Raw genomic sequence first — 144,179 nt, 5'->3', positions numbered from 1 at the left:
GTGTGTGTGTGTGTGTGTGTCTGTGTCTGTGTCTGTGTGTGTGTGTGTGTGTGTGTGTGTGTGTGTGTGTGTGTGTGTGTGTGTGTGTGTGTGTGAATGAGCATGTGCATGCATGCGTGTGTGTGTGTGTGGTGTGTGTTTATGTGCGAGCGCATGCATGCGTGTGTGTGTGTGTGTTTGTGTGTGTGAGTGTGTGTGTGTCTTTTTATGGGGGTAAATGAGCTGCTTCTAGGCTTTGTGTATGCATAGAGTCAATCAGTTGCGTTTTTTTCCCCTCCTCTAAACCCAGACTTTGATAAGCGGAGGGGGATTTTTAAGGGCTCTTTCGGGGCCCTAGATCATTCACCAGAGGGGTCATTTAAAGCAGAGTGGAGGCACATTAGTCGTCATTGGGCTGAAGTATTGGTGTGAATTAGTTTCACGTCTCGGGGATGGGGATGCCAGAGCACCCGTACACTGGTGCACAGCCAAGGCACGCACATACACACAGACACACACATACACACACACACAAACAGAATACCACAGAAGGCCTAAGCACGCAAAAATTATACAGAATATGTCCATCCATTTAGCACACTGCTCAGGTGAATATAGAGTTTCAAAGGATTGGAAAGTTTTCGTTAAATTTCCATGAACTTTTCAATGGTAAGATGAGTTTTGGTGAATTTTGTGGAATGTTCAATATTCATGTTAATTTTCAAAGCAAAATTCTGAACCATCCAGGGATTGAAGGAAGATCCAAGATACACACTTAATGTACTCCTAGATCTTGGAGCTGTCTTTTGGTTCAAACGATCAAATTCCACTTATATGAGCACTGCAGACTTTCACTATGTTTCGATAATAATTCAGTCGACACAGCGCCTCTTTGTCTGTGTGTATGTCTTTCTCTCCAAGGTTCCCATTAAGGGAATGTTTCATACCAGCCCTTCCCTTTCATGTCTTTGGTGTCCTGGACTACGTTTCCCGACATTCCCTAATTGTTAAGATTCATCACACACCTTACTATCCTTGAATGCATTATTTAAAAGCACATATTTGTTGAGATTCATAACACTTCTTTGTCTCCTGGACTACATTACCCAGAAGCACCCGTTTGTTAAGATTCTAAAACTCATTGTTATTGTCAAATATAAAACCCGAAAGCCCCTAATTGTCAAGATCATCACGCTCCTTCGTGTCCTTGGCTACCTCACCCTAAAGCCCCTATTTGTTAAAATCATCACTCTCCTTACTTTCCTCAACTACATTACTCTAAAGCCCCTATTTGTTACGATTAACTAGCTCCTTGGTGTCCTCAAACAAAATAACCCCAAAACCCCTATCTGCTGAGATTCCTCACGGTTCTAATTGTCCTTGACTACGTTACCCAAAACTCCCCCTCCCCCCGGTACTATTTGTTGTACTTTCAAAGACACTTCTGTGTGGTTTGATCTTTGCTACGCCTCTCTACGGATGATATGTACTCCATTTAATTATTAATCCCAGACAGGAGACAAGGGAATGTTCAACAGAAACTCTACAGGAACTCATGAAGATCTGAACATGTTTCAGATCCATGACGCTTGAACAACACATCAAATGAAACAAACAATTATAGATGGCATTTAACTACAACAATATCCATCTTTATCGAAATGTTACCACGGGCCAATTAAAACGTGTCACTATATTGATTAGCATGTGTTATGAGGACAAGGGTACAGGATAAAGCTGGAGAACTAAGAGGAGTCCCTGTGAAGGAACAAGAGCTGAATAAACATACATGTTGAGCTTAACCCCCCCTGTAAAGATAAACCTTAGCTCTAACCAAGACTCATATTCTCCAGGATGAATAGTTCATATGAGCATCTATAAGGTAGTACTGAGATAATATTAGTATTTACATATTTACAACCAATTATGTATGATCTTATAATGTGTGGTTTTTGCATAATTGGTTATAAAGGCGTGGCCTCTCACACAAAACACACGTACACAAACACAACACACACGCACACACGTGTGGACAGCCACGCTCTAGTGCATGGGCTCCCCTGTGCTTGACATCAGTCATCGGGTTATCGGGGGGGACAGACTCGGGAAGTGCCTCTCACTTTAGTGGCGGTGGATTGGTCAGACTTACAATGGAATTCATCAACTGCTTGTCCCCCTTGACCCGCCTGGGGATGGCTTAATAGTGGCCCGAAAGGACCATAGCCCAGAGGCTTATGCCGTGTACCTTCTCTGACCAATCACAGTCTTGATAGGCAGACGATTGGAATGCAGCCATATTGTCTCAAACGCTGCAACATTTGACAAAAGTGAGTTTCAAAATGTGTTTGTGACCCTGGAAGTTTGAACCTTTCCCGTATTTACCCTCCATTTGCTTTATAGACAAAACTATGACTTAACATTAAAATTCATATTCGGTTAATTTCTAGCAGAACTGTGGGATAGTGTGACCCCTACATGCTGGAGGCATTGCAGGCATTGCACCCTGATTACGTTCCAGACAGTGGCTGAGACCATTATTGGTGGATGTTGTAAACCCTTAGTCGGGCGTTACTACTGGACGAGGCCGACTGTGATTTGGTTCGTGTCATTTATGAGACCATTACTCTGGATGTGGTATTGTTTCCACTGGTATTCAGTTTTCAACAGTTTTTCTGAGCAGATTGCTGGAGGCAGCTCCAAGCCCTTTACAGACACCTTCACTGATGCCGGCTCAGTGCTAACTGCACTTATAGTTTGGGATATATAGAAAACAAAAGCATCCATTTGACACATTTAACAGTCCATTTAAATGGATCGTCCCATTAGTGAATGATACAGAAGAAAAGTGTATATGAGCATGGAACGATTGACTTGAGTTGCAATAATAACAGTACAATTTCCCTTTACCACTTAAAATATCAAACACAGTTCTAAATGCTTTTAAACAGTCTTCTACACAACATAGGATAAATAAATGACAGGTCCTCTAAAATGAAAAAAGAAAAAAGGAAAAACAAACAAACAAAATGAATTATAGAACTATATTTTGTGCAGTTCTTTCTCCCAACACCAACATCTGATACACATCTCAGCCGCTCCCTTCTCCCTCGATACAGAGGGCCCTCGGGTCCTATAGAGGCTCCTGGAGGGAGCATGCAGCCTTCCTCCAACTACAGACCGGAGGGGTGGGGAAACAGAGGGAACACCCTGAATATGACAAGCACAGCTGCTAACAACAGACTAGGATCCGTCACTGAGGCCTAATAGAGTACAGCAGTACGGGAAATGGTTTGTATGTATGGAGTTATCCTGTGGGACGTCAAGGGGAGGTGCATGCCTTGATGGAAGCTTCTTCCATGCTGCATTTTTCAGCCCTGTTTCAGTATTCTCTCTCTTCCCCTCCCTCTCCCTCTCGCTCACTGCCTCCCCCTTTCCCCCTGAAGCTCTTCTTGATGTGCAGCAGCGGGCTGGTGCCACTGGTCCAGGCGGGAGATCGAGTTCAACTCCTTCACCTGGACTATGGACAAAATGATCATTTTTTCATTAACAGAAAAAACCTCTCAAAGCATTGATAAAGAACTTCTAACAAAACAGTAAAGCAGGGATTGGTTGGGTTGGAGTAGGAAATGGCTCAAGTTAGGGAATTGACAGAAAATAAATCTAACAAACTACAATGTCAGACAATTGTTACTGAATGATTAACCACATCTAGTGCATACAAACTACTTCCCTGTGGAAGTTTCCAACTTTGAAAAAAATCCCCAGGATATGGCTAGATGTATGGCAGGCTTAAACACACGCATATGCAGACACTGTCATACTCTTCTGAGCTTCTGCAGCCGCAGACGATCAATGCCTTTTAATTACCAGGGGCTCAGAGCCTGGGAGCCTTGGTCGATTCAGCTGATGAGAAGCAGAGGGGGGCTGTGTGTGTGTGTGTGTGTGTGTGTGTGTGTGTGTGTGTGTGTGTGTGTGTGTGTGTGTGTGTGTGTGTGTGTGTGTGTGTGTGTGTGTGTGTGTGTTTGTGTGTGTATGCGCGTGCGCGTGCCCGTGTGTGTGTGAGAGAGAGAGAGAGAGAGAGAGAGAGAGAGCGAGAGAGAGAAAGAGAGAGAGGGAGGAAGCAAGACAGAGAGAGAAAGAGATTGGGATTGAGGATGATAGATGTCCAGACCTGTAAACGAGTCTACCTTGGCTGGCGTTGGGAGGGAGGGGGGGGGCTAGTCTTGGTCAGGCTTGATTAAGCCCGCCAAGTGGCGTGCATCACCATGCTGGTCATACACCCCCGCCTCGCGGAGGTCGCTGGGTTAAGTGGCGGGGAGGCGTTGGGTCCGGTTGCTACAACCCAAACCTCATAAATCAGGGTGGGGGTGGGGTGAGGCCAGAGGGGCGTGGCCCCACAGAGCCAATATCATCCCACTGCAGACGCAAATGGGCGTTCTCGTGTGGTGGGGGTTCCCGTTTACGCAGACTGGAACGCCCCCTTCTTATTCTTCGTCGCCTTTCTCGCTGAACTGTATTAAAATGTCAAAGTGTACTACTCCGAAACCATGTAAATAGTGTCGTAAATAAACTTCCAAAGCTTTTCAAATCTTATTTGGAAAATAACTTCACATGAAGTCGCTTAGCAACCGAAGACGCTGGGGTTGACAAGTTACCGGACTACTACCCATGCAAGTGAACGGAGCGTTCCACGGCATTGAGAAGACCCTTGTAATAAAGGCCTATAAAATGTTTGTTTATGGCATAGATTTCTCCTCAAATTAGGCCAATAAAGTAATGATAACAAAAACAAAAAAAGCACAAACGCTCGATCAATTGCCCGACCCGACAATTAAAACCCTCATTGTTTAACATGAATTGACTAAACAAATGACCACTCTAGCATATTTAAACACAATTCAAATTGTGCAGAGAATTATTTCCATTGGTCATTCTCAGTGGCGGCTGGCATTCAAACAAGTTGGTGGGGCACAGTAATAGACAGGGGGTCTGAGGTTCTCACCCCCCCCCCCCCCATATTTTTTTTGGAATTTAATAGATTTGATTTCCTGCATTTTGGGGATGGCCACTACCTATTTACCTGCTTTTCATTCAGATTCATAGGCTACATCCTGACTTGCAGGGCCTGAAGAAAGCTTACACTGCATATACAGACCTACTTCATGGCCATTCCACCAGCCATTGCTATTTGACCCATTGTTGTTATTCTGATATTGAGACAAATCATGATCACTGTCCTGTAGCGTCCATTTTTTGTGAGTGTCAATGTCTACTTCAAATGCAGTTAGAAATATGGGACAGTTGCTTCATTTTGTTTACATGCTACAGGCTAAAGACTAAATTAATATGTAACTTACTTGCTCCTTTTAAGTATAACATTGCTTGGGGAGTCCACTGAAAAGGGTGGAAAGTGCTTACAACTCTCTGCTAGTTAGCGATCTATGACACTGTTGTTTTTTATTGGTCGTCATGAAAAAAAACATAAGGGGTAACACTGTTGTTTTTTATTGGTCGTCATGAAAAAAACAAAAGGGGTAACACTGTTGATATTTATCAAATAAAACATAGGGGGTAACACTGTTGTTTTTCTTTGGTCGTCATGAAAAAAAACACAAGGGGTAACACTGTCGTTTTAATCAAATGAAACATAAGGGGTAACACTGTCGTTTTAATCAAATGAAACATAAGGGGTAACACTGTCGTTTTTTATCGGTCGTCATGAAAAAAACATAAGGGGTAACACTGTCGTTTTTTATTGGTCTTCATGAAAAAAACGTAAGGGAAATAATAGAAATACACACATACATTTTAATGTCATGTATATCCTCTTTATTGATGATTGATTATTGTGTATTGTCATCGCCTCAGTGGTGCAGTGGAGTGTACTCAGCCTAACCCACTGGAGACCGCGGCTCAATTTCTGTGGAAAACACAATATCTTTAATTTGAAACGTAATGCTATCATGTCTATTGCATATACAGTATATTTTCATATATAACCACAGACATATTTAAAATATAAATCTCAGTGGGCAGTGGAGAGAGCTGTGAGCTGGAGACCGGGGTTCAAGTCTGGTTGATGTCCTCTGTTGGAAGACTCTTATCTCTATTTCATGTGAATTATAAAGTCAAGTATAACCATTGTGTTGTGTTTATTTGGTGTCTTGATGGTGCATTGATAAGTTCGGAGGTTAATACTCAGGTTCGGATCCCCGCAAAAATGTAGACAGTACCACTGACGTTATTTATTGGTCAACATGGAAAAAACATGAGGGGTAACTGTCGTTTTTTTTTGGCCGTCATGAAGTAAACATAACACTGTCGATATTCATCAAATAAAACATAGGGGGTAACACTGTAGTTTTTTATTGGTCGTCATGTAAAAAAACATAAGGGGTAACACTGTTGTTTTTTATTGGTCGTCATGAAAAAAAACATAAGGGGTAACACTGTTGTCTTTGTCAAATAGAATATAAGGGGTATCACTGTCGTATTTTATTGGTCGTCATGAAAAAAAACATATTTAAAAAAAAAAAATTGTCCTTGTCAAATAAAATATTTGCGGTAACACTGTTGATGAAATGAAACACTGTTGATCAAATGAAACGTAAAGGGTAACACTGTCATTTTTTATCTGTTGTCATGAAAAACCCATAAGGGGTAACACTGTCGAAATGTATCGAATAAAACATAGGGGGTAACACTGTCGTTTTTATCACATGAAACATGAGGGGTGAAACTGTCGTTTTTCTTTGGTCGTCGTGAAAAAAAAGATAAGGGGTAACACTGTCGTTTTTTATTGGTCTTCATGAAAAAAAACATAAGGGGTAGCACTGTAGTTTTTTATTGGTCGTCAAGAAAAAAAACATAAGGGGTAACACTGTCGTTTTTTATTGGTCATCATGGGAAAATAACATAAGGGGTAACACTTTTGTTTTCATCAAATTAAACGTAAAGGGTAACACTGTCGTTTTTTATCTGTCGTCATGAAAAACCCATAAGGGGTAACACTGTCAAAATGTATCGAATAAAATATAGGGGGTAATACTGTCGTTTTCACCAAATGAAACATGAGGGGTGACACTCGTTGTTCTTTGGTCGTCATGAAAAAAAACATAAGGGGTAACACTGTAGTTTTTTATTGGTCGTCATGAAAAAAAACATGAGGGGTAACACTTTCGTTTTCATCAAATTAAACGTAAAGGGTAACACTGTCGTTTTTTATCTGTCGTCATGAAAAACCCATAAGGGGTAACACTGTAGTTTTTTATTGGTCGTCATGAAAAAAAACATGAGGGGTAACACTTTCGTTTTCATCAAATTAAACGTAAAGGGTAACACTGTCGTTTTTTATCTGTCGTCATGAAAAACCCATAAGGGGTAACACTGTCGAAATGTATCGAATAAAAAATAGGGGGTAACACTGTCGTTTTCACCAAATGAAACATGAGGGGTGACACTCGTTTTTCTTTGGTCGTCATGAAAAAAAAAATAAGGGGTAACACTAGTTTTTTATCGGTCGTCATGAAAAAAAACATAAGGGGTAACACTGTTGTTTTTTATTGGTCGTCATGAAAAAAAATACAAGGGGTAACATTGTTGTTTTTTAATGGTCGTCATGAAAAAAACATAAGGGGTAACACTGTCGTTTTTTATTCGTCGTCATGATAAACACATAAGGGGTAACACTGTTGTTTTTTATTGGTCGTCATGAAAAAAAACATAAAGGGTAACACTGTTGTCTTTGTCAAATAAGATATAAGGGGTAACAGTGTCGTTTTTTATTGGTCGTCATGAAAAAAAACAAAAGGGAAATAATAGAAATACACACATACCTTTTCATGTCATGTACATCCTCTTTATTGATGATTGATTATTGTGTATTTTCATCGCCTCAGTGGTGCAGTGGTGTGCACTCTGCCGAACCCACTGGAAACCGTGGCTCAATTTCTGAGGAAAAGACAATATCTTTATTTTAAACGTAATTCTATCATGTCTATTGCACTGCCATTATATAACATTGTCGTTTTTATCAAATGAAACATGAGGGGTGTCACTGTACTTTTTCTTTGGTCGTCGTGAAAAAAAAGATAAGGGGTAACACTGTCGTTTTTTATTGGTCTTCATGAAAAAAAACATAAGGGGTAGCACTGTAGTTTTTTATTGGTCGTCAAGAAAAAAAACATAAGGGGTAACACTGTCGTTTTTTATTGGTCATCATGGGAAAATAACATAAGGGGTAACACTTTTGTTTTCATCAAATTAAACGTAAAGGGTAACACTGTCGTTTTTTATCTGTCGTCATGAAAAACCCATAAGGGGTAACACTGTCAAAATGTATCGAATAAAATATAGGGGGTAATACTGTCGTTTTCACCAAATGAAACATGAGGGGTGACACTCGTTGTTCTTTGGTCGTCATGAAAAAAAACATAAGGGGTAACACTGTAGTTTTTTATTGGTCGTCATGAAAAAAAACATGAGGGGTAACACTTTCGTTTTCATCAAATTAAACATAAAGGGTAACACTGTCGTTTTTTATCTGTCGTCATGAAAAACCCATAAGGGGTAACACTGTCGAAATGTATCGAATAAAAAATAGGGGGTAACACTGTCGTTTTCACCAAATGAAACATGAGGGGTGACACTCGTTTTTCTTTGGTCGTCATGAAAAAAAAAATAAGGGGTAACACTAGTTTTTTATCGGTCGTCATGAAAAAAAACATAAGGGGTAACACTGTTGTTTTTTATTGGTCGTCATGAAAAAAAATACAAGGGGTAACATTGTTGTTTTTTATTGGTCGTCATGAAAAAAACATAAGGGGTAACACTGTCGTTTTTTATTCGTCGTCATGATAAACACATAAGGGGTAACACTGTTGTTTTTTATTGGTCGTCATGAAAAAAAACATAAAGGGTAACACTGTTGTCTTTGTCAAATAAGATATAAGGGGTAACAGTGTCGTTTTTTATTGGTCGTCATGAAAAAAAACAAAAGGGAAATAATAGAAATACACACATACCTTTTCATGTCATGTACATCCTCTTTATTGATGATTGATTATTGTGTATTTTCATCGCCTCAGTGGTGCAGTGGTGTGCACTCTGCCGAACCCACTGGAAACCGTGGCTCAATTTCTGAGGAAAACACAATATCTTTATTTTAAACGTAATTCTATCATGTCTATTGCACTGCCATTATATAACATTGTTGTTTTTATCAAATGAAACATGAGGGGTGTCACTGTACTTTTTCTTTGGTCGTCATGAAAAAAACCATAAGGGGTAACACTGTTGTTTTTTATTGGTTTTCATGAAAAAAAACATAAGGGGTAACACTTTCATTTTTTATTGGTGGTCATGAAAAAAAACATAAGGGGTAACACTGTTGATATTTATCAATTAAAACATAGGGGGTAACACTGTCGTTTTTATCAAATGAAACATGAGGGGTGACAATGTCGTTTTTCTTTGGTCGTCATGAAAAAAACCATAAGGGGTAATACTGTTGTTTTTTATTGGTCGTCATGAATAAAAACATACGGGGTAACACTGTTGTTTTTTATTGGTCGTCATGTAAAAAAACATAAGGGGTAACACTGTTCTTTTTTTATTGGTCGTCATTAATAAAAACATAAGGGGCAACACTGTTGTTTTTTATTGGTCGTCATGAAAAAAAACATAAGGGGTAACACTGTTGTCTTTGTCAAATAGAATATAAGGGGTCTCACTGTCGTATTTTATTGGTCGTCATGAAAAAAAAAAATTGAATTTTTTTTTTGCGGTAACACTGTTGTTTTTCATCATGCATCATGGGAAAAAAACAAAAGGGGTAACACTGTCGTTTTTCTCAAATGATACGTAAAGGGTAACACTGTCGTTCTTTAGCTGTCGTCATGAAAAACCCATAAGGGGTAACACTGTCGAAATGTATCGAATATAAACATAAGGGGTAACACTGTCGTTTCTATCAAATGAAACATGAAGGGTGACACTGTTGTTTTTTATTGGTCAAAATGAAAAAAACCATAAGGGGTAACACTGTTGTTTTTTATTGGTCGTCATGAAAAAAAAACATAAGGGGTAACACTGTTGTCTTTGTCAAATAAAACATATGGGGTAACACTGTTGTTTTTCTTTGGTCATCATGAAAAAAAACACAAGGGGTAACACTGTCGTTTTTATCAAATGTAAGATGAGGGGTAACACTGTCGTTTTTATCAAATGAAACATAAGGGGTAACACTGTCCTTTTTTATTGGTCGTCATGAAAAAAACATAAGGGGTAACACTGTCGATATTTATCCATTAAAACATAGGGGGTAACATTGTCGTTTTTTGTTTCAAATGAAAGAAGAGGGGTGACACTGTCGTTTTTCTTTGGTCGTAATGAAAAAAAATATAAGGGGTAACACTGTTGTCTTTGTCAAATAGAATATAAGGGGTAACACTGTCGTATTTTATTGGTCGTCATGAAAAAAAACATATTTGAAAAAAAAAAAAATTGTCCTTCTCAAATAAAATATTTGGGGTAACACTGTTGTTTTTCATCATGCATCATGAGAAAAAAACATAAGGGGTAACACTGTCGTTTTTCTCAAAAGATACGTAAAGGGTAACACTGTCGTTCTTTATCTGTCGTCATGAAAAACCCATAAGGGGTAACACTGTCGAAATGTATCGAATAAAACATAGGGGGTAACACTGTCGTTTCTATCAAATGAAACATGAGGGGTGACACTGTTGTTTTTTATTGGTCGTCATGAAAAAAAACATAAGGGGTAACACTGTTGTTTTTTATTGGTCGTCATGGAAAAAAACATAAGGGGTAACACTGTTGTTTTTTTATTGGTCGTCATGAATAAAAACATAAGGGGTAACACTGTTGTTTTTTATTGGTCGTCATGCAAAAAAACATAAGGGGTAACACTGTTGTATTTGTCAAATAGAATATAAGGGGTAACACTGTCGTATTTTATTGGTCGTCATGAAAAAAAAATTATTTGAAAAAAAATAAAATTGTCCTTGTCAAATAAAATATTTGGGGTAACACTGTTGTTTTTTATCATGCATCATGAGAAAAAAACATAAGGGGTAACACTGTCGTTTTTCGCAAAAGATACGTAAAGGGTAACACTGTCGTTCTTTATCTGTCGTCATGAAAAACCCATAAGGGGTAACACTGTCGAAATGTATAGAATAAAACATAGGGGGTAACACTGTCGTTTCTATCAAATGAAACATGAGGGGTGACACTGTTGTTTTTTATTGGTCTAAATGAAAAAAAGCATAAGGGGTAACACTGTTGTTTTTTATTGGTCGTCATGAAAAAAAAACCTAAGGGGTAACCCTGTTGTCTTTGTCAAATAAAACATATGGGGTAACACTGTTGTTTTTCTTTGGTCATCATGAAAAAAAACACAAGGGGTAACACTGTCGTTTTTATCAAATGAAACATGAGGGGTAACACTGTCGTTTTTATCAAATGAAACAAGAGGGGTGACACTGTCGTTTTTCTTTGGTCGTCATGAAAAAAAACAAAAGGGGTAACACTGTTGTTTTTTATTGGTCGTCATGTAAAAAAACATAAGGGGTAACACTGTTGTTTTTTATTGGTCGTCATGAAAAAAAACATAAGGGGTAACACTGTTGTTTTTTATTGGTCGTCATGTAAAAAAACATAAGGGGTAACACTGTTGTTTTTTATTGGTCGTCATGCAAAAAAACATAAGGGGTAACACTGTTGTTTTTTTATTGGTTGTCATGAATAAAAACATAAGGGGTAACACTGTTGTTTTTTATTGGTGGTCATGCAAAAAAACATAAGGGGTAACACTATTGTCTTTGCCAAATAGAATATAAGGGGTAACACTGTCGTATTTTATTGGTCGTCATGAAAAAAAACTGATGATAAAATTGTCCTTGTCAAATAAAATATTAGGAGTAACACTGTTGTTTTTTATTGGTCGTCATGAAAAAAAACAAAAGGGGTAACACTGTTGTTTTTTTATTGGTCGTCATGAATAGAAACATAAGGGGTAACACTGTTGTTTTTCATCATGCATCATGAGAAAAAAACATAAGGGGTAACACTGTCGTTTTTCTCAAAAGATACGTAAAGGGTAACACTGTCGTTCTTTATCTGTCGTCAAGAAAAACCCATAAGGGGTAACACTGTCGAAATGTTTCGAATAAAACATAGGGGGTAACAGTGTCGTTTCTATCAAATGAAACATGAGGGGTGACACTGTTGTTTTTTATTGGTCTAAATGAAAAAAACCATAAGGGGTAACACTGTAGTTTTTTATTGGTCGTCATGAAAGAAAAACCTAAGGGGTAACACTGTTGTCTTTGTCAAATAAAACATATGGGGTAACACTGTTGTTTTTCTTTGGTCATCATGAAAAAAAACACAAGGGGTAAAACTGTCCTTTTTTATCGGTCGTCATGAAAAAAACATAAGGGGTAACACTGTCGATATTTATCCATTAAAACATAAGGTGTAACATTGTTGTTTTTATCAAATGAAACAAGAGGGGGGACACTGTTGTTTTTTATTGGTCGTCATGAAAAAAAACATAAGGGGTAACACTGTTGTTTTTTATTGGTTGTCATGAAAAAAAACATAAGGGGTAACACTGTTGTTTTTTTATTGGTCGTCATGAATAAAAACATAAGGGGTAACACTGTTGTTTTTTATTGGGCGTCATGCAAAAAAACATAAGGGGTAACACTATTGTCTTTGTCAAATAGAATATAAGGGGTAACACTGTCGTATTTTATTGGTCGTCATGAAAAAAAACGCAAGGGGTAAAACTGTCATTTTTATCGGTCGTCATGAAAAAAACATAGGGGGTAAAACTGTCGATATTTAACCATTAAAACATAGGGGGTAACACTGTCGTTTTTATCAAATTAAACATGAGGGGTGACACTCTCGTTTTTCTTTGGTTGTCATGAAAAAAACCATAAGGGGTAACACTGTTGTTTTTTATTGGTCGTCATGAAAAAAAACATAAGGGGTAACACTGTTGTTTTTTATTGGTCGTCATGTAAAAAAACATAAGGGGTAACACTGTCGATATTTATCCATTAAAACATAGGGGGGAACATTGTCGTTTTTATCAAATGAAACAAGAGGGGTGACACTGTCGTTTTTCTTTGGTCGTCATGAAAAAAACCATAAGGGGTAACACTGTTGTTTTTTATTGGTCGTCATGAATAAAAAACATAAGGGGTAACACTGTTGTTTTTTATTGGTCGTCATGTCAAAAAACATAAGGGGTAACACTGTTGTTTTTTATTGGTCGTCATGAAAAAAAACATAAGGGGTAACACTGCTGTTTTTTATTGGTCGTCTTGAAAAAAAACATAAAAAAAAGTCATATATAACCTCAGACATTAACACATTACAAATCTCAGTGGGCAGTGGAGAAAGCTTTGAGCTAACCCCCTGGAGACCGGGGTTGAAGTCCGGTTGATGTCATCTGTTGGAAAACTCTTATTTCTATTTCATGCGAATTCTAAAGTCAAGTATAACCATTGTTATGACTTTATTCAGTGTCTTGATGGTGCATTGATATGTTCGGAGGTTAACACTCTAAACAGCTCCGGTTCGGATCCCTGCAATAATGTCGACAGGGGTACCACTGTTGTCATTTATTGGTCATCATGAAAAAAAACCTAAGGGGTAACACTGTGGTTTTTTATTGGTTCTCATGAAAAAAACATAAGGGGTAACACTGTCGCTTTTTTATTGGTCGTCATGAAAAAAAAGTATAAGAGGTAAAACTGTTGTTTTTCATCAGTCATCATGGGAAAATAACATAAGGGGTAACACTGTCGTTTCTATCAAATGAAACGTAAAGGGTAACACTGTCGTTCTTTATCTGTCGTCATGAAAAACCCATAAGGGGTAACACTGTCGAAATGTATCGAATTAAACATAAGGGGTAACACTGTCGTTTTTACCCAATGAAACCTGAGGGGTGACACTGTCGTTTTTTATTGGTCGTCTTGAAAAAAACCATAAGGGGTATCACTGTAGTTTTTTATTGGTCGTCAAGAAAAAGAACATAAGGAGTAACACTTGTTTTTTATTGGTTGTCATGAAAAAAAACGCAAGGGGTAACACTGTCGTTTTTTATTGGTCGTAATGAAAAAAAATATAAGGGGTAACACTGTTATTTTTCATCAGTCATCATGGGAAAAAAACATAAGGGGTAACACTTTTGTTTTTATCAAATTAAACGTAAAGGGTAACACTGTTGTTTTTTATTGGTCGTCATGAAAAAAAACATAAGGGGTAACACTGTTGTTTTTTTATTGGTCGTCATGAATAAGAACATATTTGAAAAAAAAAAAAATTGTCCTTGTCAAATAAAATATAAGGGGTAACACTGTTGTTTTTTATTGGTTGTCATGAAAAAAAAACACATGGGGTAACACTGTGGTTTTTTATTGGTCGTCATGAAAAAAACATAAGGGGTAACACTGTCGCTTTTTTATTGGTCGTCATGAAAAAAAAGTATAAGAGGTAAAACTGTTGTTTTTCATCAGTCATCATGGGAAAATAACATAAGGGGTAACACTGTCGTTTCTATCAAATGAAACGTAAAGGCTAACACTGTCGTTCTTTATCTGTCGTCATGAGAAACCCATAAGGGGTAACACTGACGAAATGTATCGAATTAAACGTAAGGGGTAACACTGTCGTTTTTACCCAATGAAACCTGAGGGGTGACACTGTCGTTTTTTATTGGTCGTCTTGAAAAAAACCATAAGGGGTATCACTGTAGTTTTTTATTGGTCGTCAAGAAAAAGAACATAAGAAGTAACACTTGTTTTTTATTGGTTGTCATGAAAAAAAACACAAGGGGTAACACTGTCGTTTTTTATTGGTCGTCATGAAAAAAAATATAAGGGGTAACACTGTTATTTTTCATCAGTCATCATGGGAAAATAACATAAGGGGTAACACTTTTGTTTTTATCAAATTAAACGTAAAGGGTAACACTGTTGTTTTTTATTGGTCGTCATGAAAAACAACATAAGGGGTAACACTGTTGTTTTTTTATTGGTCGTCATGAATAAAAACATATTTGAAAAAAAAAAAAATTGTCCTTGTCAAATAAAATATAAGGGGTAACACTGTTGTTTTTTATTGGTTGTCATGAAAAAAAACACATGGGGTAACACTGTGGTTTTTTATTGGTCGTCATGAAAAAAACATAAGGGGTAACACTGTCGCTTTTTTATTGGTCGTCATGAAAAAAAAGTATCAGTGGAAAAACTGTTGTTTTTCATCAGTCATCATGGGAAAATAACATAAGGGGTAACACTGTCGTTTCTATCAAATGAAACGTAAAGGGTAACACTGTCGTTCTTTATCTGTCGTCATGAAAAACCCATAAGGGGTAACACTGTCGAAATGTATCGAATTAAACATAGGGGGTAACACTGTAGTTTTTACCCAATGAAACATGAGGGGTGACACTGTCGTTTTTTATTGGTCGTCATGAAAAAAAAAATAAGGGGTATCACTGTAGTTTTTTATTGGTCGTCAAGAAAAAGAACATAAGGAGTAACACTTGTTTTTTATTGGTCGTCATGAAAAAAAACACAAGGGGTAAAACTGTTGTTTTTTTATTGGTCGTCATGAATAAAAACATAAGGGGTAACACTGTTGTTTTTTATTGGTCGTCATGTCAAAAAACATAAGGGGTAACACTGTTGTTTTTATTGGTCGTCATGAAAAAAAACATAAGGGGTAACACTGCTGTTTTTTATTGGTCGTCTTGAAAAAAAACATAAAAAAAAGTCATATATAACCTCAGACATTAACACATTACAAATCTCAGTGGGCAGTGGAGAAAGCTTTGAGCTAACCCCCTGGAGACCGGGGTTGAAGTCCGGTTGAGGTCATCTGTTGGAAAACTCTTATTTCTATTTCATGCGAATTCTAAAGTCAAGTATAACCATTGTTATGACTTTATTCAGTGTCTTGATGGTGCATTGATAAGTTCGGAGGTTAACACTCTAAACAGCTCCGGTTCGGATCCCTGCAATAATGTCGACAGGGGTACCACTGTTGTCATTTATTGGTCATCATGAAAAAAAACCTAAGGGGTAACACTGTGGTTTTTTATTGGTTCTCATGAAAAAAACATAAGGGGTAACACTGTCGCTTTTTTATTGGTCGTCATGAAAAAAAAGTATAAGAGTTAAAACTGTTGTTTTTCATCAGTCATCATGGGAAAATAACATAAGGGGTAACACTGTCGTTTCTATCAAATGAAACGTAAAGGGTAACACTGTCGTTCTTTATCTGTCGTCATGAAAAACCCATAAGGGGTAACACTGTCGAAATGTATCGAATTAAACATAAGGGGTAACACTGTCGTTTTTACCCAATGAAACCTGAGGGGTGACACTGTCGTTTTTTATTGGTCGTCTTGAAAAAAACCATAAGGGGTATCACTGTAGTTTTTTATTGGTCGTCAAGAAAAAGAACATAAGGAGTAACACTTGTTTTTTATTGGTTGTCATGAAAAAAAACGCAAGGGGTAACACTGTCGTTTTTTATTGGTCGTAATGAAAAAAAATATAAGGGGTAACACTGTTATTTTTCATCAGTCATCATGGGAAAATAACATAAGGGGTAACACTTTTGTTTTTATCAAATTAAACGTAAAGGGTAACACTGTTGTTTTTTATTGGTCGTCATGAAAAAAAACATAAGGGGTAACACTGTTGTTTTTTTATTGGTCGTCATGAATAAAAACATATTTGAAAAAAAAAAAAATTGTCCTTGTCAAATAAAATATAAGGGGTAACACTGTTGTTTTTTATTGGTTGTCATGAAAAAAAACACATGGGGTAACACTGTGGTTTTTTATTGGTCGTCATGAAAAAAACATAAGGGGTAACACTGTCGCTTTTTTATTGGTCGTCAGGAAAAAAAAGTATAAGAGGTAAAACTGTTGTTTTTCATCAGTCATCATGGGAAAATAACATAAGGGGTAACACTGTCGTTTCTATCAAATGAAACGTAAAGGCTAACACTGTCGTTCTTTATCTGTCGTCATGAGAAACCCATAAGGGGTAACACTGACGAAATGTATCGAATTAAACATAAGGGGTAACACTGTCGTTTTTACCCAATGAAACCTGAGGGGTGACACTGTCGTTTTTTATTGGTCGTCTTGAAAAAAACCATAAGGGGTATCACTGTAGTTTTTTATTGGTCGTCAAGAAAAAGAACATAAGAAGTAACACTTGTTTTTTATTGGTTGTCATGAAAAAAAACACAAGGGGTAACACTGTCGTTTTTTATTGGTCGTCATGAAAAAAAATATAAGGGGTAACACTGTTATTTTTCATCAGTCATCATGGGAAAATAACATAAGGGGTAACACTTTTGTTTTTATCAAATTAAACGTAAAGGGTAACACTGTTGTTTTTTATTGGTCGTCATGAAAAACAACATAAGGGGTAACACTGTTGTTTTTTTATTGGTCGTCATGAATAAAAACATATTTGAAAAAAAAAAAAATTGTCCTTGTCAAATAAAATATAAGGGGTAACACTGTTGTTTTTTATTGGTTGTCATGAAAAAAACCACATGGGGTAACACTGTGGTTTTTTATTGGTCGTCATGAAAAAAACATAAGGGGTAACACTGTCGCTTTTTTATTGGTCGTCATGAAAAAAAAGTATCAGTGGAAAAACTGTTGTTTTTCATCAGTCATCATGGGAAAATAACATAATTTGATAGAAACTGTCGTTTCTATCAAATGAAACGTAAAGGGTAACACTGTCGTTCTTTATCTGTCGTCATGAAAAACCCATAAGGGGTAACACTGTCGAAATGTATCTAATTAAACATAGGGGGTAACACTGTAGTTTTTACCCAATGAAACATGAGGGGTGACACTGTCGTTTTTTATTGGTCGTCATGAAAAAAAAAATAAGGGGTATCACTGTAGTTTTTTATTGGTCGTCAAGAAAAAGAACATAAGGAGTAACACTTGTTTTTTATTGGTCGTCATGAAAAAAAACACAAGGGGTAAAACTGTTGTTTTTTTATTGGTCGTCATGAATAAAAACATAAGGGGTAACACTGTTATTTTTCATCAGTCATCATGGGAAAATAACATAAGGGGTAACACTTTCTTTTTTATCAAATGAAACTTAAAGGGTAACACTGTCGTTTTTTATTGGTCGTCATGAAAAAAAACATAAGGGGTAACACTGTTGTTTTTTTATCGGTCGTCATGAATAAAAACATAAGGGGTAACACTGTTGTTTTTTATTAGTCGTCATGAAAAAAAACATAAGGGGTAACACTGTTGTCTTCGTCAAATAGAATATAAGGGGTAACACTGTTGTATTTTACTGGTCGCCATGAAAAAAAACATATTTGAAAAAAAAAAAATTGTCCTTGTCAAATAAAATATAAGGGGTAACACTGTTGTTTTTTATTGGTTGTCATGAAAAAAAACACATGGGGTAACACTGTGGTTTTTTATTGGTCGTCATGAAAAAAACATAAGGGGTAACACTGTCGCTTTTTTATTGGTCGTCATGAAAAAAAAGTATAAGGGGTAAAACTGTTGTTTTTCATCAGTCATCATGGGAAAATAACATAAGGGGTAACACTGTCGTTTCTATCAAATGAAACGTAAAGGCTAACACTGTCGTTCTTTATCTGTCGTCATGAGAAACCCATAAGGGGTAACACTGACGAAATGTATCGAATTAAACGTAAGGGGTAACACTGTCGTTTTTACCCAATGAAACCTGAGGGGTGACACTGTCGTTTTTTATTGGTCGTCTTGAAAAAAACCATAAGGGGTATCACTGTAGTTTTTTATTGGTCGTCAAGAAAAAGAACATAAGAAGTAACACTTGTTTTTTATTGGTTGTCATGAAAAAAAACACAAGGGGTAACACTGTCGTTTTTTATTGGTCGTCATGAAAAAAAATATAAGGGGTAACACTGTTATTTTTCATCAGTCATCATGGGAAAATAACATAAGGGGTAACACTTTTGTTTTTATCAAATTAAACGTAAAGGGTAACACTGTTGTTTTTTATTGGTCGTCATGAAAAACAACATAAGGGGTAACACTGTTGTTTTTTTATTGGTCGTCATGAATAAAAACATATTTGAAAAAAAAAAAAATTGTCCTTGTCAAATAAAATATAAGGGGTAACACTGTTGTTTTTTATTGGTTGTCATGAAAAAAAACACATGGGGTAACACTGTGGTTTTTTATTGGTCGTCATGAAAAAAACATAAGGGGTAACACTGTCGCTTTTTTATTGGTCGTCATGAAAAAAAAGTATCAGTGGAAAAACTGTTGTTTTTCATCAGTCATCATGGGAAAATAACATAAGGGGTAACACTGTCGTTTCTATCAAATGAAACGTAAAGGGTAACACTGTCGTTCTTTATCTGTCGTCATGAAAAACCCATAAGGGGTAACACTGTCGAAATGTATCGAATTAAACATAGGGGGTAACACTGTAGTTTTTACCCAATGAAACATGAGGGGTGACACTGTCGTTTTTTATTGGTCGTCATGAAAAAAAAAATAAGGGGTATCACTGTAGTTTTTTATTGGTCGTCAAGAAAAAGAACATAAGGAGTAACACTTGTTTTTTATTGGTCGTCATGAAAAAAAACACAAGGGGTAAAACTGTTGTTTTTTTATTGGTCGTCATGAATAAAAACATAAGGGGTAACACTGTTGTTTTTTATTGGTCGTCATGTCAAAAAACATAAGGGGTAACACTGTTGTTTTTATTGGTCGTCATGAAAAAAAACATAAGGGGTAACACTGCTGTTTTTTATTGGTCGTCTTGAAAAAAAACATAAAAAAAAGTCATATATAACCTCAGACATTAACACATTACAAATCTCAGTGGGCAGTGGAGAAAGCTTTGAGCTAACCCCCTGGAGACCGGGGTTGAAGTCCGGTTGAGGTCATCTGTTGGAAAACTCTTATTTCTATTTCATGCGAATTCTAAAGTCAAGTATAACCATTGTTATGACTTTATTCAGTGTCTTGATGGTGCATTGATAAGTTCGGAGGTTAACACTCTAAACAGCTCCGGTTCGGATCCCTGCAATAATGTCGACAGGGGTACCACTGTTGTCATTTATTGGTCATCATGAAAAAAAACCTAAGGGGTAACACTGTGGTTTTTTATTGGTTCTCATGAAAAAAACATAAGGGGTAACACTGTCGCTTTTTTATTGGTCGTCATGAAAAAAAAGTATAAGAGTTAAAACTGTTGTTTTTCATCAGTCATCATGGGAAAATAACATAAGGGGTAACACTGTCGTTTCTATCAAATGAAACGTAAAGGGTAACACTGTCGTTCTTTATCTGTCGTCATGAAAAACCCATAAGGGGTAACACTGTCGAAATGTATCGAATTAAACATAAGGGGTAACACTGTCGTTTTTACCCAATGAAACCTGAGGGGTGACACTGTCGTTTTTTATTGGTCGTCTTGAAAAAAACCATAAGGGGTATCACTGTAGTTTTTTATTGGTCGTCAAGAAAAAGAACATAAGGAGTAACACTTGTTTTTTATTGGTTGTCATGAAAAAAAACGCAAGGGGTAACACTGTCGTTTTTTATTGGTCGTAATGAAAAAAAATATAAGGGGTAACACTGTTATTTTTCATCAGTCATCATGGGAAAATAACATAAGGGGTAACACTTTTGTTTTTATCAAATTAAACGTAAAGGGTAACACTGTTGTTTTTTATTGGTCGTCATGAAAAAAAACATAAGGGGTAACACTGTTGTTTTTTTATTGGTCGTCATGAATAAAAACATATTTGAAAAAAAAAAAAATTGTCCTTGTCAAATAAAATATAAGGGGTAACACTGTTGTTTTTTATTGGTTGTCATGAAAAAAAACACATGGGGTAACACTGTGGTTTTTTATTGGTCGTCATGAAAAAAACATAAGGGGTAACACTGTCGCTTTTTTATTGGTCGTCAGGAAAAAAAAGTATAAGAGGTAAAACTGTTGTTTTTCATCAGTCATCATGGGAAAATAACATAAGGGGTAACACTGTCGTTTCTATCAAATGAAACGTAAAGGCTAACACTGTCGTTCTTTATCTGTCGTCATGAGAAACCCATAAGGGGTAACACTGACGAAATGTATCGAATTAAACATAAGGGGTAACACTGTCGTTTTTACCCAATGAAACCTGAGGGGTGACACTGTCGTTTTTTATTGGTCGTCTTGAAAAAAACCATAAGGGGTATCACTGTAGTTTTTTATTGGTCGTCAAGAAAAAGAACATAAGAAGTAACACTTGTTTTTTATTGGTTGTCATGAAAAAAAACACAAGGGGTAACACTGTCGTTTTTTATTGGTCGTCATGAAAAAAAATATAAGGGGTAACACTGTTATTTTTCATCAGTCATCATGGGAAAATAACATAAGGGGTAACACTTTTGTTTTTATCAAATTAAACGTAAAGGGTAACACTGTTGTTTTTTATTGGTCGTCATGAAAAACAACATAAGGGGTAACACTGTTGTTTTTTTATTGGTCGTCATGAATAAAAACATATTTGAAAAAAAAAAAAATTGTCCTTGTCAAATAAAATATAAGGGGTAACACTGTTGTTTTTTATTGGTTGTCATGAAAAAAACCACATGGGGTAACACTGTGGTTTTTTATTGGTCGTCATGAAAAAAACATAAGGGGTAACACTGTCGCTTTTTTATTGGTCGTCATGAAAAAAAAGTATCAGTGGAAAAACTGTTGTTTTTCATCAGTCATCATGGGAAAATAACATAATTTGATAGAAACTGTCGTTTCTATCAAATGAAACGTAAAGGGTAACACTGTCGTTCTTTATCTGTCGTCATGAAAAACCCATAAGGGGTAACACTGTCGAAATGTATCTAATTAAACATAGGGGGTAACACTGTAGTTTTTACCCAATGAAACATGAGGGGTGACACTGTCGTTTTTTATTGGTCGTCATGAAAAAAAAAATAAGGGGTATCACTGTAGTTTTTTATTGGTCGTCAAGAAAAAGAACATAAGGAGTAACACTTGTTTTTTATTGGTCGTCATGAAAAAAAACACAAGGGGTAAAACTGTTGTTTTTTTATTGGTCGTCATGAATAAAAACATAAGGGGTAACACTGTTATTTTTCATCAGTCATCATGGGAAAATAACATAAGGGGTAACACTTTCTTTTTTATCAAATGAAACTTAAAGGGTAACACTGTCGTTTTTTATTGGTCGTCATGAAAAAAAACATAAGGGGTAACACTGTTGTTTTTTTATCGGTCGTCATGAATAAAAACATAAGGGGTAACACTGTTGTTTTTTATTAGTCGTCATGAAAAAAAACATAAGGGGTAACACTGTTGTCTTCGTCAAATAGAATATAAGGGGTAACACTGTTGTATTTTACTGGTCGCCATGAAAAAAAACATATTTGAAAAAAAAAAAATTGTCCTTGTCAAATAAAATATAAGGGGTAACACTGTTGTTTTTTATTGGTTGTCATGAAAAAAAACACATGGGGTAACACTGTGGTTTTTTATTGGTCGTCATGAAAAAAACATAAGGGGTAACACTGTCGCTTTTTTATTGGTCGTCATGAAAAAAAAGTATAAGGGGTAAAACTGTTGTTTTTCATCAGTCATCATGGGAAAATAACATAAGGGGTAACACTGTCGTTTCTATCAAATGAAACGTAAAGGCTAACACTGTCGTTCTTTATCTGTCGTCATGAGAAACCCATAAGGGGTAACACTGACGAAATGTATCGAATTAAACGTAAGGGGTAACACTGTCGTTTTTACCCAATGAAACCTGAGGGGTGACACTGTCGTTTTTTATTGGTCGTCTTGAAAAAAACCATAAGGGGTATCACTGTAGTTTTTTATTGGTCGTCAAGAAAAAGAACATAAGAAGTAACACTTGTTTTTTATTGGTTGTCATGAAAAAAAACACAAGGGGTAACACTGTCGTTTTTTATTGGTCGTCATGAAAAAAAATATAAGGGGTAACACTGTTATTTTTCATCAGTCATCATGGGAAAATAACATAAGGGGTAACACTTTTGTTTTTATCAAATTAAACGTAAAGGGTAACACTGTTGTTTTTTATTGGTCGTCATGAAAAACAACATAAGGGGTAACACTGTTGTTTTTTTATTGGTCGTCATGAATAAAAACATATTTGAAAAAAAAAAAAATTGTCCTTGTCAAATAAAATATAAGGGGTAACACTGTTGTTTTTTATTGGTTGTCATGAAAAAAAACACATGGGGTAACACTGTGGTTTTTTATTGGTCGTCATGAAAAAAACATAAGGGGTAACACTGTCGCTTTTTTATTGGTCGTCATGAAAAAAAAGTATCAGTGGAAAAACTGTTGTTTTTCATCAGTCATCATGGGAAAATAACATAAGGGGTAACACTGTCGTTTCTATCAAATGAAACGTAAAGGGTAACACTGTCGTTCTTTATCTGTCGTCATGAAAAACCCATAAGGGGTAACACTGTCGAAATGTATCGAATTAAACATAGGGGGTAACACTGTAGTTTTTACCCAATGAAACATGAGGGGTGACACTGTCGTTTTTTATTGGTCGTCATGAAAAAAAAAATAAGGGGTATCACTGTAGTTTTTTATTGGTCGTCAAGAAAAAGAACATAAGGAGTAACACTTGTTTTTTATTGGTCGTCATGAAAAAAAACACAAGGGGTAAAACTGTTGTTTTTTTATTGGTCGTCATGAATAAAAACATAAGGGGTAACACTGTTGTTTTTTATTGGTCGTCATGTCAAAAAACATAAGGGGTAACACTGTTGTTTTTATTGGTCGTCATGAAAAAAAACATAAGGGGTAACACTGCTGTTTTTTATTGGTCGTCTTGAAAAAAAACATAAAAAAAAGTCATATATAACCTCAGACATTAACACATTACAAATCTCAGTGGGCAGTGGAGAAAGCTTTGAGCTAACCCCCTGGAGACCGGGGTTGAAGTCCGGTTGAGGTCATCTGTTGGAAAACTCTTATTTCTATTTCATGCGAATTCTAAAGTCAAGTATAACCATTGTTATGACTTTATTCAGTGTCTTGATGGTGCATTGATAAGTTCGGAGGTTAACACTCTAAACAGCTCCGGTTCGGATCCCTGCAATAATGTCGACAGGGGTACCACTGTTGTCATTTATTGGTCATCATGAAAAAAAACCTAAGGGGTAACACTGTGGTTTTTTATTGGTTCTCATGAAAAAAACATAAGGGGTAACACTGTCGCTTTTTTATTGGTCGTCATGAAAAAAAAGTATAAGAGTTAAAACTGTTGTTTTTCATCAGTCATCATGGGAAAATAACATAAGGGGTAACACTGTCGTTTCTATCAAATGAAACGTAAAGGGTAACACTGTCGTTCTTTATCTGTCGTCATGAAAAACCCATAAGGGGTAACACTGTCGAAATGTATCGAATTAAACATAAGGGGTAACACTGTCGTTTTTACCCAATGAAACCTGAGGGGTGACACTGTCGTTTTTTATTGGTCGTCTTGAAAAAAACCATAAGGGGTATCACTGTAGTTTTTTATTGGTCGTCAAGAAAAAGAACATAAGGAGTAACACTTGTTTTTTATTGGTTGTCATGAAAAAAAACGCAAGGGGTAACACTGTCGTTTTTTATTGGTCGTAATGAAAAAAAATATAAGGGGTAACACTGTTATTTTTCATCAGTCATCATGGGAAAATAACATAAGGGGTAACACTTTTGTTTTTATCAAATTAAACGTAAAGGGTAACACTGTTGTTTTTTATTGGTCGTCATGAAAAAAAACATAAGGGGTAACACTGTTGTTTTTTTATTGGTCGTCATGAATAAAAACATATTTGAAAAAAAAAAAAATTGTCCTTGTCAAATAAAATATAAGGGGTAACACTGTTGTTTTTTATTGGTTGTCATGAAAAAAAACACATGGGGTAACACTGTGGTTTTTTATTGGTCGTCATGAAAAAAACATAAGGGGTAACACTGTCGCTTTTTTATTGGTCGTCAGGAAAAAAAAGTATAAGAGGTAAAACTGTTGTTTTTCATCAGTCATCATGGGAAAATAACATAAGGGGTAACACTGTCGTTTCTATCAAATGAAACGTAAAGGCTAACACTGTCGTTCTTTATCTGTCGTCATGAGAAACCCATAAGGGGTAACACTGACGAAATGTATCGAATTAAACATAAGGGGTAACACTGTCGTTTTTACCCAATGAAACCTGAGGGGTGACACTGTCGTTTTTTATTGGTCGTCTTGAAAAAAACCATAAGGGGTATCACTGTAGTTTTTTATTGGTCGTCAAGAAAAAGAACATAAGAAGTAACACTTGTTTTTTATTGGTTGTCATGAAAAAAAACACAAGGGGTAACACTGTCGTTTTTTATTGGTCGTCATGAAAAAAAATATAAGGGGTAACACTGTTATTTTTCATCAGTCATCATGGGAAAATAACATAAGGGGTAACACTTTTGTTTTTATCAAATTAAACGTAAAGGGTAACACTGTTGTTTTTTATTGGTCGTCATGAAAAACAACATAAGGGGTAACACTGTTGTTTTTTTATTGGTCGTCATGAATAAAAACATATTTGAAAAAAAAAAAAATTGTCCTTGTCAAATAAAATATAAGGGGTAACACTGTTGTTTTTTATTGGTTGTCATGAAAAAAACCACATGGGGTAACACTGTGGTTTTTTATTGGTCGTCATGAAAAAAACATAAGGGGTAACACTGTCGCTTTTTTATTGGTCGTCATGAAAAAAAAGTATCAGTGGAAAAACTGTTGTTTTTCATCAGTCATCATGGGAAAATAACATAATTTGATAGAAACTGTCGTTTCTATCAAATGAAACGTAAAGGGTAACACTGTCGTTCTTTATCTGTCGTCATGAAAAACCCATAAGGGGTAACACTGTCGAAATGTATCTAATTAAACATAGGGGGTAACACTGTAGTTTTTACCCAATGAAACATGAGGGGTGACACTGTCGTTTTTTATTGGTCGTCATGAAAAAAAAAATAAGGGGTATCACTGTAGTTTTTTATTGGTCGTCAAGAAAAAGAACATAAGGAGTAACACTTGTTTTTTATTGGTCGTCATGAAAAAAAACACAAGGGGTAAAACTGTTGTTTTTTTATTGGTCGTCATGAATAAAAACATAAGGGGTAACACTGTTATTTTTCATCAGTCATCATGGGAAAATAACATAAGGGGTAACACTTTCTTTTTTATCAAATGAAACTTAAAGGGTAACACTGTCGTTTTTTATTGGTCGTCATGAAAAAAAACATAAGGGGTAACACTGTTGTTTTTTTATCGGTCGTCATGAATAAAAACATAAGGGGTAACACTGTTGTTTTTTATTAGTCGTCATGAAAAAAAACATAAGGGGTAACACTGTTGTCTTCGTCAAATAGAATATAAGGGGTAACACTGTTGTATTTTACTGGTCGCCATGAAAAAAAACATATTTGAAAAAAAAAAAATTGTCCTTGTCAAATAAAATATAAGGGGTAACACTGTTGTTTTTTATTGGTTGTCATGAAAAAAAACACATGGGGTAACACTGTGGTTTTTTATTGGTCGTCATGAAAAAAACATAAGGGGTAACACTGTCGCTTTTTTATTGGTCGTCATGAAAAAAAAGTATAAGGGGTAAAACTGTTGTTTTTCATCAGTCATCATGGGAAAATAACATAAGGGGTAACACTGTCGTTTCTATCAAATGAAACGTAAAGGCTAACACTGTCGTTCTTTATCTGTCGTCATGAGAAACCCATAAGGGGTAACACTGACGAAATGTATCGAATTAAACGTAAGGGGTAACACTGTCGTTTTTACCCAATGAAACCTGAGGGGTGACACTGTCGTTTTTTATTGGTCGTCTTGAAAAAAACCATAAGGGGTATCACTGTAGTTTTTTATTGGTCGTCAAGAAAAAGAACATAAGAAGTAACACTTGTTTTTTATTGGTTGTCATGAAAAAAAACACAAGGGGTAACACTGTCGTTTTTTATTGGTCGTCATGAAAAAAAATATAAGGGGTAACACTGTTATTTTTCATCAGTCATCATGGGAAAATAACATAAGGGGTAACACTTTTGTTTTTATCAAATTAAACGTAAAGGGTAACACTGTTGTTTTTTATTGGTCGTCATGAAAAACAACATAAGGGGTAACACTGTTGTTTTTTTATTGGTCGTCATGAATAAAAACATATTTGAAAAAAAAAAAATTGTCCTTGTCAAATAAAATATAAGGGGTAACACTGTTGTTTTTTATTGGTTGTCATGAAAAAAAACACATGGGGTAACACTGTGGTTTTTTATTGGTCGTCATGAAAAAAACATAAGGGGTAACACTGTCGCTTTTTTATTGGTCGTCATGAAAAAAAAGTATCAGTGGAAAAACTGTTGTTTTTCATCAGTCATCATGGGAAAATAACATAAGGGGTAACACTGTCGTTTCTATCAAATGAAACGTAAAGGGTAACACTGTCGTTCTTTATCTGTCGTCATGAAAAACCCATAAGGGGTAACACTGTCGAAATGTATCGAATTAAACATAGGGGGTAACACTGTAGTTTTTACCCAATGAAACATGAGGGGTGACACTGTCGTTTTTTATTGGTCGTCATGAAAAAAAAAATAAGGGGTATCACTGTAGTTTTTTATTGGTCGTCAAGAAAAAGAACATAAGGAGTAACACTTGTTTTTTATTGGTCGTCATGAAAAAAAACACAAGGGGTAAAACTGTTGTTTTTTTATTGGTCGTCATGAATAAAAACATAAGGGGTAACACTGTTGTTTTTTATTGGTCGTCATGTCAAAAAACATAAGGGGTAACACTGTTGTTTTTATTGGTCGTCATGAAAAAAAACATAAGGGGTAACACTGCTGTTTTTTATTGGTCGTCTTGAAAAAAAACATAAAAAAAAGTCATATATAACCTCAGACATTAACACATTACAAATCTCAGTGGGCAGTGGAGAAAGCTTTGAGCTAACCCCCTGGAGACCGGGGTTGAAGTCCGGTTGAGGTCATCTGTTGGAAAACTCTTATTTCTATTTCATGCGAATTCTAAAGTCAAGTATAACCATTGTTATGACTTTATTCAGTGTCTTGATGGTGCATTGATAAGTTCGGAGGTTAACACTCTAAACAGCTCCGGTTCGGATCCCTGCAATAATGTCGACAGGGGTACCACTGTTGTCATTTATTGGTCATCATGAAAAAAAACCTAAGGGGTAACACTGTGGTTTTTTATTGGTTCTCATGAAAAAAACATAAGGGGTAACACTGTCGCTTTTTTATTGGTCGTCATGAAAAAAAAGTATAAGAGTTAAAACTGTTGTTTTTCATCAGTCATCATGGGAAAATAACATAAGGGGTAACACTGTCGTTTCTATCAAATGAAACGTAAAGGGTAACACTGTCGTTCTTTATCTGTCGTCATGAAAAACCCATAAGGGGTAACACTGTCGAAATGTATCGAATTAAACATAAGGGGTAACACTGTCGTTTTTACCCAATGAAACCTGAGGGGTGACACTGTCGTTTTTTATTGGTCGTCTTGAAAAAAACCATAAGGGGTATCACTGTAGTTTTTTATTGGTCGTCAAGAAAAAGAACATAAGGAGTAACACTTGTTTTTTATTGGTTGTCATGAAAAAAAACGCAAGGGGTAACACTGTCGTTTTTTATTGGTCGTAATGAAAAAAAATATAAGGGGTAACACTGTTATTTTTCATCAGTCATCATGGGAAAATAACATAAGGGGTAACACTTTTGTTTTTATCAAATTAAACGTAAAGGGTAACACTGTTGTTTTTTATTGGTCGTCATGAAAAAAAACATAAGGGGTAACACTGTTGTTTTTTTATTGGTCGTCATGAATAAAAACATATTTGAAAAAAAAAAAAATTGTCCTTGTCAAATAAAATATAAGGGGTAACACTGTTGTTTTTTATTGGTTGTCATGAAAAAAAACACATGGGGTAACACTGTGGTTTTTTATTGGTCGTCATGAAAAAAACATAAGGGGTAACACTGTCGCTTTTTTATTGGTCGTCAGGAAAAAAAAGTATAAGAGGTAAAACTGTTGTTTTTCATCAGTCATCATGGGAAAATAACATAAGGGGTAACACTGTCGTTTCTATCAAATGAAACGTAAAGGCTAACACTGTCGTTCTTTATCTGTCGTCATGAGAAACCCATAAGGGGTAACACTGACGAAATGTATCGAATTAAACATAAGGGGTAACACTGTCGTTTTTACCCAATGAAACCTGAGGGGTGACACTGTCGTTTTTTATTGGTCGTCTTGAAAAAAACCATAAGGGGTATCACTGTAGTTTTTTATTGGTCGTCAAGAAAAAGAACATAAGAAGTAACACTTGTTTTTTATTGGTTGTCATGAAAAAAAACACAAGGGGTAACACTGTCGTTTTTTATTGGTCGTCATGAAAAAAAATATAAGGGGTAACACTGTTATTTTTCATCAGTCATCATGGGAAAATAACATAAGGGGTAACACTTTTGTTTTTATCAAATTAAACGTAAAGGGTAACACTGTTGTTTTTTATTGGTCGTCATGAAAAACAACATAAGGGGTAACACTGTTGTTTTTTTATTGGTCGTCATGAATAAAAACATATTTGAAAAAAAAAAAAATTGTCCTTGTCAAATAAAATATAAGGGGTAACACTGTTGTTTTTTATTGGTTGTCATGAAAAAAACCACATGGGGTAACACTGTGGTTTTTTATTGGTCGTCATGAAAAAAACATAAGGGGTAACACTGTCGCTTTTTTATTGGTCGTCATGAAAAAAAAGTATCAGTGGAAAAACTGTTGTTTTTCATCAGTCATCATGGGAAAATAACATAATTTGATAGAAACTGTCGTTTCTATCAAATGAAACGTAAAGGGTAACACTGTCGTTCTTTATCTGTCGTCATGAAAAACCCATAAGGGGTAACACTGTCGAAATGTATCTAATTAAACATAGGGGGTAACACTGTAGTTTTTACCCAATGAAACATGAGGGGTGACACTGTCGTTTTTTATTGGTCGTCATGAAAAAAAAAATAAGGGGTATCACTGTAGTTTTTTATTGGTCGTCAAGAAAAAGAACATAAGGAGTAACACTTGTTTTTTATTGGTCGTCATGAAAAAAAACACAAGGGGTAAAACTGTTGTTTTTTTATTGGTCGTCATGAATAAAAACATAAGGGGTAACACTGTTATTTTTCATCAGTCATCATGGGAAAATAACATAAGGGGTAACACTTTCTTTTTTATCAAATGAAACTTAAAGGGTAACACTGTCGTTTTTTATTGGTCGTCATGAAAAAAAACATAAGGGGTAACACTGTTGTTTTTTTATCGGTCGTCATGAATAAAAACATAAGGGGTAACACTGTTGTTTTTTATTAGTCGTCATGAAAAAAAACATAAGGGGTAACACTGTTGTCTTCGTCAAATAGAATATAAGGGGTAACACTGTTGTATTTTACTGGTCGCCATGAAAAAAAACATATTTGAAAAAAAAAAAATTGTCCTTGTCAAATAAAATATAAGGGGTAACACTGTTGTTTTTTATTGGTTGTCATGAAAAAAAACACATGGGGTAACACTGTGGTTTTTTATTGGTCGTCATGAAAAAAACATAAGGGGTAACACTGTCGCTTTTTTATTGGTCGTCATGAAAAAAAAGTATAAGGGGTAAAACTGTTGTTTTTCATCAGTCATCATGGGAAAATAACATAAGGGGTAACACTGTCGTTTCTATCAAATGAAACGTAAAGGCTAACACTGTCGTTCTTTTTCTGTCGTCATGAAAAACCCATAAGGGGTAACACTGTCGAAATGTATTGAATTAAACATAGGGGGTAACACTGTCGTTTTTACCCAATGAAACATGAGGGGTGACACTGTCGTTTTTTATTGGTCGTCATGAAAAAAAACATAAGGGGTATCACTGTAGTTTTTTATTGGTCGTCAAGAAAAAGAACATAAGGAGTAACACTTGTTTTTTATTGGTCGTCATGAAAAAAACACAAGGGGTAACACTGTCGTTTTTTATTGGTCGTCATGAAAAAAAATATAAGGGGTAACACTGTTATTTTTCATCAGTCATCATGGGAAAATAACATAAGGGGTAACACTTTCGTTTTTATCAAATGAAACGTAAAGGGTAACACTGTCGTTTTTTATTGGTCGTCATGAAAAAAAACATAAGGGGTAACACTGTTGTTTTTTTATTGGTCGTCATGAATAAAAACATAAGGGGTAACACTGTTGTATTTTACTGGTCGCCATGAAAAAAACATATTTGAAAAAAAAAAAATTGTCCTTGTCAAATAAAATATAAGGGGTAACACTGTTGTTTTTTATTGTTTGTCATGAAAAAAAACACATGGGGTAACACTGTGTTTTTTTATTGGTCGTCGTGAAAAAAACATAAGGGGTAACACTGTCGCTTTTTTATTGGTCGTCATGAAAAAAAAGTATGAGGGGTAAAACTGTTGTTTTTCGTCAGTCATGATGGGAAAATAACATAAGGGGTAACACTGTTGTTTCTATCAAATGAAACGTAAAGGATAACACTGTCGTTCTTTATCTGTCGTCATGAAAAACCCATAAGGGGTAACACTGTTGAAATGTATCGAATTAAACATAGGGGGTAACACTGTCGTTTTTACCCAATGAAACATGAGGGGTGACACTGTCGTTTTTTATTGGTCGTCATGAAAAAAAACATAAGGGGTATCACTGTAGTTTTTTATTGGTCGTCAAGAAAAAGAACATAAGGAGTAACACTTGTTTTTTATTGGTCGTCATGAAAAAAAACACAAGGGGTAACACTGTTGTTTTTTTTATTGGTCGTCATGAATAAAAACATAAGGGGTAACACTGTTGTTTTTAATTGGTCGTCATGAAAAAAAACATGACATCACTGTCGTTTTTTATTGGTCGTCATGAAAAAAAATATAAGGGGTAACACTGTTATTTTTCATCAGTCATCATGGGAAAATAACATAAGGGGTAACACTTTCGTTTTTATCAAATGAAACGTAAAGGGTAACACTGTCGTTTTTTATTGGTCGTCATGAAAAAAAACATAAGGGGTAACACTTTTGTTTTTTTATTGGTCGTCATGAATAAAAACATAAGGGGTAACACTGTTGTTTTTTATTAGTCGTCATGAAAAAAAACATAAGGGGTAACACTGTTGTCTTTGTCAAATAGAATATAAGGGGTAACACTGTTGTATTTTACTGGTCGCCATGAAAAAAAACATATTTGAAAAAAAAAAATTGTCCTTGTCAAATAAATTATAAGGGGTAACACTGTTGTTTTTTATTGGTTGTCATGAAAAAAAAGTATGAGGGGTAAAACTGTTGTTTTTCATCAGTCATGATGGGAAAATAACATAAGGGGTAACACTGTTGTTTCTATCAAATGAAACGTAAAGGGTAACACTGTCGTTCTTTATCTGTCGTCATGAAAAACCCATAAGGGGTAACACTGTTGAAATGTATCGAATTAAACATAGGGGGTAACACTGTCGTTTTTACCCAATGAAACATGAGGGGTGACACTGTCGTTTTTTATTGGTCGTCATGAAAAAAAACATAAGGGGTATCACTGTAGTTTTTTATTGGTCGTCAAGAAAAAGAACATAAGGAGTAACACTTGTTTTTTATTGGTCGTCATGAAAAAAAACACAAGGGGTAACACTGTTGTTTTTTTTATTGGTCGTCATGAATAAAAACATAAGGGGTAACACTGTTGTTTTTAATTGGTCGTCATGAAAAAAAACATGCCATCACTGTCGTTTTTTATTGGTCGTCATGAAAAAAAATATAAGGGGTAACACTGTTATTTTTCATCAGTCATCATGGGAAAATAACATAAGGGGTAACACTTTCGTTTTTATCAAATGAAACGTAAAGGGTAACACTGTCGTTTTTTATTGGTCGTCATGAAAAAAAACATAAGGGGTAACACTTTTGTTTTTTTATTGGTCGTCATGAATAAAATCATAAGGGGTAACACTGTTGTTTTTTATTAGTCGTCATGAAAAAAAACATAAGGGGTAACACTGATGTCTTTGTCAAATAGAATATAAGGGGTAACACTGTTGTATTTTACTGGTCGCCATGAAAAAAAACATATTTGAAAAAAAAAAAAATTGTCCTTGTCAAATAAAATATAAGGGGTAACACTGTTTTTCATCATGCATCATGTGAAAAAAACATAAGGGGTAACACTGTCGTTTTAATCAAATGAAACCTAAAGGCAGGGCTGGACTGGGACCAAAAAATGGCCCTGGCATTTTTGCCCATGGCAGCCCACTATGATTATTTATACGACATGCGGAGGCACGCAAAATACCAGAGGATATATCCGCATATTGTTCTGTTTCAACAATTAAAATAAAGCGCAGTAGCCTAGATGGAAGAGAGTAACCATGTTAAAAATTCTCCGCGCCTCCTTTACGTTTCTTCTCCATTTTGCTGTCAGTTAGTGACGTGACTGATTGACTGATTGACAGCCGAGGCCCAAGAGGCGGGACCTCGGCCCTCTGCTGTGTGTGTGATAGGGCCAGGGCCAGCCCAGAACCAACCATAATGAGTTATGGCATGGGCCAAAGTTTTATTGAACTTTCAGGTTAAGTTGACAGCCCGCACGACCGAGAGGGAAGGAACGGACCTCGGCCCTCGTCTGTGTGCATTGGTTGGGCCGGGCCGGGTCTTTTAAAAATAAAAAAATAAAATAGAAAGAAAAGTAAACTTCAAGTAAACCTCGTCTGCCCGGTACACCCGATGGCCAGTCCAGCCCTAAAGGGTAACACTGTATAGAATAGAATAGAATAGAAACACACACGCACACACACATACACACACACACACACACACACACACACACGCGCACGCACACACACACACACACACGCGCGCGCACACACACACACACACACACACACACACACACACACACACACACACACACACACATACACACACACACACACACACACACACACACACACACACACACACACACACACACACACACACACACACACACACACACACACACACAGGGCCTAGAGCCCCTCTTGCCCCTCCAGACGAACTCAGCCGGAAGAAGCAAGCCATGGTCGACTAAAAATTAAATAAAAGCGCCAAACTTATTATTTTATGGTACTTTCTGGGGAGATTATTTAAAAAAATATATATATATATAAAAATATATATATATAATATTTTTAATATATTTCCTTTTTTTCATTTTCTTTTCTTTTTTTCTTGTGAGAGTATAGCAACTTGCCCCTAATGACCAGTCGCCACTGGTCATTCTGACCTGGGACATTTAGAATTGTCGGCCCTCCTCATTTATTTTCCGGTCATTGACGAGTAATAACCGAAAACGGAAACTCTGCTATAAACCGGCCTAACTTTCACCGTCAACACCGAACCCCTTCTCTTTCACACGGCTGTCAACATCCGAAACATACGCTAGTTATATTTTCTCAAACAGCAGTTTCAAGTAGGCCTACGGGTAGCATAGAACTGACGTTAGCCAAGTGGGGGCTCCATGATTGCTAAATCTAATGAGAGAGGTAAAATTGCCATTAAGGAAGGAAAGCATATGCCTTGCGACTGTGCTTCGCAGTATGCCTTGCGAAACCCAGTATGCCTTTCGAAACACCTCGTGATTGGTCGATGAAACGCTACCAGGAACGCCTAAAGGGCGTTCTTGTGTCATGACGGAAACACCCAAGCCTGCAGCTGGACCCTTCTCCACAGAGCACCCTGCTTCAGAATTTGGCTGAATCCGCCCAATGGGGTTGTTCTCTGAAGGTTCTTTTTATTTGGGCCGTCGCCCAAACTCTGGGTTTGCGGATGAAGCCGAGCCAGAGGTTTTATGGAGACTTCAGTGACTCCCCTAATTTATGCCCTCCTCCTGGTGGAACAGGAATATGCTTTTTCACCACATTAACTCATGCCTCGCCTTACAACCCCGTCTTTATACTGTAGATCTAAAAGCTGTGATTTTTTACTTCCAAAACCGCATTAGGATCATTACGTGTGTAGATGTGCTCCTAGTATTAAAGTTATAACTGGGTGGATCTGAACACATCATATTAGAGATATTCACCACACTATAATAGAAAAGCAAAACATTAAAGAAATCCCTGATTAGCCTCACAGGAGGCATTGTGAAGAGTGCTTTCGTGTTAATGAGTAAATGCCCATTTGATTACACAATAGACTGCAATGTTGGATAAAAAAACAAACATGTAAGCAGGTAATTCAAACGTTAAGGATGTTGTGTTGAATCAATACACATGTCTAATACTGCCACCACAATTAGCTTCCCCATGATAAACTTATTGAATATCAATACAGTGTAAACAGTCCTTGGCACCAAATGTATTATGGAAATCGGGAGGCATCCCAAGTTTATTTATTACACGATATGATACCTGACTCAGTTCATTAGAGTAAATCACTACGTTAAGAAACATGTTGACTGAAGAGAGAAATCCATTTGAATTTCTTTAATCTTGTTGCCTTGATGGTGAAATAATATGCTGCTTGCATGAAAAATGGATGAGGCAAAGGAATAAGTAGATGAATGAGGTAACGAAGGAGGTAATTAGCACTTAATCTGTAAACTGTTTCTTAATATTGCTCTAATTCATAAAACTCATTCAGTACCTCACAAAGATGTACAGGTGTTTGAAACAGTATCTTTGAACAACCCCTGGCAGCTAAGGTCGACTCCTGATTATAATTATAATAATTTGGGCTCCACTCTCCACTCAAACTGCTTACCAAGAAAAATAGCTTCAGTCCAATAAGAAGAGTAGACCTTCTCGTTCCAACTACGCTGGTGCCAACACACAAACAGTCCAGTGGGCGCGGTTCCAAAGGCTGCATTAAGGGGCTTTGGTTTCCAAGATGGTGTGGTTGGCTTGCGTCCCCTGACCAACCAAATCCTCATTCTATGAATGTGTTTAGCAGGAGATGACCTATAAACTCATACATGAGGGGGAGGACTATCGCACTAAATGCTCAGCAATTAGATAAACACTGGATAAATCTTCAAACATCTTCAGAGGGTAAAGGAGGGGTTGAAAGGCAGGGATGTTGTCTGCAGGTCGATAAAAGAGATCTTTCCGGCACGTGGCAATCCTGAAAGCTGAATGTCATTCACCCAATTTTTCTGCATCACATTAATACATACAGTAGTCTGTTTCCTGCTATGGGACATTTTACACACTCAGTAATTCCATAATTATGTAGGTTAGTGTGTGTGTGTGTGTGTGTGTGTGTGTGTGTGTGTGTGTGATTTTTAATTAAGTCATAAAATCAATTTGCGTGAAAGGCAGGATATAGAAACTGGAGGATGTTGTTTTTTCCCCAATGCCATGCAACTATGTCCTGCCCCAGTAAATATCTGATGGGAATTCATAATCATCTTTAGTTTAGTGGACTAATTGGCTTGGCTAGAGAATCCATAAATAGGCCAAGTAACGATTCACAAGACGATCTCATGCAATTAACATTTAATCTTCTGACTCAATTCTGTCCCCAAATATTTCTCAAAATATTAACGAGAACTGCCAGCGAGACGTTTTAATGGTAGGCCCAGTCTTCTCTAGAAGCACATTAGCGGGCCCTGCGGTCCCATTTGATTCAGATTGGCCTTCCCTTCACTGTCCCTCACAATCAATACAAAGGCCTTATGCATAAACAAATCCATTAATGTGGAAGGGCATTGTTGCTCTTGCCAAGTTGTAGATATCTGTCCTCCTTTTGTATGAAATAATCATTCCTCTTCTGCATGATGAATACCCTGCATGTCCACAAATGACACTGAAAATAAATAGGATAAAAGTATATTATAAGCCCCTTCATCAGTAGAGGGGGGCTAAGGGTTAAAGCATTCTATCGACCAACACTTGATCCAAATCTCCTATCAAACGGGCTCTCATATTACATCCTTAGAGTATTTTTTGTTGAGCTGCCTTTTCCGCTATCCTGAGATTAGAAGTAGCATCTAGAACCACCCAAACGCCTCGAGTGGGCTTTTCATCCCCCCCTAGAGAGCAGAAGATGGATCCATACATTGATGGGCCCCATCTGTGGGCCTCATCAATATGACAGAGGCTTAACAAGCCATTGAAAACCAACCGTAAGTTCTTCTTGGTTCTTGGTTTGGTTGTGAGCTGGAGGGCTCAGGCCAAGATGTCTCGCATCTCCACCGCCAGTGTTGTAGCAACGTTACAGACACGTACTACCGCCCCGCTCCAACATTGAGTTCCTGTTCTGTCCAGTGTACCCAGGTGTTGGTGGAGTGTCAGGGAAAGTGTGAAGGAACGCATCAAGTGCTGACTTGAAAGTAGCCAGAGATGTGTGCGCTTTAATGCTAGGAGGGACCACGTTATACAGTGCTGAGGCTCTCGAGGCGAATGAGTGGAACCTCAAGGTGTTAATGCTGCTGTATTTCGAGGATCCTAGTGGTCGTATGCAGGAAGTGCCGTGCCGTGAGGTCTCGCGAAAGTCGAGGTTCACAGCATTCGGGATGATGTTGTTGTAGATCTTCCAAACTAGGATGATGGTGTATCGCTCACGCCGCCGTTGGAGGGAGTACATGGATAGGCGATGGAGTCGATCCCAGTAGTTTGACGATCCAAGTCCCTGAATCTTCGCAGTAAAGGATCTTTGGACTGCTTCAAGTTGGGTAATATCGCACCGTCTTTGTGGAGCTTAGAATCATCTGCAAACACTTTGATTTGTGGCAATATATAAGTGATAAGTGGCAATGTTAATATAGGATTCACACGTGTTCAAACGGTGTGTACGTGTGTGTGTATGAACGATTCCAAAGGTTTTCTTCAATATATAACTTTATTTAAAATAATGTTACAATTTATTACTCTACATGACATTTTTTAGACAATTTCTTCTTCTTTTTTCATAGATTGGTTAGTAAACCGTCATTCATTTTTGACCGATATAAAACTCTCTGTATCTGCATCAGCTTTTAATTCACGTCTTTAGACCGTTGACTAACTATGACACTTGATTTTCCTCTCACATAGCTCGTCTCCATGTAACCAACCCAACAACCACCTTCCACACACACACACACACACACACACACACACACACACAGATGATTGACGGACCCCTCCCCACCCCCACCCAAACAAACTACACTAGGATTTCTGCCTATCCCTAAAACTCTGCTGAAATAAATTAACATTTTGAGACAGAGAACCAGGAGTGCATTTTTTACCCAAAGAATATATTCAAATCTTTAACAATAATTTACAAGTTATGCTAAGCACAAAGACATACAGCTTTTTTTTCTTCAGTTCTGTCAACCTTTTTTGTTAACTAATGTCGCTGCCTACTTGCCACGGACAAAGCCTTGTGTGCTGCTGAAAAGCGAATTCATTAGAGCGAGGCGAACCACTGGAAAAGCCCCACCTGGCTACGTCCTCCGTGTTAGTCAGCGGCACCACGCTTCAGTCCAGAAAAAGAGCGAGAAGCCTGTTGCTCGAATGCCCTTGAAGCGAAAACAGCGTACGTTTGCAAGGTCAACGCATAAGCTAACCTAAACACACAGTGGCTGCTGGCGGACTATATACCGTCGGGGGGGGGGGGGGGGGGGTGATGGTGATGCCAAAAAGGAGAGATGAGTTAAAATTTATAAAAAAGGAATTCTCAGACGCGCATTGCCGCAGTCGAGGGTTGAGTGTGATGTGTGTCGTGGCGCACACAGGGGTGATGCCACGGTGACGCGTGTGCCGACGCTGTTGGCCTCTCGTTCTGGCTGCCCCGTTACTAGGACAATAACACCCCCAAAAAGGAAATCCCCTAAACGATTGGCGCCAGAACCGTGTGTGCCTGCATGAGCACACGCTGCGACATTGTGTGCGCAAACCAATGTGGCAGAAAAATCTAGGCTTTGATGCGGATGGCAGAGGATGATGCCAGGAGATGACAACAAGAGCCGCATGGACGTGTATTGGACCGACAACGAAAGCGGAAAAAAATGAAAAAGCGACCGAGGTGCATAATCTCAACCGACAGCTTTTTTACGCAGACTCCTTCATTCATCCTCTGGCCGTCAGCAAGAGTGCGAGGGAGCTTAATCTCAGCGAGGTGGAGGCCACTTCTGGCATGCGGCGTGACAAACAGCCAACAGGAGACTATGACATAGTTTGTATTGCTATATCATTTACCGCTCCCAGCCCCCGCTCCCCCTAAAGACCCTGGGTTCCAGAAGGGAGGGAGACAGAGCGAGGGGGATGCACAGGCATTGTAGAAAATGCTGCCTTGGCATCCCCCTCACAGCAGAGGCCAAAGACAGAAGTATGAAGGAGAGAGACACGCACAAACAGAGATCAGGGGCACAAGCACACGCACGAACAGACACACACACACACACACACACACACACACACACACACACACACACACACACACACACACACACACACACACACACACACACACACACACACACACACACACACACACACACACACACACACCTCGGCTGGCTTTAACAGACTCGTCAGGGCCACAAAGCAGGGTGCAATGCTGGTACAGAAATAAAAGGTAATGAAATAAACAAAGTACATATATATAGAACATTAAGAAAATAAAACAATTTAAATACAAAATTATACCATATTTCTTTTTTTTATAGAATGTATAATATGTTTACCATAATGTGTTGATTAACTCATTCTGAAATGTGACATTAAAAACAAAAAGACGCAAACCAAGATGAGTTTAACCTGAATTATTCATTCGTTATTTTCGGAGAGACTAAGTGCGAGTGGTTTATTTTCGTTTTTGATTATGTCTGCGCGACGCTGGATAAATAAAGCACTATGGAATTAAATAGAACACTTAATATATTAAAGACACTGCATCCATCCGTCCTCCCACAACTATTAATACTCTCAACGCAGACGAGGCATACAGCGCTCTACGGAGCTAGCCTACGAGAGAGCGATCATGTCCAAATTAATGTAAAAGGTAAAATGTATGCCGTCTTTCAAAATTATCGAAATACACTTACAATGTATTTACATTCAAACAAAACGAACAAACACTAAAAAACGACATGCGTTGACTGAAGGTAAAACAAGAATCGCTCCTGGCCTCCCCCTGGAGACACGCGGAAACACGCGCACACACCTAATACTGCAACCTGTGAGTGGAGGACCCCCATAGCAGTCTGCTGTCGGGCCTCAATACCGTGTTTGCCTTTTCCCTGCTCTCACGTTTAAATAGTTGGGAGAGAAGACTGGCTCCGGTGGAGCGGTACTACTGTGAGGGGCCGGGGGGCGTCAATGGCACGGTGGAAAATGACCTCACCATAAGTCCACTGCGTGGGTTGACAGCCGGCACGACAGGGCAACCGTTTGCGTTCACACACTGCCCTCTGCTGGCGCGTTGAGGTAACCGCAGCCGAATCGACATTGATCAGCAGCCTCTACGCTCATCTTAGGACTACAACGGTCACGTGAAAGAATAAGTACAGACAGCTCGCGGCCCTCCCCTGCACCACTAAATGAAAAGTAAAACACTTTACTCAACTGATGACGTTGACTCAAACGCCAACCTAAGCATATGCTTCTACATTGTGTGTACACCAGTCGACCGCAGACAGACACCCAAAGGGACAGGGGGACAGACACGGCGGATGGGTGGGTAGTGCGGTCTGTAGGAGACGAAGCAGCCACCCTTACGGCTCAGTTTCCGCTTGCTTTCAGTGCCGTTCGATTCTGTTATTCATTATTTTGTGGGAATTTCAATCAAAAAAATATTAAAAACAAAAAAACGGTTTTCTGGCGAAGCGACCGTTGTGGACGTGCTCCTGGTGGAACCGGGGACCAGTCGGCCTGGGGCGATGGCTCCTCTGCAGCGGCCAGCGGCGCTGCACTGGGACACTGCCTTGGGCACGTCTCTCTGAAGTGTAGAGTAGGTGAACTGTGTGCTGCTTGCATAATTCTCGTCCGTCCCATCATGTTATTTGATGCATAAATGGAAATAGTGGAGAAGATATGGGCCGGGGGTGGAGGGGTCCTCCATTTTTTTCAAAATGACAAAGCCAGTATTATTCCCCTTCTGCCTCCGTCTAGGCTTCCTTCTGATGCGTTTCCTGCTTGCGTGCCTGCTTCACGGCCGCGGGCTGGGTGTGAATAAGACCCCTCCCGCAGCAATAGATCATACAAAGGGTGTCCTCTCGGTTGTCCTCCCTTCTGGTTGTTTTTCATTCAATTGCCGTCTCTGCAAAACCCATCGTGACGTCCTTTGTGTCTGACGATGCAGATGAGGAGGGGGAAGAGGGGGTGGGGGGGTTGTGACAGCAGTAATAGCTTGAATGGAGAGGTTCTAGTTCCCATGGCGATTAAGTTCAGGGGTTTGTCGTTTTCTTTTCTTATGTTGTTGGTTTTGTTTTGTTTTTTTAGGAGGTGGCGATCTCGCCCCCTAGGTGGCGCCATCCCTTCTGCTGCGTCTTGAGGGGAGGCAGGTACTCTGTGGAGGGGAGGAAGAGAGAACCACAGAGAGAGAGTTGGAAGGGAACCATGATCATCCGCTCAATCACTCATGTCATGTGCCTTATGTAACCTAGCAACAGCAGACGGTCCTAAGTACTGCAATGCTGGGGGAAATAAATATACAAATCTAATCAAATCGTGGACTGTGACCAGAAACCTCTCCCAGTATGGACATACTTTGAACGTTTCCTTTAAATAATGCCCTATTCATCTTCATTTGAACAATTATGTTCCCTTTATTTTTTTCAAAATTTTGATGGGAATGCTGACAAATACATTATACTTCCATTTTACCCGTGTCGGGAGTTTTAGTACATAAATACGTATTAGGATACATATACCAATATGATCAAAATTTCTCTATGATTGTCCTGATGAAACACTCTCCCAGAAGGCCTGTGTTTTCCATGGGCCAGTGCTTTACTTAAACACAGACTATAGACCATCTCTGCTGCAGCAGGTTGATATGCCCGAGTTATTACATAACTATAGTCTTATGCATTACAGTACAAAGAGCGAGGAAGTGATATCAGTAGTACGTTCTACATCACACGGCATTGTGATACTATCAGCAGGGACTTTTGCATGTTAAGCATTTGGTGGTTTTTGAGTCTGTCCCATTCTCTAAACCATTGTTAATATTATTAACATACCATCCTTGTCTCCCGGGTCATTTGTGAGGAGGAAGTAGCCCCACAGCACTATGCTTTCGCTAACATTACAACGTACCAACAGGGTACCGTAGCACAGCCTGCAGTCTACTGCATGCAGTGGCTGCGGTTGTATGCTAATATTGCCATTCCCCCAAGGTCCTTCCACGCTGACCTTTGAAAACAATTAACTGTTGTGTGGTGGGCAGTAAAAAGGGGTTTTAATATCAAGTCGAACAATTGACTAAATATTTTCAAAAGCAGATGTTTTACTGACAATGATGTTGGTTGTCGATTTGTCCAATGAGACTCAGTCGACACACTAAAGTGCGATCTTAGATTCACAGTGTGGCGTGTGTTGTTCCAATGTCAGTCAAACGCCACAGGGTATTTTTTCAGGTTGATCAGTTTACCTAATTACACACGTTAAGAACCGTTTCAACAGGACAAACGGAAGCTAGATGGTGCGTTGTGTTGCTGGTTGAGTATAATAAATAACCAGGACTGACGGTGTTGTGACATTGTTCTTTTTAAATAAAGATTCAAGTGCTCCTGCATGACGGCATGTTCTCACCACTGTCAGTGCAGTTCTTGTTGTCCTTGTCCGACTCCTCCTCCTCCACCTGACAACAGATCATCACGCAATGAGAAATACGTCAGAACAAACAAAAGACTCTCCCGAGTAGGCCTCGCAAGAGCCGCTTATCTCGCTTCTATTCTGAGGGAGCCAAGTTTAGCCGTGCATTGTTGGAGCTCTGAGAATGCGAGAGGAAAGAGGTGTGGCCCCTACCTGCTTCCGCCACTTCAGCTCACAGAAGACTCGCTCAAAGCACTCATGCATGTAGTTGAACTGAAGAAAGAGAGACAGAGAGAGAAAGATCAATAATAAGTAAATAAATACATGAATAAAACAATACCTTTGCAACAAGCGGATACTAAGTATGAGCCAGCGGAGACATGTGAAAGGAAACAAGCGTCCATTCCACAGATTACGGCTGCTTTGTTGCTTGACACACACACACACACACACACACACACACACACACACACACACACACACACACACACACACACACACACACACACACACACACACACACACACACACACACAGTTTAGTCTCTACATGTGGTTGGAAAGGAGTTTAGTGTCATGTGACACACAACCAGGGGAAACAATGGACACGATCATGTGAGACGCATGCCTAACATCACTAAGCAAGCATTTACCCTGAGTGGTGCGGCACTTTGGGGAAGTGATTGATGATGACATTATCATGAGCTATGGAATGGTGCACAATGGATACACACTGGTGTACAATGGAATCTACGACATTCCATTGTACACCATGGCATATTTTTGTAACCAAAGTAATGCTTGCGCAAATCACGAATGAACAGCAATTGCCTCAGAGCCAGTATGTTTCAAAATACTGGAAAAACATACTGGCGCGCAAGGCTGCTCGTGTCCACCTTTAACCCCAGGTGGTGACTCACATAGGGCGTGAAGATTTTGACCCAGCGCGGCTTCTTCTCTCCCCGGGCATACTCGAAGCAGAAGGCCACGCCCTCCTCGTCCGTGTCCCACCGCTGCATCTCAGCCCACTCGAACGCGATCACCTGGTTCTGGAGAGGAAGACCACCGAGGGAGTCAGTCTGACCTTGAAGTCAGCCAGTCACTCAGTCCCTGCAGTCAGCCAGTCACTCAGTCCATGCAGTCAGCCAGTCACTCAGTCCCTGCAGTCAGCCAGTCACTCAGTCCCTGCAGTCAGCCAGTCACTCAGTCCCTGCAGTCAGCCAGTCACTCAGTCCCTGCAGTCAGCCAGTCACTCAGTCCCTGCAGTCAGCCAGTCACTCAGTCCCTGCAGTCAGCCAGTCACTCAGTCCCTGCAGTCAGCCAGTCACTCAGTCCCTGCAGTCAGCCAGTCACTCAGTCCCTGCAGTCAGGTGAATCCACGTCTGTCTGCCTGCCTGCCGTCTGTTTGTCTGTCTGTCACACACACCTCCAGCGTGCCGTCCTCGGTGCAGGCGTGCAGCTTGAAGTGCTGGATGCTGATGGCCGTGATGACGTGGCCCTTCCTCCGGGAGTCACAGGAGCAGTGGGGGAAGAGCAGCTCGTTGTAGCCCTCGCAGGAGCGCAGCAGGCTCAGGTACTGCAACGCAAAACAGCCGAATTCAGCCACCGCACCGCTGCCCCGACACACGCCCCCATTACAACACTACCTTCGGGGCATGCTTGGCATAGTCCCGTTCAGTTCTGAAATGGAATATGCTACATTCAGGAATCTAAATACTTTGTTTGTGTTTGGGTTGTACCGTTGTTTGTATGTTTTAGTTGTTTGGGTGGTCGAGTTGAATTGCCTGTGTTTGTATGCTTAAGTTGGTTGTGTTTAGGGGTGGTTCTGTTGTCTGGGTTTGGGCGGTTCTGTTGACCATGTTTGGGCGGTTGTGTTGTCTGGGTTTGGGCGGTTCTGTTGTCTGGGTCTGGGCGGTTCTGTTGACCATGTTTGGGCGGTTTGTTTGTGCTGGTAGTGGGATGGGGAAGGCCAATGCTCCCCCACACCCTCCAACCCCCCAACAAAGACAGCCCTGTGGGACTGACCGCAGTCATCTTGCGCTGCTCTGCCAGCTTCTGCAGCTGGTAGGAGTTGTCCTCCATCTTGATGAATCCCTTCTTCACATCGTCCAGCGCCTGCAGGTGAGAGGAGGGGGACAGAGGGCATGTCGGGATCAAACACTGCCACCGTTTCTGACCATCACCAAGAGTGTATTTTAAGACGTACGGTAGAAAGCCCGAATGTATAGGGGACTGAATGACAGAGTTGCCATTGGGCTAGCAGTAAATAGTTTAAAAAGGAGGAGCTTGATAGCCTTAACCTGCAAATTAATATATAGATTCCCAACCAATGCAGAGCTCAAAAATATATTTACAAATAGATAACAGTCTAGCCAAGTGGCCCCTCATCCTATGAAGAGGTGTTCCGTGTGGAACACAGGCAACTAAACATAATAAACACAGTCTTGGTAAGGATGGATAATAACGAGTCTTGGTAAGGATGGATAATAACTACAGTCTTGGTAAGGATCGATAATAACCACAGTCTCGGTAAGTAAGGAATAATCACCTCAAGGCCGGGCAATAAACAGTTTGATATGCCCGGCTCGTGGACGGCTTACCGCCCGAGACGAAGTCGAGGGCGGTAACCTTCCGCGAGCCGGGCATATCAAACTGTTTATTGCCCTGCCTTGAGGTGATTATTCCGTTTATTCTACTTCGCGCCGGCCAACATAATAAAACAATTCAAATACATTAATAATTAGCCTTTTTCTTATTCGTATTGCATGCTTATTAAATGTATGCTCTGTTTAAGTTCATCTCCCTCGAAAAGTAGTTCCCTTTAGAACTACGGTGAATAACATTAGCTCAACTGTAGGTAACGCGTTTCTATAGCAACCACACAAGGTTGCAACTGATCACTAGTTTAACAACGTAGTTGTTGCATTCGTATCAAGTCAGCTTTAATGACGATCGATCAAACATGCACTCCTTGGTTTATTTTTTACAACGGACCTCATGTTTGAAATGTATGTGATAGAAAACGATACAAGCGGCGTATTGATCTACTGTGCTCAGTCAGCAGCAAGTAGAACCGACAAATCAGCGGGCAATATGCCGGATTAATGCACCCCTCCCAGCCAATCAGAATCGAGCATTCTTGAATGAAGTAGAATAATAATAAATAACAACCAGTCTTGGTAATAATTAATAATGCCCAGTCTTGGTAATAATTAATAATAAACAGTCTTGGTAATAATAAATAATAAACAGTCTCAGTTAGGATGATAATAACCAGAGACTTACTGATGGACATCAACATAGTAAGATAATGACGGACAGTCAGTGGCAATGATGGACTATCAACATGGTATGGGTAGACGGTCACTAGAGACTATCTAATGATGGATCCCCATAGCAAGGTAGCCTGATGATGACATGGGTCCCCACCTGGTAGAAGCAGTAGTGCAGGGCCAGCAGGTTGTCGCGCAGCAGCTCCTCCTCCTCCGTGCTGAACAGCCACTTGCGCAGCGCGAGGCACGTGCCCGGCACTGCAGACGTGTAGTTCTGCACATACAGCTTGTGGGGGAACTCGTTGGGCGCCAGCTTACGCACTGCCCAACCAGACAGACAGACAGAGAGACAGAGAGACAGACAGACAGACAGACAGACAGACAGACAGACAGACAGACAGACAGACAGACAGACAGACAGACAGACAGACAGACAGACAGACAGAGACAGAGACAGAGGATAAGTCAACAAGAATTGAAAAAGGGGAGAATGGGGAACAGAGAGGTGTGGACCCATTGGAGGAAGGGTGCTTTGCTATGAAAACCTGCCATCTAGAAACTCAACTCTTTGTTAGCTGGTTGGCAGGCTCGCAAATGGTCTGCACCAACTGACCGCCACAACACTGCAATAAGAGCCGTGCCAATGTTCCTTTCTTATATGGCAGATGTCTCATCTAGCAACAGTAGGTGTCACATCACACTACAGTGGGGGACACATCACACTACTGTAGGTGCCGCATCTACCCCCAATCTGTGTAGCATCAAGCTACAGTAGATGTAGCAGTGAGCTACAATAGAGGTAGAATGTGGCTACTGGAGGTGTAGCATCTAGCTACAGTAGATGTAGACTCTAGCCACTGTAGTTGTAGCATCTAGTTACTGTAGGCGTAGCATCTAGGTAAACTTACAGAAGCTTGATGCTAAACCTATGTGTCATTTGTATCTTTGCATTACACCTGGATACAGCCGTATTTCTCTTCCATCAGCATCCTTGATTTCCATACGATTGGACTAAATTACCTGTTTGCATCATCCCCCCCCACATCAGCTTATTTGACGTATAGCTGTATATACTTTATATTGCCCTTCAATAATTGTTTGAAAGTAACCGAAGTCGCTGCAGCGAAACTATGCCAGCATCTGCTGGCACAGTCACAGCCTTAATGATATAGTGCAGCACTGCACCTATGGCAGAACTATCCCGCAAGCATGAAACATAATACACAATATGCATTGCACTCAATCGTCAATGCTGAAAATAGAAGCAATACTACTTGAGGGAAAACAAACTTTACATCTTTACTTTGTGAAAGGTGCACAGTAACCTTCTTTGAAGCTGAGGGTGCAGTATAAGCCCATGACCAGCCTCGATAAAATAGAGTTATTTTACCAAACGACTGGTTGATGACCTCAAAGAGGGCGAAGTAGCTGGCCATGATACTGTCCATCCCCACCTTCATCATCAACGTCTGAAAGGAGAGGAGAGGTAGGAGATTAAACCACAAACATGCAATCCCTGCATCAATTGGGATTTGCAAGCAATTATTGCCCCGTTTCCACTGCAGGGTGCGGTACGGTTCGGGTCGCCTCAGTCCGGTAGGGAGGGGGCGGTATAGCCCAGCTCAGGTCCGAGGTCGCGTTTCCACCGCCGACAGTACCCTTTATGGTAGGCCGGATGTCGATCGCCGCGGCAGCTACGTAAACATCGTGACATCATAGCAGCGCGACAGTGTAGCCTGCTCAATAAAAACAATGGAGAAGTTGAACGCGACACATTAAACCAAGAGCTACCATGGAAGTCGTCCAGCAACAGTTCCTGGCCTTTATGCTTTTCATATGGCAGTTAATCAACTTCTGAATGCAAGCTTTGTTTAATAATAATAATACCTCCAGGCTATTGTTTGTTTGTTTTTATCCCCACATCGCCCGGAAGTGACGATTCTGTCGACCAATCAACGGAGGGGGTGTGTAGCTCGAATTTTCTGGCACCCTTTCAGGCGTCCCAGTACCCCAACGGAGGAGTACTGAAGACGAGGGCAAAACGAGTACGGCTCAGTACGGGTCACGCCCACTTTTGGCGGTGGAAACGCAATCCGTACCGCACCTTTGCGAACCGAACCATACCGCACCCTTCAGTGGAAACGCGCCATATGTCTACTCTTAGCACAAGGTGGTGTATTTCAATCTTTGTCAGAGTGAGTGAGTGAGTGAGTGAGAGAGAGACACTCTACCTGGTAGACCTGGTCTGTGGTGCTGTTCTTGCGTATTCGAACAGAGATTGTAGTCTTGTCTGGAAGCGCTATTCGTAGCTCCACGTCTGACACGCCGTTGTAATTCTGCACCCAAACAGTTGGTCAGTCAATTAATTATAAGTAACAAGCCCAAGGGTATGAATTGGAAAGGTTGGCACATTAAGGAAAAATTATCTAAAGAAACCAAGCTCAAATCAATTATTGCAAAATTGAAAATGTGAAATACTGCTTTTTGGTTAATAAGAGGGAGGAAGGGCTGTCAGATTGGTGGGACACAATTTTTTTTACCTACATAGTAATGAAAACACCAAGCGTACCTCATCAGATTCAGAGAGGAACTCTTGCATTATGTCGCTCTCCCCGATCACCCGCACTGAACAGACTGGTGCGAGAGACACAAAGAGAGAAAGAAATAAAGAGAGGAAAAGGAGAGAGGAGGGGCAAACTATTACCAACAAGTTTGAAAATGAACGAGAAAAGGCGGGTACACATGTCATTTAGTGTGTATCCTGTGATCATATATCCAGCGCTCACACCAGCACACATGAAAAACGCGGTTAATTCAGAAGCAGTTTAGTTTTGATAAGAGATGGCTGACAGTGACAGACAACTGGAGGGCAGATGTGATTTTGAGTCAGCTGTAAACGAGTCCTACAATGAAGGTGCTTATTTGAACTGGTTGTCCTGTGTGATAAATGTGTAAAGAACAGCCACGATAGTGGTAAGATTCCCCGGCCTCGCCCACATCACCCGCTGTATTTTTTAACAACGGGAGAGCACAGAGTGGTTTATGATGGTGATAGCAAAGTCACAAACAATGATGGTTACTTTCATCGATAACATTACTGTTTGTTTTTTTTGCTTTGAACATATTGCGTTTTCATGTTAAGCAAACACCTAGCCGATAGTTATTCAAAGCGCATTGATTGGGAACTGTTAAAAGGCAGAGGATGTCCCGTATTAAAAAAATGTACTGACCATCAGCAGTTGTTTTTTTTCATTCATAAAAGAGATTCCTTATCCATCATGGCGGCGCTAGCCAACCCTACTGGCCTCTTTCTTATGGAGCAGACACACACACACACACACACACACACACACACACACACACACACACACACACACACACACACACACACACACACACACACACACACACACACACACACACACACACACACACACACACACACACCTCTCTCCAGGTACTCCTCCAGGCCCCGGCGCCGTGCGTCCAGCTGCTGCTCCGAGAGGGAGAAGGGCCACTTCCCGGGCAGCTTGGGGAAGGTGTAGGTGGCAAACTCCCTCTTCAGGTTCTGATGGAGGATGGAAAACTCTCGGTAGCGCTTGGAGCACAACTGTCTGCCGGACATGAACACGTTGTACACCTGCGTGGACGGAAAGCGGCGATGGAAGGATGGAGAGAGGAAGCGCGAGAGGGAGAGAAAAAAAAAAAAAAAAGGGAGGAACGAATAAAAAGATTATTATACCTACATATATGAAACATCTTTATTTCCTTTTTTACTAAATAGTCCATTTATTTTTCCATATAATATCACCGTATATTCAAAAGGTGCCCCGCCGGCCACATTGTTTTCGCAGTGCATGAAAAAGTAAAAGCAGGCAGGTCAGCCTGGCGGGAGTTTACTCACCACAAACCTCTCGGCGTGCTGCTCCACCTGCTTGTAGCTGGGCACCGAGATGGGCACCGCCTGCTTGTCCCCGTAGTCGTAGGTGGGGTTGATGGCGCCCTCGTCGCCGGCCTCCAGCCCCTCTGCCTCCTGGGCCGGCACCGACAGCACGGCCAGCACCAGCTCCTTCTCCCCCGCCCGGATCAGGTCCACCACCTGCTTGTGCGTGGCCCCCTCAACGCTCACGCTGTTTCTGTTGAAAGACGCGGGCAGTGAACAGAGAGGACAGGGGCCATGGGAGGTCGATGGCTTCATTTGTTGTCTGAACCCATTTCCTTGTTTTTTTTCCTTCAAGGCGATAATATTTGTATGACAGTTTCTCGCTTTTACCTAGTGTTTTGTGAACACAACCCCCTTTCTTTGGGAGATTGTTTTGGCATCTGTACGGCAGTGAACGACTTCAAATGCTAGTGCCAAACTGTATATAATGAGGGCGTTGACAATACCACATTGGAGGCTCTACATTCAGAGATCCATCCAATTCACGTGAAACTAAAATGCTAATAAATACTTGTAACAGTCCCCATCCTGAAAAGCTTGACTTCTGCAGGGGTTGAGTGCAACAAAGCCAGCTGGGGAGCCTCTTCGATAGCCTGTGAGCTACCTAAATCCTTAGGGCACTTGCTGAGGCCAGATGGAAGCAGCATCAGGTGTCCCTGCTAACGGTCGAACGAGGACCACGAGACAGAGGGAGGGAGAGTGAGAGAGGGAGGGAAAGCCCATGCAAGGATCCGTTTGCCCTACGGAACACGTCTCACCGTTTATTCACTCAAACCAGTGAGGCCCAACAAAACGCGTTCTTCTTTTTGCATGGAGATGTAGACGGACCAAATGCATCAGTTGAATGTAGGAAGAATGTTTCAGCATTTCTCTGTTGATTTCTTCCTATCCCCTAAAAACACCGTACTTCATGTCCACCTCACAGTTGCAACTACACTTAACACAGTCATTTATTATTCGAACGTGATTATTATTATTTCGTTAATTTCATTCAAATCCCATTCAAGTTGTTTCCAATTGTCTCCCCATCACCAAGTACAGTTAAAATCCACAACAAATCAATAACTGATTAAATGCAACAAACGATGACGAGTCAGCAGAATCCAGTTTCATCAATGATTATACCAGATAACAAATGCCCTTGCTGTACAAATTGACAGCAGAAAACCTGCTGACACATTTGAAAGACGACACCTGATGACTGCACTTAACCCTCTCTTGTTTCATGTCTTAAGTCTCTGTGAGATGATCAGGGTGGTAAATGAGTCACATGGAAACTACGGAGCAGGTCGTGTGACTGGAGAAGCTCAGCAGAAAACACTTTATGCCATCTCAGCAAATCAGTGTTCCTTGTTCTCTCTTCACTTCTTCTTTAAAAAGGTCATGCTTTGGCATCCTATATAGACACATAATAAACATCAATGGGATACCACTCCCAACTAAATTATTTAAATGAGAAAACGTTGGTCTGCTACTCAACACTGATGATGTCAATAGTGTCACAATCACAGGAATTAAATATCTCTCGCAAATTCACATATAGCCTGTCTCTGATATTCATTGTGCCAGTACAGTATATTTTGTCAACCATGTTCAATAACAGCGTCATAAGAAACTAGAAGGTCCTATGGCCTTCCCTTGAGGATGATGTGAACTTTAAGCCAATCAAGATTGCAGGGCCCAAGCAGCCATTTGATCCCAGGAAGATGATTTCTAAGTTCTCCTTGATAAATCCTAAGTATGCCCATTTTCATTAACCTGGCAGTGAGAATCAGCTTGCCACTTAAATGTACTCATAATTGGGTTGAAATTTGCATCACAAAGCGCTTGATGCCGAACAAGCCTCTCGCAGCCACATGACATATTGCAGAGGGACAGGATTGAGAGGATTCTCATACGAATGATACTGATATTTGGGCATGGAGTAGAGGGATACAAACCAACAGCTTGGGAGTGGGGCATCCACCACAAATGACAAATAAAACTAAAGATCTGACAATTTGATCTACTGACGTCAATTCTCCTGATTTGGACATAAAACAAACGACATTGTTTTTTATCAAACCGGAAAATGTTAAGTGCTTGGAAAGCACTTAACATGTATTGGGTGCTTATTACATAGTAACTAACACCGTTACGTGGGAACTGAACATAAACAATAATGGCTTAAAGTAGGACTAGTCACAGGCTATTGTTGTCAGGTCCATTACAATTAGATCCCAAAACTGAATTGAATCGGGATTTAAAAGTTCGAACAAGCGACTGCGCCAGTCGGGCTAAACAAAACATTAGCTGCCAGGCTAGCTGCAAGAAGCTAAAGCTAATCAACATGCACAGTCCGTCTTCAACTTATGCAAGCACATTCGCTTGCTTCTCACAATGACACTAAAACGAAATGACACAGTAATGGGGTTTGGAACACAAACACAATGTCATTACCCTGTATTCCAACAATACATTTGGTGGTAAAACGTTGAGATAGCTTTGTATTATCCTGATACCCAGGCATCTCCGTCTTTCGATGGAATGCCTGGGAACGGGATGCTCCAAATGAGCGATACAGGCACCAGTGGCAAGACAGGGCGGGACTTCGATACATAGGTACAGCGACAAGAGTCAAATATCCGTTTCTGTCAAATCTTTCAGGTAATGCTTGGTCATAATTTATTTATTCTGTGGGTCATCGTTATAACAGTAATATTCTTGCTCAGGGGACTTAACGGTCCTACATTGATCATAGGAAGTTATAGACCGGAAAATGCGTTGAGGTCGACCGGGAAAACGCTAAAATTCAGGGTCCTCTCTCAGCCTAGATTTGTATGGCCATCAAGCGTTAACCAATTAGCTACCTGCCTGCGAACATAGTTTGAATAGATTAATGCACACTTACACTTCAAGAATCCTGTCACCCTTCGATATCCCAGCCCGGTCTGCTGCACCCCCGGGTAAAACAGCGCTGACATGCTGAAGGGGGGCATACAATTCCCCATTGATGCTTCGCAGTTGTCCTCCTTCGCTCACTTGACCACGAACATTGAAACCATAGCCTGATTCCGACTTGACAATCCTCACTACCCTTGGACCTGACGTCAGCGTGGTTACATTCTGACCCGCGGTACCGACATCAGGTCCGTTACGGGTTGCTGGAGGGAGAGCCGACTGGATTTCATCGCCTTCTACATCCGCCATCTTTTAAACAGGGCCTAACCACCCCTCCACTCCGTGTCTTCTAGCAATTTCAAAACAACACACGCTCTCTCTGTGTCTCAGGCTCAGCTTCTCCAGACCGACGCCGTTGTTAAACCCCCCCCCCGCTCTCAGTCGCATCACGAGACACAACCCAGCCGCACAGTCAATTCACCGAAATAACGTTGCAATCTGAGGCATCGCGGGAACTTTCCCCGCGAGTACATTTTTTCGGGTTCTAGCAATTTAACCAAAAGTTTTAAAAATCTCTCTCTCTCTCTCTCTCTCTCTCTCTCTCTCTCTCTCTCTCTCTCTCTCTCTCTCTCTCTCTCTCTCTCTCTTTCTCTGGACTCAAACCACACCAGCTACACACACACACACACACACACACACACACACACACACACACACACACACACACACACACACACACACACACACACACACACACACACACACACACGCACTCGCTCACTCTCTTGACTCAAACCCTAAACACCATGGTGTACACACACAGACACACACACACACACACACACACACACACACACACACACACACACACACACACACACACTGAAGTGGGACTGAAGTGCCAACATTTATTTTTACTTTTGCTCTTATGAATTAGGATTTTCAGTGTGTCATATATTGGCCTACCCCTCTTCGTCAAGTGTACACAGTCAATACAGCAATGACACATTAGTCGAGTAAATCATCTTATTAGCGGCATCATCCACTAAATTTAAAATACAATGCGATCCTTAGTTCCCTGTTCCGCTCAAATGGTTTAAACTTTTACTGGAAATTATGCTTGGATTGCATTAATCCTATTATTTTGGGCCACATGAGGTTTGACCCCTGTGGTGTCAAATCTGAATGCATTTGGTTGCCAAATTGTGGATGCTACAACATGTATGTGCTGCTGGTATCTATCCAAAATAGTTTCAAGCGTTTTATGTTGAAATTTACAGTAGCATGCATTCATTTGGGTAAAAAAAAGTAACCAAGCGGATGTTTTTGAATATTTTTTATTATGTTAGCAGTAGAGTACAGTTTACTCTGACTAGTTGGATCAATAGCTGCATTCAAATAACACATTATGACCACAAGATGGCGGTAATGCCCTACTGCTTTGTAAAGAACTCATGGCAAATCATTGTTACGGCAGCCATGAAAGTCATGTACTCCTTGAAATCCACCAACTTGTCCTTGTTATGGTCCAGGTCATCCATTAGTTTGTCTACCTCACCTGGTTTGGATGTCTGGATGAGAAAGGGACAACAATCCAATTGGTAAAAGAGTTCAGTTGGTTAAGCAATTTTAATGCAAATGTGGAAATGCACGTACAAAAAGTGTTTCACAATAACATACCTACACTCTTTAACATGGGTTGGGGTTAGGGGGGCTATTATAGAACGTTGAATTTGTATAAAGAGTTCTTAAAGTTATTGATAATATTGCAAACTGGCATCAAATCATAAGAGCACAACAGCACAACAGGATGTTACACATGTCATCACAAACACGCCTATAGTAGAACCACTTTCCCATGACCTACCGCTATTAAACCTTTCAGCTCAGTTTGAATCAGTTTTTTAAGCTCCGGCTTGGACAGGGTGCGTTTGTCCCCATCTTCCCCAGCATACCTTTCGAAGGTAGCGATGAGAAAACCGATGCTATCTAGAACAGACATGATGGTGGCTGGTTGAGAGAAAAGAGGGAAGGGAGAGAGAAAGAGGTTAAGGTCATCTGTGAAGAGAAACCTTGTGGTTTCCTTCACATTTACTCCAGAATATTTTCTGCAGTATGTATAATCTTGTGTCTACTGAGACACATATCTCATCTAAACTCAAATCAAATTGCTACTGTGAAGCTTCTAGCATTTTAAGGGACATTACTCCTCTTGTTTTTTCCAGTGTTATCATTTGATTTTCTCCAATGATGGATATAAATACACCACCAACCACCCCACAGGAGCAGCAGGTGTTTGTATCCTTGTTAGTTAGGTCACGGGTCTCACTATAGTCTAAAATACAGATGTAACACTGCCTCCTGACATAGGCTGGTGTTGCTACGGCAACAGCACCTCCCCAGGTAGGGCCAAGGAATACTTATGGGTGAAGTCCCAAAGGTAATTTCAAGATGGTGTACCTTTGAACAACCACGTTCCACGGGAGAACAAATATACAGTACATTCAGGAGAACGTGTTTCAAGAGTCACTCTTCCATAATACTTCTGTGTTATAATAATTATAATTATATTATGAAAATATGAAAACGTTTCCGAAGGATGCAATTTACTCAAAGTATTATATGTGAAAGGGAAGTTCACTGAAGTAGTGTTGCACAAGTCACAAAACATCAGCCTGCTCACTCAGGCTGGTTTAAGTTTTTTGTAAGATTTATTTCCGCATTCTTTCGCTTTTTTATTCAATAAAGATACAGTGAGTTAGACGGGAAGGTATGGGAGAGAGAGGGGAGGACATGCAGCAAATGACAGCGGGCAGGAATTTCAAATCATAGCATCACTTATTTTCATTGCACTCACCAGAGTTGACCCGGGGCACGTTCAGAGCAAGCGGATGAGGAGGTGAAAGACAAGCGCAGTCGAAAGTAACGGGAAAAAGGCGGTTGGGATGCCCTATATATTGCCACACCCTTTATCCTCCTTTTATCACAGCCCCTCCTCGCAGCCCCCATCTCCTCTCTCCCAGGGGAGGTGATGCTACATACAGGCCTGGGCCTGCCGGATCCTATATCTGAGCAGGATTTGAATTCCAAGATTTATAACCCACTATCAAGTATTAATGTGTTCGGATTGTTGACCTGCAGACTGCTCTGGGTTTTAAGTTGAAGTCAAATGGTGGGCTGCCCCTTTAAGTGTGTTTGCTCGTGGACGAACTGGAGCTTGGCACCTCGACCAACTGCTTTTTTATTTTTTTTAAATCCTCCAGCCTCTTCCCAGCCACATAACAGTTCATTGTTGGAATGCTTGTGGCCCGTTTCAACATAATTGACGATAGTCACAAGTTCTGGGCGGCCTGTGTTGCTTTGCTTGCACGGAAAACAGTTGGAAGCAATAGTTGAGATAAACACAATAAAACCCTCAGACCATAACTTGGTCTTGGAGGCTTTATACTCATGTCTTCTTCAGTATAACTTTTTCGAAATTACTGCTTGGTGGCTATACTTCCTTGAAGACAGAAGCGGAAAACTATATTTTTTTATTGTTGATATTGGTTGTGGTAAGCCGGAAAATGCCCATTTCCTTTAGTAGACCATGCCCTCTCTCAAAGTAACAAACCAAACAATATCCCCTGGTTTAGATGTCTGATTTTAGATCAGACATCTAAACCAGTTTCCCACTTTTGAAACCCTGGGGCTTCAAAAAAGCGGTGAGGATTTGTAGAGGGTTGTGTGTAGCCTGCGCTATGAAACCCATACACATCCACCCACATTCGGATACTCAATTTATCATTTTGCTCACAGATTACTGCCTTTTTGCGTAAGATATTTGCTCCTTCACCCAAGTTTTAAGACCTTCTAACAGAAACGGTTTGTGAGGTGAAATGGAAATGGAAAATTTGGTCCAGATGACTCAGACTGCTGTGGTGGGATGTTTGGGTTCCCCCTCCCTCGTGCTATTTTTCTGGCCGTTTATGTAGTGACTCACTGCACTGTGCTCTAAAAACCAAACCAGTCCCAAATGGAGACTTAGGCAGAGAAAATGGCCACCGTTATGGCAACTATTAATTCATGATCATGCGCAAATTCATCCTTCGCTCTTTGCTTTACATTTCATTGAAAAAAGGTATCTTCATAATATCCTTCTGCATGGTTTTTCCTACACCTATACTTATGGAGCCTCATTTGGAAGTCTTGCCAAAATAGGAGGACACGTTTCACTTACTAATGGTGTACATGAATGGCATGCATTTCAAACACTCTATATGCATGTCTTTTCCCTACCGTTTCTGCAAGTTAATTCCAGGCAATCTGGTTTTCTCACTCTTCCAAAGACATGTAGGTTGGCACTAAAGGGACCCCTGCCAGGTATGGCTGACATTAGGTTCTCTGTGTGTGTTTGTGTGTGCACATGAGTGTGCACGGTGTGTACGTGTCTGTCTGTCTGTGTGTGTGTGTGGGGGGGGCCAAGCAACCGATTGCCAAGCAGGTACTCTCTAAATCCATCAAGACACAGAATTCCCAACAATAAACCCTTGACATTGGCGCCACATCTTTAGCCTATTATCACATGGCTATTTATAAAATAAAACAGAATGCGTACAGACCTGTTTCTCAAAATATAAACAGGTCTGTAGCCTCCTGTAAAGAGAGCCCTGTCGCGAGGCATGGCTGACCCTTAATATCTAGTTTCCCCACATAGCTGAGCCATAAAGGTGGTGAGCTCACCGACGACTTAACCAGCACTATCCAGATAACCCATCCGCACAAAGGGAAGGGAGTGGAACAATTTGGATGTATGTACCATACAGATTTTTATGTAAGCGATTGAACATGTGCTGTCATCTAAGATAAAATATGTGCTTGAGTTTTTGTTTACAGTAACACCACAAATAAATGGATGCAAATGAATATATGCACGTTAACATAGGGATTGAACTTGTGTGACTCCCCGTATAAATGTTAGGCAGTTGTTCTGCATCAGCGTAGAAAGTTCCTTCTTGCTAATTGTTGTGGGATCATCATTGCCTTCCCTAGTTGCATGTTCAAAAATGTACTATAAAAAATGGCGAGACCAGTTTCCATTGCGGTTGGTTCTGCCATATTTCTCTGGTTAAGGATGATCGGTTGAGCTGGAAAGGAATTTACATTTCATCTCAATCAACATTTTACAGTTTTTCTCAATCGCTTTGGTACATTTCTCAGATCAGAATTGAAATTCTCAAAACTACCTGTTCAATCTTCACATCTATGTGTCACTTGTGCACATCTGAAAAGCTGTTTCTCATTTCTTTGAAAAAGTTGCAAATGCTTTGGTACATTCATGCAAATGATTATGTACAATTCTCTGCTCTTTCCTACATTATCAAATGTCATGTCGATCAAAATGTATTGTAATGGGTGTCTGTCTATTGAATAGTCTCACCCCCACAACATTTAGGCATTAGTTCATTGCGTAAGTCTTTACATGCAAAATGGTTGAACAAGTTGTCATAATATGTCAAGCATATTTCTATACATTTCCATTAGACTTTTTTTCTAAATCTGTCCTGAATTGGTAAATTGCTACCAGGTGTATCTTGACTTTCTCTAAAGAAGGGAAATGTGTGAAGTGTTAGATCAACCAACCAGCTGGAGCACAACACAATGTTACATTGTCTGACAATGGAAGGACAAGGAATTGGACAGGGTCAACAGCCAGAGAGAAGAGGAATAGGAGTGAGGCTGCGTGAGAATGAGAATTTGTGGCCCAACAGACAGGAACGTCAGGAGGTGTAGGAAGACTGCACTGCAATTCATACAACAAAGCATGTACAGTTTACCCTAAGGAGATTTTCCTATGTTCACATTTCTAGCAATGACATGGTCCGTCAACAAATTACAGTGCAAACAGTCAAAGCGTAAATGTGAATCTTGTCCAGTCTCTTGCAATCAATCTCCCACATACATTAAGGTGTAACTTACAATTTACAATAATTGTCTTCAAAACTTTAGCCATAGTTTACATCAGAATATCCCTCCAGAGTACACTGTTATATTGACAACATGACAAAGCAATTTGACTGTCTTATCCGTACACAATGACACAAGGACTTGTCATTGTGATGGCACTGACATGTTCATTGACACAGATAGTTACCTCTGAGAAACAAACTAAGGATTTTGAGCAAGAGACTGGCTTTTGCATGAAATCCATGGTGTTTTGCTATTGTTTTGAGAATGCACTTACTGTTTTGCAAATTTCAATTCTGATCTGAGAAATGTACCAAAGCGACTGAGAAAAACTGTAATACACAAGAAATAAAAATAAGAAAATAAATTAAGCTAAGTAAGAATAAAGATATATTTATTATAAAAATTATATATATATATTATAAAATGCAAATGTCCCTGATAGAGGTCAAGGGGACGACCAATAAACACTGACGCCTGTGTGTGCGTTGATCCATTTTGATGGACTTTTCTGAATAAATATTTCAATAGTTGTGTAAAGTGATATGCTGATCATCGGTGTTGCACATCCTGCCTGGATTTTGCGGCGCCAACGCTACAGTGGGAGTCAATCCTTAATAAGCTCTTCAGGCAAGTCTTGACAGATTCGGTGAATAGAATTCAAGGCATGGGACATTATACACTAACAAAATTCTCCAATGAGAGCTGCTCAACCTGAAATACGTTGTTGGACGTTATTAACAGTTGGTATTCCTTTTATAGAAAGGAAAACAGAAAATAAGCCATTGTTATATAGGCCTACTCAACTGTCCTGTTGATTTTACGGTTAGATTATAATTGTAACAATGACATGAAAGAAACTCCTTTGGCCCTCAAGGCATTTTACACATGTTGCCCTTATATTACTTGATGAGTGCAATACAATTAAAGTTTGCAGAAACATAGTGATGGCTTTTTTTTTTTAAATGCTTCTCCAATGGAAAGGTTTTTACCAAGCCTTAATCTATGTTTTGTCGTACCAGAGATGTTTTTGTCATACTCAAGATGACGCGATCACCATGAATGTGTTATTATTTCGATATTTCGATAGTTATTTTGGATTTTTAATCGTGAACCTTTCCTACAGAGCTGTATGCCATAATACTTTCATACAAAATGGAGCACAATGGTACCATTGCTTGTGCAAATTAAGACTGTAGCCAAAGTACATCCTTGAACCGAAAAAGGGTGGAAAATGGGCGCCCAAAACGGCCCTATCAGGACTGGGCGTGAACACTGGGACTAACCACAACAAACTCACTGTCGTAATTATACTGAGGAGCACAATTGTCAGCAACAGAAGGCAGCTAACATAAAAGACTGGTTTGGGAACTACAGCCCAGAGATACACTGAACTTAAAACCTGAGTGTACTTTATCATAGCGATGAATGCAAGATTTCATACAAGTGTTCGTAACCCTGCTGGTTTAACAGTACATGAGTTGGAGTTTTTTCTACATATAATTGACATTTTAGCCATGGGTGCCGAACCACTCTTTGTTTGTTTATTTGGCTTACGTTAGAGGAATGTTATTAGTATTTCCACAAAATAAATTGAGTGGCATCTGATCTGAGTATAAGGCATAGACATGCGTATGAATGTGTGAATGCAAATCATTTGACCAAAACAACAACGGAAGGGCTAGGGAAATTCCTTATGCACAGGCATCGTTTGCAAAGTGGCAGTTTGAATATTATTTCAATGTAGCTGCATGTAAGTTTTACTTTCCTTGAACTTCTTAAATGTAGAATTGTTGGATATTGAACCAATCCAATCCAAACCGCATATAAGGTATTAGGCCTACATGTGCCCCATAGTTTGTATACATACATACACTTTCTTCTGCACAGGAAACAGCATGTTTATGGATTATTATCAGGATATTATAATATAGATTGACATATTTGAGGAAGTTTGTTTAAATCATGTAAAAATGAATTTCAATACAAATATTTAAAATATATATTTTAAAACCTAGTTTGTGAAAAATCTCACAATGAGGAAGCTTTTAGATTTGTGCTAGGCATAAGTAATGTTTTGTCTTCAATCCCATGATAACATGAAAAAAAGATGTGTTTTGCCCTCTGGTGGTTCAATAAAGGAACAGTAACATTCAGACAAAACGAGGAATAGTGATAGTTTGGGAGGCCAACACGTGTGTACACTAAATCTAAAATGCGTTTTGTAGTTTGATAACTAATTGGGCATATAGAGTTATCAAGAGCGAAACAGAAGGAAAGAGAGATGAAATAGTGCAGTCATTGAGATACAGAAAACAGGAATACCCTGAGAACAAATTCCTCAGGTTCACATCATGCACCAACAACAACAACAACACCAACAGGAAACACAAAAAGTGTAAAACAAAAATCATCGAGTAAATCAAGACTTATTTTATTACAGATAAAGCTTTTTTTTAGAGTCTCCCAAGAGAATTCCCTGTTTCGGAGCTCTCAAAGAGTGCATGACATGGGTGTGGCCGCAGTGTGAGCCTCATGAGCTGTACTTCCCCTGGCCACACCCACTCAGCCGTAACTTAGCAACCCTCCGGTCTGCCCCTGTAACTGGTAAAACTGGAAGGCCACAATAGTCGAGCCCTGAATAAATAGTTTTGAAGAGCTGCTCACAAGATGTGGAGACAAAGGGGAAGATAAATTATCTTGGATCTTCTGCTCAGAAAGAAAAAATTGATGAAAGACAAGCACAAACAAATGAATGGGAGAAGGAATGAATGTAAGACAAAAACAAACACACAAACTCTGAAGTGAGAAAGAGACGAAAGAGAAGCAGAGAAGGAAATAGAAGGTTCATGAACCCTGTTTCCACTCCTCTTATCGCCCTCCACGGAGCCAATGTGAAGCACAATGAAGACGGCTCTTGTGGCAGGGAAAACATCGGAACATACTCATGAGCTTGCTATGTCCTGTGACTCAGAAACTCTGAAAACACTTACCCAGAGCTCTAGTTCCTCGATCACTTGTAATGAAATCAGGCAACAATATCAACCATTGGTTGTTTGCAGAGAACAATATGTAAAACCATGCTCATAAGCACCCTTTCCTCACCAGAAGGACATCAGTGTGTTGTGTGTCAGTGGGTTGAGTTTTTGGGAGATTGCAATGTGCTGGGTGTGTTCCTTCAGTACTGAGGATTCCTTCAGAGACAGGGCAGGGTGGGGAAGTGCCCTCTGATGTTACATAATCATACCTGAGTGAGTGTGGTGCTATAGATTCCAGTAGTAGGAGTCAACAACACACCCTGTGGAAGGTTTTTCTCTAACCAAACTAGAGCCAATTGCAAAAGAAACAGAAAAAGGTAAACCCTTCACACGCCACACCTTATGCCTATTATCACATGACTATTTAGAAAATTAAAACTGACTTTGATCGACCTCTTTCTCCACAAAGGCAGCTTTTAACTTCCTGCATGGAGACCCCTGCCCCGAGGCATGGCTGACCTGTGTGTGTGTGTGTGTGTGTGTGTGTGTGTGTGTGTGTGTGTGTGTGTGTGTGTGTGTGTGTGTGTGTTTGCCAACGCAACCGATTGAATAGGAGTCCTCTCTAAATATCTACTTTCACCACACCTGAATTCAACTCTTTTTTTTTTCCACGAATGCGATTAAAGTTTAGTGTCACAAAAGAGCGAGCAAATGCAAACTTAAGCATGCAGCTCCATGGTCAAGTTCATATTCAAGAGAATAAAAAATAAGAAAGTACATAATTAAGTAAGAATAGATATGTATTCTAAAATGAAATGTCCCTGATAGAAGACAAGGGGACGACCAATGAACACTGTGCTTTGTACCTGCCTTGGATCCATTTTGATGGACTGTTTCTGAATATATATTTTCCTGCCTGGATGTTGCGGCACCAACGCTCAACACTCTATAGTGGGAGCCAATCCCTAATTATCTCTTCAGGCAAGTCTTGACAGATTCGGTGCATAGAATGTCTCCTCTGAGAAATAAAAATCGTGTCCTCCGAGAGCTGCCAAACCTGAATACACCTGAATACTCTTCTGTTTACATTGTTTTTTCTATAATTACAGTAACAATGACCTCAAATAAACTGCTTTGGCCCTCAAGGCATTTTGTCCCTGTGTTGCATGACGAGTTTGAGACAATAAGTATTCAGCTAGCGTCAACATTGCTGATGGATGATGGATATCTGACATGGTGACATTAAGGGAGGACAAAGGACGGAGAGCAGATGGGAGGGGTTAAAGCTGAGCTATAAAGGTGGTGAGCTCTCACCGACCCTACCACCTCTGTTCCAGACAACCCATCCACACACAGGTAAGGGGGTGGAACAATTTGGAGGATTGTACGACACAGATGTCGATGTCGGCGATTTAACATGTGCTGTCATCTCAACAAATATGTGCTTGAGTTTTTTTTTTAAATTTTTGATTTAGATTGAATGTCAATTCCTTTCCAGCTCCACCGATCATCCAGAAATATGCAAGATCCAACTGCCATGGAAGCCGGTCTCGCCATTCTATATGGCACATTTGTGAAATATGCAAGCGGTGAAGATGACAATGATCCCACAACAATTAGCAAGAAGGAATTGGCAAAGCTGTTGGAAGAACAACTGCCTCACCTTGGCGGGGTGAGTCACACAAGTTCAATCTCTACGTGCATGTATTTAGTTGTGGTGATAATGAAGGTGCACAAACATGCATCCATGTATTGTAATCGAGACCCTATCAGGAGCAATGAAATCTGGTCCTGATAATTCATTTGTTGTGATATGACCTTCGTTGAGATACTCCAAGTTATAGACCAATTTGTATCCATGCTCTTTATCGTTGTATGATCGTAGGCTTAATGCCAACATAGACATGCACATTTGGCCAGAAATTCATCCAGGTTTCGGGCTCCTCCTCATGAGCTTCAAAGCAAGCTGAGACGGAGGGGACTTGTGACCCTGTCAAAATAAAAGTCATGAGTACCGAGAGCTGTCAATGCAACTGTCTGGCCTCGGGCCTCGCTTCTCGTCTCCATGCAAAATGTGTAAAATAATGTTACTTATGGGGAGTTGTATGTTGTTCACTGTGCGTTTGGATGCATTTTATTGTGTGTTGCTGCCGAAGTGGCCAGATGTTTCCAGTAAAAGATGTTAAATTTATAATGTATGCATGTTGTTGTGCTTGTGCCTCATGCAGAAGGAAATGCTTGATTGCCTGATGAAGAACCTAGACGCAGACAAGGACGGCACCTTGAACTTCATGGAGTACTGCGCCATGGTCACAACTCTGTCCATGTGCCTCCACATGGCCTGTGAGACGCAGTGTGAATAAGACATCAATCTACCCAATAAAATGACATTCAGTGTCGTTGTACTTACACGCTCGTGCCTGTGTTCATTGTCTGTCGTCATTATCGGGTCCTTTTCGTTCAAGCACAATCACCAACTCATCAGTCTCAAACACGAGGCTGATGTTCCCCCAGTCTCCTCAAGGTGTATAGTCTGGCCATGGATAAATGAGGATAACTCACGTCAAACCAAAGAAACGGCAGGTTTATAGATATAATATCAGGATAGGCAATATAGATTTTGACACATTGTAGTAATACCTATCATGATGGGGTGCAGGGATCAACATACACACACACAAACACACACACACGCACACACGCACACACACACACACACGCACACACGCACACACACACACACACACACACACAGCCAGTTTACAATAACCGTATTTGTTAGAACACATAATGTTCTTTGCGCTGCTATGCTCAGCCTACCATTCCCCGCTGACCAACACCATGCCCTAATCACAAATATCAAATACACAACATTTCATAATTATCAGCCACTATTTAAAATGTTTCACTGAGCGGCCAAGAGTCTGTATCGGGGCCACTCACACTAGGGCCGCGGCTCCGTGCCCGAGCTCATTTGCATACTAAAGTCTAGAACGTTTGGCTAGTGTGACCACGCCACCCGTATTCCAGCACGGAACAGCCCCTTGGGCACGGCACACTTGGGAGAGGTGTGCCGTGGCCAAAGTACATACGCTAATGAGACTACACGCGCACACGTGCGGATACGCAACGTGAGCTGGATGACGTAGTCCTTGCGCGACCCTTCTTTCTTTATAGGTTCATGCCCTTCTTCCCTAGAACAATCATTTTAAACAATGGCGGCAAGCAGTTGACGAGTGGGTTTACGTTGTTGCGATAGTGAAGTCGAGTGTTTACTTGAAATTTGGGCCGACGACAGCAGTCAGTCGGCGTGGTTGCCCCACGTATCTGGGATAGATACCTCATAAGTGAGGTTTTATTTTCTCCAAAACATTCACAAAAAAATAAAGCAACGTTCCAAAAGAAAAGAAAATGACTGCATCAGTCAGCAAGCATAACCTAAGATAGCATAACATAACATAGCCTAACCAAAACATACGTCTCTCGTCATGGCCTCCCATCAAGCCAGCACCACATTCAGCCGCCCTCGCTTCTTAGGTCATGGAGGGAGGAGCCATGAGCTGTACAGGTCTGTACCAGGTCTGTACAGGACCAGCCCCCGTATTCCCATCAGCTCCCCCCCACTACACGGAGCGCCGTGCATGTTCATGCTTATGCTTATCCTCGCTGTCACTCCGCCCTCACTTATCAAGCGCTCATCCCAAGGTGTGGCGCGTGAGTCATTCAACTCGTCCGACCCGGTAGTGCGCTCCGTTCATCACAATGTTTAAATATGTTTGAGTTTGTAAAATCGTATTTAAATGAATATATATGACTATGCGTTTTAATATATTTTAAAATTTAGGTGATTGTTACAGAATGACATTTTTTTACTTTGGGCTAAGAATAGTAAGCCTCATATTTTGTCTTCAATCCCATGGCAACATAAAATAAATGTTTTATGCCCTCTGGTGGTTTAGTAAGGTAACAGTAACATACAGATCAAACGAGGAATAGTGACAGTTTGGGAGGCCTACTTGTAAGTACACTTAATCTAAAATGTATCAAAGATTTGATAACTTATTTGGCATATGTAGAGTTATTAAGAGCGAAAGAGAAGGAAAGAGATGAGAGTCTGTTGGGAGCAAAAATTCACTAATAGATAAAAGGATCAAATTAATCAGATCTAGTGCGTCCTAGCTAATTGAGATACAGAAAACAGGAAAACCCTGAGAATAAATTCCTCAGGTGAACACCATACAACAACCAGAACATCAACAGGAAATACAAAAAATGTAAAAGAAAAAAAAAACATTGGGTAAATCAATGACTGTATTTTATTACAGATAAAGCTTTGTTTTAGAGTCTCTGAAGAGAATTCCCTGTTCAGAGCTCTGAAAGTGTGCATGACATGGGTGCGGCCGCATTGTGAGCCTCTTGAGCTGTACTTCCCTTGGCCACACCCACTTAGTCGTAACTTAGCAACCCTCCAGTTGGCCCCTGTAACTAGTAACACTGGCAGGCCACATTGTCCTGAACAAATAGTTTTGAAGAGCTCACAAGATGTGGAGAGAAAAGGGAGCAGTTTGGAGGGTGGGGTTGTGGGCGGGGTGAAAAAAGTAAGACACACTCTTTAATTATCTTGGATCTTCTGCTCAGAAAGAAAACATTCATGAAAGAAAGATGCAAAGACGGGAGCAAAAAAATGAAAGAAAGAAGGGATGAATGTAAGACACAAACAAACACACAAACTAAGAAGGGAGAAAGACAGACGGACAGAGGAACATAAATGGGAAGTAGAAAAGGGAACAGAAGGTCCATGAACTTGGTTTCCACACCTCCCCACAAGGTCAATATGAAGCACAATGAACATGGCTCTTGCGGAAAAAGACTCATGAGCCTGCTATGTCCTGTGACTCAGAAACTGCCCAGAGCTCTACTTCCTCTTTTACATTTTGCTTGCAAAAATATCAACCCCTGGTTGTTTCCAAAGCACGTAATGCTTGCTCATAAGCACCCTTTCCTCACCAGAAGGACATCAGTGTGTGGCGTGTCTCAGTGGGTTGAGTGTTTGGGAGATGGCAGTGTGCTGGGTGTGTTCCTTCAACGCTGAGGATTCCTTCAGAGATAGGGCAGGGTGGGGAAGTGCCCTCTGACGTTACGTCATCTTACCTGTGTGGTGCTATCGAGTCCAGTGGTATGAGTCAACAACACACCCTGTGGACGTTTTACTCTAACTAAACTAGAGCCAATTGCACAAGAAACAGAAAAAGATAAAACTCTTCCCACGCCACACCTTTAGCCTATTATCACATGGCTGTTTACAAAATTAAAACTGAATGGTGACAGACCCGTTTCTCTCACATAGAGATATAACTAAAACTAACTCAAGTTGGATTAAATTCCCATAATAAGTGTAAAAAGTGGATTCCACAAGTACAGATAAAGTCCATACAATAACCCATAACCACAAGATATCACTCTTTGGGTGTTCAGGAATATTTATTGAGTTTAATGGACCATGATACAAAAAAGAAAACAAGGGACATTTGAAATGTTCTATTCCTCCATCTCCTCCAGCTCTCTGCTGACGGTGCTGGTGGGGTTTTAATGCTTCTTGCCTCCCGTGCTCAATTGCATCTTATAACACTGCTCGCAGGCGATTGAGAGTCCGACCACTAGAGACACAAACTCCTCAAAGTCCACCTGGCCATCGCCGTTGGTGTCCAGATCCTTCATGATCTTGTCCACCGCGGCGGGGTCCTTCTGAGACTGAAGGGCGGGGGTGAGGGTTTGGGGAGAAGAGAGTGTAAGAATACTCCATGTCAGACTCATGGTTCTCATGGCGTTGGGAGAAAGGGAGACACAGGGGTAAAGCTTTGTGTAAACGGCCGGTTCTAGTATTGGGGTAGACTATACTCTGCCGGCAGAGCCCCAGGTACAGGCGTGAACAGGTGAAGGACTACGGAGCCCCGCGTTCTCTCTTACCTTGAGGAAGCCAGACAACTCGTTCTCCATCAGATCTCTCAGCTCCCGCCGGCTAAGCGTGCCGTTCTTGCTATCCTTGGACGCGTAGCGATGGAACACCATGATGAGGGACTCCATTGCTTTCTCCAGTTCTGAAGGCATGGTGACAGCTGATCTGCTGAAGAAGAAGACGATGGATTAAACAAAGAGAGAGAGCAACCTCTACGGGGTGTCGATCAGTGCATAGGCCCTTGAGAGAGAGTGGCTACATGGCTACATACAATAAGCATGGATATAACCTTAGATTAAGAACAACATGTTACCATCAGGCTCCTTGGGTGACGTTTGGATTCACTTTATGCAGAAAATCGTGGTTGTATTAATGATCAACTATAGGGCGACAACACAGGCATGAACTATACGAGTTGTTCAAACGGGACATTGTGAAAAAATACGTTAAAGAAAAGAGCTAGGCGTCTCTACGTCAACTTTTCCAGTGTGGTCATGTCCACAGTCCACTCCTAATTCCATAGCCAGCCACACCCTCTACCTTCGACTTTGTGTATCAAACGTGTGGTTATAACACCTATAATCACATCGAATAGCGCATTTTAAACAAGAGAGAATAATTGAATACAGCCGCCTATAGCCAGTACTTTGATAGCTGATTGTAGGCTCAGGCTTCTATTTTCATCATTATAGGATTAATTTTAAACTGTGAATTGAACTAACTTAGATGGAAAAACACAAAGAGGCATGCACATATATGGCCTCCGTAAGAGACAATCGGGTCGAGTCGTAAAATAAATAAATATAGCCTATAAATAAATAAATAAGTAAAGTAAAGTAAAGAAAAAGTACAGTTGAATAGGGCTCCACTGATAAAAGCGTTTCCCCTTTCAACTAAGTACAAATCCTACACCTAAACTCCCCTATTGAGATAGACGTCAATAGCTGCAGGCAAAGGCGGATCAGGCTATTGTTGCGACCAATTGAATCAATTCTTACCTTGTTGGACTGAGAGGAGAAGAGAAGAATGTGGACCGTTCGGCTACGGTTCAGGAGTTGAGAATTTCGAGGGCTGGGATTTTATAGCCAGGCACCGCCCTTAGTGCAGTGTGGAGAGTTCAGTTGAAAATATGTCGCAATGATCTTTGGCGCAGGCTTCTGTTAGTAAGCTGGACAGTAGGCCTACTTCACTTTCTTAACAGATCGCAAATTACCATTGCAATGCTTTGATCAAAGTAATTCCACACAACAAGAATTATACTACTAAACATATAGGCTATATTGATTTAACAGTCGTCCTTGACATGGGCCTTTTGAAATTAGAAGTTAAAATTAGGTAAACTGATAATCAAACGTGTAAGATATAGGCCTATTAGTTGGAAGAGACCAAGACAAAGAGAAAGAAAAAATAAAGTAACCTATGGAAAGGAATTAAACGTAGGCCTAATTACACGAATTGATTTTCATATCACAGTAGGCCTATAGTGAAGTTACTGGAGAAGAGAAAAAATACTATATTTATTATATATCTTATTTGGTTTAATACACACGCCTTAGCTTGTTTTCGTTCAATGTGAAATTCTAAGTTGACCATATCTTATAAAAGAATCGGGCTCAACTGTATTGACCGGCATAGCCCAATAAGTGGATGCATGGTTTTATTGACATAAGGCCCATTCTTGAAACTAGCTTTGGATAAAAGCGTCTGCGGACGCTTGCGGGTAAAAACGACCAAATATTTTATCGTAAATGCCTTTCGTTTGGACGGTGACGGCGTTTTTGGGGCTTAAAAACGCAAAAATCGGAAACCATCCTCCAGAGTGTAAAACTTGAATACGCTCCGCCGTAGCGTCCCCGTCTCTACACTGCCAAGCGCAAAACGCTGCTCAGGGCAGGGCCGTATTCACAAAGCATTTTATCTTACCGCTAGGAGTGCTCCTAACTCGCGCTAAAACATTTTACGTAGGAGTTTTTTCTTAAAAGTTATTCACAAAGCCGCTGAGACCTACTCTTACTAAGGATAAATCACAAAGAGTGAACTAAGAGTGACGCGCCGTTGCTATGGATTACGTCAATTCTCGTGCACGAGTTTAGAAGCTGTCAGTTCGATGATTGGTTGTTCAGACGAGCCCACTGAATCACCGAAAAACAAGGAAATAGCCTAGGCTAGAAATGAATTCCTATTAAGTAGTTATAGTGCAGTTAGCAGAATACACGCATGATGGCAATTTTGTGCAGACCACGATAATGACGTTGTAGCCTGCACGTTCAAGAGAGAGAGAAAGCAAACAATAAAAATACGTAAAATCTAAAAGAAAATAAATGTTACGAACTACCCAAGTGTTGACTGATTTGTGCCAAGGTGTTTACCTAAAATGAGTTTTCAAAGTGATCCCTAAATGCCTGTCCACTCGGTTCCACACGGCCAAATTCCTTGTAATGTTGATCGCCATCATCATCATCATCATCGTCTGGCTGTGGAATGTTCCTCCGCTTGCAGAGGTTGTGTAGAATGGCACATACAGTGATTACTGTGCTTGACCTCTCAGGGGTGAGGCGTATTTCGCCGTGGAGGACATGAAACCGACGTTTCATCTGCCCAATTCCTCTCTCCACAACATTTCGTGTATGTTTGTGTGCTCGCAAAGAGCCAATACGATGTGTTTTACGCATAGGAGTAAGCGTAATCTGCGTAATCACTTACATGTTACACTTTAACTGTGCTCCCGGTTGTGGATTGAGGTAGGGTGTCTAGAGCCACGTCTTGCATGGATAGTCACTGTCACCCAGCAAGTGACACCCAACTGGTACATCTCAAAAAGCTGCCTCAGACCGCTCACTATGGCGTCACATTAGTGCCATAATGCACTAACGTGATAAAAGATGCATTCGGGCGTATTACATTATTCCACACGCGTAGATATTAACTGCGAGCGCGCAAATGATCTCTGCGCGCGCAAAACAGCCTCTCGCGCGCGCAAATCACCTCAGCGCGCGCAAAACAGCCTCTCGCGCGCGCAAATTACCTCAGCGCGCGCAAAACCTCTCGCGAAAGATGTTTTTACGCTCTCGCTCGAATTTAATCTTGGCACTATGGGGGAGGGAACCAAGGCAGGGCGGGCTTTCCTATGATTGGCTGTTTCTGAAGCGCGATATTTGATTGACAGCCCTCCTCAGCTCTCCTCTCATTCAATTCTGAATTGTACAGTTAATGGCTGAAACGATAGTTACTTATTGTAACTCTAGATTCTATGAGTATAGGGGCAGCCTTTTAAGGCTATCGATATTGGGTTATCCCTAGGCGTGAGCCGTAGCACTGAAATTTGTAATCCCCGACCACCAACAGAGTGGGCCTCAATAACGTCCGCGTGCGGCGTGCCTCAACGACGGACGTTCTGCTCCCAATAAACAGCTTTTCTTCAGCTATTTAAAGGACAATGAGGCCGACACTTCAAAGGCTGCGCCTATACTCATAGAATCGGGAGTTACAATACGTTCAGCCATTTACTGTACAATTCAGAATTGAATGTGAGGAGGGCTGTCAATCAAATATCGCGCTTCAGAAACGGCCAATCACGTTTGGCCGTTTCACGTATCGCCCTGCCTTGGTTCCCTCCCCCATAGTGCCAAAATTAAATTCGAGCGAGAGCGTAAAAACATCTTTCGCGAGAGGTTTTGCGCGCGCTGAGGTAATTTGCGCGCGCGAGAGGCTGTTTTGCACGCGCTGAGGTAATTTGCGCGCGCGAGAGGCTGTTTTGCGCGCGCAGAGATCATTTGCGCGCTCGCAGTTAATATCTACGCGTGTGGAATAATGTAATACGCCCGAATGCATCTTTTATCACATTAGTGAATTATGGCACTAATAGGGATAACGCACGCCTAGGGATAACCCAATATCGATAGCCTTAAAAGGCTGCCCCTGTACTCATAGAATCTAGAGTTACAATAAGTAACTATCGTTTCAGCCATTAACTGTACAATTCAGAATTGAATGAGAGGAGAGCTGAGGAGGGCTGTCAATCAAATATCGCGCTTCAGAAACAGCCAATCATAGGAAAGCCCGCCCTGCCTTGGTTCCCTCCCCCATAGTGCCAAAATCAAATTCGAGCGAGAGCGTAAAAACATCTTTTGCGAGAGGTTTTGCGCGCGCTGAGGTAATTTGCGCGCGCGAGAGGCTGTTTTGCGCGCGCTGAGGTAATTTGCGCGCGCGAGAGGCTGTTTTGCGCGCGCAGAGATCATTTGCGCGCTCGCAGTTAATATCTACGCGTGTGGAATAATGTAATACGCCCGAATGCATCTTTTATCACGTTAGTGCATTATGGCACTAATGTGACGCCATAGCTCACCATTAAAATGCGCGAATCATGGGTAGCTGAAGATCCAGGCCACTTTGCAACAACATCCAGTAGGCTATGTTAAAATTTGCATCAAAAACAACCTGCGTGTTGATGGAATGCACTTTCTTCCTATTGACGAACACGTCCTCGTCTTTTGATGGCGCAATTATTTTTATTTTTTATAAGTTATATATATTTTTTTATAACTTATAATTTTTATAACATTTTATTTCGGGACTAATCGGATTATTCCTGTTAGTCGGGGATGTTATTGCATCGCGCATTAACTCCACAATAAGTTGAATACCCTAACATTTCGTCTCGCAGGCATTTTAAGATTCTTTGTGAATAGGTCTTACTGAGTTAGGAGTCCTCTTGAGGACTTTAAAGCTCTCCTAGACTTAGGTGCTACTTTTAGTCCTAAAATACTTTGTGAATTGCTCTTAGTGAAAAAAGTTAGGAGTCCTAAATTTAAGAGTGACACGCCCATTATTTTTAGGAGTTACTCCTAAATACGCCAGTTAGGACCTACTTTTAGCCCTAAGATCCTTTGTGAATACGGCCCGAGATCTTCTCACGTCGCGTACGCGTTTACGTCACATACAGCGCTAGTAGCCTAGTACAGGGAAATAAACGAACATGTTGGATTATTTCCATGCGTCGGACCGTCAAGCTGCTCTGGCAGCTCTGATAAATTTACAGGAGTCTTTCCACGAAATGTACAGGAAATGTACAGATAGTATTACTGAACAGAGAAGGATCTGTAATTCTGTTTTGGTGTTCGCGGCGCAGTTAAGAGAAGAAGAAAGATTCTACCCATGCGCTCAGACATGGTGGTGTTGTGTGATGGTGTATCACAGCACCACCTAGCCGCCTGACCTGCATACCCAATCGAAATCCACACACTTTTGCTTCACCGTATGCACGCAGATTTCCTCCCGAAAACGCTCGTCTAAACGCGGAATAAAAAGTGAAGACGTGACGCCACTTTTGCGTCTTCTGTTCAGGCCGTCATCATGTAAACGTAGAGTAAATGCCCTAAATGTAAATGTAAATGTAGATCTATAATACACCAACAGATAATAGGGTGCGATTTGTGAAAAAACCAGAGGGGGGGATAATTTTATTCAGGAAAAATAACCACACAACAGTGTGAAAACTTATGAAAACAGTTGATCTTGTGACCTTGTGTATCTAAACCTTACACTTAGGCTTCATAACGTAGGCGGTAGGCCTATTTTGAACGTGAACTTAACCACTGCATTTGCAGAAATATTTTCTCATAGCTAAAATTGTTTTTAAATGTGCCAAATAAAAAAATATATATATTTTTTCCCGATATCAGTTCAACAGAAAATATGAAATACCACAATGTGCTGTCAAGACGTTTTTTTTTTATTTTATCGGTTAATCTGGTAGACTGTAGGTCAGACTACGAAAACAGTCCGCTCTGATGACGCACTTCAGCCTCTTTTTTTTGCTTTCCTGTTGGCGGTTCGATAGCAGCGTGGTGACCCTGCTTCAACCACATCTCTGCAAATCTGCGGGCCGGGAAGGAAGCAACATCTGGTGCATTTACAGAGATGAAAAGCAGATTGTGCAGTGTGGACACATTCATTCTGTTTCTGCCATCTGCAAGAATGTGGTTCATGGCGCTGAAACCTCTTTCACACTCGGCTGTGCACACTAGGAGCGTGGAGACAGCGGTGAGAACTTTGCGCATGCTCTCTCCTGTGACACCGTGACATTTAAACTCATCGAACTCCTTCAGGAGTATGGGACTGGTTGCGGCCTCAACAGCAAGAGTTTTGTGTATGGCGAGAAGTTTTTCATCGCCGTAGAGGATGCGCTCGTCTTCATCAGATGGCCAGTTTGATGGATTTAGAGCGGCGGCGGCAGAGATTATCCCGTTGTCATCCAGCCTGCGCTCACGCGCGACGCCTCTGACTCGCTCCCGGTAGATCAAAATCACAGCACAATCAAAATGAAGACGGACCCTGTGTATTTTGGTTGTTAATTATTACGATGTAATGGTGAAAATACTTTGGGTGGGGGGGATAATTTTTATCCCCACCGAGGATAAAAATAATTCAGCAGAGGGTAGGACGTGTAAACCAGAGGGGGGGATAATCCCCACCATCCCCACCGGCAAATCGCACCCTGAGTATATCTATGTTGCCATTTGATGATCACGGCAGCATGCGTCGTATTTTTTTGCATGCATTGGAGCTGGTCTCTGATTGGCCAGAATTGGGTCCAAATTATGTGCATTTACTAAACAGGTTTAATACCATACTGTATCTGGATAGCGGTCATTTCACTAAATGATTCGGCAAACGTTTAGCCGATGTCGACCCTCGGCTTTACCATTCTATTGTGGCAGGAGACATTATGGCCCCTGCACTTGTATTGATCTCTAGGGATCTTCATCATGCCTGATGAAGTGATCGAAACGTTGCCTGTTAATAAATCCACTTCTGGAGCATTTAAACAGTGTGCAGACCCTCCTTACTCTTATATTCAACACCTATGGTCTATAGCACCTGTGGATTACCTTTGGATGTGCGCACCACCCCTCTTTTTAAGACGGCCCTGCACTTGTATTCCCAGGTCAGACCCAATGTCTCCCGCCTGACTCGTCGTCATGACTGGTGCCTTCCCAGTCAATCTATCTATACTCCCTGGCTCCCTGTCATGGACATTCGACTAGTTTGAATCCTTGATGTTATGGAAAGGCAGGAGGTCTACATCCCTTCTCCCTTCCCCTCCTGTGCCCCGACCTTCCCCTTGTGATGTACAATGAAGGGCACCATGGTGTTAGCCTCCTGGGTGAGGAGCCTCTGGTGGAGTGAACCATCAAGCTCAGTGTTCTGAGTCCTTTTTCACCCACAAGCAATAAAAGGAACTTTTCATTAGGGGTTCTTACTATTTGTATAAGGAAATTGTCCTTGTTATAGCACAGGTTTTATTATGAACAAATCAGTATGACCTTGTAGAACACAATACTTCTTATAGAACTATAACTGCACCAGTTGCCATTCGTATATGTTGTGGTAATTAAGTGTTGATACAGTGATATATAGTGCTTTTCAATGCAATAGTTTTGCATTGTGTGTGTGTGTGTGTGTGTTATATACTCATCATAAAGGATACACGTGTGTGGCAGTAACCTGGGTGCAGCACAACTGGAAGATTACACTAGCTAGCTCACCGCACCCTGGTTATCACAGTCAGACAGTTGAGGATTCAACAACCACTGTGGGAGTATGTGTGGATGATGGCTGGTCTAAGCAGCCTCGCCTGGCTGAGTCATTTGGACTCTAGGGCTGGGTGAGGCTGCACACCTGTTGCACATTGAGTAATCAGTGTGCACAGGTTAATCCAGGGGCCTCTACGAATTCTCTTTTTTGCATAGGAAATTTCCTTTCCTATGGAGATGACCCGGGTTACTTGGAGTAAAGGTGGTTCGAATTCTAAAAATGCCTAGGAAAGGAGCCTTGATGCATCCTTTAACCCTCCTTTAGCATAGGTTACCCGACCAACCTTTACGAAAGGAAAGGAGATAGTGGTATCCCATAATCCTTTACGGCGGCAATATTTAAAGCAACATGCCACTGACGAAGTTGACCGACTCTACGCGAAGACGAATGAGAGACGCGGTAAAGCAGAAGAAGAGAAGAGAAGAAAATGCAATTGATAATAATGGATACCAATTCCAGAAACATATTATTTGAATCGAAATGAATTCATTTATTGCTGGTTATTAAGCACACAATATAAACCGTAAGAAACTTTTTTTTTTGAATTGGGATTCAAGTGGCCTAAAATATTCCCGTTGGCCAAGTCCGAACTAAGTGATTCTCCCTGTTGGCGACAACCTGATTAAAATCAATACGAAAAGAACGCATGGATCGAAAGAGAGCTTGTTGTAGTCAAACTTCGGAAAACTAGTTCCACGCTTGAGACGCTAGAGTTCAGCAATGCTCGTCGTCGCGCAATGACGTTTGTGAAAAGTGGAGTCGAACTGATTTTAAACAGTGCTGTCTTTTCCAATGTTCGAAAGGAAGCACCTTTTCATCTCTCCTTGACCCGATGACGTTTTCCACAAATGTTAAGGAAAGGAGGCATAAGGGTTAGGAGATTTGACTATTCTTAGAGAGGCCCCAGCCATCTCCACAAGCACTCAGTGGCAAGAAGAATGAGCAGTCCCTCCTTGCTCATCCAACACCTCTACAAGTAAACTGTTCTTCCCGCCAAGGATGGACACCTTTGCGAAGAGCTACGTCGCAATGTAATATGCAGATCTTTGCAGAGTACCTGCATTTACACCTCACGCACACAAAACAGTAGGGCTCATTCGGTGGCGGTGGTGCCTTGGCAGCGGGCAGCGCCAAGGCACCCCTGCCCCGTGGCGGTGGTGCCTCGCAGCAGTGAGCAGCGGGCAGCGGGGCTCCGGCGGGAAACAATCGCGGGCAACAATCCCTTTCTCCTCCATGTCGCGGTTCATGTACTTCAGGGGGGCAAAGCTAAAGTTCCTTTCCTCCCAATTCCTTCTCAACCATGGCTGAGATAACCCCCACTATGAGTCTCGTTGTGGATATACGAAAGACGTCAGGGAACCCGACGTGTTATGCGCCATAACACGAACAGCAGAATGGTTATCAAAAATATCAAAGAAGTGCACAACACTTGCGTTACAGTGTGTGTATTCACACTCACACACTAGTGTTGGCTCGTTCGTTCGCGAACCGGTTCGAATGACCGAGTCTTTAGGATGAACGAACTGAACCGGTTCGTCTCCCTCGTTCGTTCGGTCGTCTTGTTCACCATTCGATTCACTGGAAACTCGACTGAACGAACAAACGAGTTTCCGGTAGCACTAACTCCCCTGAGTCTGACTGACTCAGCTGAGAACCGTGCAATGGCGTGCATTCCATGATGCGATTCACCGTTACTGGAAACTAGGCTGAATCGCGAACGACTCCTCCACGTTCAGTCGAGTTTCCGGGCAGCCGGCCCGGCAGCGCGCGGTTCAGTCGACTTCAGGTTGATGTGAAAGTGGAAGAACCAGAGACGTCGCAGAACCCGACAAAGTCGTTTGTGATTCATAATATCGTCTGGAGGCGCACACAATATGTTATATGATATAGATATCTATGTATTATATGATATTATTTAGATATAGAGCTCCAGGACTGTAACGCAAGTGTTGTACACTTCCTTGATATTTGGATAACCGTTCTGCTGTTGGTGTGATGGCGCATAACACGTCGGACTCTCGTCTCTGGTATTTCTACAACAAGACTCGTATTGGGGGTTATCTCAGCCAAGGTTGAGAATGAATTGGGGGGAAGGAACTTTGGCTTTGACTCCCTCAAGAACATGAACCACGACAAGGAGGAGAAAGGGATCTTTGCCGGGCAGCGCTTATGCACCTCCGTCTCCGGCGGTGGTCCCTCAGCGGGGCTCAAGCGGGAGACATTCGCCGCCAACAATCCCTTTCTCCTCCATGTCGTGGTTCATGTTCTTGAGGGAGTCAAAGCCAAAGTTCCTTCCCCCCAATTCATTCTCAACCTTGGCTGAGATAACCCCCAATACGAGTCTTGTTGTAGAAATACCAGAGACGAGAGTCCGACGTGTTATGCGCCATCACACCAACAGCAGAACGGTTATCCAAATAACAAGGAAGTGTACAACACTTGCGTTACAGTCCTGGAGCTCTATATCTAAATAATATCATATAATACATAGATATCTATATCATATAACATATTGTGTGCGCCTCCAGACGATATTATGAATCACAAACGACTTTGTCGGGTTCTGCGACGTCTCTGGTTCTTCCACTTTCACATCAACCTGAAGTCGACTGAACCGCGCGCTGCCGGCTGCCCGCTGCCCGCTGCCGGGCGATGGTGCCTCGCGGCAACCGGCGGCATGTCGCAGTTCATGTACTTCAGCGAGTCAAACCAAAGTTCCTTTCCCCCAATTCCTCCTCAACCATGGCTCAGATAACCCCCACGACCGTCTCGTTGTGGAAATACAAGACACGTCAAAGAACCGACAAGAAACACTTGCGTTACAGTGTGTGTATTCACATTGATGTGGACGTTGAAGAACCAGGAACGTCGGAGAACCCAACGCGGTCGTTTGAGATTCATAATATCGTCTCACACAGCTTTTGGCCGTGATAATATATATTATATGATATAGATATCTGTGTAGGCTATATGAAAATATTTAGATATAGAGCTCCAGGACTCCCGTGTTTTCTAGAATATTTAGAGATTCACCGGAAACTCGACTGAACGTGGAGGAGTCGTTCACGAATCGTATGTTCGTTCAGAATGGTTTCCGGTAGCGGTAAATCGCATCATGGAATGGACCCCATTGCAGGGTTCTCAGCTGAGTCAGTCAGACTCAGGGGAGTTAGTGCTACCGGAAACTCGACTGAACGAACGAACGAAGGAACGATTCGCGAACGACTCCTCGTGGCGAACTGAATCACGCGAACTGGGTCACGGAAACGAATCATTGAATCCACCACTATCACACACACATCGCGCTCGCACGGTTGTAGCTCATTGGGCAAAGCAGAGAAACGGTAGGTCTGAGCTTTTTTTTTTCAAAGGCAGAGCAGGATAGCTAGTGCTCGTTTAACACTTAACGCCATTTCTAGCTACTGGGGGACCATAGGCAGGCTAGGGGAACTCATATTAATGTTAGAATGCCATGGGACTTTTAATACCCGATTGTGGTTGGCACTTTCAACTCAGCCTATCATCCTGAGGCAGAGAAAATAGAATTTAGGATATGAGGCTGCACAGTAGGCTACTGACTAAATAACAAACAAATAATAATTTGTTTTGAATGTGACCAGATTTTTTTAATTGTACACTTGCTTCTTGCTTTATATAGCTAGTGTATTTGCTTTTCTATCACTGTATGACATGCAATGTATCATTATGTTATGTGTTTGGGATTGGTACAACATTGTCTTTATTTTAACAAGTGCTGTTTGATAGACATTACTATGAAATATTTTACTATATACTATATATTTTTGGTCTTTTATAAATGTTTATCCAGGTAATTTTATTTATTGCAGTTGACGCCGCCTCCTGTTGCCCTCTAGCGGTCGGATTGATGTTGGCAATATAGAATGACCGCGATTATCGTCCATGTGGCACCACCAGCGCAACAGGCAGCGTAAAACCGCGGTAGAGTAGTGGTGCATATTTGTAAGAACACTTGCAAAAATATACATAACAATGGGATATTCCAACTGAAGTATCATTTAAACATATAGTTTACCTGTAAGACAACTTTGAGGAGAAATTCAAGCCTAAAAGTACAAATTAAAATATAATATGCATTTAAAGGCATATTGTACGGTTTCCAGTAATATGCACTTTTTAATATGTTGTTTAAATTGGTTATTACAACCTGACAGCAATAAATAACTTATGGGCAATGGAAAAGAAGCGAAAAAAAAACTAATTCTGTATCTGCTATAAACCTGTTAAAATGCTTACCAATCGGAGACATTGCTTTGAGAATAAAGAAAAAAAATAAATAATAATAATTATATATATAAAAAAATAATACAGCGCTCTTGAGGGCCCCCTGGCGGTCGATGGCCCTAAGCGGCCGCTTAGTTGCGTATGGGTTATCCTTATTTATCCATGGCCAGACTATACACCTTGAGGAGACTGTGGGAACACCTGCCTCGTGTATGAGGCTGGTGATTTTGTGCTTGAACGAAAACGACCCAATAATGATGACGGACAATAAGCAAAGGCACGAGGGTCTAAGTACAACGACACTGAATGTCATTTTATTGACTAGATTGATGTTTTACTATGAAAGATCCCCAGAGACTATAATGTGGAGGATCATGGACAGAGAAGTTATAAAGCTACAGTACTCCAGGAAGTTCAGGGTGCCGTCCAGGTCTGAGTCCAGCTCCATCATCACTTGCTCAGCCATGTCGTTCTGCATGAGGCACATCGACCACAAAATGCATGCTTTATAGAGTGAACATCTTTTACTGGAGACATCTGGCCATGTCTGCAGCAGCACACAATAAAATGCATCCAAACATACAGTGAACAACATACAACAAGTAACATTATTTTACAGTTTGCATGGCAGAAAGAAGCTAGACCCGAGGCCAGACCCTTGCATTGACAGCACTCACTCATACTGCATGTGTGTGCACCTTTATTAAGCAAATAGTCAGCAAGTACAACACATCATTTCTTTCAGACCAAAATCGAATAAATATATGCATGTAAGCATAGCAATTGAACTTGTGTTACTCACCCCTGCAAGGTGAGGCAGTTGTTCAGCAATCATTTGACAAAGTTCCTTCTTGCTAATTGTTGTGGGATCATCGCCTTCTTCACTAGATGCATATTTCAAAAATGTGCCATATATAAGGGCAAGACCTGATTCCAGGGCAGTTAACTTGTCGCTCATATTTCTCGGGTTAAGAATGATCAGGGGAGCTAGAAAGGAATTGACAGTCAATATAAATCAACCATTTAGCCTGAAAACCGACGTATTGGTTGAGATTACAGCATATGTTCAATCCCCATAAACATCAGTATGGCATTTCTCCAAATTGTTCCAATCTCTTACCTGTGTGCGGATGGGTTATCTGGAAAAGCACAAACGTGAAGCGTAAACACAGCTGAAGTAAACAGTGAGCTCAACGCCTATACATCTCAGCTTTCAGCCATCTATTGTCTGCCCTGAAGACCCTGTCAGATACCTTACACCCATGGAACAACACCTAAAAAGGGGATGTGCAATTGGTTGCCTGATAAAGAAATGCACATGAATTAATGCACACAAAATCATAGCAACCGTGTCCTGGGTCGCAGTCTTTACATGAGGTGCATTGGAGTCCTAATGATGTTTCGTCAACAAGTTGACGATAAATTGGGATATAGTTGGAGGTCATCCTAGTTGCCTCTATTTTTTTTTTTTTTTTTGAAAATAATGAATAATTTATTGTTTTGTGTTGACCATAGATGATATCATATTACAACAACCAGGTCAGGTCCCAGTGGGGTACGAAGCGTGCTGCTTTGGATATCCTGGATCGACAAATACAATACTCCCAATCAGAGTTAAATGATACCACAAAGCTCACTATAGGAAATGAATGGGATTCTTAAAAAAACCCAAATAAAATTGCCACAAATTATATCATCCTTTGGTGTGTCTAATTAGTATCATCTCGTATAACAGTTCTGCATTGGTTTGAGGTGTTCGGTTGCCATACCATGGAAGCAATTGAGCAAAAAGCCATTCAGGAAATGAATGGGATTCTTTAAAAAATCGAATACAGTTGTAGATGCAACAAATTATATTATCCTTGGGTGTTTCTAATAAATAACAACTAGTAGAACAGTTCTGCATTGATTGGGGTGCTTGGGCGCCATACCATGGAAGCTATTTAGCAAAAAGTTATTTTCTATAGGAAATTTATTGAGTAATTTTTTGACGGTGAAAAGCAAGCAGTCAGGAGAAGCAACGACTGCAGCCGACTGCATCCAATTACAGCGAGGCTAGGGGATATACGATGACATTGAGTCTCATGTCTGATATTGTACTGTTTTTTTTCGTGTGTGGTTTTTAACAAACTGGTGGTTTCACAAGACAAAATGCTATCAGGTATAGTGGGAAAGAGTTTGTTCTGGGTGCAGTGTTTACCACCGGCCACTAGGGGATAGTATTGGAATATAGACCGCTGACCGGCTCCGTTAGGAGTCGAGCTTATTGTGTTTGCCAACATTACAGACGTTCCTGTTACAGAGGATATTAAGCTGTTAACATAATTCATGCAAGTCCATTATCATTCTTGATTACTATAGTTGTTGTTGTCAAGGTTGGTTAAGTTCCTGAAGATATTTATGTTAGACATGTGCATGTAGGAATTACTGGTTCTAGCTTATGTTGTTATGTTGTGTATTGTTGCAGGGCTTCTTCATCGTTGTCATTAAATAAGAAGTTTGACATCGAGGAGTGTATTTCTTCACTGGGCAGGTTTTAAAAATAAATAACGAAATAAAGGAGGCAATAATAGATAGTGCTATTCGAAAAGGTTACAAATAATAAAGTGCCTCACACAAACACGCACAGCTCATTTATTTTTCAAAAGCATCTCGTAAACCCTAAAGATACCGTGTGACTGCTAGAAGGTGGATATAAAGGGGGTTGGGGGGCAGGCAGGTTGGGGGCGGGGCTTACACCAAGACGCCTCGTTCGTCGGCGTGTTTTGAGCTTGGATTCTTTCTGGTGTAAAGCAACGTGCCTTTACGATTATTTTGTTCCTCTGATCGCATAGACTGTTATATCGAGGGCATACACGGAGGCCTTCCATTCGAGACAAAATAAGCACACGACTGCAAAAAAATGACGGTGTCGTACAACATTTGGAAAATCCAGCGGATGAAACACATGGGATAGAGGAGGAGAGCACACTGAGGCCCGTTCAGATGCTGACGGCTCGACGCGACACCGGCGGTGGCTTCTCTCGTTTTCTAAGATGGCAGAGACGGATATTAAAGCGGTCACACAGATGGATGCTTGGGTTCGCATGAGTGTGAGTAGACCTAATGCATTAGTATAAGGTTTTAAGTGCATTAGGGTATTGTGTGGGTTGTCATGTATAGTAGTAATTATGCCAGACGCCTCTTTGACCTGAGCACTCGAAAGGTTTGAAGGCTCGTCTCCATTTTCAAGGGACCTGTTCCTTGCAGACCCCTTTCAATATGGTCTTATTGAAAAAGCTATAATTGATTGCGATAATATAACTTTACAAAATAACTGGGTAAAATCCATGAGCTTGTTTAGTGTCAATATTGAAGCCAATATCATAGTAAATCCCCATGCCTTTGAAAAGAAACCAAAGAACCTGAAAGGTGAATTTTAGAGAATGTAACAATGATGGGTCTGTGAAAAATAAAATTGAAGAGGTGTGGGTTATTGTTTCCATGGAGACAAGAAGCGGCCACACCGCTTGGGATGCTGCGGTCTTTCGACAGTTTAGAAAAACGACTATCATTTACTGCAACCCAATTCACAGCGCACATTCCCAGCCCTATTTTAAATTACTTTTAGTTCTGTTAAATGTTGCATGCATTAACCATGCAGTGGCCCCATCGCGTGCCTATAGGCCTACTACTCTATCCCCGCGTTCACTTGGAAAGGCTCGGATGCGGAGCATCTTTTTTTAGACCCTCCCATCTTTTAAAGGAGCGTATAGCCCTCTCGGTGCGCCGATGCATCCGTATGCTCCCACCATCATGGCGCCCAGGTTCCAGGTGAAGGTAGGATGTGCTGTCGCAACGCGTGTTTAGCTTGCAGCTTCAACACCCACAGCACAGCACCGCGGGTTACCTTTGGGCTTTTAAGGAACATCTGTGGGTATGTGTTGCCCTATATGGGACCGCTTGCGATAGAAAATGTCCAAAGAGCCATGAGGAAACGGGCCTTAGCCTAGTTGACATTGGGAACTGACAGGCGTCGGTGGAGAATAGGGGGAATATGATTCTTAATTGCCGTTGTTCAACAGCTTTATGTTGAGATGTTGTTCTTGTCAGACGTGCTATCAACATTATTGAATTGTTAACGATCTGTGACTGTGACAATATGGCTATAGCTAATGTCTGCAGTATAGAACCAGTATGTAACTCTATTACAAATGTATTTTATCTTGATGCTCCAACATGCATTTTCCACAAATGTCAATGTTAAGGTAGGCAAGTATCTCTCTTGCAAAAGCAATGAATACATTTAATCACAGGTCTGTTTAAAGACACGTGGTGGATGACATGTCAGTCCAATTTTTCTCACACTACCGATCACCTCATCGAGAAATGCCGTCTGCAGCATTCCCCAGGCAGCGAACCCAAGTCACGTGGTCAGCAGTCCGTTTTTTTTTTTCTCCATCATAGGCGTTCTGTCGAGGGATATCCCATCAGGCCAATACAGGCTGTGTTTAAAGTGACAAACCTCTTTCAGATGAAGGGTGTGTCGGATGGTAGAATGCAGATGTAGGGCTATTGGAGAACGCTGGAAGCCCAGATAAGACCTTCATTACTATTTCACATCCAGGCCGGCCGTCATCTTGTCCCACTCCTCCTCCTCCTCCTCCTCCTCCACCTCACTAGTTAATTTCTGTCCTGCCATCGTAGCGGAATCTAGAGCACTGTGTGCGGCAGGGCTCGTGGTGTCTAGCAACGGCGGCCTCACCGTGTTGCTTCTATGGTACAGCATCCTCAGAGCCGGATCTTTGATCACATCCATTGTTATCTTAAGAAGGGCATCTAAAAAAGACACTCAGACCTCATGTCGACCGGCACTGCGTCTCCTCTCTTTTTTAAACTGTTGCCTTGTAGTGCTTACTGAAGTAACTTTATTTTGTTGAGTAAAGTTGCCCAGCAAATACACAGATGGTTGCTATTAACTCAGGGGATGTGTTGGTGTTTGCTAACTCTTTATATCCAGCAATCAAGTGGGCTTTTATGGTTTATTACCTCTTTTATATAAATCAATCAGATGGTCTGTCTGTGACACGGTTTCTAGGACGACTTCGTGGCTAGAGTGAGATTGAAGAGGGACGAATGGAGAATGTCACTTTTTATCTGCAGCCACACAGTGGTGCTCGTCTCTCATTGGTTCATTCTGCAGTCCTTCACGTTACCCTCTAGTGAACCTCTGCAATGCACTGCAAGACCCCGCCCAGACACATCTACTCAAGCTTACAAAATAAAACCCTTTTTTAGAGTTCAATCTTCCTTGATTGCTCAGTGGACGTGGGGGGCGATTGAGAAACTACACATGACTGACCAATCCATCGGGTTGAGCAATTAGGGTTAATGATCTCGCAGTGTACAGGAGGCATATCACTGGATACAAAAAAACGCAGATCATGCAATCCTGTAGAGTGGCATTAAGTGGCTTGACGCTTTAAAACATCACGTGTTTTAAAGGCGTGTCAGCGCTTGTGCAGTGCAAGCACTTGTGTGCACTGAACTATCACCTGTGAGCTGTAAGAGGAGTCACCTGTATGCTGCGCGTAAAAGAAGACTCATCCATGTTATAGTAAATACTTACACCGTCAGAGAGACTGTCTTTCCCCTGTTCAGACACTCCAGAAGGAGTCATTTAATACTTCTTTTTTCTTTTTTTAAATTCCCAGCACACTTCCGCGCCCCCGCCCTCCCCACAGACCGTGTATGCCACCACCCTAACCCCGTCTTGTGTGTCTCTGTCCCCCCCCCCCCAAGTCCAACATGAAGAGCATGGAGCAGGAGCTGCACTGCCCCGTGTGCAAGGAGATCGTCAAGCAGCCCGTGGTGCTCCCCTGCCAGCACAGCGTCTGCCTGATGTGTGCCTCCGAGGTGCTGGTGGCCAGCGGCTACCCGCCCCCGGAGCTCCCCCCGGAGCCCAACTCCCCCGCCACCACGCCCAACACCCGCTCGCCCCGGCAGGCCCGCAGACCCCTGCCCAAGGCCGAGCTGCGGCCCATCGACAGGCTGCTCCGGGCAGGTGCGGATGGAGGCGCTCCACGGGGGGGGGGTCGCGGTGGAGGGATGGGTCCGTGTGGCGGTGTCATAATGAGGGAACGCTGCCCTAGCTTGATTTGTCTTAAGTACAGGATATCGTTAGCTGAAGGGAACCCGATTTCGGTTGCAGGTTTGTTTGTCGTGGTTTTAGTGGTTCCTAAAGGCTGCCCGTGGTTCTCGTTGGTTACTGATGACCGGCGATGTCACTCACTAAGCTTGGGCCAATGCTAACCTAGCAACCGCAGTTACGTTTGTTGTTTGCTGTACCTGCTGGGTAATGTTTTTATTTTTATAATAATATAAGATAGGTGTACTTTAAAAATCCCAGATGGGAAATGAGGGTCTCACAGCAGAAATTACAGGATCGTACTATGAATTAAAATGTAAAATATAGAGAAAATATATCCGTCTACACAATAACAGTAATAAAGATGTGAATGGAAAAATTAATTAACAGGAGAGTCAATTGAACAGGAGAGTCATGATTGACAGAATCGGCAGTGCTGTTATAGACCTAGATTATGTAGAAGTCGATAATGGGGCATTTCGGTCACGCAGGCATTGAATAATCACTCAATATGGCTACAGAATAATGGCCATTTCATCTGTGTTCCCGGTGTAACCCACCTGTGGTTCTGCGCGGGTTCTCTTCAAGGAGTTGGAACGTACCCCGGGCGCAGGCGTAAAGAGGGCCCTCCCCTGGTCATGATGTTCCCCTGCGTCCCCTGTGGGAAAGACGTGGAGCTGGGGGAGAAGGGACTGGCAGACTGCCTCCGCAACCTGACTCTGGAACGCATCGTGGAGAGGTACGCACATGCACAGCCTAGAATACACACACACACACACACACACACACACACACACACACACACACACACACACACACACACACACACACACACACACACACACACACACACACACACACACACACACACACACACACACAGATTTCACAGTTAATAATCATGATGTGCCATCCATTTCTATTTCATGGGATTCAAATTTCCATATTCTTTATATATGTCAGGCTATTACAATACCCCTATGATTAATGATGTTCACACAAACACCACAGACGTATATACACACCCTTTTAGTGGTTCCACGAAATGAGATCATTCTAGCACACACACACACACACACACACACACACACACACACACACACACACACACACACACACACACACACACACACACACACACACACACACACACACACACACACACACTCTAGCACAAAGAACACGTACTGCAGATGTCCTATATACTGCATGTATCCGTGCTGGGATATGGCCAGTCAGTGAAACTTTATTGAGCACAATAAAAGAAGCAGGACGTGTGTTGCTTCCAACCACGGACCGTGATTAATCAGCCGGAGCTGCGCTGTCGAGGAATGCAGCACAGCGCTCACTGCAACATGGCTAGAGTAGCCGATGTTGCACTTTCACTGGATTGCAGTCCAGCGGCTTACGGTTAACACACAGTTAACACGCTTACTGTTAACGCGCTGTGAAAACGCTTTCTTTGGTACTGCCGCTATTCTTGGTCCTTATGTCTAGAACACCAAATCACACACTCTTTTTCTCGCTCTCTGGATATACCTCTCTCTTTCTCGGTCTCTCTCTCTGTCTCTGTCCGTTTGTGTCTCTCTCCCTTTGGATGGATATTCGTCTGCCTGTCTGTCTGTCTCTCTCTCTCTCTCTCTGTGCCTGTGTCTCTTTGTCTCTGTCCGTTTGTGTCTCTCTCCCTTTGGATATTTGTCTGTCTGTCTCTGTCTGTGTCTCTGTGTGTCTGTCTCTTCTCCCCTCCACCTGTTGTCTCTGTCTTGCCCTCTCAGGTACAGACACACAGTGAACCTGGGCAGCGTGGCGGTGATGTGCCAGTTCTGCAAACCGCCCCAGTCTCTGGAGGCGACCAAGGGCTGTGCGGACTGCAGAGCCAGCTTCTGCAATGAGTGTTTTAAGCTGTACCACCCGTGGGGGACGCCCCGCGCCCAGCACGAACACGTCCAGCCCACGCTCAACTTCAGACCCAAGGTCCTGCACCCTTCCCTCTAAATATATCATACTCATTCATTTCTTAGTGAGTAAATCAGTTCATATTCAATAGATATACACATAGATATAGAGTGAGAGTGAGAGAGAGAGAGCAGCAATTCACGTAGGGAAGTAAGGTAATACCATTAATTGAGCCTGCAACACTGGCACAGTTATGCCAGTAATACGACAAAGAAGTATGTGTGCAACATCTATTTAAAGCTACAAAGAAACCCTTGCCCCGACTGCTCAGACCACTAACATGTCGGTCCAATTATGAGTGAGCATATGGGAGGGAGCAAGGTGCTGTACGAACCATTCCTCCAATCAGGGAAGAAGGCCAAGGCACCTTTTGGAAGGTCCATCACCGACCCACTGACAACATGGCTCGGACCAGTGCCACCAAACGCTCCCTTTTCCCTGCAGTCGATACACTTTCTATGCAGTGTTGTTGCTATGTAATCACGCCATTGCCTATGTGTTCATGCCCCTAGGTACTGACCTGCCCGGAGCACGACCAGGAGAAGCTGCAGTTCTACTGTCGCTCCTGCCAGCGTCTGCTCTGCTCGCTGTGCAAGCTGCGGCGTGTCCACGCGGGCCACAAAGTTCTGCCCGTGGCCCATGCATACCAGGCACTCAAGGTACTAATGCCCCCAGTTGTTTGAGGTTATTAATGGCAACGTGTGAGGAAAAAGTAAACTCAATTTCAATGATTCAAAATGGGTGGGGGATGATCATGTTGCAGTCGATTGATTTTCTTGTCCTTCACTCTGATTTAATGGGTGGAGTCTATTGCTTCTACTGGCCTTATAGCTAGGCGGGTAGCTGATAAGTGTACACTCAAATAGCAATGCCCCTCGCATGACTACTTTCGAACTTCGAGGATGTACAAACAGAGTTTGAAACGACACCCCAGTCTTTTTAACTCGTTCATTCTTTATCAATGAACAAGTTAAAAAGCAAAGGTCCTCAATATCTGAGAAATCGTTAGACGACGCCATCTTTATCCAACCGCCTCGGCCCAAGTCGTACGTTTTCGGACCAGTGTGGAAGTTCCCACTGGTCTGACTCAGAAATAGTACTCTGGTTTTATTATTAACCTTTATTTACCCAGGCAAACAAATTAAGAACAAAATTCTTATTTTCAAGTGCAGCCTGAAAAGAGCTAGAAGCTCTTTAAGGGGAAGTGGGCTTTGAAGTTTCCTACGTTGTTACCGTTTAACTGTTTAACTGTTTAACTGTTTAACTTAACCCCATGGTGTGTCTGCTGTGTGTCTGTGTTTATTTTTACAGGAGAAGATCACCAAGGAGATGAACTATATTCTGTCCAATCAGGAGACAGTTCTTACTCAGATAACCCAGCTAGAGAGTGCCATCACTCAGACAGAGGTTTGCACACATTTATATAACATTTCTCTAAACTATATGTTGTATCGTTCCTATATATGGTTGATTGATGGCCGCTGTTGCTAATGCTGCATGGTTTGCATAGGTTTTCTTATTCTAACCTGCACTACTAAACTTTTCTACTGAAGCTATTTACTCCATTCAAAAATATCTTGACGAGAACGGGAACGTTTGTGAAGAATGTAACGTGGCCATCAACCATCCATTATCATCGTATTATTTTTGGCAACAATATTGCAACACAAGGGTTTCCCGCAGCATTTTACAGCTCAGGATCCTGCCTTAGCAACACACGCCTGTCGCCTTAACTCTCTCTCTCAGGTCAGGCAGCCATTTCACGTTTGTTTATGTGGATTCTCTCTCTCTCTCTCTCTCTCTCTCTCTCTCTCTCTCTCTCTCGTTCTCTCTCTCTCGTTCTCTCTCTCTCTCTCTCGTTCTCTCTCTCTCTCTCTCTCTCTCTCTCTCTCTCCCTCTCTCTCTCTCTCTCTCCCTCCCTCTCCCTCTCCCTCTCCCTCTCTCTCTCTCTCTCTCTCTCTCTCTCTCTCTCTCTCTCTCTCTCTCTCTCTCTCTCTCTCCCTCCCTCCCTCTCTCTCTCTCTCCCTCTCTCTCTCTCTCTCTCTCTCTCTCTCTTTCTCTCTCTCTCTCTCTCTCCCCCCCCCCCCCCCCCCCCCCCAGGTGAACAGCGTGTCCGCCAGGGAGCAGTTGGCCCAGAGCATCCGGGACCTGACGGCGTCGCTGGCCGAGCGCCACTCCTCCCTGACGGCGTCGCTGGAGGGGGCGCGGCAGCGGCGGGGGGAGGCGCTGGCGGGCCAGGTGACGGAGAGGCGGAGCCTGATGGAGCACGCTGGCCTCATGGCCTTCACCCAAGAGATGCTGAAGGAGACGGACCCGCCCAGCTTTGTGCAGGCCGCTCGGCAAACTCACAACAGGTCAGGCCCTGCTCTGACCTGTTCTAGCTCTTTTCTACGTTCCCCGTCCCTCTCTACCGCCCCACACACACACACACACACACACACACACACACACACACACACACACACACACACACACACACACACACACACACACACACACAAAGTTGGAAAATTTAGTTGGTTCTTTAATTTAGGGGCAGTATTGCCGTTCAATCTCTTTTTTTGATCACAAGGCGCTCCCACTCGCAATAATCAGATTTAGGGGAGTGTAGGCAGTTGTAGTTGTATGATTGGTGTAACCTGGGGACCAGAAATGGCCAATAACATAGAGCCTGTGCAATTAGCATCAAGTTATTCCATAGAGGGCAATTTGAGTCTATATTTACATGTTTTTAAAACTTTTACCCACTACTCAATTAATTTTAATCTAAAATAAATAGTTTTAGGGTTTGGTTTCCCTTTAATCAGCAGATGATTCATCTGCTTCTGTTGGTAAGTTCATGCTTCCAGTAGCAGCGTTTAACCTATAGAGGGCGGTGTCTACTGCAAACCAATGTACAAGTGGTGTTATAGTTTAATACAGGGTTCAAAAACCTGCATTGCGTTCAGTTTTACTTGCAGCTATCACTTTTGTGTGGAATTTGATCTTCCACCCCCTTTTGCTTTCACAGATCAAATTCACTTTTGATGGCGACTGTCTAGCAGGTTGTAGAAGCATGGACTGTAACTTATCAGTTTGTTTTGGAGCATAAGTGATGGCTGCATGGGGAAAATTATATGGTACAGGGAAGAAAATAGGCAGCATATAAATATAAGTTTTATTATTCTTATTCTCTCTTCCAGGCTGTTTCCGTACATGAAAGGACAGATCGTCTTTCAAACCACTGGTTACCCAAACCACTGTTATGTATTTCATAACTCCACAAAAGCATTAATTGATGTAAAATAAGGGGCTGGAAGGATGAGTCGTGCTCATGTGAAAAGCACACTTAATTATACTGTATTATATTGTCACCTGTTACTTTCCCTGCTTGTCTGTACCTTTCTATGGAGCAGTGTCATTAGTTGAATGGCCACAAGATGGCGCCAAAATACCTTCTTTTGAAGAACGATTAGCACAAAAGCTACTGCATTGCCTTTATTGCAATGTAACCATAAGAAAAGCCTAGCTCAGAAGCACACAGAATAAAGAAAAAAAAACAACAACTCAGAATGGGTCCATCTTCCTCAACTGTCGCTCCCCAACGCGTCTCACACCCTTTTATCCACCTCGGTCGGCGTAAGCACGCTCTACCTCCACCAAGCTCACGTCTCTTCTCCTGGTTTCTAAGAGCTCTCTCCCCTGTCTCCCTCTGCCCTCTGCGCCAGATTGAGCAAAGCCATTGAGAACCTCCAGTGCTTCCAGCTGGCCGCCGACCCGTCCTTCAGACACTTCCAGTTGGACGTCTCCAAAGAACTGAAACTCCTCACCGAGCTGCACTTCATACAAGGTGAGGAAGAGGAAGAGGCTCAAAGTAGACTGCATGACGCACCGGTTTGATCCATTTCCCCCCGCCACCAAATAAGGGCGTGGCTGTAACGACTTCAATAGTTGACTTTGATGATTTAGTAGATCTTTTCACATACCGTTATAGGATATAGAATTGATTTCACAATTTCAAATCTGCCTAAAACCAATTTCCACCAAAGCCACCTGCAGTAACGCCTTAACAACAAACGACAGAAGGCAGACACCCGTCATCCCAACATGTTCTCCCCCCCCCCCCCCCCACACAGCTCCTCTGGCCCCTGTCATCGACACCCAGCGCACCCTGGCCTACGACCAGCTCTTCCTGTGCTGGCGCCTGCCCCAGGAGTCCACCCCGGCCTGGCACTACTCGGTGGAGTACCGCCGCCGGGGGGTGGTGCCAGGGGGCGGCTCCCGGGGCGGCTTCCGCGGCGGGCTGGCGGCGGCGCGCTGGGGCTGGCAGCGGCAGGACGAGGTGGGCAGCGCCAGCGCGGTGGTCGACCGGCTGGAGATGGACAGCGTGTACGTGCTGCGCGTGCGCGGCTGCAACAAGGCGGGCTACGGCGAGTACAGCGAGGAGGTGTACCTGCACACCCCGCCCGCGCCAGGTGGGGACCAGCGCCTCGGCGTGGTGGTGGTGGTGGTTGTTGTTGTTGTTGTTGTTGGTGCTGTTGTTAGTGAAGGTGGGCGGGAGAGCACGTTGTCACGCTGTACAATGAGAGTGGGACGCTGAGCCAGGATGCTAACGTGTACGTTAGATGGAGGTGAGACGTTAGGGGGGGAATGGTCTCCGAGTTCACGGCTCGGTTCGTATCACGGCCTCGGGGTCACGGCTTAGGGCTAGGTACTTTGTTGGTTAAGCAGGGGATAACACAAGTGCCCACAAAGAGAAATATAAAAATATAGATTAGATTAGATTTAATTTCATCATCTTACTTTTGAAATTTAATTGGATTTACCAGGTCAACTTAACGATCATTAACAATCACTCCCCAATATATAGTGAAATCATTTCTGCTAATTCAACTTTTTGAACAGTTCACCAGGAAGCCTTAGATCAGTGCTGCTTAATAATTCATTCCTTTTTTTTTTTTCCATCTGCCCATTCTCATCTATTTCTTCTCTCCATCTCTCCATCTCTCTCTCTCTCTCTCTCTCTCTCTCTCTCTCTCTCTCTCTCTCTCTCTCTCTCTCTCTCTCTCTCTCTCTCTCTCTCTCTCTCTCTCTCTCTCTCTCTCTCTCTCTCTCTCTCTCTCTCTCTCTCTCTCTCTCTCTCTCTCTCTCTCTCGACCCACCCCCATCTCTCATCCTCAACATTCATCGACCTCCGTCCCCCTCTCTTCCTCACACCATCTGGTTTCATCTGGTCCTTCTCCATCACAGCCGTCACCCCACACTCTCCTCCACCTACTCGCTGCCAACCAACATGCCTTCTTCTGAACGTAAGCAGTGCAGTGCATCCATCCTTCCTTGTTTTCCTTTGTTATCCTTTTAAACCATTCGAACCGCTCCCGCTGGCAAGGTTTTTGACACACTTGTTAAGACCTCCACCTTGGACAACAACATGGATCCCCATTCCAGATCCAGGGTTGTTGCTGCTGTCCGGCCCTGAGCTGTAGTCCTGCCGGTGTACCTTGTGTCTCCCCTGGGATGGCCCTCTCTGTTTGTTGTTTGGGTTTATTCCTGGTCCTTTTGGTTAACGCCCTGTACCCGCTCCCGGTATGACGGTGGGGTCCTCCTGCTTCTTTAAAGACGGATGTCTGCGTTTCCTCTCCTTACCGGGCGACACAGAGGCCGATTACGCCAAGGTTCCTTATCTCCCCCTCCTCGCCGCCGTCAGGGAAGAAGATGCATGTCGGCATTCTGTCTCTCCCCCCCTCTCCCCCCCTTCTTCCCGCTCCTCCCTTCCTTTCGCCCCTAATGTTTTCATGTTTAGCGCCTTCCCCCCCGCTCCCGTTGGTCAGCCTTTATCCTTATGTTTCTCCGATCGCTCCAAGCCTCTATTGATAAGTATCCTTTTTATGAATGCCCTCCCCCCCGAACCGTCTGCTATCCTTCTCTCCTTGATCGCCCTTCTGGTGTTCCCCCTTCCTCCCTCCCCTTACCCCTCCTCCTCCTCTCGTCAGTGCTGAACTTCTACCTGGACTCCCGCTGGGGTCTCCATGCCGACCGGCTTGTCGTCAGCAAGGAGCAGCGCTGTGCCCGCAGCGTTCCCGGGCTCTCCCTCCTGCAGGCTGCCGACCTGGCCCTCACGTCCTGCCACCTGACCTCCGACCTGCTGGTGGGGGACGTGGCCATCACACAGGGCCGACACTACTGGGCGTGCTCCGTGGAGCCGGGGTCCTACCTGGTCAAGGCAAGGCCGAACACCACAGCATCCATTTGAGCGATTATTGGACGCGCTGTTGTTTAACCACTGATGTGACTGTTGAACAGGTGGGGGTCGGACTGGAGTCCAAGCTACAGGAGTGGTTCCACCTCCCCCAGGACATGGCCAGTCCTCGGTAAGCCCCCCCTTTTATAAAGCGCTCGCCGTCAGACGCGGTCGGAAAACGCGACGAGCAGGAGATGATTGTTGAGGTTGTCCCTTCTTGTCTCCGGCCCCTGCAGCTACGACCCCGACAGCGGCCATGACAGTGGAGCAGAGGACGCGCTGGACTCGGCCCCTCCCTTCTGCTTCCTCACCATGGGCATGGGCAAGATCTACCTCCCCCAGAACGGCGGCCACCACCACAGTCACCATAGCAACAGCGCCCGGGAGCCCGTGGCCAACGGCCCCAGCCCCTCGGCGCCGGCGGGCGTCACCTACCCCCTGCCCCCCCGGCTCGGCGTGTGCCTCGACTTTGAGAAGGGTCGGGTCACCTTCTACGACGCCCACTCCCTGCGGCCTCTGTGGGAGGGGCACGTGGACTGCTCCGGCCCCGTGTGTCCCGCCTTCTGTTTCATTGGTGGAGGAGCGCTGCAACTGCAGGAGCTGGTGGCCAATCGCAACGCGGACCCGACGCCCGTCCGACGGGTCACCATACAACCGCGAGGCACCAATCTGAATAGTAACTGACGACGATTATGTCGCGGTCCGTATTGGCCCCCTTAAAAAAATAAATATTTGTGGAGTATTTACTCAGCTAGAGCGAAGAAACAAACAAACAAAAAAAAGGTAGACATCTCAGCGATTTTGTTTTTGTATTTCATTTGTATATGAGAACCTTTCTATAGTGACAAATATGCAAATGTAATTACGTTTCTTACATTCTTACATTTTTTGCAGGACCTTATTGCTTGGGTAGTGGCTGGCACATTATAAACTCGCCTCTGTATCAGTTACGAATTTGACGCTTGCACTTATAGCTATGCGATATTGTATACATTTATAGTAAATAATGCATATATGTAGATAGAGCAAAAAAAACAATCTTATTTTCTTCACCTCTCGTCCCACTAACTGTAATTTTGTCCAGATGACACTCTACACTAAAACACCGTTGTTTCTCTTAAGCGTCATCATTTCAGCCTAAAGCTGTCCCCTGGAATGTTATTTTGATGTTCTACAATCCTAACCAAAGTCAAAAGGTCTGATTGTTCTTTGTTATTTCCATGTATTTATTTATTTATTTAACTTATTTTTTCTGGGCTGTGAAATGCTTTCGTGATTGACTAGCGTAGTAGATTAGAGGTAGAAAGGAACAATGAGGCAATACTGTAATTAGACGGTTATATATGTAATTAGACCATTCTAATTATACCTCTGCTACATCGCTAATCACTGGTTGCTAGCTAATGGCTCTGTTTACGCATTTCTATGTTGCATTTCCAAATACATAAATTGTCGCGTGTGTGTGAGTATGAGTTGTTGTGTGCAAGTTTGTGTGTTTTGAGTCGATGTGTGCACTTAAAGTCTATACGCACTTATGTGTGTTTTGTCCAATGGTAACACATACTTTGATTCTCTGGATGTTTTCACTCAAAAGTTTTTCTGAATTATCGGAGGACACTTTTGATTAGTTTTAACATGGCTTGATTGTAAAATGAGCAGTGCTTCTAAGAAATGATTAGCAAATTTGATTATATCACCTGCTGGCAGAATGTTTGCAAAACAAAATAAATTAAATAAAAGAACACAGAATGATTTTTAATTTCAAAAGAATAGTTGTTGTTTTATTTGGATTGTTGATTATGTTTATTCTAACAAGGGGATTGCATTTATATTTCTATGCAAGGAGAAGTACCAACCCAAGCCACTAGAGTGCGGTAAGGATTTGCTTAAGCCCGACACACTTTCGACACTAGGAAATGGCAGACAGCTTGCATGTGGAGCTCACTGGGTTGTGAACTGCACAACAGTTGTGTTTTGGATAAGATTCCTAAACAAAAAATAGTTGTGGCATTGGAGCATGTAAAGGACACCAACGGATTTTCTTTGAAATGTCATTCTCTATATAATAACCTAAACGTGACGATGATAAGAATCGTCCAACATAACCCACAACCTGACAAGCCCATGCGAAGCCGGCTTGTGGTCCAATCGCTTGAACAGCATTCCTGTTATTTACAATAGTTCCTAAAACGGTCCCACCACATCCACATTCGTTGAATGGCCCTGCCATGAATAAAAAAACCTTTATTTGGTAATACAGTCGAGGGACCTCAACACAGAATACACCTACAAGTGGGAATAAACTCCAAGTGTGATAAAGAGCATCTGCTTCTGATACAGATATTAACACCTTACACGTGTGGAGGCTTAGCATTCCTTATGTAGATGTAATGTCAAATGCTCAGGATTACTTTTTACGAGCTTCGATATGAAAATCCACACGTGTGTTTAATTGGACCCACGTTCAACCGAACCTCTGGGTGCTGCTTGGCAACTCTTCCAAGGAGGGGAAAGCGAAAGCAAAATGATTCATTCAGAAACCGTCTCAACGTGGGCCAAGGTACTTTAAGAGAAATACACAGGGCCCTCCATCTTGGATGCTGCCTGATTTAGAGCCCCATAGTTGAGAATGACTACAGTATGTAGGCTACACCCCCCACACACACAGAAACGCAGAAACACAGTCATACCGAACCCCTTTTCTACCCCTCTTGGTCCAAATCTGTAACAGATTGGTGTGGTCCGACTGTATGTACGCAGCCACAACACCACATGCAGGGGTCCTCCTAATCCTCACCTCAGCGCATTAAGAGCACAGCGTGGGCATTCTTCTAAAGACCTGCTGGGATTTATACAGATCCATAATCTCTGCCATCATCATCAGTAGTGTTGCCCAAGAGGAGAGACAGAGTATAGGGGAAACAGGGTCAGGGGTGTGTGTGTGTGTGTGTGTGTGTGTGTGTGTGTGTGTGTGTGTGTGTGTGTGTGTGTGTGTGTGTGTGTGTGTGTGTGTGTGTGTGTGTGTGTGTGTGTGTGTGTGTGTGTGTGTGTGTGTGTGTGTGTGTGTGTGTGTGTGTGTGTGTGTGTATATTATTTTAATATATTAACTGTCGAAGAAACGGCACAATCTGCTCTGTGTGCTTGTCACATATATGTGCATGTGTGTGTGAGTGTGTTATGCAATGTGTACGTGTGCCATCTGGAGCACTCATGGATGGTGGTCGTTGCACCATCGCTGGAATCCTGCAACCCCAAAAGTCTTTAAATACCATCAGCTTCACCACACGTTTAAAACAGGCAGCATTTGTTTGCAGTGTCCCACCAGAGGTCCGTCTATAGCCTGAACTTCAACGCGTTGTTTATGGGAGACCGGCTTAATACAGATCCATGGAGTCCAAACATTTACAGCCCATCTTTGTGATGGAGCACTACAGCTGGAATGATTTGCAGTTGGTTGGGGGTGGGTGTGGGTGGAAATGAACAGACGATTAATGGGTACGGCCGTACGGGGTTGCTGAAATGTGTTGTGTTGGACAAGGGCTTGAGTTGAGGGTTTGATCGAGCACCACCCACGGACTGGTGGCACATTAAGCGCTCCCCGTCGAACACATGCACGACGACACAATCATATTCCAACGGAAAAGGATTAATCCCTTCACGGATACCCTCCCCGTGGCACACCATATTAATTCTGTATTACGCACGCACACACGCACACATACCCCCCCCCCCCCCCACACACACACACACACAACTCCTTCCAATGCATTTTCTCCAATTTATAATCTAGAACGGCCGGGCCCAATGTTATATTTCCAGTGATGGCCATGGTCCCCTTCACCACTCCTGCTTTAATAATACATATTCCCCCCGCCGTTATCACATTTAAACATGGATAGATCAAAAGAAGAGAAGAGAGAGAGGGGGAAAATCTACTAAATGTGAGCTAAGAGGATTTGAAGGCAGTGGTGCAGCCGTCTCCCTTAGCTTTGGTAAATGAGGGGTGACAGTCAATGCTAGCGCCGGAGCACATATGGTGAAACACTGTAACCCAGTGCACCGCGGGGGCCAGCCCAGCAGCTCAGGGGTAATTCACTTTAGCATTTACACTCGCATGGCGGCCAGTTCTGTTTTTGTATTAGATTTGTGTATTGCTTTGTGCAGGCCTAATCACGCATGAGCCTTTTTTTTCTCAGGGGCGGGGCGGGGGGCATGAAGCAGATCATATCACAAAATAAAGTGAAGATGCCTGAAGACAAGAGTGTGGTTTGATTTATGGGGGTCGGGGGAGGGGTAATGTAGAAGATGAGGATGATGATGATGACAATGAAAAATGCATTTCATCCACTCAGACAAAATGGAAGTAAGGGCATTGCGGACGGGGCAAGGCTTTTAATATGGCAGGAAGATTACCTGTCTATTAAACAGGAAATGTGGAAAAGCGTTGTACCGTGGTGATCCTCCACAACCTTTGTGATGTAACCTGAACTGAAATACCAGCCCAGTGGTTTTAACAGGTTTATTAAAAAGCGACCAGGGAGAGGGTGTGCGGGAGCTTAGCTTAGCCGGCCCGTCTCCTCAAACCGTCTTTTATCAAACTTTCCGAACAAAACTTGACCTCAGGGTGTAACTTCGACGTGGCTGTAGCTTCAGACCCTCCCCTCTGACCTGACACGGCGGCTTGTAGCTCCTCCCACCGAGGCCGTTATGGTTCGATATAAATCCCAGCGAGTGTGGAGCGGCGGCGCACTAAACGCAGCCCGCGGCGGCGCGCTAAACGCAGCCCGCGGCGCACGGGAACAGGACTGCGTAGCCGTCGTCTCACAGGCTGGGGCCCAAAGAACAGCGTCCTCTGCAGCGCCGGGCGGCGTGTTTAACGACTGATAGTTGTTGATATCTGGGCTGTAAGTCTGTCAGGGAGTGAGACCGGCCCTGAGAGTCCGGCGCACATTCAGAGTGGTCTTCCACCTTGGTTAAATGTGCTGCGTCGAAAAGCCCACATCACCCCCCCTCCACCCCCCCCCCCCCCCCTGCAACCTGCGCTGTAAAACTTCTTGATCCTTGAAAGGTAAATGCCAGGGTAGGGGGGTTTCGGACGTCATTCGGGGGGAACGGTAAAACCACACATGCTTGCTGGTCGGTCGGCCGTCCGTGTGGGGGGCCCCAGCTGTGCACACATCGCCGCCACACATCAGGGCCCGGGATGAACGCTCACGCATGGGGGAGGAAGACGGGAAGAAAAACACGCAAAGGCCCAGCGAGAGAGAGAGAGAGAGAGAGAGAGGGAGAGGGAGAGGGAGAGGGAGAGAGAGAGAGAGAGAGAGAGAGAGAGAGAACGAGAGAGAGAGAGAGAGAGAGAGAGAGAGAGAGAGAGAGAGAGAGAGAGAGAGAGAGAGAGAGAGAGAGAGAGAGAGAGAGAGAGAGAGAGAGAGAGAGATAGAGAGAGAGAGAGAGAGAGAACGAGAGAGAGAGAGAGAGAGAGAGAGGCGAGGACGGAGAAGAAAAAACACTGATGAAGGGGGGAGATGGGGGTGTGTATGGGGAGATGGTGAAAACGGGACCCCCAGGCTGATTCTGTCGGTGGTATGGGAAAAGGAGAAGTGAGAACTATTCCCACCAGCTCTCCCTCCCCTCTCTGAAGTCCCGGGACGCCTGCTAGAGACTCCTCTGTAACTTTGTCGCTACTTGACCCCTCCCCTCCGACCAACCCCCCCCCCCCCCCATCACCTCTTACCTTTCAAATGTTGACCGAGTGAGGGGGTTAAATGTCGGCAGGTGCCGGGGGGAGGGGCAGGGGTGAAGTGGTTGAGGTCAGGAGGTTGAAGAGGGGGGAGGGTGTGGTGGGGAGAGGAGGCGTGGGCGTGGCCTCTAGGACAATATGGCCAGTGTCCAGAGCCCGAGTGCTAGACAAAACCAGACGGACTGGTGACGTCAAACCCCACGTCAATAGGGAAGGACCCCTGGCTGTGTCTCTCTGCCTGTCTGCCGGTCACTCGGCTTGTATGTCTGTATGACTCTGCCTGTCTGTATGTCTCTATGCCTTTCTGCATTACTGTCTGTATGTCTAGAAGCCTTTCTGTATCTCTGTCTGTTTACCTCTGTGCATGTCTGTCTCTCTGCCCGTCTATCTGTCTGTGTCTGACGTTCTGACTGTCGGTCAGGATATAATTACCTATTGGTCGCTACACAGCCTTAATCTGGGAATCATCAACCTTACACATTTCCAATAAAAGGTTTTCACACAATTACCCTTTTGATCCACCACGGCTGAAGTAAATGTCATATTTTATGGCACTAAGCTGAGCATTGTAATGTACGGCCAGACCAAATGTATCAGATAACGAAAGGCATGCGATTCAATGTTTTATGTATTTGTAACCAGTATGTCTGATGCAGTGTGTGCCTTCAAATTATTTGTTACGGTTCCAAACCTGACAGATTAGGATCGGATAAAAACAAAGACAATATTTGTGGTTCAGATATGTAACCAGTCGTTTACTAATGTAAACCATGTTCAGACAGACGTGATGGAACTGTAAACAGCCTTGACTTTGTAGGGCCTTCATACATCAGTCCTAGATGCGAGACCTAATTAGCCCGACCCAGATCGGATATCGTCCACATAATGAACGACATCGCAGACATCCGGCATGCGGTCAATATCGGTCGGCCCAACTCATGCCTCTTCATGAGATCATTTCCACCATGTAGCCATGTTTCAGCCATCAATGTCTCTCTAATGAGGGCCTTAGTCGCTCCAAAAGCACAGCCCCCTATTCGTCAATAAAAATCTGATCAATAGGCCGTGTGATCTTCACGTTCGACATATCGACGCGGAAGGCGGTCAGACCAGAGACCTCTTCTGCTACAGCGGCTACAACGCGCGTCACACGCCTGATCCTCCATAGTGGCTAATCGGGTTACGTTTGAAACGCAGCAGCTGATGCTGATACACCACAACATGCTAGCGGTAGCGAGCTCCCCAGAGGGAATGAATTGAGAACAGCGTAGCATCACAAACCGTGCCACGACTGCCCCCAAACTAATGGACAGCGCTCTGCGCCGCTCCGGGATTTCATGTTAACTGCAGATGAGCTCGGCGTAATTGTCTTGTTGTGTTGTTTTTTTAATGACCCCGGACCACGCAGTTCCACATCATCAGACTTATGGGGGTCACGTACCGTACCGTACCACACGCACACGCGCACACACACACACACACACACACACACACACACACACACACACACACACACACACACACACACACACACACACACACACACACACACACACACACACACACACACACACACACACACACAATCACTATCAGAATCTCACACACACACACACACACGCACGTGCACACGCACACACACGTCTGGCCTATCGGAGAGGCCAAGAGGAGACGGTGCAATCCAATTTGAAATAGCCTGCGGTGGGTGAGGCGGGGAGTTAGTAAGCATACGCCAATTACCCCCACTATCAATAATGGGGGTACTGAAGGACACTGTGTTCCAGCACCCCGCCCTACAGAGCGTGCTGGGGGGGGGGGGGGGGATAGTCATCAGCTCATGTGCTGTACGTCTGGGGCTTGTTCCTCAATGACGGGCTAACATTCACTGACCAGAAGAATGCACGAGTGTACAGCCAGTTCAGCTACGGGGGGGGGGGGGGAATTATACACCCATGAAGTTAATCGGCGACGACGTTCGATAAAGGTCAGCAAACAACAAAAGGGTTACCACGGCGAACAGCGCCAGGCCACATGATGAGATCCCCGACGACAGCAGAGAGACGGGGGGGGGTGAGACAACGAGTTGAGCGGGGTTAGGGGGGGTTGGAGGGCAGAGGGGAGAGGGGGAAGAGATAAAAATCGAGGATGAAAGAGACCCGTTCCCCCCCCAGTGTCATCGTGCCCCCTCTACACACAGCTGGGCTCTGACATCTGAAACAGGTGTGTGTCTCTTGTCGGCGGGGGGGGGGGGGGGGGGGGGGGGGGGGGGTCACACTTGGCCCTTCGTTGACCCCCCCCCACCCCAAGAGTATTTTCTATAAGTAGTACACACCCCGTAACTCAGCAACTGTGAGCGCCCCCCGCCTGCCCAACATACACACACAAGATATTAACACCAGGTCTTGTCGTTCTCCAAACATGTTGGCGGTGTATGTGTATGAAGACCCCCCCCCCCCCCCCACTCCCCTTTATTTTTAACAATCTGGGAACCCATCCAGAGCCCCGCTGCTGTCTGGAGTAACATACCCTCTGATAAGACCTGACAACGGGGACCAGGCGCTTACGATGCGTGGCGTTTAGTGCATCATCGCCTCCGCCGCAGGGGGGTGGAGGCCCCCCCTTGGCCCGCACTCGGGGGGGGGGGGGGGGGGGGGGGGGTGACGCGGTGGTGGTGGGACAGGCAACACAAACATAAAAACAAGGACACACACACACAAGCAGACATTGGGACCGGCCAACGGGAGGGCAGAGGCACGCGTGAAAGCAAACCCTCATACAAACTCTCACACTCTGTAATGTCTCCAGCCCAGGAAACAGAGGGTTCCTGTTTTTGAGCACAGGCTCTATTGTTATCCGTCTCTTTATTATGTAGTCTCTCTCTCTCTCTCTCTCTCTCTCTCTCTCTCTCTCTCTCTCTCTCTCTCTCTCTCTCTCTCTCTCTCTCTCTCTCTCTCTCTCTCTCTCTCTCTCTCTCTCTCTCTCTCTCTCTCTCTCTCTCTCTCTCTCTCTCTCTCTCTGAATGTTATCTGTAGTTTGATCATATTCATAATAAAAATAATAATAATACATCAGAAACAAAAAAAAACCTTATCAGGACACTACACTCATGCAAATGTTGACATAGCCCGAGAGATAGAGCCAACACGCACTCCTCTTCCTCCGTCACCACGCCTTCCAGTGTTATCTCCGTCTCCTCCGATCCCCTCCCTGTCTGGAGCCACGGAGAGGGGAGTCTCTCCTCCATCACTCTTTTTCCCCGTCTCGTCAAGCCAGCGCCTCCCTGTCTTCCTCTTTGCCTGCTCCATCTCTCCGTCTACCTCCATCCAATCTGTGCCATGTTCTCCGGCCATCTGCGCTACGCTACTCACTCCGTCTTTGCCGTGGGAACCTGAGAGCAGCCGTCAAATCTCTCTCTCTGTCTGTCTGTCACAAAGCCACGCAGACAGAGGTGTTGGGTGGGTCTGGACGAGCCACCTGAGAGGAACCGTCGAATCTCTCTCTCTCTCTCTCTCTCTCTCCCCCCCCCCCCAGAGGTGTTGGGTGGGGGTAATAGGGGGTGAACATAAAGTCTGAACAAGCCACAGCTGGGGGCCTAATACGCCACCGGGGTTCAAGGTTTGCTCGGGGGCTGCACCTGCTCCATCCCTCCGGTTCCCCCGTCCCACCACAGCGTCTGCTGCCCTGTCTGCCGCCCCTCGTCCTCCTCGGCTGCCTGTCCTTTCAGACATACGTTTCAGACAGACGTTCAGTGTGTCCTAACCTTTCACTCTTTATTTTATTCTATCCTATTCTCTCTCCCCGCCTGTCATGATTCAACAGCTGCCAATTCGCATTGCAATCGCATGTTCCACTGAAGTACACGATCGCCCTGGCCTGGTCAGCAGCTATATGTTATCCCCTCTCCACATGTCCTTTTTTTTAGTTGGCTAACGTCTGCCTCGTGCATCGTGTCGACCTTTTCCTTTAGCACGCAATAGCTCACTTTCTTTTGAATGTCTCTCTCTCCCCTGCTCTCCCTCTCTCTCTCTCTCTCTCTCTCTCTCTCTCTCTCTCTCCCTCTGTGTTCCAAGGCCGCTCGCCCGTCCCAGACTGCTGTTGAGTCTGCCAGGTTCACAGCTGGAGTGCACGTTTCCTGAGCTCTGGGACGGAACACGGAGCCAGAGGAGGCTGAGAAACACCAGCTCGCCTGTTCCCACTGAACCGCCCATATACACGCACACACTCACAGGGTTCCTTCAGGTTGACGCAACAAGGCTCTACACTGCGCGCACACACACACACACACACACACACACACACACACACACACACACACACACACACACACACACACGAACACACAGCTGTACCAGATGACGATGGCATAACGACCCACCTCAAATCCAGGCGCGCATTCACACCTGTATGCTAATTAGATGAAACACGTCTAGGCTGACACATTTATGGTTTTAGTATATACATTATGGTCAAGTCAGCGTGTTTTATTGTCAAAGTTGTATGTGGTATAGTCACTGAAATTCTTACACGTTTAGGGTAACACACATAGAATTGTTCTAAATATTATCAAGCCATTCTAGATATGTTTTTTTTAAGATATGTGCTCCGTTTCAATGGAGTAGACATATTCGCACAATCAACACAACACTGAAATGCACACATCATTAACACTCTTGACACCAGCATAGGTAAATATATCATTTGCAATATACCAGGAATAACTCCCACATTTCTTTCTCCAAAAGAATGTTAATGATTTCACTTGAATGGCTCCCAGGGACCGGCTAAGTGTGCAGTGTTTATGTCTCCCATCTAACTGTAATGGTTTGCTCTCTTAGCTGCCTGATAGTCACTTCCAAGTTCACTCCACAGAGTTAATAGATGTGACCCTAAGAGACCTACTGATAATTGATCTCAATTTCCCCAAATATACTTGTAGCAACTGTATCATTCCAAGCATTATTGGGACATTTATAGAAGATAGTCATTAGGTAGCTGTAATAGCAACACAATTTTCTAAATGGTTATCCTTACTTAATGGAAAAGTTGGGGTTAATTATGCGTTAACGCTCTGCAAAGAGAATATAGGTTATTTGTAACCCCTCCTCTCTTTTACAGGAATAACTTATTCCTGCATGTTACTTTTCCAAGAATACCAGTAAGTAAATAATAGTCCTTTATATGGGAGTAACAAAGTAAAAAAAGTCAAATCAGACTGAGACACACGCACACACACGATACTGAAATGCTAAATAAACTACAATTCCCATTTCCCGCAGAGCAGCATTGGCCTGACGTCATATTTGTGCGCAAAGCTGAGCTGGCTTTCTAAAGACGGTATAGCAGCCTCTAGTCTTTATGATACAATTATACTATGTTATTTTGCAGTGTGGTGTTTCCGTTAACTTACAACGTACGCCTTAAAAGTGACGCTGATCAGGTTAATTACCCGTTTGTATTGCAAGCTCGGATCTGTCTGTGTTTTTAGCCAAAGGTATGCTAACTAAATTAGCCGATTCTTCGATAAGTTATGAACTGTTAGTAAGTCTGTTGGTCTGCACGTAATCTGTTTGTACTCGTATTGTTCTAACGATCTTAAAATAACTAATGTATTTCGAACAAATTAACCCCGTGAAGTATCTTTGATTCCCTTTGGTGAACTAGACAGCCCAATTCATGATGTCGAACAGTTATTCACTTTGAAGTGTTTGCTGTGGCTGTGATGGTTTGAATAAACCATCTATCTCTCACACTCCACCCTCCAGGCTTAATCCCAGTCGCCGTCGTCCACCGAGAAATATCAAACATCATGACCAAGCTTTTGGAGTGGGTGTTCGGCGTCTCGGTATTAGGAGCAGCCTGGGCATTTGTCACATTCGACATCCTGAAGATGAGCATCCCTCGGCCCTACAGGGAGGTCGCCTGGCCCATGCCCCTGTACCTGCTGGTCACGTTCGGCTGCTATTCTCTGGCCACAGTGGGATACAGAGTGGCCACCTTCAACGACTGTGACGACGCAGCAAAGGAACTACAGGCGCAGATAATAGAAGCCAGAGAGGACTTGAGAAAAAAGGGATTAAAGTTCTGAATAAAAATATATATACTTTGAAACATTGGAAGAGAAAACATTGACGTTTGGCTTTTTCAGACCACTAAACAATAATCTAATTTATAAAGTGAGCAGTCATTGAGTCACCGTGTGATTGTGCATGATTACGATTGGTTCTAGGGTTGCTAATGACTGATTTGTAAAAGGGATCAGCAATTTGTAAGTCATTGTTTAAGAAAGATTTTTTAAAACGTAGCTAGTGTGCTTTGCTGGCTCATTTACCTTTAAACAGATGTCAAAACATTCTTGAATGTGTTGCAGTGCAACTTTTTTTCTTCTGTGACAACAGCAATCTCTAATACAATGCATTCTGAAGAGTCAACAGTACCAAATGCTTGTGATTTCTAGCAAATGATAAAGCAAGGCAACTGAAAGTATAGGAGTATCTCTTACAGAATGCTTTAAGTGGATAAAGTGGTCCATGCAGTTTATCTTTCCATTGTCTGTTGGTTGACTTTTAAGGTTATGCTATGCGACTTAAAATTGAGCTGGTTTTCTGTAGTCCTTTGTATGTTTGTCTGGGTATTGTAGTTTGATACTAGTATTTATGAATGCTGGTATCTGTGATAGACGTCTTCGGAGAGAGCAGCTGGTCTAGGCTCGAGTTTCGATCCACCCATAACTTTTCTAATAAACATAAAAACACAATCATGCACCTCGTTCTTCCTACTCTACAGGTTTTTATTTTTAGACTTTCAGGCAAGGCGTATAACTCAGAACAATTTCTTGTTTCTTGGCAAGTACACTTCCTTGTGTCAGCCTTAGAGGCTGCTTATGCTCATTTTCAGGGATTCCCGCTGTGTGGAAACAAAGCCCAGGCTGGCCTATGGGATCATTATAGGGTTTCAAAAGCTCCCATAACTAAGGAACAAATGCAAAAGAGCTGGCAGCTCTCAGCTTGCTAGCACTGCCTGTTGTGCTAGTTTGGCCTCAGCCCCATATTGCTCTGCTACGTCAACCCATTTACACACACACACACACACACACACCTCTTCAAGCTGTTGCAAGAGCAAACTAGTTAAGAAAGTGCTTTATCAGTAACAAGCTTGGCACTTCCACCAAATGTTTGTTGGTAGGCAGTTGCACTCTGGCTCAGCTACGTGTAAAATGGGCAATTATGTTTCATTGAACACACTCATCAAATCTGATTTGGAAGATCCATCTGGTCATTTCAGTTAGCAGGCAGTATTATTGCAGCAAAGATATTAAACCGTAAATTTGGACAACCTATATTGTAACACCATCTATGGGCATTTTTCAGGAGTTGGTTATCTCAGCCGCCATATACATATATATATATTCCTGCACGTTATTTACCCAGAGGTGAAAGGTTCTGCTCTCCTTAGAAAAAAAGCCATGGAGCATCAGCTTTGCATTTAAATGGTCTAATGAAAGATTCAGTGCTCTTCAGTCCTAACATTGCAGCAGGGCACCCATTTGAATAGTCTCCGATACCTTCTGACTTTGCTGTGTGTTGCCAGGAAATGTGCTGACATTGAAAGTGTATCAGTTAGGTTTGATTGGGAATGTTTGCTGACATTGGTATTAAGGACATTCAAAGTAAATCTCATTCGGTGGGCCTAATATCTATTGAGTCCATTCAACAACTTTCTCAGGAAAACTAGCCAAATAATAGAATACCGTCTCCTTTGCAGAAAGACCTTGAATCTCTTCGAAAAAAACGTAGCCTGTAACATCCACACAGAACCTCAATACAAAACGTTATTTGCAGGCATGTCACTGTGTAGGAGTGAACATCAACGCTGACATGAAACAGCCGTCAGTGAAGAGTGGTCAGAATCATTCAGAAGTATCCACCGTCTTGACTTTGCAGCTGACCTTCAATTGAAAGTACGCTAGCCACGCATCTTTTCTCGGAAAACTCAAGACACACAGATCTAAGAAATCCAATCTCTGGTGCTAACTTAATGTTCCAATGTTTCTACGTTTAAAATCTTTGTATGCATGAATCATTCAGTGCATGGATGAATAACATAAATGTCTGAATTTATTAGGCCCTCTGTACGACATTGTCCGGTCCGACAAACGGTTGAAGAACAGTGCTTTTAAATAAAACATTTACCAAAGCCTATTCGTTCTTAGTCGGCCCGACTTTTGCAATGGAGGCAGATGTCAAGGAGAGAAGTTATGGAACAACAGAATATGGCTGCCTGACACACGAGGACAAACAAGACATAATGAGTCACAGAGAGGCAGAGAGCCAGAGACCAAGAAAGAGAGAGATTTAGGTTTGAGACACCCCATTGGAGGAGCAAACGTTCACATCGGAAAGGAACCAAGACTAAAATGATAGGTTATCATTTGTCTCCACAGAGAGGTTTTACCCACCCACATATTTCATTGCAAAACCTCACAGCTACAGAGATGGATAGGCAGGAGAAATCTTCTACCAAAAAGAATTTAAGATAAATGGAAGATATAGATCCGCAGAAGTCTGTCTACGAGTACATGAATTTACTCACAAGCAACATTATTTTAAAACTATTACAAATACTAAAAGGATACAATGCGATAGAAAGCCAGCAAAAAAAATTGGACCCTTCAAATGAATGTTGTTCTCTTTAGAGTTCATTCAGAACAAACTATTTTCGTGCCCTCTGGATCAACTCTTCCTGGTGTTGGACGAAGAAATCCAAGGATTGTGTAGCTTGCCATCAAGCTGTCATGCTGTTTTCCAGCAGCAGCACAGTCACACTCAAAAAACACCTTGTTCATGTCACGCTACTTTGACTACCTCAACAGGAACACAGAAGAAGAAGACATATTGTGAACTTATTGACTTCATGAGCCAATAATATGAAAAACAGGTTTTCACAAGTCATAACAACCTCAAGAAAACACATCTTGCATCTTACAATCTTGCAAAGCAAAAACAATTCTGTACAGCCAATAAAAGAATGTTGATACAAACATATCAGCAGAATCAACATAGAAATAGGAAAGGCTATACAATTATCGATTAATGCCTGTAATCCCATTGTGGGCCAAGTACACCAGATATGGGAAGTAGTTTATTCAGAGATGCACATCACAATCAAATGCAACAGTACTATTACCATTATGTTGAACTGGTTATATTGGATGACCAACCTAATATTTACCAATGAGCCAGGAAGAGAGTCGCTTGCTACTTTATTTATATATGTATGAATATACATGGGTAGTATCCTTTGCCTTCCACGAAAAAAATCCCTAACAGCACAAAATAGCTAAGACTATTTCTTGAATTTCCCTGAATGAGGCCGAGATCAAGGCAGCTAAAATAAAAAGACCAGATCTGAACAAACAAAACCGTTGGCAGCTATGAATAATCAAACAGAAGTATTAAACTGCTCCGCACAACAAATCAATTTATTCTCATTGCCGTTTTAACAGTAATAATGCTACCACATAATCATATTTTGTTGGAAAAATGTTTCTAGCATTGTTTTTATATTTTCATTTAAAATATTTGAAATTAAATACATACCTATTCAATAGCTTCTATAGTTCTTTCAGCATGTGCTGAGAGCGTTTTAGTGTTTGTTGTTGACAGATCTTGCAGGTGCATGTGATTGACTGTAATGACAGTTGGAGGGTGGGGCTGATACTGAGAGAGTTTCTGATTGGCTAGGTAATCAAATAAATAATATTTTAACCAAACAATAAAAAAAAAATACAAACTCCATGGGGCTGGCTGGACTTATCGTATTTTGTACCCCTAATGACTAGGAAACACAGTGACTTGCAGGAAAACAAGACAGATGACCCTAGAAAAGGAGTGAGACAGGACGGAAGGCGGGGGCAATACCTCAACCCTCGACCAAAGGGGGGATGGGAGGGGAGGGTAATCGCACCGCAATGTGCAGAGCCGGCTCCATATTCATATTAGTATTGTCAGTGACCAGGGTGCCTACCTTCTCATCAACCGTATGACCCCTGTTCACTGTGTGTGTGTGTGTGTGTGTGTGTGTGTGTGTGTGTGTGTGTGTGTGTGTGTGTGTGTGTGTGTGCATGTGCATGTGTGTGTGTGTGTGTGTGTGTGTGTGTGTGTGTGTGTGTGCATGTGTGTGTGTGTGTGTGTGTGTGTGTGTGTGTGTCTAACGCCAAACAAAATCCCTGCTGTCGCGGGACTGGAGCCACCATGAGAATGAGGGCACTTGCCAAACACTCAACACACTACAAATGACACACTACACGCTACACACAACACTCCACACACCACACACTACACGCTCCACACAACACTCCACACACCACACACTGCAAACGACACACACTGAACCCTACTCGCTACACACTGCAAACGACACACTACACACAAAACTCCACACACTGCAAACTACACCCAACACACTTAACGCAACATTCAACACATAACAAGCTACACACAACCCTCCACACAGTACAGAGTACACTATACAGTACACACAAAGTTCAAGACACAACACACAACAAATGACACACAACACTCTACACTGTAGACACACAATATACACAACCCATTAAACACTAAAGACTACACACTGCACAAAACACATAACACACAACAACACACTACACACAACACTCAGCTAAATTGATGTCCATGCAGCTTTGCTCTGAGCATGCCGTGCCTTTCTGCAGCCTATACAGACAGAGTGCACCGGATTAAGAAGTCACCCGTGGGTCAGCCCTATATTGTTCTCACCCGGCCTCGCAAACAGCTACTTATGGGACGCGGCCCTGCCCCCGTTTTGTTTTTACGGCAGGACGGAGGGCGATTAAAGCCACAAATAACTCTGTGATGATAACCTCTCGCCAGGCCTGTAGCGGATCATATCTGCTCCTCAGAGTGGCTCAACAGAGAGGTAGCTGGCAGGCACAGGCTAGCTAGGTCAGGACTCGGTGCCCCGTGGTTACTGAGATACAGGCAACTGCGTCCAATGACACACTGCGATAGGGCCAGCTGGCCGGGCCCATGAAGCCATCTCTACTCCCCCCCCCCCGCTTTCTGAAATCCACATTGCATCTCTCTTGCCAGGGCCGTTTCACCACACACTTGAGTTAGTTTAATCCTGATCTATTGGTGTGATTATGTATAATCACTGTGTTTGATTGGCCCTTTAGGAAAGGGGTTTGTCTTGGGGTGGATGGGTTGTTGAGTCTCTCTATATTTACAAATGGCCGTGTTTACTAGAGGTGTATGGAAGTGGTTCCTCATTAATATCGCTTTATCTTGGCTGATTGCTGTGTCGCGTTGGGAAACTGAGAGAGAACGATCCACACCATTACATCCAGGCTGAGTCACTCCAACTATTCATCCAAGAGATATAAAAAAACACAACCCATTAAATAGTAAACGTGTCTTTTCGTCAATGCCGGTAGTTAAACACACAGGCCCCTCTGGAGTGTGGTTCTCCATGCTGCTGTGTGTTTGCCATCGACATCCTCTCGGCAAAGCTTAAGACATTTACAACTGCTCCTAAGCTTTTGCACTCGCTCATCGATGATGCTGGTGTTTACTCCGAAAGCGAGAGAGTAAATAAAACAGACCGCCTCTATTCAATACGGACTACAAGCTGTTATTGAGCTGGGTTCTTTTAAGGGAGGGGGGGGCTTTAAGAGGGTCTGTCTGACTGCTGCAGGGGCCCCTAATTTATAGCCCCTCCTTTGAGGAACACAGGGGAACCTTGCAGCAGCAGTGGCCCCCTTTGTTGCCACAGCTGTTTTTACTGTCATGGCTGCAACGCTGGGGCTCTGCAGGGCAGGGCGAGTCTGGAGCAACAGAGAGACACTAACAATGGGGTCCGTGGTGACACTTCAGAGGGGCACAGAAGCATGGGAACCCATTGGAGGAAAGAGGGAAAATAAAGAGTTATGGTTTGGAGGCTCATCGCCATAAAAAACAGTGCCGTGATGGGATCACACCTGTGCATTTAATCCCCCTGCCAAGTTTCAAGGCAACTGTTTAATGATGAAAATAGACTTCCCTTTCTTCTTTCATACTGAGGAGGACAGGCTACTTCTTTCTTTGCCTGAATCGTGCCGCCGTCTTTGTGGCTCTCTTCAATTGACCCCACCGTCACTTCACTGTGCGAGCCATTATCTCTGTGCGATTGATGCGGTTTGAAGATGTTTCCAAGCCGAAGCTAAATGCGGATTCAAAAAGCGATTCATCTCGTGGAGCTGTGGTATGATTTTTTTCAACGGTTGCCACTTTAGTCTGAACCAGGAACTGAATTAGATGAACTAGGAAGTAATTTGACGACACCAAGCAATTAACAAGGGAGAAGTCGTTTTGGGTTTTCCAAAAAATATTTAATTTCACATGAAACTTTCACATTGAGCATATCAAACAGGTTCTTTTTTAATAGAATCTTCTCTATATACATATCATACACTTTTTCTTACTTTACACAATGTACAAAATATGGTAAAAAAAAAAAAAAACATGACTTCAATGGTCGTCTTACACTGTTGGTGTGGTGTGCCTCGTTGCACGGCCAGCACGTCTAGCGGAAATGCTCTTGGCCACTCTAGGTTTGATCCCGTGTCTCTTTTGTAATACACTGATTATAGGGGGCAGAGTTTAACCTCTTTGTGACCCAAACTTGCACCATCCAAATGTTAAAAAATTCCAACCAAATTTTGGGCAGCAACGTTATCTTTGGACTGGCGTGTTGTTCGTTCGCTGATGGACTTCATTTGTTAACAAAAAAACATCACCGTGGTGACATTGCTATTCTCGTTTTGTATCGTTTGCTTTCTGTGAATAACTGTTGGTCATTTTCTCTGTGATGGGGGGGATGCAACAAAAGGGAGAAGGCCAGCATCTCCTTCACGTAGCATCAGTGTTAGCTTTTGGCAGATTAACAGCTTGTTTTTCTAGGTCTGTAAAGCCCTGGCAATATCTCCCTCGTCTCCATTCTCACACTTTCACCAAAAATACAGTCTCCCTTTCACGCAAGCGACTAACCACACCAAAAAAGGGAAGAATAAGTTGTCCTCATTTCCCCACAGTAAACATTTTCTTTGTTCCAGCATACTGCGCGCACAGTAAAGCCTTTCAGCTGCAAAATGGCATAAATAAATTTCACAGAATGTACACTTAACATCGATAAGTTCCATGACTCTCTCCCCTCAAGTGTACTATGTCGCCGTGCATTGTGGGTGCGTTGGGTTGTCCGTACTGTGCAGTGTGGTGCTACAGTGTATAAGCACGTGGTCGAGTGTGCTCTGGAGTGGCAGTAATTGAAAAAGAAACAAATAAAAAGGAAGAACGAAACAGCCCCTGCTTTTGTCGATGCTACATATAAAAATGGAAATAGCCAGGTGCGACAACAATGCCACGCAAAACCGTTACGTTCACGATACAAAAGTACACAATACTCAAGGGTGGAATAGAGCACACAATGAAGCGATGGCTGATCTTTGGCCCGACAGTTTTCATTCGCTTTTATCTACATCGTACGAATACTTTTTTCTCCGTCCCACCATCCATGATTGTACTTCATCCAGTTAAGCTTCCTCTTCCAGTGAGTGTACGTCGTTTGTCCGAGCGGCGTACTAACGCTGTCTGTTTTGGTTTTCTAGGAAGAGGGCACGAAAAGGTTTTCAAGGTGGATAAAAAACACGGTCATCTTTTGAAAGATGAAATTAGGCCCAAATGCTTCCTCCCACTCTGATTCCTTTACATAGAGTTTTCCCCTTACACTTAAGTGCCCGTGAGTCAATCCATACCAAGTGTTAAACATCTCTCTCTCTCTCTCTCTCTCTCTCTCTCTCTCTTTCTTTCTTTCTTTCTTCTTTCTTTCTTTCTTTCTTTCTTTCTTTCTTTCTTTCTTTCTTTCTCTCTCTCTCTCTCTCCCTCTCTCTCTCTCTCTGTCCCACCCTCTCTCTTTTTATCCCTCCCTGTGGCCAGCACTGGGGAACCTCAGTGCTCCAAGGTCTTTCTTCTTTTGAGTCTGCGGTTTCATTCCCACGGACTGTCTTCATCGTAGTCCCCGAAAAAGTCTATCTGGGAATTATAGTTTGTCCACATTCCCTCTCAGTGCTGCAGCAGCAGCAGCAGTAACGACACCGGCCCCAGCAGCAACAGGGTGGAGCGGGTGGAGGAAGCGTCCCCGGAGATGGTGCGCTTGCTCTTCTGGACGTCTGGCAGGATCACCACGGGGTCGTCTGCTGAGGTGAACAAGAACAAACGTTAGACAGGTTGAAGGGGCGGCCTGCGATGGGAAATATCTATGGTAATGCATCAACACCCTCTTTCTGCACTCTTACAACGCTTGAATGAGGGAAAAACTCGAACTACTAACAGAACAGCGAACCAAACGAAAACGAGGACAGCCCTCGACATCTGACGACACACTCGGCTGAACCGGAATGGTTTAAAAGACGGGATGATGAGAGAGCGCCGCGGCTCGGCCAGCGTACCTGGAGGCAGTCTGTTGGACGGGTTGTGGACACCGCCTCCCGCCTCGGCTCCGGCTGTCCCCGCTGCCCCGGCGGTGCCACCGCCTCCCTTCGCCACCCGCGCCTCCTGAGAGCCTGGGACGCCAACAGAACCAACCGTTACTCAACCGCGCGGGGAGCAGCCCAGGGGCGAGGGTATGAGGAGGTGAGCTGACTGGGTGTGTGTGATTCCACTCCCCGCCACTAGGGGGGGGGGGGGAGAAAGAATGGGGGGGAGGTGAAACTTACCGTCGACAGCGATCACATCCACCCTAAGCCGGAGGCACTCCTGCCCGTGGTGGTGCAACGGTTTGGCTGTTGGGGAGAAAGAAGGAAAGAAGCCGGGCGTTAATTACAGGCCGACTAATGCACTTAGGCCCTCCTGGAGCCTTAATCCGAGAGAGTGTGTGCACCGTGCCACGCATAGACGCTCTGAGGCAGACAGCCACGAGCCAGAGCCTAGGGAGCCATCTGGGGAAACGGGGCGGGGAGTGTACCATTGGTGGCGTTTGGTCTAATTACAGCTATTGGTCAGGGACACAGCGCTGCTTGTTCTAGCACTAGCAGTTTAGTAGGAACACAAAGTGGTACGAAGCTAGCAGACCGGGCCGACACCCTGTTAGTAGCAACGGAAAGCTTTGAAAAAAACAAAAATTAACAAGGAAAAAATAAAAAGGGCTGGTCTTTATTTGCCTGCCAAAGGAGCATGCACTCATCGGTTAGCGAGACACGCAGAAGGAAACCAGAATCTCTGAGAAACCCAACGACGGGCTGAATGCAGCGCGACTCGCACGACTCTCGGGGGGGGAAAAGCAATCTCGCCTCTGGGACGGAGTGACGACCAGACAAAACAACAAACGTAGCAACGAGACACGACTCACAGATGTAATAGTAGCTCTCGCCCTGGCGGAACTCCTTGCCAAGGGTGAAGGGCGTGAACCGCTGGAACTTCTCCGAGAACTTCTCTGGGGCGTGGGGTGCAAACGGGTGGCTGCACTCCCAGCGCATCTGGTCGTAGGACTGGGGCTTGCAGGCGTCGTAGTCCTCCTTCTCCACCATGTAGAGGACGTAGCGCTCGGCGTCCTGCGACGCCACCTCGCCCAGCGGGTAGTGGGGACACACGATGTCTAGGTAGTCGTTGAGCTTCACCTTCACCGCGTAGTTGTTCCACACGAACCTGACGGGAGAGAGAGAGAGAGAGAGAGAGAGAGAGAGAGAGAGGGAAGGAGGGTTAGCCAAAATGTTGCTTTTTTTCGGATTAATTACCGGGATTCAGGCAAAATTGGGTGATTGCCTATCGACCAGGCGGCATATACCCGCGGCCATCTGGGGAAATCAAGAGTTGGAGACACATAAGAGACGGCCAGGGGCGGATCGACGGAGGGAAGGAGGAAGAGAGGAAGGGGTCGGGGGTGGGGTGGAAGGAGGGGCCCACTGCGTGTCGTGAATAGGATTTGGAGAATAAACAGAAACAAGGTGAGGTGAAGAACGAGGTACATGAGGGGTGGGGGACGTGCTCGTCTGAATACGGGCGAGCGGGGGTCTATTGAGTGAGTCGGCCGGGGCTGAGAGTTGACTCTGGGAGCTTATTGATCGCCGTGTCCCCGACCCACAGAGGCTGGCCGCTGTTTACGGAGAACCGTCGACACTCCGTTACGTCGGCCGAGACGGCAGATGAGTATCGACATCTGCCGGGCCCCAGAATCACCCTTGTGGATGCACGCACGCGCACACGCACACACAGTGTCACAGAAATGCATAATGACGAACACTCCCAGAAATACACACACATTGAGCTTACTTAAATTAGGGACCGGGATGTAAATAGCGAGGGCCAGTTGCATTTGTTTTTAACCCTTTCATTAAGAGCAGAGGGAAAGATGGACACACACACACACACACACACACACACACACACACACACACACACACACACACACACACACACACACACACACACACACACACACACACACACACACACACACACACACACACACGTTGACTGCCTGTAGGCCTTTCCCACCACACGCCCTCTCATTACAAATAGACGGAGGAGGGACGGAGTGCGAGAGAAGGGAGGCAGAGAGAGGGAGGACGGAGACAGTCTGGCTGTCTGCCCAGGCGTCCATCACTCCGTCCACTCCTCCTACCCAACTCCTCCCTGTTTTATGGAGGCCATTCCGAACGCTGCACAGTATCTTGTCTGTTTTGCCTCCATTTTGCCGCCCTCCATCTTGAAGCCTGCTCAAAATGCTTGGTCAAGATAACCAAAACCAAAAACTCCTATTGAGAGATGTTCAAACCAGGTACAAAGAGGCCCTCGATAAAGAGTGCTGCCGATCTTTAACTGGTGTAATGTAGACGTCAATCACGTCACTTAACTGTATATCACAGCCATTTGTTTAAATCTATCCGAGCGCCAACGTTTTTTGAGTGTGATGGCGATTACCTTCTCCACCTTTCAGCCCAGCGGTATTCTCACACAGATAAGTGTTCATCCCCGGGGGATTATCACCAAAAGGTAGCCATGTTTCACCTCCCCCCCCGGCCCCCGCCTCCCGCCCATGACAGAGAAAGTCCTTGGGGGTGAAGGGGAATGTGTGTGTGTGTGTGTGTGTGTGTGTGTGTGTGTGTGTGTGTGTGTGTGTGTGTGTGTGTGTGTGTGTGTGTGTTCATGGCTGTTTCTCTCTTCTCAGCGGTGGTCATCCATCACCAGCCTAGAGGGCTAGCAACACACACTTCCAAGTCATTCGATCTACTCTGTCACCGGCAAAGAGGGGGGGTCTCACACACACACACACACACACACACACACACACACACACACACACACACACACACACACACACACACACACACACACACACACACACACACACACACACACACACACACACACACACACACTATCTCGTGCTGTTCCACACCAGGGGGTTCCTGCAGTGTGGGTCCAGCTCACTGAACTTCTATATTTACACAACACTTGCATAGAATGTGTGGAGAATATAGGATTCTGTTGCTTTTGCAATGAATCCGAGCCGCGGTTCAGCTTCTCCCAGCGAGCCAGCGACTGGAGGCTGAGTGCAGGCGAGCCGGCAGAATAATGAGAGCGCTTTACCACGGCCAGATCTGCTACTGCTGTCACCAGCCCTGAAGCTGCTACTGAAACATCAGCCAATAAAAGCTTCACATTAAATCCACTCTCGCTTCCGAGGTTGGAGGCCACGTTTAAAACTACCCCCCCCCCCCCCCCCCCCGCCGTTGAAATACCCAGATCATTTATTTTATGATAACTCATAAAGAAACATGAGTCATCTAAATGCAAACCGGTGACATTGGGGAAGATTTCCTGTCCAAATAGAGCGCTTGTTTCCCGGTGACAAGGTCCATATGTGTGACTTAGGATCAAAGTACCCCCTCCTCCTCCACCACCTCCTCCTCCTCCTCCTCCTCCTCCTCCTTCTCTCATTAGCTGGTGTTGTTGTTTGTTGCCGGGGGACCCCTGGTACAAAGACAGACGGCATGGCTCCATAGTTTTGGGGCCCCGACTTTTGCTCCTTTTCAAACCCCCTCCCCCATTCACCGTGACCAACCACACACACACACACACACACACACACACACACACACACACACACACACACACACACACACACACACACACACACACACACACACACACACACACACACACACACACACACACACACCTCTGTTCCCCCTCCTTGCGCTCCAATGCACTCCCCCAATACTGATGACCAGATTAGCTGGCAGCAGCAGCCAGCGTTTACAAGGGCAGCGGCGGCCAGCCAGGGCCAACAAGAGCCGCTCTGTTCCCCAGCTCTTTTGTGGCTCTGCCCATCAAACTTCCAGCGCTAGCAGTTGATTATAAAAACCGACTCCAACATGCAGTGGGCTTATGGAACATCTAATGGCTGTTCAGCAAAGATCCAGGCGGCTCCGTGCTCATCAGTAGCCCGGTGTTCCTGCTTCATTCACCGGACAGCCGATCACGGCAGAGGGCAACCCCCCCGAACACCACCACCATTACCGTTCCATATCCATGGAACAATATCGGGCAAAACGCTCTTCATTGACCCGCGCCCCGACCAAGTCATCATCCGCTTGACAAACAGCGGAAAGTGCACGCAAACAAAACGTGCTCTTTAGCTAACACCCCCCCCTCCCCTCACTCCGCCCCGAGATTATAAACTCCTAAACTGCTCATGGTATGGCCCCAATGTGTTCATCAAAAGAGAGCTTTGGAGGGCTGCAATTAAAACACAAAAAGGGGCATTAAAGTCACCCAGGGGGGGGGGGCTAATTATGCTGCTCAGACCCGGGGCCCAGCCCCTTCTGGGGCTAAGCGATGGGGTGATGGGGTGATGGGTGGGAGGGGAGTGAGGGGGGGGGGGGGGGTCAGAGGGCGGGAGCTGGGAATGGCTTTTGAAGTTTCTTCCCCCCCCCCTCCGCGTCGAAGTGTTGTTCAATCTGTGCGACAGTTGCCTTAAAAAAAGCCCTCTGTTTTCATACAGTGGCTCTATTCACGATTCACCATCCGAGTGGTTGTATACTCATTGCCGGAGAGGGGGGAGAGTGTGTGTGTGAGGGGGGGGAATATTGGCTAGCCTCACATTATTAAAGCTAAATACCTTTTTATTATCTTGATGACTCTTTTGTTTAGCCTTCTCCAACCGCGTGGCGTCGAGCCGCATCATCAATTTAATTAGCTGATTAGAAGCAGACGTGTACACTTCACAAAGGCGAGACGGCCTGGGCGTGAAACGGTTCGGCTGACTAAGTTAGGCGTTCGCACCTCTCATTAACTCTGGAAAAGCCTCTCTGGTTATCTTTGCTAGGCGTCAACCCAGGCGCCCACCTTTTAGTTTTTATCTCGCTCTCTGAAAGGGAACTTATTCCCAGTATATTCCAGATCTTTCCAGGGGTGTTTGTGCCCCGGTGTAAGGAGCGAATCTGGGGCTGGAGCTCCAGATTCCCTTCATGGTAAAATAACTCAACTGAACTTTTTTTATTTTAACCATGAATCATTTTGTCTGTGCAACAATTTTTCCAGAACAGAGTTATGCAGAGTTATGCTGCGATTTGAACATACCGTATCACTTGCTTTACGTAAATGATCTGAAACTGAGAAAACAAACTAAACACTACAAACAGCAGCTACAGGCAGCCAATGAAAGACAATTTGAATCAATTCACTGGTTTCTCTGAATTATTTTGATAAGCAACGATTCAAAAAACAGCTAACTCGCCTGATGGTCTCCCGATGGAGACTCTTCTGATGTTGAGCAGAAATAACTAATGGGGCGGGCTCTGCATTCTCTGCTTTAGGGCTGATTTGCTAAACTATGGCAGATATCAAGCACAGACTGTGTGTCTGTGTGTCTCCCTTAAGTTCACAAAGAACATATGCACATAGTTATGCTTTAGCATATGTGCGTGTGGTTATGTGGTGCGATGAATCTGGGCAGTGTTTCTTGGCCGATGAGGAAGATAATGAATTGTGATAATGAATGAGAGGGGTAGCGGACCTGTGGAGGAATGTCAACTCTTGAACACGCAAACAGATGCACCTAGGAGTAGTAGGGAAAAGGGTAAGAGTGTGTGTGTGTGTGTGTGTGTGTGTGTGTGTGTGTGTGTGTGTGTGTGTGTGTGTGTGTGTGTGTGTGTGTGTGTGTGTGTGTTCCTAGACGCTCTTCTTCCTGCTCCTCCTCGTCTGAAAGTGAATTCCTGATTTATTGACGACCTTCTGAGGCCAGCAGCCTAATCTCTCTTCTTTAATCTCTGTAGCCAACGTTTTGCTTTCGTCTCTTACTTCCCCCCAAACACACACACACACACACACACACACACACACACACACACACACACACACACACACACACACACACACACACACACACACACACACACACACACACACACACACACACACACACACACACACACACACGAGGAATGCTGTGAACCTGTAGGGCGAGCGAAAAGATGGCCGCCGCCCTAGATCAAAAATACAACAACAGGCTTGGACGGTTGCCGAGTCAGCAACGAATGCGCTGTGTCCGTCTCACATGACAGACACCGGTCAGTAAGCGGTCGAAGGCTGTGCTCTCGTGTGCCTTTGAGATCGAACACAAATCCATCCGTGTGGCAGCAGAATCGACCGGAAAAAATCTATAGCGATCCCAGCTTGAGACAAATTATACAAGACGGACTACACAAACTGTACTGATCCTGTAGACCGGCCGGAGACACCATACTCATCTCTACGCTCTCCAGGAATTAAAATAGACAAACTGTAACGCCAACCCCCAGATGTGTTAATATATTCCCATCTTATTAATTTGTATGTTAAATGCGTATTAATATGATTATAAAGTGGCCTGTGAGGAGCCGGGTGGAGGCCTGGGCCTTTGGGCATGGCTGAGTGAACTGGAATGCCGGGGGCCAGCTAATCGGCCGCTCCGAGTCTGGATTACTGTGTGGAGCAGAGGCTCAGCCCTGGTCCATTCATCAGCACCAGACCCTGGCTAATACAGGGAGCTTAGAGACCAGGCCGAGGCCTAGGGACAACGAGCTGGGGGGAGAGAGAGAGAGAGAGAGAGAGCGAGGGAGCGAGAGAGACCTCTCTCCTGCACCTATTGTTCCAGAGGTGGAGGTGGGGTGTTTACTCTCTCTTAACTAGGCCCTGGACTTTAGGAGCCCAACGAGAGCCCTGTGTTGACTGTATGAAGGGTGCCTGGACTTCTATCCGCGTGTGTGTTCCTGTGTGTGATAGGATACAGGAGCACGGGGGGGGGGGGGGGGTTGGGTAAGGTGAAAGGCATAAACCGAGCGTTGAAAGACCTTGGAGATGACGGAGGCATCGCAGCCTTATCGGTGAACACGAGAGGCAGAGTCGAGAAAACAACCACCGTGTCTAAAACGGGAAGTCCGGGCCGCGGTTTATCCCTAGCGGCGTAATGAGTCGGGTTAACCTGTTCTGGTTAGTGTCCCGTCAGCTGCATCCTCCACTATGCCTTCCCCCTCGGCCCGGTCCTAAATACATCAGCGCGAGGCCCACGCCTCCCCTTCTCCGCTCATCCTTCATCACTCAATAAGCCTGCTCGCCCACCGCCCCCTCAACCACCCCGTAGCCCTGCTCCTCCAATCAAAACCCGTCCTGCCGGTATGCCAAATATGTGGGTTTCCTAACCCACTGTTTGAGAAGAGAAAAAAAGAAAAAAGGGAAAGGCCAGAACAATAGCGGCTTGGCTAGGTTGGGGGGGGCTGTTGCCATAGAAACAAATATGGTCTCAACTCTTTCAGCTCTCTCCCTGGAAACATTATATTCAAGCGGTTCATCGGGGGCTCCCATGCGAATTATGCCATCCATCTCCTCTCGTCTCCGCAGGCCTGTCGCTCCCCGCCATTGTGCGGCGGTGCTCGGCGATCGGTCACCCTGGAGGACGTCCCCGGACCGGCCCCCGGGGACGCGGCGCTGGGATCGCGACGCAGGCACCCACCCGCCATTAAATATAATTGGATAATTGCATTAAAGTCACGGATGGCAGTCCGGTGAATACATGCGCTCTCCGCAGGAGATTTGATGTGCACCCCCCTCCTCCACCACCACCACCACCACCACCACAACCACAACCCTAACCCCCCCCCCCCTCCCCCTCCCCCGGACCCCAAGGAGACATTCGCAGCCCATCAGACCTAAAGAAACCGAAAGGTCACCACAGACATCACATTTCTCACGGGGCAAATGACCGCGCAGGGGAAATCGATTTGGGCTAGATTGATTTTTCACAAGATAAACTTTCATTTGCTTTCACAGCGCAGCTGCGCTCGCTCACCCCGTCCAGGCCGGGGCGAGCGACCCGCCGCTCCCTCCGGGGAACGTGCCGGAGCCCACCGTATCACGTATAGATTAGAGCTCTTGCTTACAGATACACAAACTGCCGCGATGGCTTCATTTCATTAGCCCTGTGGGGCTGGCGTAGGCATCGGAGGAATAAAACGAATGGGTGTCCCCTGAGAGATGCACCGTCCTTGCAGTGGAAGGAAACTTTACCAACTCATTCGAGCCAGTCGTTCAACTAACAGGAACAAACAGGAGAAGCCGGGAAAACACAGACTGCACAATGAGGTTTATTTGCACAGCACAACAAACACCTTGTCTCATTTTCAGAGGCAATATTTGACCCCGACAGGCCAATTGTCTCTTGTTTTCAAAAACACACACACACACACACAATTAGAATGCATCTGTCAGGATAAGACATTCTCACAGACTTGACAAACAAGTGTAGAGAGAAGGAGGAAGACACACACACACACACACACACACACACACACACACACACACACACACACACACACACACACACACACACACACACACACACACACACACACACACACACACACACACACACACACACACACACACTCTCTGGACTACCCTTTTGTGATTTGGTTCTTTTTGGTGTGCGTTTGAACAGTTTGGTTGAGGACATGGCAGACACTGTTGGACAGCGCGCCCGTGGGAGGAGGAGCGGCCGGCCCGCAAAGGAGGAGGAAGTCTGGTGTTCGTGGATAAGAAAGACACACACACACACACACACAGCTGATAAGGCTGAAAGCCATCCCAAAAATCTGTGAGTAAGAGGAGGAGGGAGCCAGAGAGATAGGATGAGAGAAAGAGAGCGAGATATTTTAAGATTGAGAAGTCAAGGTGTTAAGAGAGGTAGGAGGGGGGAGGGGTGTTACCATCAATCACAGTGCTACTAATCACGATCCATCATTATTAAAGGGTTTTAGCGTGGGCAGCGGAGAGGTGAAACCTATAAATCCCTATGTCCCCGTGCGCCAGCAGCACCGTCCTGGAGAATTCAATCAACTGCCGAGGTGCAGCCACGCAGCCCGGACTTTACGGATCGCGTGCTCCGATGTGTGAGAACCATATTGTTCATTGTGCAGACAGGATACGCCAAAGTTTTTCCCGGGAAAAGGCCATAACCAGGAAGTTCAGAGAGTCGGCTGCTTTCAGGATATGAGAAGGAAATGGTAGAAGCAGTGCACGCACGCACGCACGCATGCACGCACGCACGCACGCACGCACGCACGCACTAGGGAGAGGCAGAAAACCCTTGCCCTGATTTACTATCTCACACGGTCAATAAGGCGAGGCCTTCCAGTGGTAACAACAAGGCCTTTAAAACGGTCACCGGTACAATAATCACACACACTAAAACCATCTACTCCTGAACCGCCACAGAGCTGTTTCTTGTTCCCAACACCAATATGGCTGCCGCGTTCAGAAACAGCTACAGGGGGGGGGGGGACGTAAACGTCTGAACAACAAGAGCGATCTCTGTAGCAACATAAGCAGCGATTAACGTTGGTCTGCTCCTCAATCTCTGCTGTGTCGGGGTTTTGCTCTGTCTCCCTCTCCCTCTCCCCTTCAGATTTAGTTCCCCAGACAGATTAGCAGGCCAGATTAAAAGGGCCCGGACTGGGGAGAGAGTGAGTGAACACAAAGATAAAGAAGAGGAGGCAGAAAGACCAAGAGACACAAACTCCGGAAATTGCACAAGAGGAAGCCGATGTGGTGTAGAAGAGTACAAGGAATAAGAGAGCGAAGGGATTGGATTAGGGAGAGAAACAAGTTATTTGTTTGTTGTTTTACGTGGAAAACATTAAGCTTTCATTTCGGCCAGCCTGAAACAAACAGGAACACTCTTATCTATTGGCTCAGCCTCAAATCACAAGCCCAGATGCGAATGGCCAGTGTTATCTTCCTTGCCACACACACACACACACACACACACACACACACACACACACACACACACACACACACACACACACACACACACACACACACACACACACACACACACACACACACACCTTTGTCATTCCTGTCCTTTCACGGCTCTAGAGTGCCCATACAGGCTCTCCCGCCTCCGTCACTCCAGCGGGACATTGAGGAGGGCAGGCCAAGAGCCTTTCTGCCAACCGCCGCGCTCCGGCCTGGCCTATTCTCTCGTGGTGAACAGAGCCGAACATGGTGGCGGCGGCGGCTGCGGGGGCCTGGAGTGGCTCTAGAGCACGCCAGAGAGCCGGGGGCAGAGAAGGAGTTTGAAAAGGCGGCGAGAGGGAGAAAAAAATAAAACTAAAACTAAAATGAGCGGGGGCAGGGAGTGTGAAAATGAGAGGAGGAAATAAAGGGCAAAGTGCTGGCTGACACAATGTTATGGGTGCCAAGAACGGTAATGAAGGGAAAGTAAGTCCACACCTCTTAGCATGTTTCTCCTTCTCTTTCATTCCTTCTCCCTCTCCCTCCCTCCCTCCCTCCCTCCCTCTCCCCTTCCCTCTTGCTCCCACGCCATTCCTGGGAAACGCCACCGGTTGAAGGTGAGGATATAAAAGACGGGAGAAGAGGGGCCGCTTGTAAAGTTGAGATGAAAGCAGATGATTGGGCGACAAGGAGGGCGGGTGGGAGGCAGGGGGGGGGGGGGGGCAGGAGGGGGGGGGGAAGGATAAGAACCGTATCCCAAAGGCAGAGCCTGGGACAGTGGGTGAATGCGGGCGGGCGCGTTTGACGGACCGGGCTTTCAGGGACCACCGGAGTGACAGAATGACTGACAGACTGATAGAGGTTGGGCCACTTCATCACATAATGAACTCTGACCCCGCCTCCCCCCCTCCCCCCATTGGTCACACCCACCAACATTGGCTTTCTGTGGCACACCATGAACAGTATTCTCCAATTTGTATAGGAAGCGGCACAAAGACGGCCAAGTGGAGTAGATAAATGCCAGTCCTGGGAGTCCCCTGGGAATGCAGTGGGGAGATACTGCTTCCACACTCCCAAAAGGAAACAAAAAATCTAATCTAACAACCGTTGTGTAAAATACTCCAAAGTCCTGGGGTTTTAATCAGACTGGGCATCTGTGTGTGTGCGGGGGTGAGGGGGTGAGGGGGGGGGGGGGGGGGTATGGATGACAAACAAAATAAATAAAAGAACCTGAATGAAATGTGATGCTTTCATCTACAGGTGAAACGACTACAAAAACGAAGATAGAGATAATACATAAATGCGGCTGTTTTGACATGTGGCTATCTGAGAGAGTTAGTCACAAAAGAGTTAACAGATGCACGGCCGCAAGATCTGCCTGAAGAGAGGGACGCTGGCCAACAGCGAAAGGAGGAGTGCCAGTGGAGCAAAGGACAGACAGGTACAGCGCACGCACACACACACACACTTAGCTGAGAGAGGCAGAACTGACAGAGACAGAGGGAGTGGTACAGAGCCGAGAAAGACAGAGACACAGAGGAACAGAGAGAGAGAGAGAGAGAGAGAGAGAGAGAGAGAGAGAGAGAGAGAGAGAGAGAGAGAGAGAGAGAGAGAGAGAGAGAGAGAGAGAGAGAGAGAGAGAGAGAGAGAGAGAGAGAGAGAGAGAGAGAGAGCGCAAGACAGGGAGAGATGGGGTGGATTATTACAACACATAAGGAGTGTGGAGGCAGCGTCAAACACTCTAGGGACTGCATCCACGTCAATCAACATTACAATCAGAGCGTATGTGTGCGTCTCCGATTTTTGGAGGACTGTGGGTGTATGCGGGCACACGTGTGCGACACCTCATCGTTAATCAGTCAGTGTGTGCGTGTGTGTGTGTGGGACTCACAAACGCACACACATTAACCCAAGCCTTGGTCCTCTCCACACACACACACACACACACACACACACACACACACACACACACACACACACACACACACACACACACACACACACACACACACACACACACACACACACACACACACACACACACACACAGCCTGCTGTCTACACAGACACTCCCTTCTCAGCGACGCGTACACACAGACACAGGCATGCAGGAACACGAGCGCGCTGGGCATTCTGGGGAGGGAAGTTCAATAGAAAATAGTAAGCAGTACGAGATAATACTGATAGTACGCTGAAACATAATCGCTCCCATACACTCCTTTCTTTACTACTTTTTGTTTTTCATTTCCAAGACTTACACAAACTGGTGTTTTGAGGAAGGTTTTGCAAACCATGTGTGTGCGTACACAACACACGTGCACTTGCGTATGTTAGAACAGAGTGGTAGACAGCTATTACCTTCGGAGCCAGCGGGCCCCTTAAGGCGTGAACAGGCAAACAGATGCACCTAGGAGTAGTAGGGAAAAGGGTTAGCGCATGCGCGTGCGTGTGTGTGTGTGTGTGTGTGTGTGTGTGTGTGTGTGTGTGTGTGTGTGTGTGTGTGTGTGTGTGTGTGTGTGTGTGTGTCATAAGCTCACGTTGAATGATCAATCTAAAAACCAATGAAATTAACAAGGGCTTTCTATTCAATTTCCATTGATTAATTGCCATGGTCCGCATGACTCTGTACACAAAAGCCAATCTAAGAGAGCGAATGTGGCTCGAAACTTCGAAAGGCAACACAGGCGCACAAAAACAAACAAAAACAGACCATATCTAGAACGGATGATCGTGAACTATCACAATTCAGAAAACAATGTCCGCCCCCACCACATTGCATTCATTCCTGCTAAAGCTGGATTACGGCTCAAAGAAGAGATTTCAGCCTGATTTCTAGGAAAAAATGGCGGGGAAGGCAGGAGGGGGAAGGATAACAGGGATATTTACAAGAACGCGCGTCGTTCCGCTGTGAGGTCAAAAAGGAGAATCGAAACACACCTACATCTGGCCCAAGGGCTTGGTTCTGATTTCCAGGAGAAGAGATGACGAGATGAAGAGATGGGAAAGATGTGGAGATGATGACACACACACACACACACACACACACAGGGGTTTCAGAGGAAACCATGAGTATGGGGCTGATGGAGACGGTGTCAGACTGTGGGGGAGGGGGGGGTGCTGTGTTGTGATTTGAGTGCGAGTCTGTTCTTGGTACAGTGTATGTGTCGGTGGGTTTTGCATGTTTCAAATGCGTTACTTTGCGTTTTTGTGCGAGGGTTTTCATACACATGCATTGGTTTGCCGATGGACTTAAACTCATATGTGTGTGTGTGTGTGTGTGTGTGTGTGTGTGTGTGTGTGTGTGTGTGTGTGTGTGTGTGTGTGTGTGTGTGTGTGTCTCTTCCCGCTGACAGAACGGCCAGACATTCCCCCCTCTCCCCCCATGACTCTAATTGACCCTCGCTCATTACGGGCACCATCACCCCCACCCCTACACAACTATTTTAGCTCCAGTTTCTCCACCCGGAGCGATCCATCTCCCCCCAGTGCGACCTGCTGGCCGGGCTTCAGGTTTCCCCATCCGTCTCAGTCCTACAACATTATTACTTGTCTCTCCCCATTGGAAATATGAGCAGCCTTAGGTCTCCCTGACAGATATGTCATCTCCAGAGGATTGCTCTTGATTTAAGAGATAAAGTCAACTCCCCCACCACACACAAAGGGTAGGGACCTCTGTCAGAAGGTGTGTGTGTGTGTGTGTGTGTGTGTGTGTGTGTGTGTGTGTGTGTGTGTGTGTGTGTGTGTGTGTGTGTGTGTGTGTGTGTGTGTGTAATAGGTATTTCAACACAGATATATGATGTGTCACACAACACTTTACAATGGTCAGTAGAATACCACGTTGACAGTGTGTGGAACACAGGACTGCATTCAATACCATTCATTGGTCCGAATTCCACCCGGACAATTTTTGTATTTTTGGGGGGCAATTATCATCTGGTGGGAACAATGGTGCGAACTAAAGAACACGTCAGCGGCTCATTTTAAATGCAACACAGATTCCATCTGACAAATCTCGGCAATACATTTGATAGCCAGCCCTACACTATAAAAAAAGTACCCTATTGATCATTTGATTAATACAATATATCAAGCCAGGAGTGAAAAGAGATGGTGATCACAAAAAATACACTAGATACAACGGGATGAAACCAATTCCGGCACACAAGTTGGTTTACATATTGCGAAGTCGATTAAATACGAGGAAGTTACGCAATACATTACAGGTAATCCACATAAAAGCAGGCCCATAAAGTTAAAGATTCCGCCAGGGAGCTAGGGAGGGAGGAGGTGCGGGAAGTCCACACTATGCAGTGGCATTATCATGACAACACTCAGTAACAGCATTCGTCGTTGAATATTCATGATTTCAGACCCTTGCAATTCAAATGAATATAGATAGAGTTCGCTTGTATAGACAATAGCCTAACACTCATGTCCTAAGCGCTATTTAAAGTCCTCACAATTTTAGTTTAGGATTACATTAACAGGTGCTTGCGTGCAACGACAACTGAATTAAGTACTCATGCAAACACATTTTAAGATTTGCTTACTTGGGGTTCGTACTATTCCAGTAGACGCTGTGCCGCTCCGATGAGACCAGCCAGGCGCAGACACTCGCAGCCAGGCAAAGAATCCAAACCAGGTCCATCGTGGAGAGGAATGGATGCGTGCAAAATCAAATCAAATATATTGCGCAGCGAAACCGATTTTTTAAGTGAATTCCGTCCTTGTACAAAAATATTTGTTATTGTAAAAAAGATAGGCTGTGCGCAAAACAAGTCAGTTTAGTAAACAACTTGCACAGACTAAGTTATGTCAACTGAGTTACATACAGCTCGAGAAATCCGTAGTGAATGAAAGCGGTGACCTGCGTGGTGGCCGGTTTTGTAAAAACGCCTACAATCATCCGTCACGCCCCCTTGAGCACAGCAAGCCAATCAGATGGCTGTCCGCTTACTAAAGTCAACACTCCCTTGAGGAAGCGTATTGATTATATTTACACGTCTAAATAGGCCTAGCACGGAATGTTTGTAATACTAATCCCAAACAAGACCGCAGCTGCATAATGGTGAAAATAGTACAAAAGTAAAAAAGAATTTGCATCCATTTCAGTTCATTTACTTAACCCACGTACAGTACACAGTGTTGTTTCGATGTTTCTGTTTTGGTAAAGCAATATACATAGAAATAACACACCTTATTGTTTGTGAAGCTGAAAATACGTGAGGTACACTAATAAACTCAATGTGTTGATGTTTTTCTAACTCGTCAAAATTGTAAATTCCTACTGCTTTTATTTTAGTTGCTTTGTGTTATATCTCAGCGTATTTCTTAACCTGTGTTTATTGGCTTGTTTAGGCTTGCACAGTATGACCTGTTTTTTATGTCTGAATGGAATTAAAAAAGTCAAAACCCAATTAGATTTGATGAATAGATCACAATGACAACACATCCTAAAGTGTGTGTTTGTTTGTGTTTGGTGTGTGTGTGTGTGTGTGTGTGGTTGTGGTGTGTCTGGGGGGAGGGTTATAAATGTCATATTCTTTCAGCATAAAGCCTGCTTATGCATTTCATCATCATGCATTATAATCCAGACCCCAGGGCTTTCAGTCACTCTAGCGTTCAACATAACCGCTAAACGTTGGTCTTTTTTTAAGGTTGTTTCCAGTTCACTTGACATTCGTTCTTTTTAGCACGACTGCTCCGACTGGCTTTAAAGACACTAGTCCACAATAAACAATCGTCCACAACAACAACAACAGCAACAACAACAACAACACCAACATAACACAGGGCTGAACCTGCTCCATGGGCAGCACAGGTATTTTAAGAAGGGAGGTGGCCTAGTTTCGAGGCCTGGACGGGCTCCAGTTCACGGAGGTGACCGGATATATAGCACACACACACACTCTGGAGGGGGCTGGTCCATAATTAACAATGCCAAGAGCAGTGGCCGTGGGAGGGTGGGGAGAAGGTCAATGAGGATAATCCCCCATGGTGGGACTCCGGAGGTATCCTCGCAAATCAGACTTTAGTTGAATTTCTGTCGTCTGACGGCAGACGAGCAGGAATCTGGGTGAAACAGGCGCTTCACCTACTTTCTCTTTTAATTAGTTTCGACCAATCGTGTTGCTGCAGGGGGGGGGGGGGGGGGGGGGGATTTGTAAGCGCGTGATTGGCGTACACAAACTCGGCCAGCAGTACTAAGCTGTACAGTCTGCACGCAAGTGTCTGTAGAGGTTTTACATCAACACCATGTAGACTGGCCACTGTAATAATACACACATTAAAACCCCTTTCTGAAACTTCACCCCCTGACGCAAATCAACCTTCTTCGGTTGAATAGCTCCGTAACGAAACAGGGAACAAGGCGCAGCTCCAACCCTCGTGTTCCGGCTTTCCGGTCAGGGCTCTGTGTCTATGGCGTATCCCCCCCACCCCCCCCCCCCCCCCCCCCAGTAGTTCTGCTACAACACAGGGGGACCCCTGGAACCGAGATTGACCTCAGAGGTAACTCTTCATCCCATTAGCCCTTTGAGAGGAGGGTTGGTGTGGGGTTGGAGGGTGGAGGTGGAAGTGGTGAGCAAATCAGTGGAGCTGTAGTGTTAAATAATTGTGCTGGGGAGGGGGGGAGTTATCAATGCTTTTGTATCCCTACACCCTAGCCCTAATGAGGTATGAGGTGTTGGAATGGGCTGTGATCTCGTCAAGGCAGGACGGTAATGTTCACACCAGCACACAGAGGTATTTTGACGGCATGGTCATAGACTTTGTTCTGGTTTGCTAATGGGCACTGTCATCCCGCTATCTTAAGGCATTTGGGCTTACACTGTTCTAGGGTCCTGAATACGCATCTTACGAAACATCTGGGGCGGTTGAAATGACTCAGGTTGGAACTATCCAACCCGTGCTCGACTCTTACTGAAGCCATCTGGGAATAGTTATCTCTAATCTCCCAACGAAAACACACATACTGATCATTGTCTGTTTTTCGAGTTCAAACGAACAAATCATGATTAGAACAAAAAAATAACACTGACATACCCCGAGAGTCCGAAACTAATTCCTATTTCACATCCACGAAAAAACGGTTGGAGATCGGTTGAACGGTGTGCTGATCTCAATTTCCAGCTGACCATTTCATTTCAAACGGGGGATTATGTACTCATAAACAGCAGTCCTCCGATCCATTTCAGTTCACTTGCCAATAGCCACGGGGACAACCAAGAGAGCTGGACGGCCCACGATGAACGTAAGCTACATTAAAGAATGGGAAAGAGCTTGCCCAGTAGAAGAGTTGATTTATGAAATATTACTAACTGGTGAATGAGTAGCCCTAACGTTTCCATTCTCCAAACAGGATATGAGTAACCTGAAGGTTGACTGGAATACGACAGGACCTCTGTTGTCCATTTACTAGCATGCTGGATCACACACCCAGCCACCCACCAACACACACACAGACACACACACAGACACACACACACACTAATTTTGTAGCCATACACACACACACACACACACACACACACATTCTGTATACACCTACACACACAAACGCACGCACATACACACACACACACACACACACATAGACACACACATTATTTAGCCTCACACACACACATACGATAACAATAGGGCACTTTGTTGGTATTTCCAGATGAAACGATGGGGAAACCATGTTTATATGGTTAACTAGCCTTTTAGATGACGTCATACAAAAATTGAAAGTGCATGTTCCCCTCTATTCAGAACTTATCAAAAAGGAATCAACTCTTGGCAACAGTCCCTGCCTAATGAAAACCTTAAAGATTGAACTCGAAGTCCAGTTGAGTCGTGTCAGTGATGAAGCAAGCCAGTCTGATGAACAACCTACTGCATGACCTGACATTGTTTAAAATCCTCCTGCTAACCTCTGGCTAGCTTCAACTTAACAGCATTGGCCTGTGGCAATATTAAAATTGGTCACTTTTAATATCTCCAACTATTTTATCACATATTAGATCATATATTTAACATATTTTAAACAAGGTTTAATAATAACATATATTCAAAATCGACCAGTAACATGACAAATATTGACTAATAAGTTATATTCTAATGATTGCTTGGGCTTTATTATATATATATATATATATAATAAAGCCCAAGGGTGAAGAATACACTTTACTCATGTATCCATGGCAACAGTACTTTTCTCAGTGCATTTATATTATTTCTTTTTGTGGCAAAATTGACTGCTTAATGTCAATCCAAAACAATCAGAAGCTGTGGCGTCTTATCGAGCTCAGCGATTTAAGTAAACTGGCTACATCCGGCTCAGTCTCCCAATTTAGATCCACAGGGGCTTTATACTGAACACATTGGCTCTACGCAGAAACAGTCCCATCTCCAAGGTGGCCCAATCCCTCTTCCCTACTCTTCAACTGCAAGCATCGACTTCCACCAGAGACCGGCCTTCACGTCGCCTTCACCGTCACTCTCAGTGTGAGGTAAGAGTCCTCCTCTTTCAGCCCGGGCCTTGAAGTACTGTGAGCCGTACGGATGCCTTGGTGTTCAGTCGAAGACACCCGACAGTATTCTGTTCCTTTCCTTCCTGTCCGTGTCTGCCAGCGGCGAGCCTACGTATATACGACTTGTTGTTTCAACTCTAAAGTTTCTAAAGAACAATAGGTTGGTTTTCCTGTATTTAGCAATGCGTGGCTCTGCCCCCAGTATTGTAGACATGATTCTGTAAAAGATAGCACATCCACCTCCATAACACTTCTATTTTGCGACGGGAACAAGTTGGGTCTTGTGTGTGTGTGTGTGTGTGTGTGTGTGTGTGTGTGTGTGTGTGTGTGTGTGTGTGTGTGTGTGTGTGTGTGTGTGTGTGTGTGTGTGTGTGTGTGTGTGTGTGTGTGTGTGTGTGTTGGCAATGGAAGCTCTCTCTCTCTCTCTCTCTCTCTCTCTCTCTCTCTCTCTCTCTCTCTCTCTCTCTCTCTCACTCTCTCTCTCTCTCTCTCTCTCTCTCTCTCTCTCTCTCTCTCTCTCTCTCTCTCTCCACTCCTCGGGCAAAATAAAGCATAAAGAAGTTAATGATCAAGTGGAGCTATATTTCTTTTCAGGCCCGGACTAAAGTAAATGGCTGTGCAGCCTCAGCACAACACAACTCCGGGACCGAGATAGATGGGGGCTGCTAATTGGCTGCTTGTTAATTATCTGGTGTTGACGATGTAAAGGTAAACAACAGCGTCTCTTAATTATGTGTGGACATGCCCAGTGATCTGTGAGCCGGCAGAGCCGCTTTGTACCCGGGTATTAAAGTCTATTAAGACGACACTTCCCTCTGACCGGCCCTGTTGTTTATCTATAGGCTTTAATAGGGGGAACATATAGTCACACACACACACACACACACACACACACACACACACACACACACACACACACACACACACACACACACAGACACACAGACACACACACACACACACACACACACACACACACACAGACACACAAACACACAAACACACACACACACACACACACACACACACACACACACACACACACACACACAGACACAGACACAGACACAGACACAGACACACACACACACACACACACACACAGACACACACATTTGTACAGCAGTTGGCACAGGCATTTGAACAGACAATGACACATTTGCAAACACACAAAAAGGAACGCATGTGCACCCACATATACACACACACACACACACTCCCGCTTGAACACACACAGAACACATATTCACGCCCGTACGCACACACAGAGACAAACCAGGCAGAGAGACAATGGGCAGCAGAGAAGGAGGCATACGGAGGCGTACGGGGAGAAGGAGAACTGAGGTGGAATACCAAGGCACAAGAGAGGAGGCGTCTGAAACCAGACAAGACGCCTTACATATAAAAGGAGGTAAAACATGTCAAGTCGAATCATAGAAAAGTAGGGCAAAGGAAAGGATAGCTATGAAATATTGTGGCGGATGGAGCTGAGAATAAGTCAGTGATTGGAATTGATGCTGCAGAATATGGATACGTGTGTAATGCAAATAAATAGGTGTTTGAAATGAATGAAATGCCTATTTACCCACGTGCAAGATATCGATTGAAGTATGGATAACAGGCGTAACGCCAATCGTAATAACAAAGCCCCCTCATCACAGACAAAAATACTAAGACCTTGGTGCAATGGAGGGAGGCGAACGGAGGGGAAGATGAGCGATGAATGAAAGGCAGAAGTGCTAAATCAATACGTGGTGCGCGAGAGAGAGAGTGTGAGGGAGAGAGACACACACACCCACACATACACAGGAGAAAGAATAGAGAAAGAGTCTTGAAAAACGGTGTGGAATAAAAAGAGAAAAGCACTGTAACAAACATGGCAACATGGACGTTATATCTTGTCTAAACCGCAGATAAGAGTGTGAGGGGGTGGGTGAGAGAGACAGAAATATCCATTGTTTTGAATGGGAAATACAGAGTGAGATAGGGTGATAGTGAGAGAGTTCCCAAACCAAACAGGAAGATGGGTGAGGAAAATAGAAATGCACTGTGAAGTGGGAGGTGAGAGAGAGCCAGAGACTTCCGATGTACAAACCTGTGGGTGTAGAAATAAATGAGGGAGAGCGATAGGAGAGAGCAAAAGGAGAGAGAGCAAGAGGAAGGAGAGAGAGAGAGAGAGAGAGAGAGAGAGAGAGAGAGAGAGAGAGAGAGAGAGAGAGAGAGAGAGAGAGAGGAGACTGGGCACTGAAGTGATCCAAAGACAGAAATAGATTCTAAAACATCATAGGCATTTAGATTCACAGCTACAGATACAAATCTACACTTTTATCTGTAGCTGAGATATATAAATAGATGGAGAGATAGATAGAAGGATAGAGAAATAGATAGATAGATAGATTGATAGTCAGAGAGACAGACAGACAGATAGATAGACAGATGGACAGCTGGATAGATAACTAGATAGCTAGACATACAGACAGAACCAGGCAGACAGACAGATGGACAGAGGTTGAATGCCTGCTGACTCCTCAAAAGGCACTTCAGTATTCATGGGGGCAAATCCCAGCTCCGATCTCAGGCCAAGCACAAAACAAGCTCCCAAAGAGAGAGATAGCGAGCGAGAGAGAGAGAGTGGAGAGGGCAGGGGAGGAGGCTAAATGACGGCCTTCTTGAAAAAGAAAGGAGGGCAGAAAGGAAAAAAAGAGAAGGAAGGAAAGAAAAGCTTAATCTCATTCAGTACTTTTCCTCTGTGTGTCCGGGGAGATGTTCCCCTCCGGAGCGAAAGGGAGACCACCCAGAGTGTGTTTACCATCCCCTGCGTGGCTCTAACACAACACAACAACAGGGCAAAGAAGGGGAGTCGGTGGGAGGAGGGCCTTGTGTGTGTGTGTGTGTGTGTGTGTGTGTGTGTGTGTGTGTGTGTGTGTGTGTGTGTGTGTGTGTGTGTGTGTGTGTGTGTGTGTGTGTGTGTGTGTGTGTGTTTGTATGTATGGAGTAGGGTTTGGGGGGATCAACGCAAATAACTGAGTCGGTAAAATTACATCATTACAGAGTGGAGTGGAGGGAGGAAAGAACAAGAGGCTGCAGCACGACAGGAACAGAAAAAGAACGAGAGAGAGAGAGAGAGAGAGAGAGAGAGAGAGAGAGAGAGAGAGAGAGAGAGAGAGAGAGAGAGAGAGAGAGAGAGAGAGAGAGAGAGAGAGGGAGAGAGAGAGAGAGAGAGAGAGAGAAGGAGAACTAGAGGGACAGAAAAATAACCAAAAAAGAGAGTGAGAACAAAAAGAGAGAGAGGTAGAGAGACATGAGAACAGTGGGTAAACAAGCCTGCACCGGCATCACACATGCAAGCCACAAGGCCCAAACAATCTCACACACCGTGGGGATAGCGGAGCTGTGTGTGTGTGGGGGGGGAGAGGGGTGGGGGGCTGGGATAATAATGACAGGGTTCTCTATCTCGGGGGGGGGGGGGGGGGGGGGGGGGGGGGATGTATTTATTTGGACAGGAACACACACATGATCCTCCTGGATGAAAAAGTCATAACTAGCGGATGTCACAGAAGAGAGAGATGGAGAGAGCAGAGAGAGAGACAGGGAGAGAGAGGGAGAGGGGGAGAGAGAGAGAGAGAGAGAGAGAGAGAGAGAGAGAGAGAGAGAGAGAGAGAGAGAGAGAGAGAGAGAGAGAGAGAGAGGGAGAGAGAGAGAGAGAGAGAAGGAGAGGGAGAGAGAGAGAGAGAGAGAGAGAGAGAGAGAGAGAGAGAGACAGGAGAGAGAGAGAGAGAGAGAGAGAGAGAGAGAGAGAGAGAGAGAGAGAGAGAGAGAGAGAGAGAGCAGAGAGAGAGACAGGGAGAGAGAGGGAGAGAGAGAGAGAGAGAGAGAGAGAGAGAGAGAGAGAGAGAGAGAGAGAGAGAGCGAGAGAGAGAGAGAGAGAGAGAGAGAGAGAGAGAGAGAGAGAGAGAGAGAGAGAGAGAGAGAGAGCGAGGGAGAGAGCTTGGTCGTCGACCACAGGGATTCTGCTGTGGTGGCTGTCCCGGTTGCTCCCTCATTACCGGATCCTCTTGTTCTGCTCCCCATCAGAGCTGAGCCGTGTTCTGTCCACGAAGTCCCCAAACCCTTTCGGGTGCTGACTATCCCTGGAGGGAGAGAGAGAGAGAGAGAGAGAGAGAGAGAGAGAGAGAGAGAGAGAGAGAGAGAGAGAGAGAGTGTAGAGGAAGAGAGAGAGAGAGAGAGAGAGAGAGAGAGAGAGAGAGAGAGAGAGAGAGAGAGAGAGATAGAAAAGTGAAGGGATAGGGAGAGAGAGAAATGGAGAGGGAGAAGGAGAGAGAGAGAGAGAGGGGAGAGAGAGAGAGAGAGAGAGAGGGAGGAAGGAAACACTGGCAGTTTTTGGCCAGGCCAGAACAGTGCTCCCTCGTTTCCCCATCGCTGTCACGTTGACAACAGCAGCGACTGACATGGGCACTAACACGATAGGTGGTTTTACACCCACAGCTACAACTCTATATCTATATATACACTCATATGGTGTGTGCAAAGTATTCCGCTGATGTCAGGGGAGAGAACAAAGCATTTATTTGGTGCATGGTGTACATGCATACTGTGTGTAAGGATTGAAGACACACTATGTGACAGATAGATGCAATGCAGAGAGCTGGATGATGCCCAGGGACCCAGGCGAAAGAAATGAGGAAATGACGGCTGCTGCAAAACCGAGGAAATGTTAAAACCCATAAATGGTTTAGTATGCTTGTGTGTGTGTGTTGTGTGTGTATATGTGTGTACGTGTGAGTGTGAGTGTGAGTGTGAGGGTGTGAGTGTCTTAGAGATGTTGCCACACAATGTAAAGGAGAATAACATATCCAAGTCTGTACATGTGCCTGAGGAAGTTTGTTAGTAAAAATGCACATTTAGATTCAAACTAGGTGTATCAGAGCGCAAGATTCTGTGTGTGGGTACGTGTGTGTCTTTGTTCGTTAGAACTACATTTGCATGTGTGAGGTACAAAAACAGGGTTTGTGTGTGTGTGTGCGCGGGCGTGCACGCATGTGTGTGTGTGTGTGTGTGTGTGTGCGCACATGTGTGTGTGTATGCATGACACCAGGGCTGCTCAGATTGGCATCTTTGTAAGCGTGCCGTGCTGTAAAATCTACTTAATGGCAATTACTCCACCCTCCATTCAGCTGGCACATGTTCCCCCCGGGCCCTGCCGCCTCCCTCCTCCAGGGACCGCTGGGCCGGCTCTGCCCTCACCTCGCCCGCTCTCCATATGAACCGCCACCCACTCTCTGCCTCTCTCTACCTCTCTCTCTCTCTCTCCCTTCCTCCTTCCTAAGGAAATACAGAAAAACAACAGGGAGGAAATGACTTTTATGGCCGTCATTCAAGCTCTCTTTTTCTTTTTGGACAAAGACAGACAGTCCGTCTGTCCCCTCCGTCCCCCCCTCCCCACAGCACACACACACACACACACACACACACACACACACACACACACACACACACACACACACACACACACACACACACACACACACACACACACACACACACACACACACACACACACACACACACCCTACTCCGGAGCCAAAGCAACACCATCCACTCTGTATTCGGAAAAAAATCTCATTACTTAAAAAGAGGAAGGTTGTGGTCGCGGTGTGGGGGAATGAACTTTACAGCCCCTGGACCATTCTGTCTTCGTCAGACACACAAGTGGCACACTTCTGCACTCTGTCCAGCGCTCATTACTTAAGGAGGAGGGGCCGGAGCACAATGCTCTTTATTGCCTTGTGTCCATTCTCCTCCGCCGCATGCTGTCCAACATCGTCCTCGTGCCCTTATTGTTTTATTCCCCCTCGCCGGCCCCCAACCGGAGAGCGAAGGAATCAATTTTACAACACGCACACACACTCACACACACTCCCCGTCCCCTGTAAAGAAAGAGGCACACTTTGTATCTATTGTTCGTCCCCCCTGTTACTTCTGGGTCTTAAAGAAATGGAAAGAAGGTGGTTGGGAAATCAATATACAGGCTGTTGGCTTTTGTTGTTGCTGCACATGGTGTCGACTCTACTCTCGCTCGGCACACTTTGTCTTCTCCTCTCCCCCCCTCCTCACGTCCATTACCATACAGGTGGGGTCCCTTTGTCTGCTCTAGCTTTTCTTCATCTCACAAGGCCGGCCACTGCCACCCGGGTAGCCCATGTGTCCACTCTGGTCATCGAAAAAGGGAGAAGGAGGGAGAGGGAGGGAGAGAGTGAAGGGGGGGAGATAAGGGGGCACAGAGGGGGTGGGACAAGTGGGGGGCCGAGGGGTATTAAAAGGTCACTAAAGATAACTGGCCCTTCTGCTCGCCACTCCTCCCTCCACGACCCCCCCAGGACACGGCTCGGGTCATCAGTCTGAAGCTGTGCCGGCCTGGGTGTGTGCGTGCGTGTGTGTGTGTGTTTTAGGTGTGTGTGATCGGTATTGGATCACGGAGGGCACAGGGGGGGCAACAGGAGTTCATCTTCTCCGTTTTTCTTGGGTCTTTTTCACATTTCGTGAAGGTTATTACCGCGGTAAATCACCGGCGTTAACGGCGCGGCCCACATCGACCGGCTGATGGACACGTTCATCTGGAACATTCCCCACGGCCCGTAGGTCACGCGCATCCTGGACTGTCCCGGAGATATTTTCAAACCCCCACCCTCCCCTCCACTCCCCTCCCCTCCACTCCCCTCTCAAGATGGGAACGGTAACCGCAACCTCTTTCACATGACTGCACACATATCTGCAGCCCAGATGCTACCCAACCCACTGCCTCTCTCCCTCTGCCCCTCTCCCCCCCCCCCCCCTCCACGTTCCACTTGTGGCTGCTGCCCCTGCACACCATTCATTAACAGCTTCTTAATGCTCCCAGATGGCACCACTGTAGTTGAGGGAGGCAGCTCTGTGTGTGTGTGTGAGTTTGTGTGTGTGCTTTTGTGTTTTTGTGTATGTCTGTTTGTTTGGGTATGTGTGTGTGTGTTTGCGTTTGTGTCTTTGTGTGTTTGTGTGTATGTGTTTGTGTGGCCTTTGTTTGTGAGTCATCGGGCATGTATGTGTTTGATTGTGCAAGTTTGTGTTTGTGTGTGTCAATGTGTGTGTGTGTGTTAGTGTGTGGGTATGTCTATGTGAGTTATTGCTGCTTGTTTGTGTGTGTGTGTGTGTGTGTGTGTGTGTGTGTGTGTGTGTGTGTGTGTGTGTGTGTGTGTGTGTGTGTGTGTTCATGTGTTTTTGCGTGTTTATGCATGTGTAATGGGGTTGCTTTGCTGGTGGATTAGTTGATGTGCGCGTCTGTTTGTGTACAAAAGTCTGTACGTTGTTAGCCTGTGTTTGTATGTGGGTGTGTGTGTGTGGGTGCATGTTTCAACAGATTTGTGTTCTTAGCTTATGTGTAAATATGTGTTTGTAGCTAATGTATTTGTTATCTGTGTGTGTGTGTGTGTGTGTGTGTGTGTGTGTGTGTGTGTGTGTGTGTGTGTGTGTGTGTGTGTGTGTGTGTGTGTGTGTGTGTGTGTGTGTGTGTGGCAACTTCCCTTATTGGAGGTCGCCACATTTGGAGAAGGTGTTCTGTGTACCCATAATCAGCTTTTTGAAATTTTATCATACCCAGATTGCTGGATCATGCCTGAGCAATGTTTATTTTTTGTATCTGTGACATTTATGTTCTTACGTACATTTATTATGAATTACGGATATTAAATAAAGAAGTTAAAATGTGTGTGTGTTTGATACCTGTATGAATTTGTACTTTTTACTTCCCACCTCTGGTTTGTGAGAGGGATAGATAGACAGAGAGAGATCATTTGTGAGTTTGTGTGAGATAATGTGTGAGTGTTTGTGTGTGTAATCATGTTGGTGTATGAGTGTGTGTGCGTGGATGATTGTGTTTGTGCGTATGAGTTTGTGTGGTGAGAGAGAGAGAGAGAGAGAGAGAGAGAGAGAGAGAGAGAGAGAGAGAGAGAGAGAGAGAGAGAGAGAGAAAGAGAGAGAGAGAGAGACTGTGAGCATGTGTGTATGTTTGTGTCTGAGAGGCTGTGAGTGTGTTTGTGTGTGTGTGTGTGTGTGTGTGTGTGTGTGTGTGTGTGTGTGTGTGTGTGTGTGTGTGTGTGTGTGTGTGTGTGTGTGTGTGTGTGTGTGTGTGTGTGATAACAATATACCTGTATCTTGATGAACATTCAGTATACGCTCAGCCAGTCAGCTATGTTTGTTTGCAATGACTGATAAGGATTCATATAAAATGTATTATCGTGTTTAGATTGCACCTCAGATTCCTCTTTCCACTCTGTGCTCCACACTCCACATTGTGTGAGCAAACTCTCAAATGCACACACAAACACACACACACACACAAACAAACACACACACACACAGGCGTGTAGGGGTTTGCCCTTGGTTTGACGCAGGGAGAAGCACGTATCTCTGTGAGGGCACAGGGAGGACAGCCACCAGGACACATATTTAGGGTTTTAACTCACAGTCAATTTGGGTTTCGTCTCCACGCTGACCTCAGCTGAAGCAGAGGAGTTTTTCCGTCTTTTCCCCTATGCTGGTTTCCGTCCACTGTTTCAACCTTACCATTTACTGCCGCTGAATTAAGATGTCCCGGCTTTGGGAAGTCCCCTTGTGTAATGGCAAGCTCACACACGTTAGGTGTGTGTTTGTGTTTGTGTTTGTCTGTCTGAGTCTGTGTGCGTGTAGCCCACTTCATAAAAATGTGCTTTGGCGTGTGGAATATATTTGTATATTGTTTTCCATGGCTACGTGTATGCGTGGCGCGCAAGTGTGTGTGTTTACGGTACGGAACGTCTGTGTGGGTTTGTAAATAAATGTTTACGGTACTGAACTTGTTTGTGTGTGTGTGTGTGTGTGTGAACAAACGTTTTACGGTACCGAACCTGTGTGCCTGACCAAACGTTTCACGGTACCGATCGCGTGCGCGCGTGCCAGAGATCGTGCGACTCTGCATTTGCGATTTTGCACGTTGGTATCGGCCCGTCGCTTCGTTGCCAAAACCTCAGCGTAGGGACGCTGGCACGCCCACCCCCTCCACTGCGGCGCATCGATTCCCAGATGAAGACTCTCCTGGAAGGGGTAGGGCGGGCCGGCGGAGGAGGAGGAGGAGGTGACGGTGGCGCTGGTGGGTGTGGGTTACCGAGGTTACACAGATTGCGGGTGGCCGGCGGTGCCAAGATCCAGCCGGTTTCCTAGAAATAAGGAGACAAACACTGACAAACAGTAACGCTGACAAACAGCCGGTTCCCCCTCCTCTGCTGCGTAAACACCGGCGGCGGGCGAAGGCTACATGTGTCCTGGGGGGCGCCCACCCGTGCTCGGACTCAACGTGGGTGCACACACACACACACACACATACACACACACACACACACACACACATACTGTAGAACAAGGTTAGAATGACAAAGTGCTGTGTTAAAAGGGACATTTCCCCTCGTTGACTCGCTGCACCTCCTTCACATCCAGTGCGTCTGGCCCAGGCGGAACTCCACACATGGTCTAGATAAATGTGAAGAACCCACACACACAGGGCCAGTCAGCAGTAGTGGGGCCCACTATGAAAACACAGCGTCCCCACACCGCCTGTTAACAGCGGCGTTCTATTTGTGGAGACGTACGCTCTCGGAAAAAGTCAGGCTCCGGTGGTGAAAAGAGTAGTCTTAGAATGCTGCAAAGGATTGTGGGAAGGGACCTGTTGTCGCAGAGTGCTGCAAAGGATTGTGGGAAGGCACTTGTTGTCAGAGAATGCTGCAAAGGATTGTGGGAAGGGACATGTTGTCGATGAATGCTGCAAAGTTTTTGAGGAAGGAACCTGTTTGGCACAGAATGCCGCAATGGATTGTTGGAAGGAACCTGTTTTTTTTTGGGAGGGGGGGGGGGGGGGGGGGGGGGGGTGAGTGTGTTGATTTGTGTGTGCGAGTTTGGGGGAGGAGCAGGAGTTCTAAGTGTCACACCTTTCAGCACTTATTCCTAATTACTCCATTTGGGCTCAACTTAGCTAATGGTTCACAGACCCGACACACGGTAGAGATGGAGAGAAGGGTGCTTTGTGGGGACATTTTGCTACGCTGATATCCTGCCTTCTCAGCTCACCTCTCAGCATCACAGGACAACCGAGAAATTAGCTCCAGCACACTACTAGTGTGTGTATGCTTCAAATACACACACACAGAGACACACACACACACAAGTCTGAATACAAGTTCAGACTTATGCAGATAAAGGCAGGCACTTGAAGGAAAAATAAACATGATAAACGATATGTTTTCATTCGACATGCGCAATCTTTTTCTGGCTGCAATCTTTTCCGCACGCAGGGCCTGGCTGTCACGCACTTCTGTACCTACACGTACACATACGCCAAATCGCACATGTACACACAAACACACATACATTTGTACAAGCCAACTATGTCCTCATCGCCAGCATGCGTAGATAAGTATATGTGTGTGTGACTGTGTGCGTCTTCTCTTGCGCAACCGCAATGCACAGCTGGCAAAGAGGGAGAGGTAGAGAGAAAGACAGAGCAAGAGGTAGAGGGCAGAAAGAGAGAGAGAGAGAGAGAGAGAGAGAGAGAGAGAGAGAGAGAGAGAGAGAGAGAGAGAGGGAAAGTGTGGTGAGGTCAAGGGGGCTCGCCCTCTCTCCACTTTCCCTCTCTTGGTCTCTTACTTTCCTTGTCCTCACTTATTTGTTCATTCTGGCCTGCCTCTCCCTGGGTTTGGAGTCTGGCTCGCTCGCCAGTCTGTCTGCCTGTCCATCTAGGCCTTGGCCATTCCTCGGTCCCTCCCAACACAAATACAGCAGCACACGCAGATATATGTAAACGCATATATATATATATATAGAGAGAGAGAGAGAAAGAGAGGGAAAAAGGGCAAGGATACGTTTTTTTTTGTGGTACAGCAACAACATGCCAACAGACATGTGAACAGACGTGCAAACAAAAACACAAAATGGGGAGGATTTCTTTCATTCCTATTCCGATGTATCTTGGGCAAATTGCGAATGACTAGCGTAAAGGGTAGCTCCTCGTAAATCTCAGTCTTTTTACTGATACGCGTCTCGTGTGAGCGTTGACCACATCACGAAGGCTTAAACTAAACACTCAATGTAATACAATACAAACCAGCTTGTCTAAATACTGGGACTGCCCAGCACAAAATGGCTACCCTGTTTATCTTAAATAACCAAGACTCAGAGAGAGACATGGAGGGACCGGAAAGGGCCAAAAATACCTTTCGGGAAATCATTCTGCATTTAAATGGAGAATTTTATTCATGAACAATCCGTTCAAGCCACTGGGGTAATGTGTTTTCTAATGAGCGATAGCCCAGAGGACATAATGTTGGATGCAGAAACAATTTTAAGCATTTTAAACATTCTTTTCCCAAGATTCTGTCGAGATTTTAAATGCTTCACACGTAATTGTGCCAAAGAACCCTGCGGCTTGCTGTGGTATAATTTCTTCTTTTAAACTCTTACATTTGAAGAAAATACATAT

General features: G+C 43.8%; 6 protein-coding genes and 2 long non-coding RNA genes across 19 annotated transcripts; 3 read left to right on the top strand and 5 right to left on the bottom strand.

Annotated features, from left to right (window-relative positions):
* Positions 1 to 37,975: 37,975 nt before the first annotated feature.
* Positions 37,976 to 53,577, bottom strand: snx27a (sorting nexin 27a). 2 transcript variants are annotated; one of them, XM_030346384.1, is made up of 13 exons: positions 53,003 to 53,577; positions 50,074 to 50,305; positions 49,617 to 49,809; positions 48,739 to 48,803; positions 48,401 to 48,505; positions 47,560 to 47,638; positions 46,327 to 46,490; positions 44,923 to 45,012; positions 44,324 to 44,473; positions 43,818 to 43,946; positions 43,112 to 43,171; positions 42,896 to 42,944; positions 37,976 to 41,648 (listed from the first exon to the last, which is right to left on the bottom strand). In XM_030346384.1, exons 1-13 carry the CDS (start codon positions 53,299 to 53,301, stop codon positions 41,578 to 41,580), a joined length of 1,686 nt encoding a protein of 561 aa, XP_030202244.1. In that variant the 5' UTR covers positions 53,302 to 53,577; the 3' UTR covers positions 37,976 to 41,577. The 2 variants fall into 2 exon arrangements, with proteins under 2 accessions (XP_030202244.1, XP_030202245.1); XM_030346385.1 differs by lacking the exon at positions 53,003 to 53,577 and adding an exon at positions 52,552 to 52,664.
* A 736-nt stretch (positions 53,578 to 54,313) lies between these two features.
* Positions 54,314 to 56,143, bottom strand: LOC115535334 (protein S100-A6). Its single transcript, XM_030346382.1, has 3 exons — positions 55,850 to 56,143; positions 54,860 to 55,002; positions 54,314 to 54,563 (listed from the first exon to the last, which is right to left on the bottom strand). The coding sequence occupies exons 2-3, from the start codon at positions 54,992 to 54,994 to the stop codon at positions 54,426 to 54,428; spliced, it is 273 nt and encodes a 90-aa protein (XP_030202242.1). The 5' UTR covers positions 54,995 to 55,002; positions 55,850 to 56,143; the 3' UTR covers positions 54,314 to 54,425.
* Positions 56,144 to 62,278: 6,135 nt separating this feature from the next.
* Positions 62,279 to 64,327, top strand: LOC115535335 (uncharacterized). 2 transcript variants are annotated; one of them, XR_003974475.1, is made up of 4 exons: positions 62,279 to 62,293; positions 63,164 to 63,272; positions 63,415 to 63,588; positions 64,145 to 64,327. It is a non-coding gene; the product is annotated as an uncharacterized LOC115535335 (long non-coding RNA). The 2 variants fall into 2 exon arrangements; XR_003974476.1 differs by having other exon boundaries at positions 63,063 to 63,272.
* Positions 64,328 to 67,376: 3,049 nt separating this feature from the next.
* On the bottom strand, positions 67,377 to 69,043 carry s100a10a (S100 calcium binding protein A10a). 3 transcript variants are annotated; one of them, XM_030346379.1, is made up of 3 exons: positions 68,871 to 69,043; positions 67,884 to 68,040; positions 67,377 to 67,667 (listed from the first exon to the last, which is right to left on the bottom strand). In XM_030346379.1, the coding sequence occupies exons 2-3, from the start codon at positions 68,022 to 68,024 to the stop codon at positions 67,503 to 67,505; spliced, it is 306 nt and encodes a 101-aa protein (XP_030202239.1). In that variant the 5' UTR covers positions 68,025 to 68,040; positions 68,871 to 69,043; the 3' UTR covers positions 67,377 to 67,502. The 3 variants fall into 3 exon arrangements, with proteins under 3 accessions (XP_030202239.1, XP_030202240.1, XP_030202241.1); XM_030346380.1 differs by having other exon boundaries at positions 67,884 to 68,037; positions 68,871 to 69,001; XM_030346381.1 differs by lacking the exon at positions 68,871 to 69,043 and adding an exon at positions 68,186 to 68,247 and having other exon boundaries at positions 67,884 to 68,037.
* An 11,013-nt stretch (positions 69,044 to 80,056) lies between these two features.
* LOC115535243 (uncharacterized) lies at positions 80,057 to 81,097 on the bottom strand. The gene is made up of 3 exons (XR_003974425.1): positions 80,852 to 81,097; positions 80,534 to 80,718; positions 80,057 to 80,203 (listed from the first exon to the last, which is right to left on the bottom strand). It is a non-coding gene; the product is annotated as an uncharacterized LOC115535243 (long non-coding RNA).
* A 1,366-nt stretch (positions 81,098 to 82,463) lies between these two features.
* trim46b (tripartite motif containing 46b) lies at positions 82,464 to 95,773 on the top strand. 4 transcript variants are annotated; one of them, XM_030347947.1, is made up of 12 exons: positions 82,464 to 82,823; positions 85,513 to 85,774; positions 86,447 to 86,597; positions 87,634 to 87,832; positions 88,327 to 88,473; positions 89,126 to 89,221; positions 89,915 to 90,168; positions 91,522 to 91,643; positions 91,930 to 92,268; positions 93,787 to 94,016; positions 94,097 to 94,164; positions 94,271 to 95,773. In XM_030347947.1, exons 1-12 carry the CDS (start codon positions 82,767 to 82,769, stop codon positions 94,716 to 94,718), a joined length of 2,373 nt encoding a protein of 790 aa, XP_030203807.1. In that variant the 5' UTR covers positions 82,464 to 82,766; the 3' UTR covers positions 94,719 to 95,773. The 4 variants fall into 4 exon arrangements, 3 of the variants coding, with proteins under 3 accessions (XP_030203807.1, XP_030203808.1, XP_030203809.1); XR_003974620.1 differs by lacking the exon at positions 94,271 to 95,773 and adding an exon at positions 93,044 to 93,102 and having other exon boundaries at positions 82,767 to 82,823; positions 94,097 to 94,114; XM_030347948.1 differs by lacking the exon at positions 82,464 to 82,823 and adding an exon at positions 82,832 to 83,550.
* Positions 95,774 to 104,991: 9,218 nt separating this feature from the next.
* Positions 104,992 to 106,529, top strand: dpm3 (dolichyl-phosphate mannosyltransferase subunit 3, regulatory). Of its 3 annotated transcripts, none has more exons than XM_030347816.1 (2): positions 104,992 to 105,108; positions 105,537 to 106,529. In XM_030347816.1, the coding sequence occupies exon 2, from the start codon at positions 105,581 to 105,583 to the stop codon at positions 105,857 to 105,859; it is 279 nt and encodes a 92-aa protein (XP_030203676.1). In that variant the 5' UTR covers positions 104,992 to 105,108; positions 105,537 to 105,580; the 3' UTR covers positions 105,860 to 106,529. The 3 variants fall into 3 exon arrangements, with proteins under 3 accessions (XP_030203676.1, XP_030203675.1, XP_030203673.1); XM_030347815.1 differs by having other exon boundaries at positions 105,060 to 105,211; XM_030347813.1 differs by having other exon boundaries at positions 105,060 to 105,265.
* Positions 106,530 to 112,158: 5,629 nt separating this feature from the next.
* On the bottom strand, positions 112,159 to 131,375 carry efna1a (ephrin-A1a). Of its 3 annotated transcripts, none has more exons than XM_030347554.1 (5): positions 131,169 to 131,375; positions 115,195 to 115,490; positions 114,563 to 114,628; positions 114,296 to 114,409; positions 112,159 to 114,043 (listed from the first exon to the last, which is right to left on the bottom strand). In XM_030347554.1, the coding sequence occupies exons 1-5, from the start codon at positions 131,261 to 131,263 to the stop codon at positions 113,910 to 113,912; spliced, it is 705 nt and encodes a 234-aa protein (XP_030203414.1). In that variant the 5' UTR covers positions 131,264 to 131,375; the 3' UTR covers positions 112,159 to 113,909. The 3 variants fall into 3 exon arrangements, with proteins under 3 accessions (XP_030203414.1, XP_030203413.1, XP_030203412.1); XM_030347553.1 differs by lacking the exon at positions 131,169 to 131,375 and adding an exon at positions 128,675 to 128,993 and having other exon boundaries at positions 112,159 to 114,040; XM_030347552.1 differs by lacking the exon at positions 131,169 to 131,375 and adding an exon at positions 128,675 to 128,992.
* Positions 131,376 to 144,179: the final 12,804 nt, after the last annotated feature.

Source organism: Gadus morhua, chromosome 22, assembly GCF_902167405.1.
Source record: "Gadus morhua chromosome 22, gadMor3.0, whole genome shotgun sequence".
In the NCBI taxonomy this organism is placed as follows: Eukaryota; Metazoa; Chordata; class Actinopteri; order Gadiformes; family Gadidae; genus Gadus; species Gadus morhua.
Note: the sequence above shows the minus strand (reverse complement) of the source record. Positions and strands in the feature narration are given on the sequence as shown.

Bases quoted from the DNA above. Each gene is read 5' to 3' on its own strand.
- snx27a (XM_030346384.1), bottom strand. From the start codon at position 53,301: ATGGCGGATGTAGAAGGCGATGAAATCCAGTCGGCTCTCCCTCCAGCA. The intron at 46,491-47,559 runs GTAAAATAACTC...CTGGTTGGGCAG, and splicing joins GGTCATCAACCAGTCGTTTG to TGCGTAAGCTGGCGCCCAAC. The intron at 43,172-43,817 runs GTGAGTCACCAC...CTCTTTCTTCAG, and splicing joins TCAAAATCTTCACGCCCTAT to TTCAACTACATGCATGAGTG.
- efna1a (XM_030347552.1), bottom strand. From the start codon at position 128,772: ATGGACCTGGTTTGGATTCTTTGCCTGGCTGCGAGTGTCTGCGCCTGG. The intron at 114,410-114,562 runs GTAAGTTTCACC...TTGGCGTCCCAG, and splicing joins GGATGTGATCGCTGTCGACG to GCTCTCAGGAGGCGCGGGTG. The intron at 114,044-114,295 runs GTACGCTGGCCG...TGTTCACCTCAG, and splicing joins GTCCAACAGACTGCCTCCAG to CAGACGACCCCGTGGTGATC.
- LOC115535334 (XM_030346382.1), bottom strand. From the start codon at position 54,994: ATGTCTGTTCTAGATAGCATCGGTTTTCTCATCGCTACCTTCGAAAGG. The intron at 54,564-54,859 runs GTAGGTCATGGG...TTTCTCATCCAG, and splicing joins AGCTGAAAGGTTTAATAGCG to ACATCCAAACCAGGTGAGGT.
- s100a10a (XM_030346379.1), bottom strand. From the start codon at position 68,024: ATGCCTTCAGAACTGGAGAAAGCAATGGAGTCCCTCATCATGGTGTTC. The intron at 67,668-67,883 runs GTAAGAGAGAAC...CCCGCCCTTCAG, and splicing joins AGTTGTCTGGCTTCCTCAAG to TCTCAGAAGGACCCCGCCGC.
- dpm3 (XM_030347816.1), top strand. From the start codon at position 105,581: ATGACCAAGCTTTTGGAGTGGGTGTTCGGCGTCTCGGTATTAGGAGCA.
- trim46b (XM_030347947.1), top strand. From the start codon at position 82,767: ATGGCAGAGACGGATATTAAAGCGGTCACACAGATGGATGCTTGGGTT. The intron at 82,824-85,512 runs GTGAGTAGACCT...CCCCCCCCCAAG, and splicing joins ATGCTTGGGTTCGCATGAGT to TCCAACATGAAGAGCATGGA. The intron at 94,017-94,096 runs GCAAGGCCGAAC...ACTGTTGAACAG, and splicing joins CGGGGTCCTACCTGGTCAAG to GTGGGGGTCGGACTGGAGTC.